The following is a 144,179-nucleotide window of genomic DNA, read 5'->3' on the forward strand; positions in this document are numbered from 1 at the left end:
ACATGTACATGTTAGCATACACACTTTTGATCACCAGCAGGTAAGCCATCTCAAACATGTTATTCAAGCCCTCAAAACCTTGTGGAAATTATTGAAGCTTGAGTGAGGAAAGAAATATTTTTCTAATGAAAAGCTTAAAATTTTAAAAAAGCCACTTGTGCAAACCTCTCTTCCTTAAACCAAGGATTGCAGCTGTGATAGTTGTGATTTGTTACATGAGACTGCTGTGGCAGAGCTACCACTATTTGAGTTTATAAATCTGTGTATTCCTATGTCACCAGACATTGCTCAAGGGATGAACAGGCTTCACCATGCCTTCTTACCATGGATTCTAAATAACAAAATAAACACAGAGAATCTCCAGATCATAAGTACCTCTTCTGGAGGCAGATCATCTGAACACTGCTGCTTGTGGAGGGAATTAAGAGCCCTCCATGAGCAGACAGCAGTGGTGTGCAGTCATTCCTCAGAGGAACAGCCACCAAAGGAAAGTGCTGGGCACACTTAGCAGGGCTTTTATCATAATAATACATCTGAACCTGTATCCATCTATCTGCTGTGGAGCTCTGAACTATTTTTGTTCCTTTGTCTGATCAGGGCACGCTGCCTCTTCTGCTTACTTCCCATCGGAAGATGGCATTTCCACTGAACCATGAACCCGCTTTGGCATAACAAATTCTCCTGGATGTTTCTCAAAGCGTGTCACAAAGTGAACATCCTTTGTCTACTCCAATTAGATCAGCATTGTCCCCTTCTTCCAGCTGTCATTTGAATATCTTCTGTTTGCAGCCTTTCTTCTGAGCATTCCTGCCTTTCTGCCTGAGCCACCGTGTTTGTGTCTGATCACAGAACAAGGGGAGGTTCCCATTTCCTCACCCTTTGCTGCATCCTCTCCATGGAGAAGGATCTGATCCTGCATTACTAATGGATCAAAGGTCTCCCAGTGACTTCAGTCAGAATTTCTAAGTCTAAGAATGAATCCAGATGGAGACCATAAATCTGCCTGCTCATTTTGAGTCAGCCAAGCAGAGTCAGATATTCGAGATATTTGTCGGAAGAATATTTTCCCCTAAGAAAAGAACTTGTAGAAAGAATAGTGGACTTGAAATAACGCAATATTTCTATGCAACAATGGAGTCCATTTCAGTCTCATTTACACTGAATTAGTTCACTTAGCTCTGTTACAAGAAAAAAAAAAGTTTAAATCAAAGCACAGGCCATGTTGTCACAGTACTGCTTTGCAACTGCAATGCCATGACTACTTCATGCTATTGTGGACCCACCAGAACCACTGACCAAGAGCTGGTGAGCAGAGAGAGGAGAGGTGCTCTGGACATCACAACACCCATTTTCCTGTGGAGGGGATATGGAGGCTAATAGCAATTTTTCTTCTCTCACCCTCTGCATACATGCATTTGTACAACAGCTCTGAGAAAACTCAAGACTACTATTATGTTTTTCATTTTAACATTTTGCCAGCACACACCACTTCAGTGAACTGAGCCCAGCCCCTGGATAACTACAACCCTCCTGGCAGAAGGGCTGCTGCAGCTTGCAGGCTCACAAAGCTCTGCAGAGCTATATTGCAAAGAAGGACAGGAGAGAGCAGGAAACTCTTCCAGCATTGCCATAACCCACATCCCAAAGAGAAGGCAGGCTGAAGGGCACACAGAGCTTTGGGGTCACCCTGCACAGCTGAGTCCAGCAGCCCAGAACCTGCTGCTCCACACATTCCACTGTCCCCTGTGCCCTCCCTCTGCAGTGAAGGAGCTTTTCCTGCACCAGCCATGAGGAGTGAAAGCCTCAGACCCCAGCATGTGGCAATCCAAGCTTCAGAGCATCTGCACAAACCTTCCAGAGCCCCTCAGGACACGCAGAACACCCCCAGCCCTCCTCTGCCCCTCTGAACCCTGAGCCCCCCCAGCTGCAGCTCAGACTCGGTTTAGCCCTGGTGCACCCTGACACAAGACAGACCTGCAGCAGAACAATAGGGAGGTTTATTTAACCTGGTTTGAAGCCAAGGTTCAGAGGTATTCAATAAAAGATTGGAGGAAAAAAGGGCTGCAAGAAAACCATAATAAAACTTTGCTTGCAGTACTTCCTACTCATTAAGGATGTTCACCCAAAACTTATTCTCTGGACTGCTGATCACTGATTTCTATACACCTCCCACATTCCATCTCATTGTCTAGATCATTTCCTCTAATGCTTTTTTTGAGGGCTTTTCCTGCAGACTTACCCTTCAGAGACCCCTTCACATTCTTTCCCTTTTTGCTATTTTTCAGATTAAGTGCCCTCCCACAGGCTCTCGTGACTGATACACATCCAGAACCTCTGAGCTCAAAAGCATCACATACTACACACTGTATGTGCTGTCCCTTTATTTTGTCAAACAATTCCAGACATAAAGATGAAAGTCTTAATGAGACATACCTCAAGCAGATGGCTCCCTATGGCTCTAATTTCCTGTTAGATTTTGGAGATTTCAAAAGAAACCAGTTAGGCAGTAAATGTTGCAAAAAATCAGTTCTTTCTTTTTGAAATAAAACTATCTGATTTATGCCCATATTTAATAATATTTCAAGGTTTAAATACTTCAATTGTTAATTTATCTCATTTGCAATTCTTATACTCAGACAGCTTCCCTTCATAGCTATGAGTTTATTTCCTTGTTTTCTAGAACACCTGAAGCATATGTTATAATTAATTAAAATAGAATGAATATGTTAACAGCTCTTCTGTGTGACATATTTCTCTAACATCCTGCTTTAAAACTAAAGAGAAATAGCACATACATAATGAAAGATCCTTCATTGCTCAGTTTTGCACTGTAAACTCTATCAAACCTTTTTTCAAGAAAACAGGAGAAAGTGAATTCTCCAGAAAGTTAAAGGTTTCAGGCCTTCTAGAAAATGAGTTATTTCCTGAAGCTGCAGGCTTGCAGCCCTGTGCCACATTTCCTGTGCTGCAAAGGATACAGCAGCTAGAATCAACACAGAGTCAAACTGCAAATTAGATTACAGAGCTGAAAATAATTAAGCAATAACGACAGAGGAACAGGGTATTTCCTGGGCTTAATGACCTGCTGGGAGGAGCTGGGGCCTTTAATGTTACTTCCAGCTAAACTTCAGGAGGAAAAGTGCTAAAGTATATTTTTTTGCTGGTCCTTGTGTGTACAAAGGGCAATGCCACACTGTTGCTACTCCCAGAGAATTAATATTCACGGCTCTAGTCAATCAGATTTATTTATTTGCCACCAGACACAGTCTGGGGCACTGAAGGTCCCTGTCTATGGCAAAGTACTTGGAGACAAGACAGTGGAAGACTGTCTTGGCCAGTTTCTCTGGAGCAGAGGAATTAAATCAGTTGTCCACTGAAAGTGTTCCTGCAGCACTGGATGGGTGGCTCCAGTCATCTTTTCTGAGCTCTGTACAAAAAAAAGTTCCTCTGTCTTATCCTCAGGCACATCAGACCTTTCTCTCAACCCCAAAAGCTCTAGAAAGTCTCTAGTTCATCATATTTGTGTTCCCAGTTAGCTCTATCCCTGTCCTTCAGGCCTTTCTCTACTCCTCTCCCTGTCTGAAAGTTGGCAGCTCCCTGCCTGGTGTCCCCCTGTGCAAGGCAGAAAAGGCTTTTTCCTCTCCCAGCCTCTCCCAGGGCTCCTGTGGGTGCTCAAACCCACACCAGGCTCTCTTCATGCCTCTTCTGTGGGCTATACTTATTTTATCTTCTGATTCTGCTGTCATTTGCAGTCTTTTGTTTACTGTACAATGGCTAGAAAGCAGATGAAATACACTTTTTTCCTTTCTTTTCAACTAAACAATGTCTATTCCAGCTCCTGTTAATGTCAATGGGAAAAAAAGAAAAAGAAAAAAGAAAAAGACTCCACCCCAATACAAGCTTTTTATCCCTAATCAAAATAGAGTTATTCTGCAGAATTATGAACTACAGTCATCTCTTGTGCAACCCTGCTGGAGTCAAAGGAGTCATCCTGGGAAGAGATTTGGCCCATTCTATGGAAAACAGAACTCAAAGGGCAGGGTGACCTGTTTTGCAGGAAGAATGTAAATACAAGTGATAGAGTATTTTTTTTTATTATTTTAATGACTAAACTGCTGAATAGGAATCTAATTTCTAGGCCTGGAGTTTTTTTCAATGAGGCTCAGCAACATGAGCCTGAGATTTTCTTCATATTGTATAATAAATCAGTAGTAAACTACACATCAAAACATACATAATAATTTTTATCAAATTATTATTACTATTATTGTAAGATAAATATCATTAATCATTATTTTACACACCTGGATCCACCAAGTGCTTCACAAACTGGCTGAACAAACTGTACAGCAGAAATCTCACTGCCTATTCCTAAAAGGCAGCCACTTCTATAACAAAAACCAGCAGCTGTTAACACTACACAGCTGCACCAGACAAAACCTTGGGGCATAAAATGAACATGATGACTCTACTTATCCAAAATTGCATGTGAAGTGTAAGTAGGTAGAAAGCATGGTAATAATCCAAATACAGAGAGTGATACACTGCCACTCTCTTGCCAGAAGCAGGAGATTGTACTTACAAGGACATCAGTCTTATCCAAAAGCCCTGCAGATCTTCACCCACTGCTGTCAAAGGCAGTCTCCAGCTGTAAGGGAAGGTCACAGCACCCAGCCTGCCAACTGCATCTTCCTTTTAGAGCAGCTCCAGCTTTCCCCAAGAGGGCTGCCTGACACTGGTCCCTTTAAACCAGGAGCTCTCACAGGTGCTGCAGCAGGTCACAGAAATCCAGCTTCCTCATGAACAAAATGTGTTTCCAATTTCTCTTGTACAACAAGCCTCTTCCTTTGCTTGTTAATTCAGATTTTTAAAGGAGATGGGACTGAAGACTCCTTTTTTTATTTTCCAAGCTCCTTCCCTCTGGAGGAAAAATTATTTGCTCAAAAAAAGAGTGGCAGCATAAGGGACAGAATCTACCATCCTTCTTCTTCATTAAATCACTTACTTTATGATAATATAGCAAGATATTGCATTAAATATTGCTATGAATATTATCATGCATGTACTCTAAATGCCCCATAAATACAGAGTACTTCATCTTCCAGCCAGGACTGCAGACCCTGCTTCTGATATCTCTTGTGTCACAACAGAAAAGAAGATTCTCCAGTAATTTCAATGCATTTAGACAATTTTTTTTTACTGAAAAAGTATTTTTCAGCCTCATTTGTAATAGCAGACTGTTCTATAATCAACCAAAGTTCACATTAGCATGTGCCATCTCCAGATGCAAATTACATAACATGGTATTTTTTTCCTGGCTCTCTTCAGATCATGGTTGTCATGAATAACTATGGACTGGCTCACAAGAGGAGAAAAATACAAAAGCCCAGTAATGTTTTGATCATCAGGGACACAAGCTTTCTAGATGTCCCTGTAACATACATTGCCTCAAATTCCCTCTTCTCCCCTCCCCAGTGGCCTTGCAGCCTCTGGAGAGACTCTTTCCTCTCTCTCTCTGATGGATATCCCCACAGTGGGGGATATATAACCATCCAGCAGACTATCAAAAAAACCTGCCTGCCATGATAACAACGAGAAGAAAGGGAAGATTTCCCTAAGATCCAAGCAATGGATGAAAATGTCCTTGTGTAGTCAGGCTGCAGTGATGAAAATGCCTTACAGCCAGAAAGAGAAAAGGGAGCAGCAAGGATGCCACGCCAGCAGGTGAGAGCAAAGGCTTTTTACTTCATGTCTCCCAGGAGCAGGATAGAAAGAGATACATTTCTCAACGGGTTTTGTTCCCTTCTCCCTTGTTTATGCACCTCCAGCTGACCTGATTATGTCAATGCCTCCTGAAACTCGTTATAACAAGTTCTCCCCGTCGCAGTGACACTTGTGATGAAAGCAGCATTGAGCTGACCCGGGAGCAGCAGGTTCCTGGAGCTGGCTGCAGCTCCTGTGCCACCCTCAACTGTGCAGGCCTGGGTTTGCTACCCTAGAAGGAGAAAATGGCACTCAGGGAGGGCACATCACCTCTGGGAGAAAGGGCAGGCTTGGGGTGATCCTAACAAAGTTTTCATACAGTGCATGCTGTAGTCTTCCTTTTCTTCTTCCCTAGGGAAGGTTGTTTATATTAGGTGTATCAGTGCTTAGAAACAAAATGTGAAGTCCCTTATAACACTAAAATTCCCATTCTTCAGGGGACAGGGAGCTTGTTTACAATTACCCCTTATGGCCCAAAATGAAGGCACTTTGTTAAATGCTAAATGTGGTGTGTATCTGCCAGCAAAGCAAGCATGTCAAATTTACAACTGTGACTAGCAGAGATGAGAGGGATTTTTGCTTAGGTGGTAATGTGCTTTAAAAGGAGAGTGAATCTGCATTTCTTGGGAGGGAAGGCTGGGATACAGCCAGAATTCCAGCCAAATGATGACTCCTGATGTTCTTTCACTGGCTCAGACTCTCAGCTCCTCGTTTTGATTTTGTTGAACTTTCCCTTTTACTACCATTTACCTCAATTTCCTTAAATAGTGAGAACTTAGGAAACACTGATTATTTAATTTGCTTCTTCTCTGACTTTGACAATGTGTGGTGCTGGATAAATATTAATTCATTATAATTATGGATTTCCAAAACAAATTAAGGGTCCTTTACAAGAGGAAGCAAAACATGTATTTCTGAGCTACTAGCAGCAATTTTTCAGTAGCATAGGACTGATGTAATCTTTTCTGTACTACTTGTGACCATTGATTTTATGGTATCCTCACCATGGTCACAGACAATTGTTTTGTGCTTTGATTTGACTTTTGTGGCAGGTCAAAAAATGAAGCCTTGGAAATAGTAATAAACATCAGAAGTCCCACACATACAAACAAGTATTCCTTTAGTACAACATCCAGCAGTCTTGATGATCCTATTGCCAGTAAGGTAGGATTTTAGGCTCAGATTTTAGCATTTTATCATATGAATTAGGCTATGCACTTATGCCTTAAGATGCTTTTAAAATAAAATTATGAAACTGAAAAAGTAATTTCTTTTAAGAATAAAATCTGATCACTTGTGATCTGTTTCTATCCAATATTTCTTCTTTTGAAGCCTGAACTCTTCTTTTGCTATTTGTTTTCTTGTTCACTAGCACCTCTGATTTACACACTATATTCTTCTATAATAAAGTCACCTGTCTTTTTGCCCCATCCAAGGAACTTCACCAAAGAACATAGAAGTAATACATTTCATTATCTGGCTTTGGTTAGGCACAAGGCATGATACAAAAACATGCTTTGATCTTTATCAAAGAAGTCCCACTGCTGTGATAAAAAAGAATGAGCAAATTACAAGAAATTTGGATATGAAGACAAAAAAGACCATTAATAGGTCTCTCCTCTGTATGGTTTTATATTTTATCCAGTGGAGTGCAATATTCTCTGCTTTCCTGGCAAGAAAATACCATTCAAGGGAGGAAGATTCCTCTGCCAGAAGGCAGCTTAGCCAACAAGGTCTGAAATGTAATTGGTAACCTGATTGGAATGCTCTTCTGTTAAACTGTTGGGGATACAACCATGGCACAGAAGAGAAGGAGAAACAGGAGACAACTTTTTTACCATGCTATTGGCTTATGAGAAGTTCAGCTTTGTAGGACGACCTTCAATCTTAAATTTTAGGTTTCCTTTGATTTGTGCACCAGTATCTGCTTCACAAACCTTAGGCACATCTTTTTTAACACCTGTAGCAATGGACCAACCCCAGGGACCTACTTACATGGAAACAAGCCCAACTAAATCAAAACCTTTTTTCACCATAAAGAAAGAAGGCTTTAATAAGCATGCAGTCTGTTTTTCTAATAAAACTCCTGCTCAGCCTACATCTATTCACCATTGTGTCCTGTCATCCTTCATGATCAATTCCCAAATTTGATTGCAAGCAGTTTTCATCAGGGATCATGTCTTCTTCATCCCTGTGGACATTCAGATGTCTTCTCTGCAGAGTCATAAACTAATAAAAACAGACACACACATCCATCAGCTAACCTGGCATAAGGAGTAGTCACTACAGACAAATCTTTGCATGTTATTGGACTTACACATAATCTAAGAGAGCAACAGCTGAGGAATGAAAATGAGCCAAGGTGAGATTTTCCAAGCTTGCCTCTGAGAAACACAAGGAGGGGATGAAACCCACACCTTCAGAAGAGCCTGATTTCTGAGTGCCAAAGATTCACTTCCTCAGTTTCCTCTATGGTTCCTTTTTATTGCCAAAGCTTCCTCCTTGCACTCCTTGAAATCACTCCTCCTGTTGGGCACTGCAAATCAGAGTCTTCCCAAGGCTCCATGATCATTTGGTGTGAGAGGTAAAACAGGTACCACGGGCCATCAGCAAAAGAATCTTGCTGAAGAATGTTTTGGGATAAAACAGTGCTACAGACTTGGTGTTTGGCCCTCAATTCATCAGTCAGCCCCTCTGAGCTGTGCTTGAAGCAGCCAGAGCAGCTGCAGGCAGGGCAGAGCTGCACCAGGAAAGGACAGAAGTGGCCACTGCCAGTTTCCAGGGCCATTACTCTCACCCTGAATAACATGCCTCGAGCTAGGGATGCCCTTCCATTTCCCTCTAACTGGTAGGGTGCTATCCCCCCCAAATGCCTAACCAGGGTTTATCATTTAGTTATATCTCCTATCAGTCCCTCACCTTGACCAGAATTAGGCTGTAAAATCCCTTTGCAAGCTGGAGCAGGTATTTTAATTCCTCTTCCTTCCTTCCACGCAATACATTTGAGCCTTGGACATTTGGCTTTGAAGGACTCAAGGGCAGAGTGTGTGGGATGTGACATTTACCAGGATTCCTCTTTCATTCTTGTTTCAATGTGCAAGGCCAGGTGAGAATTTTGCTTTCCAATTTTTATAATCTCTGTCCATCACACACCCATGCAGAAAGCAGTGAAAAGAAAAGCTACATTCATCCTGAGATAAAGGTACTGACCTATGGGTTGAGGGCACAACTGACAACAACAGTTTGATTTTGGAAACTTTATCCTGACATGGTTTCATACTGAAACCATTTAACTCCTGCTCTCCACTTAAATAAAGATGATAATAATTATTTGGCTTATATTTTATCTCTTTCCATAATACCTGTATTCTCCATTCAGGAAGAAAAGAAAACTAACAGTGTAATGTTGTCCCAAAGATGACTTTGTGTATCATGTAATTACCTCCTGAAGTGCTCTCTATGGGCAGTACACACAAAATCATGTGCATGTGGACACTTTCCATCCATCCCCAGGCTCACATGCAAACACACCCATGCTGATTTTACATGTTCTGTCTCCACGTGGGAGCTGGGAGATTGCAGGAGGGGCTGCTAGCAAGGTTTCCCAATGCTTGTTATGATAAACACCCTGCTATCCATTGCCTGTAACTTTGCCAAACTTCTCCTGTCTAGCTCCAGCTGAAATTTCCTGTGCCAGCTACATACTGCAAGCTGAATGCTTTTGGGAAAAACTCTGCACTAAAGCAGTTCAGTGATCTGGATCAGGGAAAAACACACTGTGGTGTCTGTGCTGAAAAACAAATAAAATCTGGGTAACCTGCTAGGATATGTGCTCCTACTAACCCCATACTTTTTAGCATGGATTTAAGCTTGCCTGAAGGACTTGAGCCTTTGTTCTAAGAGTGATTTTTGTAGCCACATGAAAACTTTGGCCTGGTGACCAGGCTTTGAAGCCTCCTACCTTGCAGCTGAAAGTCTGGAAAACCTCCAGAGCTAAAAGTTGCAAAGGGAGCAGGGAAATCCTGCACAGCCTGTGGACTGCTTGATGCTGCTGGTGCAGCTGGGCATGGACCAGCTCAGCCAAGCATGAGATTTTGCCATGGTTTTCATGCTCTCCTCTGGGGCCAAGGCACAAGGACAGGATTCACTCTACTCTGCAAGTGGAACACAGGAAAGGTGGATTTTACAAGCAGATCCCTATCTCCCTTTCACCATGCCCTGAAGAGGTGGCCATGGCCCCATCCAGGATGTGAGAAAATTCTTGTTACAATCCACATTTGAGAAAAAAAGAAATGTTAATAATTTTCTTACCTGTGGTAACTCAAGTATTTTTCTCTTCTCTAGGGTTTTGACTAATACAGAACAAACATTGGGTTCTAGCCCACTCACAGTTTCACTTCACAGACCTATTTGAACTGTGTCATGTTACCTGGTAATGTAGACAATATTTTTACACAGCAGAAAAGCAATGCAAAACAGTAGAAAACCAGGTGCCTTTCCAAGTAGAGGCAGATTTTTGCCAGAATTTTCAAGAGATCTTTTTGTCTGGAGCATATAGAATGATCCCCTAAACAACAATTTAATTTATGCAATTTTTTTTCAGTGTTTGGCTGACTTTAATCAAGAGGTTTAAAAAATCTTCCAAATTCAACACTTTCAGGGTTCATGCATCCGTACTTGCCACAACATCTAGCCAGCCTCAAGATTTTTCTACTAATCTAATAATCTTAATAAAGCAATTTCATGCTCTGGCACATCTGCTTCCAAAAGACATTTTGCATTATTTTTCTGATTGTGTTTCTGCAGCTAAAGAAAACTGAAATGAATGCTACAATTTACACTGAACACTGTTGAGTTCCTAGTGGAGATGACAAGAAATAGTTATGATTGGACACACCATAATATGCAATAAACGTTTAGGGAACCATAAGACATAAACTCACTTATGTGTTTCCTTTCTTATGGTTAAAAAAATTGAGAGGATATTGACATTTTGTCCCAGAAGCTCACAGCTTTCTCTTTCAGGACATGTTTTCATCCAATATTCTTTGCAGTGTTTTCTCAGCTAATTTCTTTTACCTCTGACTACATGGATTCACAATAATTCTATTTTACACCCCAATAACACTAATGATAGGAAGTTTAACTGAAAATTTTACAACTTCCCACATTACTCCCCAGACTAGTTCATAGTAAATAATATCCCTGACAAAAAACTGATCACAGATAATCTCCATCTTGCTAAGACAAGAAGCAAAGTTTTTTCTGTTTATAGTTTATATATATATATATATATATATATATATATATATATATATATATATATATATATATATATAGTTATATATATATATAGTTATATGTTTATTTCCTAGTCAATAAATCCATAATCTCCTGGGCTGCTGAGAATCACTATTTTTAATGCCTGAGGAAGCAAGGCCCAGCTGGAGAAAGAGATGAAACACCTTACAGAGTGTAAGGAAAATTTTACTGAGGGGCAACACTAAAACACTGGTGTATGTCCTAAAGGTAAAACCCAGCAGAGTCTGAATTTCAAACCCTGACGTGCCCAACAGATTCACAGCTGCTTCTCCTTTGCTTGTCTACTGTACTTGCCAGTTCCTGGAAAAGAGTTGTCTCTGTCACTTTCTGTACCCAAACAGTATCCCCCCAGAGTTCCAACTGCTACACAAATAGAAATATGACATAAAGGACAAAGGATAATTCTGGCTTGCTGACAGTTTTCGTGTCCATGGGTTAAAGAAAGTTAATAAGAGAGTTTACTGTGTGTACCACTTGAACACTAAAAACGTTCCTCAAGAGGTTAAAAGTTCAAAGTTGAGTCAAAGTCTGCACTGCCTCCACTCTTCCCTTTTAATTATCTGAGGTCAGGAAGTTAATAATACCAGAAATCCCCAGTAGAGACCTCTTGCTCAGTGTATGAACTTTAAACTTGTTCAGCTTTTTTCAAAGGGTAAAAAGTTCAGTGAAAACACAGTGGATTTTCCCTCTGGTCTCCACCAATTCAACCTCAAGGGTTAAAAGTTTAACTGTAAAAGAGGAACCTTTGTTCTCTGAGCTACATTTACAGAGTTCACTTATTAAAAGGTAAAGATTTCAAACAGCAGCTAAAGTCCAAAGTGATTCTTTTCCATAATGATGAAAATATCGCAATAAAAGCAAGTCCTTTGATCTGTTATCACTTCCCTCAGAAGTGACTGTCAAAACTTATTTTTCTCTTCATTTTGAACTTTGGACGAGTAATGGAGCCACATGGGTCCCTAAGGCCACGTATATCTGTTAAACAGCAACATGCTGCATTTGTGAATTTGTTCTAAATTTTTCAGCCAGGCAGTATCTTTTCCCTACTGAAACATTTGCAGCAGATGTTTCTCCACCAGGACTTTTTGCACAGTTTATTTCACACCAGCTCAGGTTCACAGTTCTGACAATGGTGAATGTGTCAAGCATAGGTGTTCTCACTATCTTCACTCTCTAAAGACAAAGATCCCCCTGCTGATCCTTTGGGAACTATGCTGCAAGCAAATCTAAAAAACAGCTAATCTAAAATATATCTGGTTTTAAATAACACAGCTGAGATGTGAGCTATGGGAGTTCCCTGGGGGGCATTCAATAAGTGCAAAGCATCTGATACTAATTGCTGTGGGTCGAAGGTTTCCAAAAGGAGGAAAAGCCAACAAAAAGGTTACTTTTGTTTTTAGTATTTGTCCCATGTCTAATGGCCAGGATAAGTATTTATGTGACTGAAATAGGAAATGCCCTTGGCTTGGAAGAGAATAGATTGTTATGCATTAATGTGAAAATCTTGAAAAACAACAAATTCTAATTTGGGCCTTCCTTAGGGAATCTCTTATAATGTGAGTTTTGGATTGCAATGGTGTGAGTGGCCTTTTTATTAAAGATCAGCTTATTAAAGTTCAAATATTTCCTGAACAGCTCATTTCCCAGTCCTGCTTCATTTATGAAGAAGTTGAAGCTCAGTATTTCAGGCTTACTGTACCCACAAGCAAAACTCCCTCACTGTGTACCTGAAAGTGTTGCTCTGACCAATACCTGTGGCTCTGTTCTTTGATACAAACCTCAGCAAAATCCATATGATCTCTCACTTTGGACAGCTTTAGGTCTGCCCATCTCACTCTCAGAACAGAACTCAAGATTACTCTACTCCACCTGACCCACGCTTGGGAGGATTAGTCAGTTTTTAAAAATTAGATTTTAAATTTAGGTGCACTCTAAAATTTCTTTAACTGGGATGTAACCCACACTTTGCATTTCCAGACCTTTCTCAGAGAACAACATTCACCACTGTGTCTATAAAATGCACTTTGCAATGAACTGCAGGTTTCTAAATTACTCTTACAGTTTTTAATTTTCCTACGGACTTTGCATGACCTGATATTCCATTTAACCTATTATTCATCAAGCATTAATACAAACATCTCTTCTTTATCATTTTGGTCCCTTGTTTACCCTGTCAGATGAAGACCAGAGCAAAGATAATCTTTTCTTGATTATTCTGAAAAACATTTTCTCTCTCCTTTACGTGACCAACTCTTGAGCTCTTTCAAGTTCAGTTCAGCAGGAAATATTTGCTATTCTGACAGAACTACTTTACTAGGTCCAATGGTTCCAAAGTTCAGCTGAAGATGCTGACCTTAGGCACGGGTCTAGCTGGGCCAGCCCTGCTGTGTTTCCACCAGGCTCTCTGCAGAGGGTGCTTGGCATTAACTCTGCATGACCCTCTCAGTGAGCTCCATTCAAACTCCCAAATTAACAACAGATTCTGTAGGTTACAGGCCACAGAGAGAGAGGAAAGGATGACTGAATCTGATTATGGAGCCACTTATGAGACTTGCAATAGGTAGCATTGCATAATTTTTTATTGGAAGAGGTCCCTTTTGGACATAATTGCCATTTTACTCAACTAATTATAATTATGCTTAATACAAAAAAAAAAGCACAGACTGTTCAATACAGCTGACACTGACAATATTTGTGCAAAGCATGACTGTTTCACAAATATAATCTGAGCTCAAGTGATTCCAGGACCAAATTGAATACCTGGCAATCAGACCTCCATAAATTATCATTTTAAATGGAGCATACACTTTCAGACTCAGTGAGATATGAACTATTCTAGCTCACTTTTGCTTCTCTATCAGTCTCCACATATGCCCTTTTGTTTTAACTGTATCTAATCCATGTTTCTGTGGACTAACTCCAACAGGCTTTTGCTGTGTCTTAACCTTCAGGCTAAAACATTGTTTTTCTTTGCAGCAAAAGAAACTTCCCATGCAAAACTGCTAACACATACTGTTCTCTTTTGAAACTGGCTTGTTTTTTTTTTTTTTTTGTTTTTTTTTTTTTGTTTTGTTTTGTTTTGTTTTGTTTTGTTTTGTTTTGTTTTGTTTTGTTTTTTTCTGGTTTTTTTGGTGTTTTTTGGTTTTTTTTTGTCAGTGGATTTGTAGAAACAGAATCCAAAACCAGCACATCAGAGTATTTCTTTACTCATTCCTGCCATCATATCACCCCTTCACAGGCATGCATCTATACAAAACCTCTTCTGATGGCAAAATTCAGCCTCTGACAACCAGGGCAGGAGAAGTGCTTTCTAGAAGACGAGCTCTGACTTGAGAGCACCATCAGTTGCACTGGGAAGATGGGAGGATTACACTTTCCACCTGCCCTCCTGGCTGGCAATAGCCAAGTGTTCCCACCCTCCTTCTGTCTCATTCTCCTGCTCTGTGCAGAAGTTTAAATTAACACAAATCAGCCACAGCCTGTGGTAGTTTATATTCAATCACAGACTCAGATCTGTTGCCTTTGCATCTAGGGTGGTGATCACCCTGTTGAGGAACAGGGAAAGGTGCTGACTTTTGAAATGTCTCCCAAATGAGTCAGTGGACTGGTGAGAAGAGCCCTGACTGACACACCGTGCTGGGGGGTGGGACAAAGGCAGGTACTGGATCTTTTCATCATCTCTACACTTGTCATGACTCTACTATGGTTTGTTTCATTTGCTTTTTCCTCCTTTTCATTCTCTGCTAAGTCATTCTGCACCACTTGTGCCCTTTTACTGCAAGCCCAAGTGGCAAAGCTCTGTCCCTTGCCCTGCAGAAACATGCTGCCCTGATAGATACTAGAAGTATTGAAAGTAATTTGAATGTCTTTCCTACAGAGAAAGCTCTCCTGGATTTGCTGCTCCTCATGACATATTCAGTATGAGAAGAGAAGGAGAAAACATAGATTCAATCACCATTTGCTATAAGAAAGCCACCCACAGATAGCATAAAATCTGATGCTACAGCCCCCAAGTTTAGACCTAATGGTCCTTTTGAAAAAGTGGATCTTGCCTCATAATGTAGCTCCTGCTCATCTAAAACAGAAAGAGCCAAGAAAAATAGCTGGATGCCAGCTGCCCATTTCACATGAAACTTGTGAAAAAACTCCCTCACACTGAACAGCAATCTACAGACTGCTCTAACAAGCACTTTGGGCTCTTACTATTTTATTGTAGTATTTTCATGTCTATTATTTTACTGGGATGGACCCACTTAATAAAAGGATAATGTATCTTGTAAGGAGATGATCAGACTATCTCTCTGATAGTTGCAGACACAGGTGATGTGAAAAGGGAAAGAACCTCCCCTTCTGCACCCAAATGCTTCTGCAGGTGATCCATTTGCAACCTCTGGAGCCACAACAACAAATCTAATGTGAATGGTTGGATTAATTTTAATTCAATGATTTACTAACTCAGAGGAGAGGAAATCCCTTCTCCCCTTGTGAGTACAGAATCTCCTGAGCTCAGAATCTGGTTTGCTGACCATTAGGCTCACAGTTACATGACAAAATTATGTCCTATGACACCAAGAGAAATGAAAGGTCATAAAACTCACAGTTTTCAAATAATCCCTCAAGACCCAGGCCCCTAAAGAACAAAGCCTTTTGTCCTTTCAAGAACAGCAACGAACGGAAATTCTTCAGTGTGTGAAGAAAGTCTGGAGCAAGTTTTGCAAATGAAAACACATGGCACTGCTCTCCTCCCACATGCAGGGAGCACACATGGAGGGAACAGCCTGGTCCAGCTTGGAATGTACTGGCCATTGAAACAGTTTCTTCTAAAGACACATCTGACTTGGGAGAGAAGAATGAGCACAGAAGAAGGGAAGGATGAGGACAGAACAATATAAAAATGGCTACATGTTCTCCTCAGAACCAACTGTGGGATGAGTAGTCCTAAAACAATGGGGTCTTTCAAAACCCCCCCACAGATTAACTAAACACACTTCTTTTGAATAAGTTTGTGTGTTAGCCCTCTCTTTCCTTTTACAAAGAACACTGAAGGTCATTATAGCAAAGACCAAAGGCAAATTTGTCTCAAAGTTCACAGCACCTCATGCAGACAATTCACTGTGATAAATAATGGGTGATTACTAATACAAATTCTGAAAAGATTTGGGCAGTGCCCAGTGGAAAAAAAAATCTGCTTTGAACTGTCCAAAAATATGAGCAAGCCACGTAGAAATAATTTATCATACACAACTCATTTTATAATTAAAAGAGTGTTCTTAAATAGCTTCTTGATTGAGAACAAATGCCTCATTAATCTGGGGCATACTGACTTGGGAACATCAGAAATGTCAAGCAGAGAGTGATGGCCAAAAGGACACAGGACTCCACGTGCTGGATGTGCCCCATCTGAGGCTCTCAGAGAACACCCAGTGCAAAGGTCAGAGAACGTGGGGACTTGCAAAAAACTCCACTGACATCTGAGCTTTAAAGCCAAATTATCTCACTGCAGACCACTAAACAATATAGGAACTCAAGGTGGCTGTGTTATCATCCCCTCTGCAGTTGTTTGCAGCTGTACCTTCCACTCCAGTATTTCTCTGGGAACATTTCTACTACTTTTACTTAAACAAAAGTGTACTGTTGCAGCTGCATCTCACTCTAAGTTCACATACCCCTTTCTAGACAAAGGTGAGTCTGCTCTGTCCATGATCCAGGTGAATTAGGAGGGGTGCAAACCACAGTGGCATAACCCCAACCCTGACCCAAAACATCTTCCCTCACAACAAGGTTTATTTATCCTGGGTTTGGTACCCTGTAATTCAGCTATCCCAACACAAAGCAAGCTCTTTGAAAGCTCCTTCCTGAACTGAAACTTGCCTTTAAAAGGCTTCATCCTTCAAATTTATAAAACTTCATTGCTGATTTTCAAAGATTATAGTCTAAAAAAAGTCTCGTTGTTACAACACTGTAACTTAGAGAAGATCTTTCATTACATTAATATTTTGCAGTAGAATCTCTGTTGCAAATAACATAAACGATTCCTTTTCCTTAGAGATTTAATTTTAATTTTAATTTTTCAATCTTCTCCTAGGGAGTCAGAACTGGCTCAAGTGGCAATGCCAAGCTCTTTAGGTCTTTACACCATCAGCAGGCAGCAAAGCTGCACCAGACCACTTTCAGCTGCAAATTTGCTGAGACAATGAGGCCATTTGGGTTCAACACCAGTTTGAAATGAAGAAGGATTTTATAGAGCAGCTTTGGAACTTTGAAAACTCAGTTAACACTTCCTTTTTCCTGTAGTCTACCTAAGGAAGGCCCTGTCACCATGACCATGAAGCCAATTTCTTTCCATGGAAAGACATCACCTTTGATAAAAATGCAGAAGCAAGCCACATTTCCAGTTTCTCAAAAGAAATGAAACTTCTTGAAAAAACACAAAATCGAACATAGAGAAAATCTGGATTTTGCTGAAAAGTTGTTTTGCTGGTTCAGGAATAGCTGCACTGCACTAACATTGTCCATCTGGCTGAACTGCAGCAATGGGTCACAGGAGTTATCTCATGAGCTGTTTATGGGAGCTCATGATGGTCTGTCTCATATCTTGCCTCTCCTGTATATTGTATTTCCTGTTATACAGAGTGAAGTTCAGGAGATTTGTTAGACAGGAGTTAAACATGCTACTCTTTCAAAATGCTTTAAAATTTATTCCAATATTCTCTGTGCAGTGTAAACTGTACAGATATATATGAAATCATGTTTAAATAGCCAGAAAAGCAGTTTTACAGACAAGAAAAAATAAATTACAAGCATGGGGGAAATGTCTTGCCTGCACTAGCTCTCTGATCAGAGGATAATTCAATATAGCATAATTTACCTTTCACATTTAATCAATAGGACTTCAGAAAAAAGTACTGAAAAATCTCATTGAAAGCTTAATTTAAATGAGAAACATTGAAGTTATGCTTTGTCAAATAATTCTGAACAACGAATGCTTTAAAGGACATCACAGATTTCACAGATGTCCATCACAGATGGACAGAAAAGATTTACATCCATTAGACAAAGTACTCATTCCATGTTAAGTTCTACTGTCTCTGGATATTCACCTTCATTTTGCAATGACACAGTTAAAAATGCTTAAGTACATATTCCTGGAATTGTACTATAATTGGATCATGGTGTTTATTTTACTGCAGTTCATCCAGTTGTCCCCTATGCTTTCCCAGCCTGGCAGCTCCCTTTGGGGAGAGGCTTAGCTCCCAACACTCACCACAACAGAGGAGCTAAGTTTTCACTGGTGATCAAAAAAACAGGAAAAAATTGTCAGGAATGCTGTATTCTGAGAATGCTGGGTGTAGGTGAAGAGATTCCCAGAAAAAGTCAAGCAATCCCACACTGTCACATAAAATTGGGACTACAACAGGGTAGCTATGAGCTTATTGATCACAGCCCCACAGTCTGATGGCAGAGAGGAGCCCAAACAACCATGCAGGGGTAGCAGGGAACAGCGAAAAACTAGATCAGTGTCCCTTCAGGACACAGCAGGGCTCAGCTGATAGCATCATCTCTGCTTTCAGCAGCACATCACACACACCATGCCCACGTGGCCCCAGAGCAAACCAAGCAGCCTGGCAATAAACAGAGGATGGGGTCACTGTGACCTGGCCATCAGCAGTGGCAGGATGCTCACTCTGGGAACTGGGATGAGAGAGCACAAGCTGAGCCAAGCCCTGACTCTGAGCCAGCCCCCCAAGCCCAGCCTCCCCCTCGCCCTGGGTGCCATGCAGAGGATGTTCTCAGGTGAAAGTGACTGAAGTTCTGTGACCTGCTCCATGTCTCTTAACTTGCAACAATCCCCTCAGACACTCTCTTGTATCCTTGCACTCATCTACTTGCAAATAGCAACCATCCAAACATTGTCTTTCCTCTTACAGCACCACATGATGCCCAGTCTGGTTTGTGGTAGCTCCACCAGTGCATTGCCATCACCAATCAATTGATCAATTATCTGCCACATGACTCCACCAAATTCTAATAACATTTGTCAGTCATTTAAATATGTTATAAATATGTTTAAATATATTTATAAATATATTTAAATATATTTTCAAAACACACTTCATTTTCACACAAACAAACTTGCCTAGGTTATAGTTTAAAACAAGTCCTCTTATAATCTCTTATTCCAATTAAATTTAATCCTTTAAATAAACTGCAGCAAATTAGAGGCAAAGGTGAGAAGGCTACTGAAGTAAAAGAAAGTCTATGGGGGAATGATACACAAAGAAACTTGTAAAAAATCTTTGTCATGTACTACCCACACGTGCCTTCTGCACAGTTTTTGATTCAAGGTCTGGGCTGGGGCTTTCTTCTGTTATTTGAGTTATAAGGCAGCCATATTTGGCAGAATTTAGAAATTCATTCTTTGTACATAAGGATGCTGCTAGTGGTCCGTGGGTGGATCCAAACTTGGTCCTGCTGAATACAGTGCACAGCTCCCACCTCTGTGCATGCAGACTGCCCCTGGAACAGCACAGATGTGTATGTCCCCCTCAACAGAAAGGATTTTCAGTTTTAGTCATATCCTTCTACTCTTTCTAATATGAATTTTAAGGGGTAACATAGATTTTTTTTTCATATCGAAAATCATCTTTTTGTACTAAATTGTCATATTTTTGCTGGCACTGTCTCAGGTTTGGTCTAAACTTTATTAATAACTTTGTTGTTCATCATGGTAACATTAGCAATTAGGGACTCATTTGGTATTAATCTAGATGCCATACACATGTTTGTAGAAATTGCATTGCAACCCAGCAGTAGTTTGCTGTTCCTGCCAATCCTGATTGAATACTTCAGCACTAGAGCACAAAAATAATTCTGAGAATTTTTGAAGTCTTTGGTACACTCTGCATACTTGGTAAGAAGTTTAATGACTATTGTTATTGCTTTTATTAATTTGCTTAAAGTGCATTTCAGCTGTCTCATAAACATTAAACTGTCTCCCATGACTTGCATCACAGCAACATAAGCACGATTATCTAATGCCTTAGCTGCTTCTAACAGCAGTTTAAGCCAATCCAGCCAGCTTCATACCCAGGCAATTTAGGAGAATTCATACCCCTTCTGAGGTGGCTCTGCTCTCTGATTCAGCTTGGGTGCAGGGGCAGCAGCATCTTAAACATGCATGGTGGTGTTTGCAGCCCCTGGCTAAGCACAGCCTCAGGCTCGTTTTAAACCTAAAATCTTAAAAATCTTGCTGAAAAACTGAGACTTCAAGTAATATTACAGATGTCTTTCAGCAAATCAGTCTTAAGAACTGACTGGCCTGAAATGATATTGGTAATTTCTTACCTTTTTTCTTGTTCATTTCAAATCTCTTTAATAGCATTTCTCAATAAATCCAGGAATAAAATGTATTTTAAAAAACTTATGGTATAAGTGTTACAGTGCCTCTCACTACCTTTCATATGAATTTATAACAGGGTTAAAAGGGAGGATTTCCATTTTCCAATTGGATTTCTTTCATAATAGCATTGTCTCCATACCATAACATAACATAACATGGCACATTATGACAGCATGACAGTGGAGTAGGGGGAAGACATGGCCATGGAGTAGAGTCAGGAAAAATAGATCTCAGTTAGAGACTTTTTATGGTTATGATTCATTCAACCATGCAGCCCTTTCCTGTGCCACATATTTTGCCATCTAAAATGAAGAACAAATTATGTTGGACTTGTGGAGTTTCCATACAGCTGTCAGAGTGGATGATCAAGCTTCTGCACCCAACAGTCCATAAAATTCAAGTGCAAGCTCATGTGGCACCCTGAAAGAAGCATGGTCAGTGTTCTACTAATGCTTCAAAGGAGTCAGCCAGGCTTAAACAAGCCATGGTATTTCACATATAGTCCCACTCAGGGTAATAAAACCCAGCACTGCACAGAGATCACAGTCCAGCTTCTGCCTTACGACATTACAACTTAACCCTGGTCCTGAATTGTACCATGTTCCAGTCTAGAGACACCAACAAACAGAACAGACCTCACTTTTTGACCTTTTGTTACCTAATGCCCTTAAAATTAACTCACCATAGCTCAAACTTAGAGCAAAATCCAGCTAAAAGCTTTTACATCTCAGAAAATCCATCCAAACAAAACTACCCAGTATTCTCTCCAGGTCTGTGAACAAATGCCTCTGAATTTTCAGTTGTTTGTAGCTGTGAAATGGGACAGGAATTACTGTCTCTTGGCTAGTTATAGTCTTGGTACCAACAAAATGAAATCACAAGAAGAACTCTATGCCCTAGCCCTCCCTTACATTACTACTTGTGATGAATTATTTCTACTACCTCTAAAACCACTTATGGTTTTTAAATGCAGAAACTTGCACACCCAGGTTTAAAAAAATAAAAAACCCACCACCCTGCAATAGAAAGAAAGCTCATTCTTTTCATAGGTGAAAAACACACATTATGTTGGATGAAAGTGCTTCTACAACAGACTCAAAAAGCATAACCAGACAATGAGGAAGACTGACAGCTACCTTCAATACTCACTACAAAATATTTAGCTGCACAATTAACTTTGATTGGACAACAAACTTTTAGATAGCCAAATAAAAAGCAAATTAATTCCACCCTAAGACTCTTTTCTGTTATTCCAGACTGTATCCACCTAAGCCTGCCAAGAAAATCATGCTCAGAAAGAAATCTATTCTCTCCCCATCAGTCCATCAGTGGTGGAAAGCCCCCACCAGAAAGACAGTTATGTCAGTAAAGTAAAAATGTCTTGTAAAAAAAAAAAAAAAGAACAAAACCCCATATTTTAACAGGGAAAAGGCTAATGAATGATTCAGTGAAATAACAATAAGATTTTTAGGAAGTCTTGCATGAAAACATACATTAAAAAGAACACTGTTATCATAGTAATAATGTATAATTATCCCTTCACATTTACCTTGCCTCAAATAGACTTGCTAAAGAAGACAAGAAATAATATTCTTATTTTACAGCTAGCATATCACAGAGCAAAATATCCCTTTAAAGTTGTGTAGGAGAGCACAGAGCAGATTCAGGCATCCTGCATAACTTTGCTTTTATCATGTAACTCTATTTCAGTAAAACAAACAAACAAAAACAGCCAATCAAAACAAAACAAAACAAAACAAAACAAAACAAAAACAAAAACAAAAAAAAAAAAAAAAACAAAAAACAAAAAACAAAAAACATATGAGATTCTTTGGAGAAGAAGAAAATAGTGTTTTATGGATCTCTGGCTGCATGGTGAATCAAAGCCTTACACAATTCTGCAATGTAAAGTATCTGCTTGCCAGGCTTCAGAGTCCAAGGAAAAGTAACAATTTAAAAAGGGTAGGAGATTAAAAGAAGCATTATTTCCAATTTCTAAAGTTGTTTCAGTACTAAAAGAATTTACAAAATAGCACCTATCTACCCCATTACTTGCACATGAACTTAGAATTATGTGGCACAGCTATTCAGGGACCCCATTCTCAGTGTATACCAAGATATTCACATATATCAACCTGCTTGCTGTATTTCCAGAAACTTTGTGCAGAGATTTATACTTCTCATATTTACTGAAAATGTTGTGAGTTTCCCATCTAGATAAACATGAACACATGGATGCACATGCACAACTTTTCAGAGGTAAACAAGAAGGTGCAGAATAACTGCATTTTAGGTCTGGAGGAATGCAAAATGCAGCTTGATTTGGTTATTATTTTGCAACTTTGGGGTGCTGCACCAAGGCACAGCCTTATTTTGAAGGCTGTATTAGCTGAGGGATGGGGTACCATGGTACCCATGCAGGTGAGGGCACATCAGGAGGCATGGAGGGAACCTGGAGGGAACTTGTGGGAAGGCCAGCATGGAGTGAGATCATCCTAAAAAACCATCAAAACAAAGGTTATAGGCCTGAGGTGGGGATCTGGGACATGTCACAACTCACAAGGAAGGGCTTGAATTAAAATGAGCAAGAAAACACTAAGACTGAACTGTATTTTAAGCATGTAATCTCCCATCATGTGGTATTATTCAGGAAGCTGCTTGAGCTTGGGGGTGGCAGGGCTTATTCTCTTAGTGAGAGCTGGTGCATTAGCAGGAGATTATTGCAGGGCAGGGAACAGAAAAGGAAAAGGATTGCAGTGCCTGTGACGTAGGAGGGAAAGGAGGTTACACAGCATGGGCTGGAGAAGGGAAAAGATCCACAGGAGCAATGGGAGGGAGCATGAGACTGACCATGAAAGGGCTGACAGCCTCTCTGCCAATAATAATCAGCTGTTTAAAGTTGGGACCTGAATCCCAAAGCAAGAAGTCACAGAACATCCATATTGAAGGCGAAAAAAACAACACGTTAACTGTGAAATATATATTAGATTAGCAGCTGTGGGATTAAGCTAAGCATTGCTGTACAGTTTGCTGTACAGGAATTATCCACCTAGATATGCAAAACCTGCTCACTTGATAGATGGCAGAAGTCCTCAAAAGCAAGCTGGATAAGCTGACTCTGTTGCTTTCCCTGGGGCTGAGCCTGTGCCAACCTTTTTCAGAATCAATACCTGGAGATGCTTCCAAGGCATCACAATAAAGAGTTGGCATTGTTACAAATGAGAAAGCAACCTCTCCAGATCTGCATGTGCCTGCTGCCTTTTGGACAGGTTTGAGCTTCTAAATCTTTCATCCCTCTTGCAGCAGCACAAAAGAGCTACTGTGCACTTAAGGCAACCAGTGGGGATAGAGAAGGTATTTAATAAGGTTCACTGCAGTTTCAACACCCAATTTAAACTTTTCCAAAAGAGATAAAAAGTAATAAGGCTGCAAATCCCTCTAGTTAAGACTATCACATCTCTGTATGCATATAAGAGTAAGCAGCTGCTAATTCAAGTCACTGATTTGCATTTACCAGACATATGAAAGGCTAGATTTTTTTTCCTTAAAAAATCAATACATGAATTAGTAAAGGTTTGGGGCACATAAGCTCCTGTCATGGCCATTCCAAGTGCTCTTTTGTCATCTTGTCAGGTGGAAATCAAGTTAAAAATGGTTATTATTCTTTTTTATTGGAAAAGGCAGCAACAGAAGCAGTATGCCTATTCTTTCTCTGGGGATTTTTTCCATATATTTTCTATCTTTGATTTTCAGTATTTTACTTTTGCACTGATCTTCCCTTGTAGTTCTTCTACATTCTCTGCATTATGTTCTTCTGGACTCAGTGTTATGACACCCAGTCCCTCTTTTTAAGGACCTGCAGAGTTTTTAGTACAGTAGGTGGGTCCCAAAAGTTAATCAGTGCTTCCTGACCACATTAGACTTAAACACACCTAGATCCCATAAACTACATGTAAATCTATTATCAAAAGCTGTTTGAAAAAACAATTTTAAAAAGCCTTTGCAAAAACTGAGTTTTCTCTTGATAGCTCCTCCACACACCTTAGCTGTTATTGTTCTAGATATTAAATATGACCATAATGCCACTTACTGGGCTTTGTTGGGTGCCATGTGAAACCAGGCAACTCAGGTGTTGTTTTGGAGGGTGGAAAGACAAAGGCAGAAGAGCAGGAGAGCAGGGCAGCACAAGCACAAATAGGAGAAAGCCTGGAAGAGATCCCTAAAACAGGGAATTCAGCCACTGTAATTACCAGAGCCCAAATTTAACTGTGCTACACTGATTTTTGCAAAACGAGCTTCTTATCTATTAAAGATGAAGCTGAGAGCTTCAGTTTGATGGCCTAGTTCCTTTCTAAGGCTATCTCTAGAGATGCAGCCTTCCTGGTGACTTTAGCAGCACCATTCCATCAGTTTCTTTAAATCTTGGATATTTCACTTCATATTACCTCCATTATCAAGTTGCTTTGTTCAGCAGCTTTGAAATATTATATAACACCAATCTCCCTTGTCCCCTTGAATACAAAATATTACTATTAATCCTTTTGTAACTGTGAATCTAGGTTATATAATTTCTTCTATAGACTTTTTCTGAAGTTGACAGAAAATGCAGAAAAGGTCTTTTCCTGATTTAAATTTTAGAATATGTTCCAAATGAAAAGCTACTCTATTGGCCTTTAGGCATAGTATCAACTGAGGCATATTTAAGCAAAATATAGGATGCCCTGAAACAGATAAGGTGATGATAAAGTCTTCTAGACATTTTCAGAAGTAGACTGAAATCATTACAGAACTTAGACATGTATCTAAAATATAAGGCTGAACTTCATAATGGTGAGCTTGGTGGTTTTATGCCATGGTATTTTACAGATTCTAACTTCAGTGTTTATGGCTTCTTACAAATTACTCAGAAGTTACTCAGGTAAAGAAATAAACATATAAAAATTCAGTCTAGGTGTCTCTGATGCACGGAATACAAGCTAAATTTTTGTTAAATACTGTGAGAAAGTTAACAACTAGACTCTCTACATCCACATTCAGAAGCATCATAAGCTAAGTAATTTAACCAGTCATGATAAAATAAATCATATTCTTTTTAAGGCTATGCACCTAAAATCTGCTGAGTGAAAAGTGAGTTTTACTCAGTGGGAAAAGCTGTTAGATGGATTTCAAGTCCTGGAGATTAAAAAAGAAAAAAATAGGAAAAAGAAAAAAGAAAAAAAAAAAAAAAAAAAAAAAATTATCTTTCTCTGTGCATTGAATTTAATTTAGATTCCCATTCAGGTACAAATAAACTCAGTAGGCATTCTCCATTTATATTCTGCTAGCTACAATCAAGCTCAGGAATCATGTTACAGCCTGAGAGGAGATACAATTGTGCTGCCATTGTCTCTGCTGATGTAACAGACCTGCAGCTGAATGAGCTTCATTTCTGAAATTTCATAGACAGAGAGATAGACCAGCTATAATACTTTTAATTTAATAACTGAGAAAAATTAAAATCAGAAAAGTCCATATTAGAAATGTAAAAAAAAAAAAAAAAAAAAGCTATATTTATTTTATTGTATAGGACCTATTGTGGGAAAACAACGAAAAATTTCCAAAATTTAACATTAAAAGGGTTGTAAAGAGTAAGTCTGTCTAGAGCAGACTCCCCAGCACTGTGTCCAGAAGAGTTTTTAATATCTTTAAAGAATTGGGATTCTACAATTTCAGTGGGCAACCTGTGCCATTGCTGTCACCCTCACAATAAAATATTTATTATTATAATTTTATGACTCATCAGAAGAAGAAGAAACAAGCAAAGTGTTCACTCATGATGGTGCAAATTAACCACTATGGCTCCACTGCCTCTTCAAATGAATCTGCTACTTGACACAGGTAACCCTGGGAAAAAGGAACACCCATCTAGAAAAAGATTCATAATTTACTGTCTCTCACGCTGAATAGCCTTGAGAGCCCACAAAAACCATGGGACAGCATGAGAAAATATCCACCACAGCTAAACTACATATTCTGCTGAAACAGAAAACCCTGAAGCTGTGGGTTTAGGAGAGATTTGGGTGTGCTCACACTGCACTGCAAACAGACATTTGCCCCTCTCCCCTGCACAGTGTGGCTCACTGTCCCACTGCCTGGGGAGCACAAAGACACTTCTGGCCTTTTGCTGCTGACTTTATTAAAATCCTCCATTTTCTAAGCTTTCACCTGTAATCTTGATAAATGAGATCTTATTGAGTGTGTTCAATGAGTTCACTAAGATATATGGCTAATCAGGGCAAGAGTAACCTGTAAACACTAAAAATGTCACTTTTAAGGAAAAAAAAGAGACAGAATGCATTTTCCCCTAGTATACATCTCAGTATTTTATGTTGCTGCTATGGTCTTGCTTCTGATAGAATTTTTTTAAATAACGGCAATTTTTAATTTTTTTTTCCCTAAAGAATTGGGAAGAGCAACAGCAAATGCCAATGCTGGTGAAGATCTAGAAAAAAATATATTCATGATTAAATTATTAACCAGGACTTTCTATACTAGGAAGGTGTGACTGGAAGTTTCTAGGCTGAGACAGACATTTCTCTGCTTAAAATTCAGTGTGAAACATATGGAAAGTGATACACCAGGATAAGTTTTGAAATCCTTATACAGAATAAAGTGGGAGCACCAACCAGCTGCTGTTTAATTTAGATTGTACAGTGAATAACCAGTGTCACCTGGCTACAACAGGGAAATAAAAGGTTAATAAAACTCACTACAGCCAAATATTACAAGAAGGAAACTTTCCTGCATTCCTCTGTCAATGTAAATATTGGTTATTTCAGCCTCTTTGCTTAATTGCAGATTTCATGACTAGATAGATCAAAATATGTAGGTTTGAACCAGTTCTAGAAATGAAATACTAACAGAATGTGAACTGAAATAAAGAGTAACCTGGTTCAATAACAGTTACAGGAATTTCCCCATAATGACAATGCATTTCAGGAGACTGCCTGAATACATAAAGGTGATTGAAACTTAGGGTTTTTTTCAGTTATGTGAAGAATTATCAGATTTCAGAGAAATGTGTGAACACATATTAGAATTCCTCACTCTTAATTTTGAATCACTGGGCTGCAATTAAAAGCCTGGACCCTGAAAAATAGGTATAAAACATAGCATGCAATGTTTTTTACATCTATTATTGGAAAAACTAATGTTTTTCAGATTCTCCAGAAAGTAATTTTCTGGCATACACAACCATCAGACATCATATATCTTTGCTTAAGGGGGCATTTTCATATTTGCTGTGGTGGATTGCATTCAATCCAGAACTTCCCATTGAATTCCAAGGACTCTGGAGAATGCCATCAGTGACCTAATGTTTTCCACCTCTTCTAAGTGTCTTTGAAGTAAAAGCAGATTTTTCAGTAGAACATCTTTCCTCCTTATACTTCAATTAAATTACTATGAGCCAATAATACTTTGCATTGAGTATATAAGCTGTGATACTTCCAGAAGCTGTGACATTCTGTCAATATACACCTACAATTTTATTAAAGATCTTATTAAAACTTATCCTGATTTCTCAATGCTAGATGCTAAGCTGTGGTTACAAGGCTGAACTCTCAGTTTTATCCTAGAAAATGTGCTTCTGTAAATAGAATATGACTGGTTATTTCCCAGTTTCTCTGTAATTTAAAACACAGCACTACTAATTTCTGCAGAACAAACTCAACAAAGTGGAACTTTTTATTTCTGCTGCTAGAGTCTCACTCTCTAAAGAGTGTGGTCCACAGCAGGATAACTGAGAAAAAGGTTTGGTGATCTCTGGTTTAGATACCCAGTGAATGACAACAAAGATCATGGTTTTATACTTGCAAACTACTGATAATCTGAGCTAAAGCAGACCAGCATTAGACAGCATTTGACCAGTGAGTTCATATGACACATGCCATAATGCTCCCTACATAAACTGAACTGATATGCTCTGAGGATACAATTACACTCCTGATCCTAAAATACATAACCTTGGAGAGAGTTCCTAGGAAGGAAAACAAGAAAAATGAGTAATCAACATTTCCACTGGGAAAACAACCTCACTTTAGTCTGCAGCCTCCACCAAATATTCCCTCAACCAACTTTATCCTGCTTTGGAGGTTCACAGACAAGTCTAAAATGTACTCTTAAAAAAACCCAAGCAAATAAACAAACCATAACCAAACCAAAACCAAAGAAAACAGATCACATATTTATTTTATCACCTAATGATAAGCACTACATGACTTGGCAAAACCAGAATGTATTTATGAATCTGTGAAGCACAAGTTTCTTTCTGAGATCTCAGGACTTGGATTTTACTTTTAACTGCTTATGACTCAGTCTCAAGTTTGTATTCAGATATATAGAACTGGAGAATTCATTTCTGTCTTGTTTCTAGTATGTAAGGTTTTACTTTTAACCAGCCACAAGAAAAGAGACCATATGAGTGCCTAAGACAAATGAAATTATATTATACCAAAATTACTGTTCCACACAGAATTCTCATACAGGCAACAATTAATGGAAGATACTGCTGAAGTCCAATTTATGCTTCAGTAAGTACCAGAACTTAGAAAGTTTCCATCTTAGGTTCCAGCATATTTCTCTCTTAATATTTGCACAGAAATATTTTCTTTTCCATGCATGACCTGTCTCAGAATTTTTATGCTGGTTCACTCATTTTTGTTGAGAAGTGCATCTAAAATACTTAATACAGATTTGACCCTTCTCAAATTTAAATCTCAGCTTCCAACTGGTGACAAATTTTAAAATGCTGATTTTTTTCTCTCGTACTAAGACCAAATAAATCACTCCTTTAGCATGGCTGTTCAGCCCCAAAGTGCTTCTCAGAAACCTGAGGCAGTCTTTAGAAGGATTAAAAAACTATAATAGGATAACCCCTCAGAAATCAATAAACAAACATCTAATAATGTAATGCACACCACTCAACTTTTCTATATCAGGTGAAACATTTCTCAGTAATTGAATTTACCTCAGATCCTTTAGGAATGCTGATGATCCACACAGCTGCCTGAAATTAAAAATTGGAATATGACTATAAGTAATTTTATTTCATGAACAATAGAAATTTATCACTGAAAGACTTGTGTCAGGGGTCCTACAGCATCTTATCTAAAAGGATTGTGATGAATTTTCACTTGATTCAGCAGCTGCCTATGTTTTTATTACTGAAGCCTCCAAAACACCTGGTGAAAGCACCACTGGCATGATGAAATATCACAGTGTGAGTGGTGCTGCAAACTAAAGAAAATTCAGACTGGGGTATGTCCCAGCTCAGAACTTTGGGGCTGATTCTCTGCTGACCTGCCACTGCTTTCTCTGCTCTTTAACATGGCACTGAAGACCCTGCCCTCTAATTCCTGGCCTTACAGCTGAATTGGATGGGAAAAGAAAGTAAAATGTTGTATTTTGGTTTTTCCTACTTCAAAGATTTTTTTTTCCTATGGAGCTACTAATTAAAGATAGGAAAGCAAGGAGGGACCCAGTAGGATTGTACTATTAACTATTGTCCATTGAAGTAAGTCTGTGCCTTTTTTCCCCCAGAAAATGCAGTTTCACAAAAGCTGTTGTTTTCCACAGCATCAGCTTTTCCTTGCTGCTCTACACAATGTATTTTCAGAAACCCTATTTTAGCAAAAAGGCATGTTATTGTAATTACCCTGCTGACTGAAAAGAGGGATCAATGAGCTGATGTGAAGCAAAGGAGAGATCCTGATGCCAGCCTGTTAGCCAAGGCTTTTATCCCAGTGACTGTTCCGTGGCTCTGGGTACCTTTGGCACGCATGGAACGAGCTGTTTGAGAGAGCTGCTCTGTGAAATTCGTAATGATTTCTGCTCAAGGCAAGAGGGATGACAAAGAGCCACCCTTTCAGCAGCCAGAAAAGGCAGGGGTGGATGTTGGAGCAGCAGCAAACCTGTGCAGTGGCTTCCTGCAAAGCCTCAGGTTCAGCTGCTTCCCCAGCCTGGATGTGACCACTGCACCTCAACACAGGGGCTGAGCAAAACTCACAAGGAACAAACCCAAATCTGATGCTTTTAGAAATGAAGTCATGGCCTACTTTTACTTCCTGACCCCAGGCAAATGATTGACATTGGAGCAGACTGTGACCTGTTTAGACTGGTTTAGTGTGTCAACTGCCACCTGGTTTTATGTCATTGAACATGTAATGAGGCTCACTAAATAAGGCAGACCTAACCTAGAAAACTGCATCAGTCTTCACTTATATTTTTAGGGTGATTTCTTCTCAAATAAATTTAAATACCAACCTGAGTCATTCACTGTGAAAGTCTGTACAAGCTTTCCTTGTGCTATCAAGAGAGATTAAGGATTCTAGCCAGTTATTTGGTATCACTTCATTCTGGTTTGCGTAATTTTTTCTTTTTTTTTTTGGTTCTTTTAAATGAACTCTCATATTATGTGCTGAAAACCTGCAGAGAAATGGCATGCCAGAACCAGAAGCTCCTGTGTTTTAGGAGAGAGGAAATACCACCACAAAAAGTAAGAAGTCACATTCCAGCTCCAAAAACTGGCCGATGCTGCTGCTCTTCCCCAGTAACAAATTAGCATTAACTATTTATATTACTAGCACTGGACCTGGGTGAGGAGGCAGGAGTCCTGCACATTTCCCTAAAGGTGACCAGTGCAGCTGTTTCTGGTGGGATTGTCCCAAGGTGCTGAATTTCTGGGTGCCCTGCTGAGAGAGCCATCATCACCCTGGAGCTAAGCTGCAGTGCCCAGGGGAAGCTGGACACTCGCTGCCTTTCCTGCTCCACACTCCAGTGGATCAAGGGGAGGGATGTGACAGGCCTGGCTGTGGGCAGGCTCTGCCCTTGAAGGAAGCACTGTGGCCCCACACAAAGCCCCAAATGGCCATACCAGTGTGACTCCAATGCCAAACCCAAGCTTCAGGCTGGGCTTGCTCTCACAGAGATGTATTCCTGCTGCTGCTCCTCGTAAGCTCATGAGAAGTAGGGCATGTCAGCTGAAGCTTAACCCTTTTAAATTTTTTCCCCTGACTGAACACTTCTTAGAAAAGGATGATGATTTAGTCTCATTTTCAGTGTTATTGCAGCATTGGAAGGTCTTGGATTAGGCTTTTGGGTGTTCAGCCGACTTCTGGATCTGCTGCAAAGCAATGGCTTTAGGCAGTGCCTATGTTGTGAAAAATATGCAGATACTTTCTGTGAGTTGTTCAAACTGCAGTGCTGGGTCTAAACTCAGTGACCTACTTTAACTTGTTTTTTGAGCGGCTGAGTTTCAGACTTATCTTCATTTTATCTGGATGTCAAATATTGCTCAGTTTTCAGAATTATTGTGCATGGCTCTGTCTGTAGTCGATCTCTTCTCTGGGTAGGTGGTTTCCTGCCCTAAATTTTCATTGCTAGCTGTAGTCATTCCTAATGCACACAAAAAACACTGATCCAGTCTACAATATCACCAGTGCCTGCTCTCATCCCCGAGAGGCCTTCAGACATCTGGGGCATTATGCAGTTAAGCACTTTCACATCTGAACATACTGAAACGAGCACATGTTAAAAAAATAATACTTGTTGCCCTGAAACTGAGCAGCTGGCAGGCTATCAGAGCACCAAGCCCATTTGCAGGGATGGAAACCAAGCGTTTGAGGAAAGATCAGCCACCAGGAGTCACACACCACTGGGCTGTCAGACTGCAGGAGAGGGATGAGCATCTCTGAAGGCTCCCCATTCACAGAGACAGCTGCCCAAACTGTGTCATTTGTTGGAAAACAGGGCCCCAGATCCTGGTTCCTGGTGGGCAGATCTTGCTGTTCCTGTGTGGTGCTCCCATTCCCTTCCCTGGAGCAGTCTGTCAGCATCTCTGCTCTGCACACACCAACTGTTAGCACAGGCTTTCCTTGAGAGGAGTTCTCCTGCTTCTCTGCAGATGCAGCTGTGCAGAATGAAGTTTCACCAGTGTGAATAAAAGAACAGCAGCTTCAGACGTTCAGAAATTTCTGCTCTCTTTGCTGTGGGTGTGTTTTGTTCTCTGTCATGATCTTGGTTTGTGGGGTGGCTGAGATTTCCCCCAGAGGGTGACACTGATGTCTGGCTGTGCTGCCATTTCTCCACACGTGGCATACCTCACTGAAAGGGCTGTGGAACCCTTAGTGGGAAGCCAGCATCAGCTGATGCACTGTCTCCTGTACTGTGCTGGTGTCTTACTCCAAATTTCTCCGTGGCAGCTCCAGCAGGTTCTCATTTCCTTAGACTACCTTGACTCAGTAGCTCGTAGGTGTGTCCCAGTGTAGATGCCACAGCAGTCACGGTGTTTTTACTTTGTCCTAGCAACACCTCAAGACTGTGTTGGTGGTGATCCAGCTGGCTGCCAGATTTCATTGAGTCATGGCAGAGGAGAGCTGCCATCAGCAGCGCTGTCCTCACGCCCCATCTCCTCCTTCCTGAGCAATGCCCGAGTGCCCCTGAGAGTCCCAGAGCCCTCTGCTGTGACAGGGCACAGCTCTGTTGTCCCAGGACAGGAGGGAGTGCCCACACCCAGCCCTGTTTGGTTTCAGAGTGTGCATCATCCCTGACCGGGTCAGGGCATGACCCAGCCAGAGCAGCACATGGCACCCTTGGTGCCAGGACAGGAGGGTGCAAACGGCTTTGACACCATCCAGGCAGGCCCAAAATAATCTCAGCTCTTGGCAGAGCTGACACAATTTGTGTGAGGAGACTTCAGGCTAGTCAGAACTTGTCAGGAGACACAGTAGATCTGCTTTTTAAAAATGTGTTTGAAATGTTTAGAAAGTTCCTCTTCCTCAACTCGGGGTTGTTCCCCCCCACCACCTCTGTTTTTTGATTTACAAAGGTATGTCAGTGGGTAGTGTACATCTTGCATGTAATTTTAAAAAATCTTTTTAAAAAATTTAGCACCATCAAGGACTCATCCTGGCCCATAACCTGATGGTCAACAGAAATGTGGCACAGCAACAGAGCCTGCTCCTCTGCTCTGAGCTGCACCCGTGTGCTTGCAGTAGGAATTAACAAGTTTACTTAAAATCCCCCTCCTGGTAAAATCTTAGCTGTTGCACCCATGCCAGATGAAAACTCTTGCTGCACAGATACCCTATTTTTTTTTTTTTTTTTTTTTTTTTTTTTTTTTTTTTTTTAATAAGAGCATAAACAGAAACCTCTTCAGCAAACCACAAAATTTTAAAAATATCCATGTAACAAATGCTTGCCCACTGCTGCTGCAGAAGCCTGGTTTCCCAAAAGGGCTACATGGGGTGTGGGACTGGAGACCTACAGTCTCTGGAGAGAGGACAGACCCTGGTGCAACTCTGTCCTGGAACCAATTGTTTTTTTACAAGAACAGATGATTAAAACAAAACATAAAAAGATGTATTACCCCTCCTTTGCAAAGCTTGCATGCTCTCTACATTCCCCAGTGCTGGTGCTCTTAACTTGGCTTTGAAAAAGATCTTCTCTCAAGTGGTAAATGCAGATTCATTGGGGACACACTGGATTTAGATATGCAGATTGAAAAGCCACAGCTGTTTTTGCAAGAGATCTCTAGTTTCCCTGGAACAGAGACACAGGCTCAGGCCCTGCCCTGGCAAAGCCAGGGGCAAGAACCAGGAGCTAATCACAAGAATGCCTGAAATCAAAATTTCATGGACTCCATACCACAGCATGGCCACATGCTGGATTTCTTTTAAGCAGATAAGGATCAATCACAACAGAGTTTATCAAATCATTTCTTGTTTACAGAGCCATGATTTACTTTGGTGTAAAAATGTAAGCCCCAGAAGTGTTCACAAATTTAATGCTGTGTTCTTTTCTTTGTTAAGCTGGAACAATAACAACTTGCATTCAAGTCTTAGGAACAGTTCAGAGTGACACTGTACCATTAAAAAAAAACAACAAACCACCAAGAAAGCCACTGTGGGAATTATAAAAGATGGGCCTGGCACTGGAGATGAGATTCCCAGGCACGGCTGAGTTTGAAGTTGTCATGGTACCACTGCTACTACGTGTGAATCACACACCATCAGACCACCCTCTGAAATGCAGCAGTTTTGCCTGCATACAAAGCAAGCAAAACCTCAGGACAAACTGTTCTCTACCTCCCAGGAGCTCAGCGTTCACTCTGATTTAGTTGTCTGGATCCAAAGTTTCAAAAGTGGTGAGATTTTGTAAAAATTTGTAATTTTCTGCAAGTTAGGCTGGAATCCACCTTGCCATGGCAATTATGGAGTTGCAATTCTACAAGTCAGAAGCACCAGAAACAAGAACCTTGTCCATGGCAATAATAAAAATGAGCAGAATCCCTGTCAGTAATCAATGCTTTTATTGCTATTAGCCCTTTCTGTGCTCTGCTACACATTGTAGCGTGGATAATTCATCACTATCTTGTTAAACTTATTTTGCAAATTTTCACTTGAATATGTGGGCTAAGGTTTGTTCCCTTTATTGCTATGCTCCTAATAATAGTGTGCAGCCAAGTGTAAAAGATCTTCTGTCTTCTCAATTAACAGACTATTAAGCTTTCCCCTAAGAGTAATAAACTGCTGAAAACTGGCAGGGGCAGCAGTCTACAGACACATCTTTTTCCCCAAACTGCAGCTTTCTCTTTCCAGATCTGTGTGGAATGTTCTAAACCAGATTTTGCTGAGGAGACACACAGAAGGTATATTCACACTAACTAACATGCTAAACAGGTGAAAAGCCATCTGGTATACAGGTAAAAATTTCAAAATATTTCTTTCATCAAGTATTTGCTCACAGTACATGAATAATCTTTAGAGACTCTTTCTCAACAATAGAGATATTTTCGAGTAGGGCCACAGGGTCTCTGAGCATCCCTGGAAGAGACAGCTGGAAAAAAGCAAATATGTATGTCAGGATGGCTGAATTCACTGACTGAGAAACAGCTGCACTATTATGAAATAAATGAAAGAGGCTGTAAATTCCAGAACCCTTGCTCTGAATTTAGGAGATGGCAGATAATGGCAAGCTCTCCCTCCCTGCCCCCAGATGCATAGCCAGGTATCTGGAAACAGCACACAGTGCACCTGTATTTGTCACTAAATGCACTGATCTCCAGCTGAAGCCTCAATGTTCCCTAGACAAAAGGCAAGCAGGGTCAGGCTGCAGAGGTGAGGTGTGACCACACTCATTAAGTTACGCCACAGGAGAGCCAAAGATCACACCCAAAAGCAACAGGGCTGCTCTGTTTTCACAGTGCAAAAGTTAAGGCTGGGCATTGACAGCTTAACAGGTCCAGGGCCAGAAGATGTTCTTCTATAATTTTTAAAAAGGATAAAGAATTCCTCCCTGGAATTTATGATCTTGGAAGAAAGACTGTCTCTCCCCAGTTTGCTTAGGGAGCAGCCAGGATCATCTGCCACCTGTAACTTGGCTCCTCCTGATGTGCAGCCCCAGTGAGTGCACAGCAATGACATGGAAAAAGAAAAGGTGCAAGGAGGTTCATTTACAACTTAGAGAGTGGGTAAGGTCTTCTACTTCACCAGAGTCTGTTTAAAACCATGCTGGTTTGAAACCTGCCCAAGAGCCATGCTATACCAGCCACAATTTGTTATTTTCTTGTCCCTTGCAACCAGAAACCAGGAAGATTCCCTAAAATTCACTACTAGGAAGTCCCATTGCATTCTTTTTCAGCTTGCTGTGATAAGATGGTATTGTCAGCACTAACCTTTAACTAAGCAAAGCCTAGCCTTGGGTTCTGTGTGGGGACCACCCCCACACCAGGATTTACTTCTCTGTTGGTTAAAACCAGCTAAGTGTAAACAAAGGGAGGCATCCAGGCACTCGGAGTCAGCTCCCTCCACATAGCTTTTCCTGCTTTTACCTCAGTACTACTCATTTTTCAGACTCAGATGACACTTAATTTCAATTTTTTTTCCCCTTCTCTGGGCAAGTTAATAAGCAGCTTCTTTTCCACCCCACCATTGGTCTTCCCTTTTCTTCCTTCATACTTATTGGGTTAATAGATTTATTTTTTAAGCTGTCATTGGACAATTCCACAGCAATAAGTCCCCTTCTGTTTTCTGATCACCTCCATAACACAGGCCATAGATAACCATTCCTTTTGAAATTAAGGAACAATACACTCCTGAAATAAGGATGACTAATGCTCAGGTAAGAAATCAAATAAATCTTTCCCCTCATCTACTCTTGTTTTATTTACAATTTTTCTACATTTCCTGTGGTATTGGATTTACTCAGCTCTCAAAAATGATCTCAAAAACCAGTGTTCCTTGACTAGCTCCAAATCAAGCTCAGTTGTCATTTTGTAGTTCCATACACCCAAATTATTTCCCTTTTCCTTCTTATCTTTCCCTCACCTTGATCTTCAAAAGCTCCTTCAATTCCCACCACAAAACCTTTCCTTCCAGTCCATCCTGCCTCCCTTTTCTCCTCCTTCCCTCAGCTGCCTCCTCAAGTGGGAAGTCATCTTTCTCCAGGATCAGGGATAAAATTCATCCCACAGAGAGGAGTTGGTGTCAGGTCCACTTTAGTCTTCCAAAGAATTTCACCTCAGATGACTTTCCCTTCTTCTCCTCCTCCAGACTCACTCCTTTCACAATGCTTTTCAGCAATGACCTCAGCCAGATTCCTTCACTACTGCTAACTTGTACCAGCACTTAATGTACTTTATGTGCCCACAGTGGTTTTTTCTGAGTTTGTAATAGGCTGCAAATTCCTTGAAGCATGTCTCATTATATTTTTGTATAGCTCGACTCACTCTGCCTCTACTTAATAAATAATGGCTACTCTACAAGAATGCTCACTACACACCCCTCCTGCTTTAAATACCAGCACTTGCATTGTCAGCTTTCTTAATTTTTCTTTTGTCTGCATGAGTCATTGTACCCATTTTCTGTGTGTGTTTATGTACACATTCATGCTCATTGACATTTCTCTCCACAGAAAGAAATGCTAAAGTAAAGCTCTGCACCAAAATTCCTTACTTTGCACATAAATCTACAGTTTGATTTAGCTGTAGTGTCAGCTTCAAAGATTTTCCACTTTTTATACTATTATTTATTTTATTCTACACTTGTTTTTTATAAAAGTGCCCCTTCCCTCCCCCCCAAAAAACCTAACCAGAGAGTATAAAAGCACTGTTTGTGTTCTCCAAGAAAAGCTATTTTAGACACAAGACCCCATGCTTAACTTGCCCTGCTGTTGCTATAAGAAATATATGGCAGATGATAAACAAAGAACATGCTAAAAATATACAGAAATCTTGAGTACTGGAACTAAGCCTAAGTGAAAGAGCTTTATGTTAAGGAGAACACAGTGAGGTGGAGCCTGGCTCAGAAAAACACTGGCTCCCACAAGCAGAGTCTCAATAAGGCACTTTCACTGCTGCAAGGTCTGATTTACTTGTCCAAGCCTATTAGGGGTTAGACCTGCTCTACAATTGCAAGCCTGGGGTCAGCTTTCACAGGTTTCAGGTACAAATAACAGCCAGTGTCCTCTTTCTGCTTTGGTTACTCACTGGCTTCAGAAACCTTTCTTTCATTTTTTTCACTCATGCTGGCTTTTAAATTTGCTCATTTAATGCACTGCAAGTGAGTTACGTTGGCAAAATGTTTCTCTTGCAAGTACATTTTAACCTAGTTTTACTCAAAGGTCTCAGGTGAGATAAGCCAAGCAGGGGCAGGGTTAGAGAGTGTGATTTAAATAACCAATGCAGACAGGAGTTGTGGAGTTCACTGTCTGCTCTGTGCTCTGTCACTTGCCAAGAGGTTTCAGACCACATCATAGCAGTCCCATCATTGCCAGGGATGTTGCATCTGATAGGAATCCTCACATTCAGGTACTCTAAATTCAAAGGCCAACTCACATTCTATACTTTTAACACACCCAAACTTGAGATACTGCAAATTAAACTCTTTTGTCTATGTCACATATATGTGCAGCTGATACTCCATTAGCATTGAAGTCCCTCTAAAACAAGAACTCTTTTTTCACCTATTTAGCACAGAAATCCTGACATCTAATAAGCCCCACTTGAAATTTTATCAAACTCCAGAGCCAACTGCAATGCAAATCTGGGGTTCCTCAGCAATAATTTGTGGACCATCTCTATTGTCTCTCTGTGAGGGTTGTGGTAGGAAATACAACCAGTCACAACAGGTTACAGACAACCCCTGAAAGCAATACAGATCTCTTTTTTATAGAGATGCTGCAGAAAGAGCCACCCTTGCTCATGGCAGGAAAACTGCAGCAATTACTGTGGAGCCCAAGTAAGCAGAGATGAGATAGCAGCTGTAACTTCTGCTGTGGAAAAAGAGTGTATGGCAAACAGAATTCCTACTTTCACAGGAGTCTTACCATTCTGGCTTTATAAGCTTTGTTGCTCGAATGCTGAAGGCATTCTGGTACCACAACATTCCTCCTGAGGTCCTTTTCTGCATCTCTCAGCAACCCAACCCATCCTTCCCTCCAGACTCAGGATGGAACATCTGCCCAGCTAGCCATTCTGTGTCCCCCAACCCCACTGCACAGCAGTAGCCCCTATGGCCAGCAGGGCTCCATTACACTGTCCCTTCTATAATACCTCTATAATCCCTGTGAAGTCTCAGGAATTTGAATATCAGGTAAGAAACAGGATCTCTCTAAATACTCCTTTGGCCAATATACTGCTGCAGCTGTGTCCTGGCCTTAGTGCATTTCTGAACTGAAGATTTTGTGCTTCATCACCCTCTGATTTAGTTCTCCAGGGAGTGAATTTTTCCCACATATGCTGTTATCAACCTGACCCTTCCCCTCCTGGTTCCTACTCCAGAATAATACTTGGATTGAGCAGAGGAGGAGAGTGAACTCAGCATCTGGAGGGAAACTGCAAAAAACAAGAAGCTGTGCCCTGCTCTACAGGTGTTTCCACAGTTGCCAAGAACTTGATCTCCTATGCTGAACTCTCTACTTCCCTGCAAGGCACATCCCTGCCACAGGCAGCCACGTTCCACATCAAAAGGGACAGCACCTCAGCTCCTGTGGAACTGTGTTTGCTTTAGGCCAGCTGGGCACAGGCTCAGAGGGTGACACTGGCACAGCTGCATCACTGATGCAGCCTAACAGGAACACAGAAGATGACTGGAAACCAGCTGTAATTCTGCAGCCCATAATGTACTGCCAGAAGTCTCCTTATCCCCTTGATCCGAACTGGGAGATAGAAAAACTGAACTAGGCAGAAGTGCATGCAGTGCTCAGAATCCCATATGACCAACATTACCCTTTACTGCTCCAGGCACCCTAGGAGCCAGGCACAGCAGCTAGCCTGGGTCAGAGGAGACTTCTGTTCCATGCAGGAGGTTCCTGGGACTGCCAGGAGACATTTTGCAGCAGCATTGTACTGTGTTACAGGCACAAGTGATAACAAATCATATTGTTCTAGTGGAAGCATAACAAAAACGTTTATGTAAAAAAAAAAAAAAAAAAAAAAAAAAAAGAGATAAAAATGGCAGGAAAACTGGAATAGCACCTTCCTGACTAAAGAGAACTAAGTTTTCAAGTGCTAGGCAGATGTTGGAATACAATGAAAAAATCTGTTGGAAAACACTGAATGAATAAAAAGTTGGGGTTTTCTTAATGTAACTAGCTTTATCCCCAGACCTTTTAAGTTTTAAAGAGTGAGATGTTTTCAATACAATAGCTGCTGTCAGTTTCTAGACAATTATTCCTTCCACTTCTAAATTAACAATTGCAAATCTATGCCATGCAAAAAATACAGGATGATTCTTTGGGCTGTGAATATTTTCAGCAGGGGATTTCAGTGCCTTTTCTTCCTCTATCAGGAGCTGCCACAGTTTTATCTATGTTGGGAGCAGCTCCACCAGCTCTCTGAGTCAGATCTTGTGCAAATTGCAAAATTTGGCCCCCTGGGAAACAACCACTAGTGCACCACCATAGTGCCTTCCCTCTGGGAAACAGGTGGTGGGACACAATGGGAGCAGGCAACAGGCTGCCAGCTAGACTGCTGAGGCCAAGGACACTGAAAAAAAAAAATCCCCTCTCATTTTCCTTTTCTGACCTTGATCCTGCAGTTTTCATTATGCACCATTTTCAAAAGCAAAATTTTTTTGGGGAAAAAGGCTTTGTGTAATTTGCTTCTTTCTGCCACAGTAAGCAGCATTCCAAGATAAAGGGGGTGCTGGGGGTAGCTGCTGTTAGATGTCATCCCCTCTGTTCTCAGTGTGCAGGCACTGTGCAATGCCTTGGGTGAACACTTTCAGAGGAGAGACCAAGACACAGCATTCAATACAGCCAATGCATAAGGCAGTACCTTAGGCAAACACTCATTTCAAAGCAGTTGTCTAAAAATATATACTTCTTTTGTCTCCTCTGCCCTTCATGGGTGATGACTGGGCTCCTGTGTAGTTCAAAGATGAGATGAAAGGACCCAAAATAATAGGTAAGAGGAAGGGGGGAAATGGCATGAGAGTTAACAGCTCCTTACACAGGAGACAGCATTGTATGCAAGGATTACCTAAACCATTTTTTTCATATTTTTAAACATATTTACATGCTGACCAACAAAATCCTGGTGCAAACCTGTATCAGTAATACTCCATGGTTTAAGTGGTGGTACTGATCTCTGTACACTCAGCCAAACATGCAGGGCTGCAGCCAGAGCCCCGTGGGCAGCAGGACAGGGAGGGGATTCTGCCCCTCTGCCCCTCTGCTGAGACCCCACCTGCAGGGCTGCATCCAGCTCTGGGCTCAGCACAGCAAGGACAGGGACCTGCTGGAGCCAGCCCAGAGCAGGCACCGAGGGGAGCAGAGGGATGGAGCAGCTCTGCTGGGAGGAAGATGGGATTGTTCAGTCCAGAGAGAGCTATAGGAAATCCTTAGAGCACCTTCCAGTGCCTAAAGGGGCTACAAGAGAGCTGGAGAGAGACTTTTTACAAGGGCATGTAGTGATAGCACAGAGGAAATGGCTTTAAGCTGAAGAAAGGTAGATATGGATTTGAAATTTGGAAGAAATTTTTCACTCTGAGGTTGAAGAGGCATTGGCACAGGTTTCCCAGAGAAGCTGTGGATGCCCCATCCCTGGAAATGTTCAAGGCCAGGTTGGATGGGGCTCTGAAAACCTGTTGGAGTGGAAGGTGTCCATGCCCACGGCAGGACGGGTTGGAATGAAATTATCTTTAAGCTCCTTCCCAAGTCAAGCCATTCTATGAGTCTACTACCCACGATGTGAACAGCTACACAAGATTTTTCTTTCCTGGGTTTATCTAATTCTTGCTGCAAATGCTAGTGAGGAGGTTTCACTATGACCATGTTAAATAGCAGAAAATGAAGTGTGGTTACAAAGTAAAAGGCACTTGAGAATAACATCTTGCAGCTTGCTATCTTAAGATTCCTCTTCACTCTCTTTCTTCCTTCTCCACTTAAAATAATTGTGGCACAAAAGCCAAGACCCCCAAGTCACTGGTCCACTCCTGCACACACAGTGACAGGAACACAGATACAATCAGGGACAGCACACATCACCTGAAGGGACACAGGCTGGCTGGCTGTCCAAATGTGAATCACTGAGCCATTGTGAGCCATGTGAGAGTCAATGAGGCTTCTTGAAAAAAACCCAACATGAAACCAAAGGACTCTTTCAGAGTAAAATGTGAATTCAGGGAAAAAAAGAAATGTGCAATTATATCAGCTACTGGAGGAACTTCCATCTTCTACAGAAACTCTAGCAAAGCATCTCCCAAGTCACAGCATATAGAAGAGACTGAGCACCGAGTGCATCCAATTCCAAATCCTCCTGGAATTTCACACTTATTCTCTCTCAGTACCTGTGATGAGATTTGGCCATGGAATCTAGTCAGGCAAAATTTGAAAAACTAACATTTTGCTAGAGTTACAGAAGTGCAGATAGGCAAATGTTGAGAGGTAACAACAGATGTATCTGTCTCAGTGGCTACCCACAACTCATCTGCAGAAGTAACCTTTGGGCTCTGTACTGAAATTTTCAAATTTGAGCATGCAAAAGGGTGTGACTAAAAGCCAGCAGCAGTTTCATTAAGACTGGGACCAGAGAGCTCCCACTAGCTTGGAGGGTAGCTCACTTTGCCTCCTGTTTAGTGAGAAATTCTCTCCACCTTCCCAAACTAGAGTGGATGAAGAGAATCCAGATCATCTATACTGTGGATGAGGACAGTCTTTTCTCCATCTCTCCCCAACACACCACGATGCACTGAAGGCACACACTGACTGTAACTGTGGAAGCAGGCACAAGTTTATCTAACTGGCATATCCACATTATGTTTGTTTTGCATCAGCTAAGTTCTGAGTAATTTAACTAGAAAAGTAATCTGGAAATAGTGACAAATCTCATTATTCATTAAGAGCAAGCATTCCTTAGAAAGCCAAATCAAAGTGGGCTGCTGTGAGCTTGGATCAGCATATGCTCCTTCATTAGCAGCATTGATAGCTACCAGCAGAGAGGATTTTTATGCCCCAAGTTTGTGGCATGCTCCCTTTGAGTCACTCTGACAATCAAAAGGAAATAAAAATATAATCAGCAATTACTGCCTGCATATCCTAGCCTCTGCTCTAGGCTCATATCAGGTCCCCACAGACGTTCCCATGGGTGTATTTCACAGCCCTAATGTGCCAAGCTGTGCCATACAGCAAAACATTGTCATTGTATTCTTTTAGTTTCAAACCCACATTTTTTTTGGCAAGTTTACAGTCAGTGAAGAATAATTTGCTTTACTTTTCTAATTTAAAGACACATTTGTACTACTGCAGTAAATTTCTCTACTCTTATAAAGGCTTCCACAATGCACATCCCTGCCAATGATCAGAGTTCCACACCTGTCCTTGACACCCACAGTGCCACAGCTCATCTCACTCAGGAGCTGAGAAGACTGGGATGCCAAGTCCCATAAATACAATTGCTATCCCCCCCATTTGGAAACCTCTGAAGCAGAAATGAAAATCCCTTCATCCAGCAGCTGTTTTGGGAAAAAAAACAAAACAAAACAAAACAAAACAAAAAAAAAAAAAAAAAAAAAAAAAAAACAACCAACCAAAAAAAAAAACCAGAAAAAAACAAACAACCAAAACCATCACCACCACATGCAATTTTCATTTTGTGACAAACAAGCTGGGGACCAAGAAGATTCCTTGTGACCACAGGTCTGTCTGTGTCCACTGGCAGTGTGAAGCACTTTTGAGTGAGTTCATTTTGTATCACCAAGCTGTGATTCAGCTGTTAGCATTCACTCAGAGGGGAATGGTTTTTGGGACAGCACACCCATTCTACATCCTCATCACCCCTCAGGCTGCTCAGCACACCATACCCTCAGCTCCACAGCCCTGCTTGTTCTGGTAGACACTATGCAAGTTTTACCTGGTGTTGCAGCACAACTCAATAAATATAGTGAATTACAAGAGCCTGAAACCCCCACCAAGTAATAACAGAGAAGTCTGAGATATTCAGGTGCCCCATGGAACTGTCCTAGGGCATAACCACTGGAGAAACAGAGGTAGTGTTGGCTTTGCCTGGTAGGCAGACTCAAAACCAAAAGAAACACAGCACTGATGAATCCACATATTTCAAGAAATGATTTCCAAGCTGCACTGCCATTAGAGAATTAGATTGGCTCCTCAGGGATATTGCTTTTCCAGGTGGCTGCATTTTGGCTCAGCCACTGATCCCTCACATCAAGCCTACTTACGGAGAGAAGAGTCTGTGCAGAAGCTGGGTCAGGGTCCTTTCCCTCTGAAGCACAGCTGAGCATCACTGGTGGCATTACATCCATACTGGAAGGTGATGTATCCCAAATGAGACAGCATCCCCATCCTGTTCCATTTTGGATACTGAACAAGTGCTCAGTTATACAGTTCAGGAAGCCCTAGCTGAGATCTATGGATTCAGAATTACTGTTTAAAAATTACCTTTACGTATTATATTTTCTTCTTTCCAGAATGCTTCCAAAGAACCTCAGGCACACAAGTTACTGATGAGACCAGAAGTGTGGGATGATTCATGAAAAGAGCTGTTGGTGTTACCCAAGACAGCCATGACCTATCCTATGTGCTTGCTTGCAACTGTACAGTTCCAGACACTGTCTGGACACCCTAGAAGAAAAATTTTCTGGAGAAACAGCACTTGCACTAATGCTGCAATCCATCATTTGCACTAATGTCATAAGCTGTCTTAAAAATTCCAAAATATGATGGAAGTGCACTGTTAAACCTTTGTGTGGGCTTCATGGGCAAATAACTGTGTTCACTTATTCTACATACTTACTTAAGAACATAAATAGAAGAAACTGAATTCTTCTTTGTGACATGAACCAAAGTAGATTTAGTGGGAAAGCAGATGTTTCTGCCCTGCACAAGGGACCTGAACAATGTTTTAACATTCAAAATTATTTTCACATGAGAATTCCCATTTAGAGGTTTCCAGTTTATGGTCACTGATTTCAAGTTAATAAGCAGAAGGGTATTTAAATAAAACATAATACAGAGCTTTGTGAAGTAAAGCTGCTAATCTGATTTAGATTGTTTCATTTCCAGCTCCACAACTCTCAGCTTCCAGTCAGAAGCCTTGCTGAAGGCTGTGTGTGCCTAAGTTCCTTGAGGTACTTTCATTGTCAGAAATTTGTATCAACAGCACGGATGCAAAGAGCCCACTAACACTCCAGTAACACAAAGTACACATGAAATAAAGCAGATTTAAAAACCATCAAGACAATGCATTTTTCTCATTTATTCAAATCTTCTGCAGGAAGTAAACACTGAAAGATTTAAAAAAACTTCACACTGCAGTATGTACAGTTTTGTGACATCACATGAGGAAATTAATTTCTAATAAAAAAAAATGAGACCAGTTAAATTACTGAAGACACATCACAATAAAACTGGTTGTGGTAAAATCCCAAATTCTTATGTATGGCAATGAGAATCAATCTTTTGTTTTACAGGGATGGAATCGTCCTGGTACAATATTTCAATTATGCAAAATGGAGTCCTGAACTTACATGACTTATTATAGTTGTATGAGCACTTCATGTTTTAAAAGTAGATTTGCATTTTTTTTCCAGACCCTTTTGAATTGAAGCACATTCTTTCACAAAGCTAAAATACCACAGCAGAAGTCATGTCCAGAAGTGGAATACTGTTGTGTTTTGAACTGACCTGACTTGTTAAGACATTTTTTTTTTTTTTGCCAACGCACAGATGCACAGGGTCCCCCATGCACTTTTCATGCAGCAGGTAATCACAACTTTAAATAAAAGATTTTTTCTATACATTCTTCCAGACTTGCAACTGTATACATACATGCAAAAGTTTTAAAACCTATGTGATCATATTTACACTTATACATGGAATATACATAACAAAAAAGATTAAAAGGTTTTTTTCCTTTGCATTAGAACAATACAAAATATGTATTTTTCATTAAGGAAACCACTATTTACATCACCTTTTAAAAACCAATTTCAACATATTATAGGCGTAACAAGTCAACATATTTACATTATATATAAATATATATATAATATATACTTACCAGTTTACTCCTCTGTAAGATGTGGCAGAGAACAAACTGGTAATATCATGTCACTGACGTCAATGAGAGCTGTAATACTTTCACCAACATTTAACAGGGAAAATTTAAACCACTCGTTTCTTTCGTTTAAAAACCATTTGTAAATTAAAAATTTAAAAACATCACTAAGAGTAAATGGCTACGAAAAGTAAAAGTTATGGCTGAATTCCCTTTTGATCTCATAGAAACTTCTCAAACTGAGCTGCCCAGCTATGTGGTATCAGCAGAGAAGCCCTCCAGCCCCCCACCTTTCATTCTGCGGTTACCCACCGTCATTTCCTCAAGCTTTGGCAGAGCAGACACTGGAATCTGGATATCTGAGTCCCAGACACTTCCCTCTGGAAAGCAAAGGCGTGTCTGCGTGGCAGCTCTGATCAATCCCCACATCCAGCGGGTCTGGGCGCTGCTCCTGAGCAAGGCACGGGCACTCTGCAGCCCAGCCCTCCCCACGTGGGGCCAAAGTTAACTCAGTTCAAGCTCCAAGGGGCTGAAGATACCTCTAAGCATGGTATAGAGACCATTCCCCACCTCCCTTCCTCACTGCTCTGAGAGCTGGCAGCCTTCCCCAGCAGTCAGCTGGCTGTGACTGGGATGTGCTCTGCCCTCCCTCCCTGCTCCCTTGATGGCGAGATCACAACCAGCACCACTGATCCTGCCCCACTCTGCCTGCACAGCTGCTGCTGCCAAGACCTCATCTTGCTTCAAATCCACAGCCTAAAGGCCTAGAGGAGACAGGAGCTGCTGAGAGCACAGAGTGCTACTCCAGAGATGACCTTGGTGGGCAATCCCATCTACAGGGACTGGTGGAAATCAGGGATCTTAGAGCTGCTTGGGAAAACTGGCCAGCCCTACCAGTCTCTCCTGGGGCAACAAACCCAGCTCCCACACCCCTCTTTTCTGATGGAAAAGTCCCCAAGGGAAAAAACAGCAACTCCTTTTTGCTCACTCATGCTACAAGACAAAAAATAATTAAAGAGCCTTTGGTCCTAAGGTGTCAATGCTGTAAAAGTGGATGGGGTAGATTCAAAGAAGACCTCTCTTCCCTAGGGAGGGGATAACACCAGTGATACTGGAGAATCCCATGTAGGAGACAGCTGCCCTCTCAGCAGATGAGCAGTCCCTTGGCATGCCCTGCCCTCTCTGAAGGGCCTCAGCCTTGTTACCTGCTGTTTGAGATTGCAATGTCTACAAGAGATTCTTCCATGAACACCATGTCCCAAACTTAAATCATTGTATATTAGAGTTTACTGACGTCTGTGAGAATGGCAATACCTTTTCATTAACATCAATTAAAAAGAAAGCTAAATCCTTAACTGGTCAAACTGTTAACATTTTAACTTAAATGTTTTATAAAACTTCCAAAACTAAATGTTCAAAAGTATATATTATAACAATAGACTACCCTAGAATAAATACAAAGGTCAGCACATTGCTCGATTCCAGTATTATTGTTTGTTAGGGTCAGAATCTCTTCCCTACTCTTTATCTCAACTGGACTTTGGAGAAGTGTTTTCAACCAGGTAATTCCACATCCTCCCAAACTGAATTTTTCTGTGGAGTTCTTCAAGCAAATTATAGCCCTGTATTTAATCTGGGGACCATCTATTACTCTATATTGTATATATTTCCTACCTATATACACATTGTTTCAAGAAAAATAATCAATTAAGACTTTAAAAGACATTTAATGGATGGAACAAATACCATCTTTTTAATATTTCTGCTGGGTTGACTCATATAAAAAGAATTCAGTTCCACTGTCAATCCAAAATATACTTTATCTCATTAACGATTATTCTATGAGACATCTGAATTGTCATTGGGCCACTTATAAATGTAATATTAAAGACAAACAAAATTTTATTTTTATATTAGACTTCAGACAATGACATTTAAAATGATATTAGATTTGCGTGAAGGTTTTAAAATATAAATCTTCTTTGTACAGCCCATTAATATATTATGCTTCACCGAAATAACATAAAAATATATCTTTAATTGCTCTGTTATTTCTCATAAAAACCAGGGGGAATGTTTTATACCAGATACTGCCAAATATTTGTGTTCCCTAAAAGAAGGTATCGCCCAGAGGGAGGCAAAACAGAATAGTGGTGCATTTTCCAGCTTCAGATAGAAGTCCCTTTCAGTAGGAACTGAAGTGGAAAGAGGAGGAAGTGATCTCAGGATGGGGACAGGGACAAGAGGGGGACAGCTTGCTCTGTCCCAGCAAGCCAGGAGTGTGGGAAAAGGATGTCTGAAACCAAACCAGAGGGAAAAGAGCAAAATGCCCCATCACTCATGCCTGCTGTGCAGACAGGAGATGGACAGAAACAGCAGTTTTGTCATGTCAACGCTCACCATGGGGAAAACAGACAAAATTAAACCAGAGTGCAGCTTTCATTAACTGTGCAAGCCAACTGCTTAGCTGCTTGCTGATGGCTGAGAGGATTATCAGTGAAATCAAGAAGCCACAGAGAACTTTTTTTTTTTTAAAGGGGAGTAAAAAGTTCAGCAAAACTGCTTGCCAGTAATTCATATATTTTAGAAGAACTGGATTTTGTCCTCTTCCTCTCCCCAGAGAAATAAGGGCTGCAAATGGAGTTAACACTGACAGTGCTAACGGGAAAGCAGAGCCAAGAGACTCTTCCCCAGCCAGCAATTCTTTTAAGGTGTCTCAGCTCTGACTGCAATTTTCAGTTCCTCCCATCTCAGGCTGATATTGCCAGATGTTACAAATCACAGCACAGGTGGGGATTGAGGAAAAGGGCAGGGAAGGATTTCTCAGACATATCCCACTATCCATTACAGAACATGACAAAACCACAGTTTTATCCTCAGTGCTACCTGGAAAATTATTCTAAAGCCAGATTTTCTGCAGTGAAAGGGTAGTGCATTAAAGCATGGATCAGCTGCTCAGAGAGTAATAAATATTGGCAGATTATAGATTCTTTTCCCTCGCTGTAGGAACAGGCCAACACATTTTTCATTAAAATCCTATTCCATCTTTGAGTGAGATGTGCTGCTTTAGTGCAGCTGGTATTCCTCCACAGGGAAGCAGGATGGTGCTGAACTGACAATTCCGCTCACCCCCTTCACAAGCTTTCCAGCATTTTCCTCACTGAATTCATGTCCTAAGCCTTCTCAATCACACTGCTCCCAGAGGCATTTTGGCTTTCCCCTTCTAGGCAGGGAAGTGACAGGAATGTGCCGACAAAAGGACTCATGCAGTACTTGCATGGCCTATGAAAATCTGCCTTTTTTATAAAAACCTAGAAAAAACCCTTAATTCTAACTAGTAACTCATAACTATGGCTAAGAATTCTGAGGAAGGCATTTGTTGAGAGCAGGGCAAGGAAGAAAAATAGATTTTACACCACTATTCTGGCAGGACCACAAACAAGATTTAAAAATAACAATACAAATTTTGGAAGCACTAAAAAATACATTTCAGTGCACTTCAATTATTAACACTGATGCAGGTTTTCCAATATGATGAGCTAATACCTTGGACGGACTGCTCCATTTCTTAAAAGTTATTCTCAAAATTTCACAAAACATATTAAAACATTAAAAAAAAAAAAAGTACACTTTCTCTATGCTCAGGCTTCAAAAAAATAAGGATTATTTTACAGGGAGGGAGGAAACGCAGCATTACCACCACCTAGGCTTACACTTTATGTTATACCAAAAGCTTGCAGATCCAAATAAGACTCTGATCAAAGAGTACTCATAACTTAATCTGATACATACAGAAATGTCTTGTACAAATTACAACCCTTCTAGTTTCCTTGTGACAATCTACTGTAAAGCAAATTTTATCTACATGTATTTTAAATAACATCACCAGAAAAATAAAAAGTTTATCAAATGAAAACATGTTTCAATTAGACCATGCTTTTTTTTTTTTTAAATCATGCTCAATTTATACAGTAGTCATGTTCGTACTCATTTTTCTTTTTTCTTTTTTTTTTTTTTTTTTTAAACAAAGATTCAAAACTGCTGATTGTAAACTCACTGAGGAGGCTGCAGTTTATTCTGGCTCTTTTTTGATTGTTCGCACTTTTTCCAGAAGTCCATGCACTTCTCCATTCACACCACCATGCTGATGAGAGGTGTTACTCCCCATATGGCTGTTGTAAGGACTTCTCAAGTTACTAAAAGGAGTTTTAAGCTCTGCATCAGATGTCAACTCCTCTTTGACTGTAACGCGAGTCGAACTCTCGGTAAATGAAGGTTCATTCCAAATCTCTTTGTCGTGTGCTTCTTGGCTGCTGGCAGAGCTGCCACCTTTCTGTAACATGTAGTACAATATTGGGTTGGTTTTGGTCAGTCTGGGAGAGTCCTTCTCATAATCATTCTTGTCCATGCCTGTGATCACCCATCTGATGGGCCCCTTCTCACTGGGCATGGAACACATGCTAAACTGGTCAGACTCCAGTCTGGACACTGTACTGCCCAAATGTTCTGGGAAGGGGGAGCTGGCAGGACTTTTTACTGCTACAGGATACTGAAATGTTCTGTGATCTACACAATTGTTCTGTTGCACAGGGCTTCCCACCAACGATCTTACGGAAGAAATGGTGAATTCAGGTTTATTGATTGTTGCACTGGTTTTGTTTCCTTTTTTCTTGCCCTCTGTTAGTATGTTATTCCTATGTTGTGACAGATCTCTCTCACAGTTTTCTGAGAGAAGCAGCTGTTTCAACACATTAAAGCCTTTACTATCTCTAGACCAACTCCTATTTTCAGTTTCACTATTTGAACCATGACTTACAGCATATTTAAATTCAGCATCACTTCTGCTGAATTTCAGTTCTTGCTGGTTAAGCAAAGGCCCGTACAGTGCCTCAGTAGGAGAAGCATGATTGTTTCCAGCATCAGACACATTACTTTTCATCTTTTTTAATGGGCTATCCAAAGGCTCAGCATGAAGCTTCCTCTTCTTGGGTACTGTGCAAAGGCTCTTGGATTCAAGGTGTGTCAGCTCATTGTTTCGGTGACTCCTGTCCAGCTCATCTGCGGGGTAACTGTCTTGATTCTGTCTCAGCAACCTACTTAGCAGGCCATTTTTGGAAAAAGAGAAATCTTGAGGTGAAAGAGGCTCAGATTTCACCTCCTCAGATGCTGGAGAAGCCGCTGTGTTTCTCTGCAGTGAATGAACAAACCCTTGGAATTTGTTACCCTTGCATTCTCTTACTTGTTGTGCATTTGAATTATAAGGAACATTTGATTCGTCAGATGGCTCAGTTTTTATTTTCACCGTCAATATTTGCTCATTCAAAGCCTTGTCTGTCTGTTCTTGAGAACTTTCATCTCTTAAAAGCATCCTCTCTTTCTTTTCACTTTTACCTTTATTGGGAGTTCCCAGAAGCAGCTGAAGGACAGTGCGTCTTTCAAGGAGATTTTCTATTTCCGAACCTGGAAGTCCTTGTTCAGCGGGTGCCGGCTGACAACTGAATATTTTGTTATTTTCTTCATGCATACTCAATTTATTCGTAAGCAGAGGGCTGTTCAACCTATCAATCAAGCCCACAGGTTTATCCATGTTCCCTGCCAGCAGCTGTTTGCTAGCTCTTTGTTCCTCACTCGACATGGAACTCTGCATGCCGCACTGAGCCAGGTTCTGCAGCAGCTTGCTGGCACTGAACGCCGAGGAGTTCTGGGGACTCTCGGTCCTGCTCAGCTTAGCTCCTTGAATTTCTTTGCTTTTGGACAGGTCTATCAAGTGTTTAGATGCAGAGTTCATCAGTCTGTCTGGCTGGATGCTGCAGGCGAAGGGCGGCGAGCTCCGCTTGACAGGCAGCGACTGGTGCGAGAGATTTATAGGAGAGTCTGCTTTTGCAGAAGCCAGCAAGGGTGGAGTGCTTAACGGAGTCATTCGGTTGGCACTGGGACTGTCAGCAACAGGAGTCCTTTTCCCAGTCTGTACAGTGAATTTTGCCACATCAGCTGCACTGTGTGGTCCCTGAGGATCGTTACTCTTGTCTACCTGTTCTTCACTCTTATGCCCAAGTAACAGCTGAAGCAGTGTTACCTTCTGGTGGGGATTCAGCTTAGAAGCTTTCGGAGTGTCTTTCTCTTCCTTGTTCTCTGGACAGGAAGCTTTTGGATCCCAGTTACGAAGCAAGGACTGAGTCAGGTTATCCAGTGATGCAGGCGCACCCGCATCTGGTTTATCTGTCCTCTGTTTAAAGGATAGGTCTATAGGAAGACAGTTAGAATGGGAGCTTTCATCATCACTGCTGTCTTCTGTAAAGCTGGGATTGTTGTCTGAATACTCGTCAACAGTTGTTGGTGTGCTGCTGTCTTCAAAAATGCTGGCTCTCTCACTCTGCTCACGCCCTTTCACGTGCTTGGTGGTGCTCTGGCTTTTCAGCAGATGCAAGAGCAGACTGTTGCTGGGAGAGGTTTTCAGGTTGCTCTTTTCCACAGTACTTTTGTATCCCACAGTTTTGGGAGGTGAGTGCATGATTCCCACCGAGCTCTGGAAAGGTGCCATACTGCCTTTGCTAGCGACTGTTTTGGGGGACGATCCCGCCTGACCATTGAGATGGCTTGTCGCTCCTTTGGCCAGACCAAACTGGCCCACGTCCTTCTGCGCGCTCTCCTGCAGCCTGGCCATCGCTGCCAGCCTCTCGCTGGCGATCTGGTTGGCGCTTTGTGCTTTTAGAGCATGTTCCCTGGAGTACTGCTGCAGGTGGGCCTCGCTGGACAGCAGCAGAGCCAGCTGGCTGCACGCCACGCTGGGCTTGGGCGAAGCAGCAGGACTGGACCGCTTCTCCACCATGCTTGCAACAGCCTGCAGCCTCGCAGCGCACGACAGGGGCTCGTTCAGCACCTTGGGGCCGCTCTGCGCCGCGTGAGGAGACTCGATAAACCTCTCCTTGGGCAGGCTCTTGCTGATGTCAGGCAGGCTGCTGTCCAGCTTCTGCTCCTTCGCTTTGCTCTTCTTCAGCAGAGTCTTCAGGTGGCTGGATGCAACACCGTAGCACCTTAAATCTTTCTCCACTTGTAAAGAATCATGGCTAAGAGAATAGCCCTGCTCCTTAAGACTCTGCCTAATCTGCTGTGACAGAGCAACACTCTGCAGCCTAGAGCTGAATGACTGAAGCAAAGAGGCAAGTAATGTGCTATCCTGTTTGCCTTTAGGCACATTTTCAACCATGCCAGCCAACAAAGCTTCCTTTTTTCCATCTAAATCCACAATGGAATCAGACAAGCGCCTTCTCTTTGCTGCATTCCAGTCTTCTGAAGACTGCAACAGTCTTGCTTTTTTGAGGTGCAGCATGCCAGAGCCCCGATATGTACTTGTGTTAAGGACTGGACCATTACTCTGACAGCTGGGAAATATATTTCCTGAAATCTTAAAGTTTTGATCCTCCCCACTATGCCCAGTGGACTTTTTGTCAACTGCAGTACCTGAGCCTCCTGCTGCTTGATGCATTAGTAATCCTTCTAGGTAAGTTAGAACAACAGAATCCTGGTGCATCTCAGAGCCAAGCTCTTCTCCATGAGTCATGTTCAATAAAAGTTTCCTAAAAGGCTCTGTTTCTGTTCACTTCAAAGACTAGTTCTGCTCAATCAAGATGCAGAGTTAATAACAGGTAGGTGTCTACAGTGTTTCCTCAGAGACTTTCAGAAACAATAGAAAATGTACTATCCTAGGCAGGCTTCTCCCAGTGTACACTGTTTGATGAGCCAGGTTTCCAATCATAGCAATCAGCTGATATCTAGGGTACTTATGGACGATGTCTAGGAGCACTCAAAACATGTTTTCACAGAAAAAAAGTTCCATTAAGTGTTTGCTGCCTTCTTTCTTCAGGAGGCCAGCTTGCTTTTCTTCCTTTTCCATCTCCACCAAGCGCATAAAAGTCCTAAGTCAGAAATACAAAACAAAGAACAGAAAGAAAATATTTAGGATTAATATATAATTGCATAAGACATTTTTTACTTACTTAAAAAAATCCAAATCCAACCCCCCCTGCATTGTCTTAGGCAGAGATTTAGGATACACAAACAACACACACATTACAGAAGAAACTAAAAATCAAATAAAAGGACAAAATACATGGAATTTAAAGAACTTCATGAAAACAATTCTGAGACAAAGCTTTATGCAAAAATTAAGCTTACTTATCATAAGCACAGCTACTACAAGTGCTCATTGAATTTTACTATTCTGCAGCTAAAAATAAGGAATAGCAAACATCAAAGGAAAATCTTGAATCACTCTAAACACAGATTTTTAAAAATCTATTGAATTTTACTTCACAGTTGCATGAACTTTTCTTCTGTAAATGTAAATAAAGAGGACACGCAGCCAATCGCTCTTAAATTGAACTAATAGGAAAAAGCAGGCCTAAAGCAAATGTTTAGTTTCACATTGCACATGTTTTCAAATAACAAAATAGACAGCATCATATATATATGAGTACATTTTTGTCTGGCAGGTGGATGATACTGCTGAAAGGACAAAGTTGTTAGCGCTGCCCAGGACTATGCACCAATGCAAAATCCAGTATGGTAACACAACAGGGGTGAAATCTTACAACACCCAAACACCACAAATCACTTGAACAATCATGTGATAAGAGTGGGGAAAAGGTTGCTTATGCTCCTGATGCAACATAAATCCTGGCATCAAAATCCTCCCTTCCCTGGAGGATTTTCACCTTTAAGTTCCTTCTATACATGAAACATACAATGGCAAAACCAAACCAAACCAGTTCTTCCCTTAAGTCTTGTTATTCTTCAAGAGTGTATAATATCTCTACTAAATACTTCCTTGGATGGGGCAGTGTGGAATAAAAAGCTGTTTTAAGTGCCCAGCAATGGTTCTTGTGCTGGATGCATCCCTTCAGTTTCCCTTACAGCGTTGGGTCAATGGCAGCAGGAACATTTCAGTCACCACAGCTCAATAATGAGATCATTACACCACACATGCATCCTCCTTCACTCATTCAGTACTAAACTGACATAAATATTCAACATGAGCAAAGGTAAGTGTCCTTCTGCATACTGAACTCTGCAATTTGCTTTCACAGGCTAAAACTCCATTGAAAACTTGTATTTACAAGTTTAAAAAGGATGTACACAGATGAAATCCTTGCCTCCTTAAAGTGAATGAATATTTTATGATTGATTTCCCAGAGGCAAGATTTTAATTCAACACCTACAGGCAGCTAGAAGTCAGAAAATAATCAGATCTTAAAAATGTAAAGAATAAGAACTACTAAATAGCTGTAATGTTAACCGTCCTTAATCTCCCAGGGCAAATATTCCCTTATTTGGTTTTAAGTCATCTAGAAAAACTTTAAAAATGGAGCTATCTTAAAGGAAAAAACATTACCCAAAACAAATGCAAACAAAAAAATCTAACCAGCAATGCACTGCAGTGTATATGTATATATTCATGCATTTAAATATCAAATGCAAAGCTGTTAGTTATTATTGAGGTCTCAGTACTTCTCCCAGAAATACATTTCCACATTAACTATCATTTACATAATTAACTGTAGAAGACAGTGTTCCTTCAACATGAAACAACTTAAATGTGGATTCAGCTAACTGAAACTATTGATCATCTTACTGTTACTTCAAAAACCTCTGTACCTCTGGGTGGGCTTTTGCAGAGTTTCAACCCAAAAACAGCATAAAAATCACAAATAACAAATCCCTAAAAAAAAACCAAAACAAGATTTCCAATGAAAATATCAAATATCCAGAAGCAATTAGACTAATTTCCTCAAACATTTGGGAATGCACTTTATCTGGAGAATTTGTTTTTTCAGCTTCCAAAATTAAACTGTTTATCTGTTTATGAAAACCAAATTTTCATGTTTCAAACATTAATGAAGCTGACAGTACACTGTTATTAACATGGCACTTGATACCCTATGCATTGCATTTAAGACAATAAAAGTGAAATTCTGTCAGGATTTCTGGCTATCTGGTAAAAGCAAGGCTTATAGGTGACTTTTAAGATAGAGTCCCAAACAAATGCACCATTAAGCCAATATTCAGTACAACCTTACTCACTACATCTTTGAGTAATTCAAAAAAAGAAAATGCATTTATGCAAATCCCTCAGGTACTCCAAAAGCTTCTAGCAGCAGATGACACTTGCAGCCAGTACAGTTTATATACAATAACTACTCTAAAAAGTGTTTTGCCACCTTTTTCTTTTTTTATTTTATTTTAATTACCCAGTGCTAGCAAAATACTGATAAATTTAATGAAACCAGGTTGCTGCAAAGAAGCTTCTTTAAAGAGAGAATGAAATCTGGAAAGCACTTCACACATTAGAACAGGACATCAGCAATCCTTTTAACAAGCCTCTATTGATCTAGTGCTGTAAGAGGTATTACAGTGTTAAAATCTCACATGACTATGTCCATCTGAGGTGTAGGCATGCCAAATCCAAACCAGCTTTGGAAATTAATGTTCAGCAGGACACCAAGGCAATCATTTAACTATCTTCTAAATACCTACAGACTGTACAAAAGAACTTCCTAAGAACCACTGAAATGTTAATATTCTTTCTTGAAATTAAATATTTAAGAAATTATCAGAGCAGGGGTAACAAAAAAGAAAAAAAAAAGTCAAAAGAAAATGCAGAAGAAAGAGAAAGAAGTCATATAGCAACAGATTTCTTATTTCCCAGTAAGGGCTGAAGCAACTGCTAAGATCTACAAATCTCTAGACGTAAACATTGCATTTAATTACTATGACAAAGTAAATTGGCAAATTAACATGCTTTTCTGACCACAACTACTCTAAATGCACTCTTTTTTTGTCACTACTACCATCTTCTCCCAGACTTCTGTACCATGTGAAATAAACAACCCAATTGTTGTGCAGAACCTCCAGGAGCACCCACTGATTACAGCTCATTAAGCCATGTTTACCCAGACAAAATTAAAGCAGCAGCAGAATCCACAGCACAAATGCTGTAACCTGGTGAGACACTCCCCAAGTGAAGCACACTATGAGAAATCAGTTCTTCAGCCTTTTAAAATGTGCCTAAGGAGAAACTACAGGCAGTATAGGGAAAATAAGGGAATATTAAAATGTTCACTGTACTACATACTTCCAGAGTATTAATTCCACTTTTGCAGTTCTTAAAGTTTTTCTTTGTTTGCAAACTACAAATATATTTATCCACCACAAAGATTTTAAAGGAATAGTAACAACAAACTTTAAGATCCTTTGCTTATCATAAAATATTACTGCTGTAAAAGATAATGAAATCTGACAACACAGCTTCTAATATGTTCAAGCACAACAGAACCAATTGCTTTTTGCTCCTGAATATTTGGTTTTGATTTTTAAGAAATTCTTTGAATGAATGAAAATCTCAACTGCAAAACCTAACTGGAGACTAAGCAAACAGAAGACTTTTAGTTCACCATTAGATATGGGGTTCCTGCTCTTTAAGAAATTATAGATAGTTCACAATTTGACTACCAAAATCACATTGGTAAGATATTTTTCCAATAATCCAGATGAGCATTTCCAGTTAAATCCTTTTGCTAAATGGAACAGAGAGCTACAGTAAATTAAAAACATTAGACTAGTATTATTTGAGTATGAGGGTTACATAATCTATCAGGCAATTCAAAAAACTTGGTATTACCAAGGTGTCTTCGGCAGTCTCAATTCAGTATAATAGGAAAAAAATCCACAGAAATCATTAAAGTATTCATTTAGGAAACTGGCAATGGCTAGCAGATTGCCCATATGAACATTTGTTAGAATACACATTACCCAAACTCGTGTACATTGTTAGAATGATTAAGAGGCTGAGACTAGTATATGTTCACACAGATAAAACATTTTTATTAACTACAGTTTCAGAGTACTTCCATGACAATTAAACTCCCGTAGCAATTTTACGTTCCATTTTTAAGTAGAGATGAATCAAAACATGCATCGTAAAGCTAAAATCAAACTGGTCTGTGAAATAAAAATCTTCAGTTATTTAATATATTTGGTGTTCTAATGCTCAGCTACTACTGGAAGAGCCAGAAAAAGTCTCTTACTAGCTTCACTGACTTCCCATTCTCATATTCCCAAGTGTAAAGGCTCCAACCCACCACATCAGCCAATGGCTCAGACTGTCATTTTAATTATTACAGATTTGAGGAATGCACTACAGTGATTACAGTGGCAGCTTGGGATCCAGGGGTCCAATTACTCACTGTGCTGCAGACAGGCTGGCTGACTTCTGGTTTTACCTTCTCTGCACCCTGTTTTCCCAGATGGAATAATAATAGATGGAACTTCAGAAAATAATTGAGGATAAATATATTAAAGGCTGTGTGTTACTCAGCAGCTCCAGTACCAGAGCTGAGTAAGTACCTAAAACACAGGATTTTAAATGATTCCCCATCCTTATGGCTGCCTGCAGTGAAATGCTAAAGAACACAATGAAATTAGGTCCTCAAAAAGAATTCCTAGATGCACTGGGTATTGCAGCAGAATCTTGCAGTGAACTAAGAATGAGTGTGGGTAACGGAGACTTATTGTCCCAGAATTACTTAGTTACTAAGCTCGATTTGCACACCTTTGACTTCAGCAGGAAGGATGCTTTCAGAGTGCTGGTAAAAGCACTTCAGTCTTTAGTTGTTTTTTTTTTGCAAAGGTTCTGAGCAGCAAAACAACCCTGTACCAAATGCACAGAGCTGCACAAACGAGCAGGTACTTCAGTGATACTTAAGCACGTGCTTTAAGAGAATAAAGTATTTGAGTGCTTTGCTTCCCCAAATCCACGCTTTACTTGTGTCACAAATCTGTTCAGATGAATGGAGCAGCTGAGACCTCTCCACAGTTTTGATTCAGGCAGCCAAGACATCTTGAAGGTTCTCTTTGCAAATGTAGTTTGGAAAAAAAAAAAAAAAAAAAAAAAAAAAAAAAAAAAAAAAAAAAAAAAAAAGGCAGAAATGATCAGATGGGGGAGCAAAACTCAGCAATAAGTGGGTGAATTCTTCCACAGCTGCACTCAAAAGAACTTGGGAATCCAGAAGCCTTTTTGTACAACTAATTAATTTAAATAAAATAAATCAGGCTCCTCTTCTACAACTGTAGGGTATCAGTTTGAGAAAGCAAAAATAAGCTCCTTCCCAGGAGCCTGGCACATTATTCACTCCTCCTAGGCTTGCTGACTGACTCCAAAAGACATTTTAAACATGGGAAGGATAGCCTATCCCTTTCAGGCAGCTCAGTCAGGAGAGGGCAGATGAGGAATCGTGTTGCTCCTGCTGCTGCCAGGAATTCTGCAGAGGCTCCCTTGCCTTGGAGCCCAGCAGAGCTGGCATTCCCATCCTGAGCTGGGGCTGTTCCCTGCAGGCTGGCACGGAGCACACGGAGCAGCATCGCTCCCTCTGCGGAACACCCCTTGGATAATGCAGGATTAGCAGCAGCCACGGCTCCATGGCCAAATTCTGCACGAGCACAGGAAAGGAAAAGCCTTTTCCCCTGTGTTTTGCTAAGCTGTGTGCTGCCAAGCCCAGCCCTGGCCTCACTTTAAGTTTTGGATGACAGAAAGAGCTGCTTTCTTCACTATGGGGATGGGGTGTGTAGACCCAAACCAGCCTCATCAAAACCTTCTGATTATTTTAGCAGTTTCAGTTAGTAAGTTTTTGAAAAATACTAGAGCAAGCCAATTCCATGACAGATGATGAAACAGCACAAAATGATGCAAAATTTACTCTTTTACAAAAGTGCACAAACCCTGAGTAGTGAGAAGTGTTTAAGTCACACAAAATCTACAAAAACACAGAACCAAGAGCACAGCAGGCACAAGACACAGTTTTCCCTCTGAGAATAAGAACTGACAGACCACTGGACTGAAATGTTAGCAAACCTGAGTGGGGAAGAAAAAAACCCAACTGTTCTCGTGGTAGAGACTATTAAGATTTATTTCAGCTTTTCAGAGACCCTAAAATGTAAATGCTGACTACTGCTGTTAATAGTGGTGCCAGAGGCACATAAGGAAGGAGAGGCTGTTCCTACACGTTCCATTTGGGGTGTGGAAAGGGGGATTCAGTCACCTCATCTCAAGTGTCCCTCCACTCCTCAGATTTCCCATGGGATTCTCCAGTCCGGGAATCTGTGAGTCACTCAGACCATGGAACACCACCCCATGACAACCAGGAGCTTTGGGATGGTATGCAATATTTATGGAGGGGGAACACAACATTTCCAGCGTGTGCTGAAAGGTGTGGAAGTGTCAGGAACACCCTGAGCAATCCTGAGCACCCTGCCAGGAGAGACACAAAGTCAGAACACTTCAAACTCTGTGGCAAAGCATTGCCACGTGGAAAACCCAAATTCTGAGCACTGCTGGCTATGCTGAGACTCATCCAATGCTGGCGCTCAGCCCATCTCAGCCACATCTTCCAGACCGTGGTGCACAGCTTGCAGAAAGCCACAGACATTTCTCCCTAAGTTTTTTTGTATCTTTTTGTATATTTTTGTATCTTATTTCATAAAGATACCCATAAGGAAGGGGAAATAAATTGAAAATAAGAAAAAAAAAAGAAGCCCTAACAAAAAGCCAAACCAACCAAAACCCTACCTGAGAAATAAAAAATAAAAAAAAATCCCTCATCCTACACCACCCCAAACGCAATGAAACTCCCAAGAGATGAAGTACTTGAGAAGGAGGAATTAGGGAGCAGACAATTGCCTTGAAAGCTGAGTTTGTGAAAGCCTTAGTAGCAGCTCTCCAAGGTTTACAAGTACACTTAAGCACCATACACAGCTTAATCCAAATCTGGTCTGCACGTCAAAACCTCCTGCTGGAAAGTTCTGCACAGTTCAGGACACGTGTGGCCATTTTTTGTGCTGTGACACTCTTCAAACAGCCTACCTTAGGTACTTCTTCCTCTAACAGGTACAAGAACAGAGCACCACAGAAATGATCACTCCCAGATGCAGAATACCCCATATTGTTCATGTAACTTACAATTCACTACAAATACTACTGGAGGAATATTTTTTTTTTTTTCTCTAATGGTACTGGCAAAGCACATCTTTTAGTTCACTTTTGATTATGGTCTGCTAACACTCTAGGCATGAACTTAGAAACACATTCTCTGCCAAGTCTTTGCTAATCATAAGGAATGAGGAAGAACAGACATTCAATTTACAAACACCACCTGTGAAGGAAGCAAGTATTTGACACCTAAACCTGTCCCATCAGTCACTGCTCAATGGTTCTTCTGCTGCTGAAGAAGATAAAAAGGGCAAAAACAAAAAGATAATGCAGAGTTACACCCCCACCACACATCCATTAAGGACAGGGATCCAGAAATAGCATGTGCCACTGAATCCCAACTAACCTGGGAAAGGATGTTGGTAAAAGCTCAGAAATACAGTGAGCAGAAACACTTTAGGTTAGTTGAGTCTTCTTATTCAAGAAACCAAGAGCAAAAAAAAAAAACATACAAAAATCTATACAAAGATTTATTTTCAGAACAGAAGAGGACAATATACAACAGAATGGACAGAGATTGCACCTTTCCAATGTTTGGTAAACCACTTGCCTATAAATAAGCAATTAAATTCAACCAGATTTCCATTCCCTCTGACACCTACAAAACCAGATCACTGATTATGCAGTAAACTCTACATCAACTCCCCAAGAATGAAATGTGATTAATATACAGTGAAGAAATCAATGTCCTCTCCTGGACATCATGCTTTTGAGTTATGATCAATGCATGCAGATAATGCATTTCCACACAACTCTGACCTTCTGCTTGTTGGAGGGATCTAAAGATACAGGCATTTATTGATAGCAGTGCACTAAAACGGTGTATTTCTTGGAATAACCATGTTAGGTGGTTTGGCATATGTTAAGTCACTTTATGTTATTTTAACCAAGAATTGGTTTCAGATGTCAAAGTGCAACAAAGGACTAAAAGTAATGCACAGTATTTTATTGACAGTAATAGCTATGTTTCACTTGGGACCAAGCATCTCATGGTTATGAATGAAAGGCACTCTGCAGACTTCTCATCAGAATAGGTTTCAGCTAACTGAACACAAATGCACAGGAATTCTAGGCAAGGTGAAATACAGGATCCCAGTTACACAGCATTCAACTATATGTAAAACCCCCATAAATCCATGTTAGAGACCCAGATGATTTGTGGTTTAGGTTTGGCTTTTTTTTTTAAGAGGGGACACTACAGCTTCTGCTGTAATAGGAGATTTCAGTTTATCATGAATGATGTTTACAAAGCTTGTCATGGACAAAAAAGGCTCATATACCTGTATCTAAGTGGGAAAGTAAAAATCTGCACTAATAAGATGATCTCTACTAGCTCAATTCAAATTTTAAAAAATATGATTTTTTCATTAAAAAAATATTATTTTTTTCCTCTCCAAAACAGCAATAAAGCCAAGTGAAATTCCAGATAAAATATAAGAGCCAGCTTTAGTGAAACCTTGGGAGAAGTGGTTCATAGCATCCTGTAAAGATTAAAGGACAAAGAGTCTTTATTGCAATGCCAGAGTTAAACTAAAAACATTTACAACATAAATCCCTAAGTAAAATATTAAAAGGACTTGAAGGCATATAGATGTATACAGAGATTATTGTCTGACCCTCACACATGAAAAGCAGGACTGCACCTCACCTCCTAGTCATGAGTCAAATCAGAACAATTAAAATACCAACTTAACTCAAAACCAGTGAAAATAGTATTTACTGCCACAGCAGTAATAGGCACAGCAAAAACAACTGATAGCTGCTAAGGGGAAGTGTTTAACTATCCCTGACTGTAAGGACATATACTTTGAAATAATTTTTTAAAATTTATGCTGATAATGATGTCATGCATTTTAAGAAGACAATATACCATCACAAATTTATGGAAATCAAATATTTTATGTCTGTTTTTAATGAGTTCTTCAGGGAGAAAACAACTGCAATAGCAAAAAAAACATTACTGTTAAGAGAGTTAAAACATGTGCTTATGCCAAATTAAAAAGTATAAAACGAAGCAACATAGATGTGTGACTGATTTTTGAAGAAAGCATGTGCTTTTCTACATAAAACAGAATTACCCCAGAAATAAAAGACCTGTTAAAAATAAATCTATTACTCCATACTTGAGCATAAGTATTAGCTAATTTGGGACCCTATTTCACAACAGCCTCACTGAGGATTTATGAACCCGTATGCCCAAAGTGTTGCACCAACCAACTCTGCTGCCCCGTGTGCACGTGTTTAAAGCAAGGGCTGTGCTCAAGAACCTGCTGAGTGCACGTGGCACAAAGCTCCTACAAGGCAAGCCAGACCAAGGACCTCGTCAGAGCCCAAAGAAACCCCAAAGTTCCTGCCAAGCATTGGTTTTGCAGTTCTCCCTGTGGGAACACGGGATTACAAGTGGAAGGACAAAGAGCAGGGACTACTTTCACTGCTGAACCTCACTCAGTGCCAAACAAAAACAATGGTGAGATGCTTGAAGAGAAAACCCCACCTCCAGGCAGAAGGTTCATGCTGAATTTAGAAGAATTTATTGGTGAGCTAAATATGTCTTGGTAAGATCCATCTCCTAAACAGAACTAAAAGAACAACAACAACAACAAAATCAATGTCTTCAAACCCACTGAAATCTGAAAAGATGACGGAAAATTTAACTGACCCAAATTTTTTAAATTTTATATTTTACAAAGGTATCCTGTGAAGCAGGAGAATAAATCCTATTAAACTGAACTTAGTTTGTCCATCCCTAAAATAGATTTGACATAGAAACACAAACACAAGGTCAAGGTCACAGATCAGCAAGAAAGATTACAAAGAGGACTGATGTAAGAGCTGGCAATTGATCAAAGCTCCTGGATGTATCTTTTTTTTAGTACACTTACCAGAAATATAACTACACTTGATTTTCTTCACATTGGTACATTACATGTTCTAGTATTCCCTACATTTAAGAGCAGATGCTCTGTCCTTATTTATCTTGATAAGAGCTATTAGGCAGCATAGCAAATAAACTAAGGAAAAGTTCTTATGTTAAATGAAAAGGAAGTGAAAGACACTTTTTGCCACCCTTTTCACTCTATTCAGCCATTGCTAATATACATTAAATTACAATCTAAAACACATAGCAAGACCAGTGCTAAAGAGTCAGAACCTCAGGTTTTGGAGCAGTCCAAGACACTCATCTTAATATAACAACTGTATATTTGGACATGCACTTCCAAGCACAACACTTGCTTATTTATCCTAATTATCTGTGTGCACAGCATATATTTCTCAATTAACAAAAAAAAAAAACAAAAAAACAAAAAAACAAAAACTCAAGGTCTGTGCAGAACACAATCAAACCAACCTCTTCTGTAATCAGGACAACATTTACCTCCTAGAAAGCTTCTCTAATGCTTGAATGCTGAGTAAGTGAGCAGATCCAACACAGTAGCAACAGTTGAAAGACTCATTAAAACCCAGCTGCTGAAAATAGTCAGCAATGAAAGTAATTTACTGATCTATCCATCCATCCACACACAGATACATTCTCAAAGCCTTAAGAACATGCAGGGGAGTATTTTGGCTTACAGGTCAGGTCTAGCACATGTACTCTTCTGCTGCCCAAACATGAGGAAGAGGTGTCTTGGGTGACACAATGGCACTCAAAGCTGCACTGCTGCCACAAAATTTAGATGCTCATCATAATAGGTAGTAATTTAAAGAATGGTATGGTTTGTACTCTTAATTCTTAACCTCCACTTTCAACACCAGCACTGCTCTGATGTTAGTCTAGACATGAGCGGGAGCAATTTATATTTAGACAGAGATATGTCTATATATAGGACTGCTTGTGTTAGTGTTAAAGCTTTTACTGGAACCCATTTGGGGTGACCTGCATAGCTCACTAGTCTGTGGGCATCTTGGACATTGCCAGTAACACCTCCATGCCATCACATGCCCTCCTGCACCTTGTTTCAGCTATTTAACATCTTCCTCCATTTTTGTAGAGGTAGTACATGTGCAGCTCTCTACCTGTATGACTGGGTTGTCTCAGCTACTAATAAAATGGCCTCAAATGAAAAAAAAAAAGATGGGGAAAAAAGGGTTTAAAAACTTGTCTCCTTTTAAAAATATCCTTCACAAGAATTAGGCTGTCACCCTTTTAAGCTATAGTATTGCCTGAGCTACTAGGGCCAGATACAAATCACTCCTGAAGCCTGGGATGCCAGCTTCCCAGCACTGTGGTATAGGTGCTTTTAACTCTGGTAGTGATTCATCAGATCTTAAAACAGTCACTGGTTTAAGATCAAATTGATTTAAGTTGTAGACCTCAGGGCAATACAATTCTGCTCTTCTTAAGTCCCCTCCCTTTTGCAAACCCTTTCAGCAAAACAGGAGAAAAGAGAAGGCTGGTTAATTATTTTTTTTCCAAAGTAGAATTTCTATTCTTCCTGCTTTGTGAAAAGCTGATAAAGCTTCTCACTGTATTGAAGAGTTATAAAGGGAAAAATAAAAAAAAAGTAAATCAGGTAATGATTACAACAAACCAGCAGAGGTTCCTTCCACATCCACAAATCAGCAGCTTAGTCTGAGAACCAAGCACACATGAAAATGTGTATATAGGACATTTCACAACTAAAAACATTGTAGGAAACACATCAGCTTATTAGCAATACAGCTGCCCAACATGTGAAACCCTAAAGCAAGTATATTTGGAGTCATATAGCTTTTTTAAGTTTACAAACACATGAAAACTGAAATGTGTGAAAAAGCCTTTGCTTTAACTGAGCTGTATTACAGTGAGTAACTGTTCATTCAGTGTCATGGCAAGTCTTCTCTCTAGCTTTTGCTATAAAAAACCTCTTTAATCTTCACACCCAAACCTTTGATAAAGCCAGTCAGCAGCAGTTGTGGGTTTGGGTTTTTTCCTGTTAAATACAAGCTCACACTCTTTATACACATAACCTGCAGAAATGAGGTTTCTGCTTGTTCTGAACTTTAGATTAAATCCCCCAGTTTTCAAGCAGCAGGGGTGTGCAGGCTGCTATCAGCAGCCAGTGATGGTTTTGGCTGTGACACCATGTAGAAAATATCTGGAACCTAGTTCTTATCCATTCCTCCTTAGAGAGCTGGAACAGGCATCTTTCCACACAGTGATCCAAATGTAAAGCACTTCAAGGGTGCTGTCTTTTCAAAGGGTAATGACAAACAGGAGTAAACAACCAGCCAATACAGCAATGACAATAAATACAACAGCTAGCACAAAGTACTTCTGGCCAATTTAGTAGTCAACAACAGTCCACAACAAGGGATTATGCTGAAGGACTGGATGGCTATCAATGTCCAGTTCTGTAATGGTACAACTTTTACTTATTTTTTAGAAAAAATATTGTCTGTGGTTATATTTACATGAGTGAAATGTCAAAATAAATTTCTAGAAGTCTTAAAATACTGTATTAATGAACAGTTTAGTAGTAAGTTCTTGAACTTTGCATTTCCTTTTTACTTATTTTCCTGACGTAAGCAGACCTATGAATTTCAATGCACAATAAAATAATGGCAAGGTTATGCACACATGCAGATCTGTGTGTGAGAGAGGCATCATTTAGATGCACAGATTCAAGTTACAGACATTGGCAAACACATTTTCAAGTTAAAAGCACATGTTGATTCCAAACACATATTCAAGTTACAGGTATATGCATAGGACAGAGGGGTATCTACCATGCTAAAACCCAGTAACACATTACCAGTTTAAGCATCATGACTACTAAAAGCAAACTAAATTAACTTCTCTCTGCAAATCTTGTCTCAGCTTTGGGGGAATTATCTCAGAATTACAGTTTTAATCTATTCACTTAATGACTACTGAAAGAAATGTGGTGAGAGTGGGGGAAAGTGTCATAACAAAAGACCTGAAAGTCAAGAATCTAGCAAATAAACAGGTGAAACTGCACCAAAGTAGCTCAAGCCACGTATGATGTAGTATAAAGTCATTATCTGATAGTTATTATCTATAACCACCATTCTATTGATTCAGCTGATCAGGCTATGTATTATTTCCAGCTCACCCTGCTATAACAGATCTGGATATGGATGACAGGTCACAACCCATGCTCTTTGTATTATATAAAGCCATCTTTCCTTGATGTAACTGGAAGAGTCCTTTCCCAGCTCAGTGTAACATCAATAAGTAACTCCAGTGTTTTCTAAATCAATATATAGTAAGGCCTTGTCAATAACCTGATGGTAAATTTCACTGACTGCCTGCATTATTACTAAACCACTTTTGTTTGTTTCTTCTCTTTTTCAATCTATAAATAATTTGCTAAAGAAGGATGGTTTTGTTCAAATTCTGTCGCTCAATTTCATCAGTGAGTGAGACCAAAAGAACTCAAATGAACACATTAACATGATTTCATTCCACAGCAGTTAAGACTTGTGAGTACCTGCAGAATCTTACATAACCACAAAAAACTCCCAAATACCAAATAAATGCTGAAGCATATCACATTGGAAAGGGAGGTACTAGCCAAAAAAGGCAACAAAAAAAAAAAATACCAGAAAAAAGCCCATAAAAAACCCACAACCCAAAACATCTTCTCAAAGGGATTTCAGGTTCTTAAAAGCAAACAATTTAAAATCCATTTTTTGAGAAAAAGCCAGAAGCTCTGGTGGGCAGGTGAGCATGTCTTCAGCCTCTCAGGAAACTTAGCAGATTTTTACCTGAGCACCCTAGCTAGCAATCTCAGGAGAACAAGATCAGCACTATACAAGCGTGTGAAATGAACCAAGTTCTGACTGGGAATTCCTAAGAGGGATAAGGACCAAATAACTGTGAGAATGAGACACAGTTACCATTCCATGTCTGGGGAGAGGAAAAATACAGGTTCATAAACTTTTCAACTTCAGGGCAGAATCTCATACCTTTCAAATGTCAGTGCAGGACCTTTGAGAATCTGGTTTTCACTCCTCCCTGCCAAAAATAAATAGATTATAATCAGGATGCAGAAATTTATGGTGGAAAACAATTATATTTCTACATTAACAGGAAAAGTCATTCTGTTAATTCAATATCAGCTCACAAAAGGGAGCCTGTTATTTCTGAACAAGGTATCAACAGATTAATATAAAGGTTTTTCCCAAAGCTAGTTATAATTGTAGTTGATTTGTGAGAGTATCAGAGCTTGACAAATGAAACTGACCTGAGCAAGCTGGTAAAGGTAACCTGCCAGGAGAGAGGGGATAGCTCTCCTTGCCTGGTTAATACTACCCACCTTGTGAAAAAAGCTGTCATCAGGAGATTGTCTTTTTTCTAACACTCCCACTATCCATTTACCCACCATGACTAAAAAAAGCCCCAAACAAACAACCAAAAAGAAACCAAGAACACATAACACACCCATGGCACTGCATTCTGCTTCTTTAAAATCTGACTCATTTTCTCCTGCTATTATCATCATTACTCTCATTCAGTCTTCCCTCAGCTCCCCACTTCCACAACCCACACTTGGATAGCACTAATGACATCCAAAGACCATTCCACACTACACAAAACACTGCTGTTATTGTAATCTTTCCCCTGAAGACACTCAGTTCATATAACCCTTTACTTCAACTTTTCAATTGATTTTCTCTTGCTCTAGATTAAGTTTAGAATTCCTCATCTGAGTTCCACGGACATTAATAACTTTCATTTCTATCCACATAACCTAACCACTTATTGTGTCTTTTTTCCTTAGCCTTTTGTTTCCACAAACACTCATTTTTGCAGTAATACTCAGGCACCTCTCACACAGGAAATTCCATTACGCTTCTGCACTGCTCCCCAGGCGAAGACCATCTACACTCTGGAGGCTCTTTCCTCCTCTCCTCCAGCAGTAAATTACCAGAGCAAAAATTAATCCAAATCCACCAAAATACCTCCTGCAAGGCCACAAGCCAAAACACAAATGATATATGTAGCTTGCTTTTCCTCATAGACTTGTTTGTTCCCTTTTCCTCATCATAGTCTATATGAAGTTTAAAATAAATACATCTACACCTGTGAGATGCTGACAAGTTCAGCTGGACAGCAATTAAATGAAGCCCTAGAGCAACACTGGCCTCCAAAATAAGTATGTTTTCTCTTCCTCTTACAGAAGAAAAAATGCATTTATTGGTTTTGCAGTACAACAATACGTGCTGCTGCAATAATAGTTTTCACCCCATACCTTTCTTTTACTACATATGATTGGAAGGGAACGAAAGAATTATATACTCTAAAAGATCAACAGAACACAAAGACTAATGATAGGTAGAAAAGGGTACAAAAGGCCTAAAATATAATGTAGAAGGGCTAAAATATAGCATCAAAGGACTCCCCCTCTCTTGAGCTACTACGTTTTTTTGCTACTAGTGAAAGCTCTTTCTCTTCTCCAGCTGGTACAATGACAATATCCCTAACCAGATGCAATCTGCTTGCACCTCAGAGGGCACAGAGGCAAGAATGACCAGAGAGTGAAAACATACTGCTTCTGGGAAAGAAAGCAGGTACACATTTTCAGAGATACCATAACTATTTACTAACTTTAAATCATGACAACAAAGGCATGGATGAGGAAACTTTTGGGGAGCAAGGTGTGGGCTGAGGGAGCACCTGGGGTAAGCATAAACCCAGACCTCTTCCAATGAGACACTTTCTGTGTCCCAGCTGCCTTAATGAAATAACCTCCTGAGCCCAAACAGCAGACTTCATACTGCAAGTTTCCATTTTTTTGAACATAACTTCTTCACCTCAGACCAGTGTGGTTTGATTTATTTGGTTTACACCTGAATTCTGTTTTACTGCAAATAAAATGTAAACTCTTGCTTCCAAAGTGGCCTCAGCATCTCTCTACTAAATCATGGAAACCAGAGTTTGCTTGTAGCACTTTGGAAAGTGAACAGTTTGGCTGACCAAGAATAATATACCAGGATGCAAATTCCACTTGCCTTCTTTATATGCTGCCAGGTTTATGAGAGCAAGTCTGTCTATGCTTGACATTTGGCATAATTACTACTGTAAAACATTTTACATTCCTGTAAATTCAGACTACGACCCCAAAGTGCTTACAAACTGAGATGAGGTGCAGAGATAATGAAGCAGAAAGGAAAGATTTAGGGGAAAAGTAGGTAAAAAGAGGAAGAAAGCATCAATGCCAGGAAAGATTGTGAGACTGTTCAAGCTGCCTGACCAGCATGGAGTCCTGAACTGTAAAAAATGATGAGCAGAAACAGGATAATGTACACTGTAAAATACTATAATCAATTTGCTCCACTAAAATATAAAGCCAGAGCTGAAATTCCAGATACCATGGTCCCTAAAACACCAGCTATATTTCTCTACCATGTTGTAAGGAGCATTTCCACTGAACTGCAATAAACTTTGTCACAATGCATGTGGATGGAAAGTCCAAAATCTCAGAAATTTTTACTGTGATCCTGACCAAAGAAACAGAAAGAAGGATTGGAAGCTCTAAAGTATCTTGATTTTGATCTGTTGCAGAAAAACAGGTATGAGGGAAAGAAGGATAAAAAATAGTAAATTACTAGGAAATTACTGTGTACCCATCACCACTCAAGACTAAAAGCTCCACTTATATGGAGGCATGGGGGGTGAGACTCCAAAACAAAAATTAATGGACTTTAAACCATTCTTGCAATTCATTTCCACATGTAAGATATAAAGCATGCACTAAATGCAACTTATTTTTGCCAGCTGCTTGGTAAGACATGATTGATTCAAGAACATGGAGTAACAATAAGTTTTCCTTTTTACTAATATATCTGAAAACATCTTTCTTGTCTTTTCCACAAATTCTTGTATTTCACGTCAGTTACTTTGCTCACAATAAGTGCATATTTTTCAAGAGCAAGCATGATCCATGTTTCTCACAAATAATCACAAGAAAGTTAATAATATTGATGAAGTCTCTCTAATGCACACTCAGAAAACCCAGACTACTTGATAGGGATATGTATGCACAATCTTTGCCACTTCAGGTACTAAAACCTCCCTTATTTAACATTTCTTTTTGTATAATTGGCAAATTAAATTATGAGCTTAATTTCTGCATAGTAAAGCTCATGCAGTCATTTCTAATTTCAAACTGGCTTGCACTCCATCATGACTAGCTGAATGCAACAAAAACCTCTGACATCACGACCTCATAAATCTTGGAGAACAGAAGAAATCCTTGAAGGAGCAGGGAACTGTTGGTAAAATACTTCTTCCACTGCTGACTGTACTCTGTCAGCTGTAACTATGTGCAGTGTCCACACTTGCAAATTACACAAAACATGCATCTGAACTACCCTTCCATGAAATTATTTTCTCTGGTAAAATGACAGTCACAGGTAGAAAAGCTGAGAAGAAGAAAATGTTTGAAGTTGACCAAGCATCAGGGGCTTTTTTGATGAAACATACAACCATAATTTAAAAACTTAATAATAATACTGATAAAAAAATAATCTTGATGTACTCCACCACCAAGCTACAGAGTATAAGCACCATCATAAGTATTAAAAGGACTTTCATAGACTTATCCATTCACTATATGAATCTGGAAATAAAATCCCAAACTATTTTGGATTTGCGTGAACTACAGAATTCAATTATATATTGCTTATACATAAACTGAGGTCATTAAAAAACCCCACTCACAAGCAAACTAACAAGTAAGAGGCATTTCAGTTACCAAAGACCTGTTTCAATCTGACATCTAAATATCTGATGTTAGATGGCTGCTGCTATTTACAGACTGATCATAGTAATTTTGCTCCTCTGTTGTTCACTAGGACCTCTCATTACATGCACTGTGTGGGTCTGAACCATGCTGGAGGCTACTGGGTACTGTCAAAATTACAAGAAAAAAGAGATTCTGTCTTGGAACAACAGAACATTTTAGGAAGATCCATGGACATATCACAGCAGTGCTTTGGAATATTGCTACTCTACTCATGAAGAACAGCAAGGACAGGAGAAGATGGCTCAGTAACATATTACCTCCATATCCATGGCAAATAAAGATTTTCTGAATTTCAGCTGAATTATAAGATATTCTCTCTAGTTTGTGGGTGCTTTTGTTTTTTGGGTTTTTTCCTCTACTAGTGAGACCTAACAAAAGAAACTTGAGGAAACAACAGTGCTACTACTAAAGGAATAGGAATTGTACACTATAGTAAATACCTTTCTCTTCCAAAATAAGACAAATTACTGGCACTCCCATCACTGTCAGGTGGAGATTACGTCAATCAAATGCAGTAAATATGGGTGGTTCCATTATACCTGCTGAAACAATGTTCTCTCCAACAGAACAGCACCTCAGTACTGAACTAGAGAATCACTACTGAGCTAAATGACGGCATTATAATTAAAAATATAATTCCACCAACTTTCCCTATTTCTCAGGGATCTAACATGATGAAACAGGCCTAATGAGCTGGGCAAGAACTATTACATGGACTGGAGCTGCAGAGACCACTGCACAGCAGAAGCTCTTCTGATCCACTCATCACTTGCAGTCGCTTTCCTAACCAAGTAAAATAAAATCCTTTCTATCCTGAAGTAAAGGTCTCTCATAGCCAAGTATGTCTGTACAAATATCTGAGGACTTCCTGCCCAAACAGGTCCATTTTTAATTCCTTGCCTTAGAAAGCTGTTAAAACCTGGCTTTTACCAGTCTAACTCAGCTGCAATACACTCCCAGCTCAGAAAACAGGGTGTGCACTCATCTCTGGTTCTGGTTCTGGTTCCATCTGCAGCATCCTGTACCAGCAGCAAGGCAGTGAAGGAACTGGTGCTGCAGCAGCAAGTGAATCCAAACGGCTTTTTTTGCTCGTGCTGAACTGTTCAACAATGCCCAGCCCCTGGAATCCTGAATTACTCCAAGCCTGACTGAGCATCCTCTGCAAGTCTCCTGAGTAACTAGAACTAACCCTAGGTGCAGAAATGAGTTTGCTCCCCATCAGTAGTCAATACGAGCATTTTTCCCAATGAGTTTGTACAAACTCAAATTCTAGCTTCAAAAGCTGGAAGTTTCCAAACTGACCAAACTCAGGTAATAACTTATCCCTATTATAACTTATTATACCTTATAACTTACTCATTTGTAGAACCTGCAGACACCTGCCACACTCTGCTCTCTCTGCCAGAGTGAGAGAAAATGGATCAAGCAGTTGCCAGTGGCTTAAACATCTAATTCTGGGAGGAGGGGAGACATCCCAAACCTTCTAATTGCTAATAGTCAGTGCCACCTATGGTTGATGTTACAGAAAAAAAGATCCAAAGGAAAAAAAAGGTGTTTGGAGCTTTTACAAATGGCTTCAAGATAACAGATTGGAGAAAAAACTACTAATAATTTTCATCTATTCTAGATCATTTACCACTCTTGCACTAGGTAAGGCAAGTAGTATCAAAACCAGGTCCAAATTCTTCATATGATTTTACAACAAAAATATCTTAAAAGCACACCAAAAGTTTGAAATGCAGCTTTCTATTTTCTTATCTACCACAATTGTCTCAAGTAAAGCTCATCTCATTTTTATTAACAGCTCCATTTCAACAGTTCAACCTGGCTCTGCTGCTGCAGATGCTTTGTCCAGTGGTCAGGAAAAAGATGCCAGAGAGTATTTCATCAGGCCTTGCACAATCCTCCCCCATCACCCCAACACACTATCAGCAATGGAGTATATTTTCTTGGAAAGTTAACCAACACAATAGACACAGTAATTCCCTCCAGAGGTTTCACAGCAGTCTCAGTTCAGTACACAAGGCCATTAATTACACAACTGCCTTTAGCATGAGGAGGATTCTGGTCGTGACAGCACTGGTTGAGTTAAGGCTGCCTTCAGTATCTGCACCAAAAATCTATTTACTTGAAGTTATGCAACACCTCCACTTCCTCTCTTCCTTATTATGGTAGAGCATAGTAACAAAAAGGGGTGGAGATGGGGAACAAGCATTTCACAATCTTGAGCAGGGCACAGCTACCTTTCAAAAACAGATCTAATCTGGAATTCAGCTCTAAAATCTGCCTAAATTGACAATACCACTCAAGCACCAACTCTTACTTAAAACTCAGATAAAGTATTTCCAGAGTAAAAGCTGTATAATATAGGTAACCAATGCTGAAATCAACTGCATGCTTCCAACATAAGCAAAAATTGTTTTTAAAATCTGATTTATTTGGTTGGGGGTTGTGTTTGGTTTTGGGTTTTCTTCCTCATTTGGTGTCTTCTCCATCACCTCACCCATAATACAGCAGTCTACCCCAGGCAAATTGTATTCCAGAATTCTCATCAAGATTCTAATGTCATCAGTCATGCTCCATCAGTAAAAGTTTTAATTCAGCAGACATCCTTCTGCTTTCTCTTAAAAAAAAAAATAAAAGAAAAACAAACCCCCAAGCCCCCCCAAAAAATCCAAACAAACAAATAAAAACCCCCCAACAACCAAAAACGGAAGAAAATCACAGGCTAGCCAAGCTGAAAATCAAGACAAAATGAAAAATAGCACATAATCAGTCCTCTTTTAACTATGACCTGAAGAGTCTACCTCCTATCTCTCATGATACACTGAGAATTAAGAAAAAACAAAAGGAAACAAAATACCCACAATTCTCAAAACTGGCTCCTCTCAATAGAGGAATTATAAGAAGTCCCAAAGCAGTCACAGCAATCTTGACTGGTAAAATTTTCTCAAGGACTTGGATTTAATCACATGTCATTTTCTTTTTCTCTGATCATTTATTTAAAGTCATAGGTTGAATTATTTATGAACAAAAGTTAATTGCATTGAAATGCAGTATTGCCCTGTATTTATCTAACACCTTCTTCAGAACTCGACCTCCTGTCACTAACTGGTTAAAATCTACAAAAAATGAACACAGAATTTGAGAAAAGGATTAACCATTTCTATAGCATTACTGAAATTCTCTTTCAAAGTCTGGTTAAATATGATGAATACGATGGATCCTCCCATCTGCTCTGTACAACTGTTTCTACCAACTTTACTTGTTATGACATGCATTTGTATTAAGAAAAATTAATTCAGGGGAAGAACAGCTTATTCACAAAATACCTGGTTTGAATAAATAAGTTTTGTAATAAAATAATTTGCAACTAAAGTCATTATATTTGAGTCCAAGCAGCTACATCACAGAGTCTCCCAAATTGGGGTTCTTCAAAAAATTTTGTTAGCAGTCAAGGGATCTCAAAGATCAAAAACTTGAATGTATAAGGCTGCATTCACACTCTTTGCAAGGTGTAAAATGGAAGCTCAAGGGTACACTCACAAATATACCCCACATCCATAAAGTGTTAATCTTAAGTCAGCGAGGCCATACGACAGAAGTAACTATTACAGTGCATGACTGCTGCTCAGCACAGCGTTTTCCAAGTCCCTCATTTCCTTAAAGCAACTCATTTACTTGTCACCTGCCAGGACAAAGAGTAGAGACAGGATTTCACAAATACCTCTGTGGCTTGTGCGTGGTGATAACACACCAGGAAAGATGGATTTTCATTTTCTCATCAAGTTATTAGATTCGGTTTACACGCAGATTTAAATGCCCAGGAGGAGTCTGCCACCTGTCCTAAACTTAATTAGTCAGGAATGTCTGCATGAGAAGAGCAGATACTTCAGATGTTTTGGAGTGACCACAAGCAAACATCCAAATAATCAGCAACACAATTCCAGTGATGCCAAGAACGAAGCACTAAGCACAGCCCTCTGTGCAACAGCCTGAATTTTATTAATGGAGTGCTTCATACTTCCCACACAACTGACATCAGCTGAGCATCTGTAAAACCAGAGAAACAACCGTGTAAAGTCTACAACTGGGTTAAGGAAACCAAGAGATCTAGATTTCCCATTAAAATAGGAGTGCATATTTACACTTTACTAAAGGGGGGTGGCGTGGGTGTGTGTGTGTTTGAGATACGAAGACTCAAATCCTCTAAGACTTTTCCATAGCTTTGTTCTTGTGCTGTTTATCACAAACACAAGTTTATCATAGCAGCACATCTAAGATTTGCAGGTTTTTGTACCTCCCCTAACCCCTTCACATACCTCCCCCCCCCCACATACATAGGACCATCACAGCACATTACTAACTAGGAAAAAACAACACATTTTCATTTAAAGAGGCAAACACATCCACGTTCAAGTATATTTCACATTAATCATCTTGCAAAAAGCTAAACCCAAACCCCCTTAAAACATTAATTACAATATTATCTGTGTAGGTACGTAGCAACTACTGACACTGATGAGAGTGACTGAATAGAATACAGAGAATTCAGTTAATCATCTCCTTACGTTGCCATTGGCACAGAAATTTGTCTCATTAGCAGGGGCTACTTAGTTCACTGTAGTAAACAAAGCTGCCGATACGACAGCCTCACTCACACACTTTTCATTCATTCACATATTTTTTCTTTCCTTAGACTTCTAGCATGTGCCACAGAAGAGCCGAATGTTAAACATTCCTGGAGTGTCACAATATGTAATACAATAAAACAGATTACAACCATACCTTTCTTTCACAGCAGTGGTGCCAAGCACAGGTACACTGTAGCAATCAATTTGTTCTGCAGACAGTAAGGCTTTCATAGAATACTAATGCAAAATCTCTTTTCTTTCTCCTTCGACTTGACTCCCCAAAGCCTGGGTCCCGACCAATACAAGGAGGAGGGCAGAATGTCTTCTGCTGAGATAACCACAACTACTAATCAAGTATACGTGTACAAGGGCACAGGATTAAACCTCCACCGGGCTTGACTCGGGCACCGAGAGCAGCTCAACACATGCACAGCAAGGTCAGAATTAAACACACACACACGCACGCGCATCTACTTGAGAGAACTAATTTATCACACTTTACCACTGACGGCTTTTTACCTCGGGGGAGTAAAATTACATCCTGGGGAACTGACGAGCTTCAGACACAACAGTTTCCCACAACAAATCAGATCTCCCGGAGAAGGGAAGGGGTGAATGCTGCTCTCCTGGCTTGTCAGGAGCCCTGTGCACAGCAGGCTGTCTGTGCCTGTGTCTGTGTGCAGGTGAAGCACACCTGTGTGTGTGACACACACCGCCAGGCACTGGCTGAACCACAGCCACAAAGTTCAAAAACAGCCACTAACTCCCGTCCAGACAGTTCTCTTTCTGATTATATTTATCTTTACCTCTTCACATAATCAATCTATCAAGTCTAATTACTCCAGAAGAAAGCATTTTATTATTGTCTAACATAGCAAATGTCAAACAAGCTGTTCATTTACCTTGAAGTTTATTAGCATAGAAATGCAACATGAAGATGCTCTCAAAACACTGTCACTTGTATTCACAACATTTTCGAAAACCCACTTAGCAGGTTTTTACTGCCTGGCATAGTTGGAGACTGTTTTAGTTCTTAAAATAGGCAGGGCATTATCTTAACTGTATCGCCCATGAGCTGATAGAAACAAGACTTTTTCTTTAAACATCCAATTTATCCAACTTTTCTCTTTGGTTCTCCTTAAATAAAGACTTTTTCCACATCCCAGTCAGATGTACATATGTGGATACATGTGTTTTCATAGAGGTTCATGTATGTGCCTTTCAAGAAGTAAAAAGTAAAACATTTCAAAGCAGGGATTTTTCCCCCTCTCCTTGAGTTCTGCCCTGTCATGCATCCTTCCTGGCATTTTCCTTCCAGTACAAGCAGATATACATTTTACCAAAAACATCAAGATGAACCCTACAAATTATCATCAGCAGGGTTTTACCAGCACTGCTTTTGCACACGATCTGAACTGAGAACACTGCACAAACGCTCCCCAAAATAATGCCTGGCACTCTACCTAGGACAAATTAGCAAACCATTTTTGAAATATCAGTGTCTTTGCAGAGACAGCGGCGAAAAAGCAGCGTTAATCAATACTGATGAGTTTGCCCTTGACACGCTGACCATGTCACCGGGCTGTTGTCATGTGATATCATGTCATTTCCCCACCTGGCTCATGACCTTGTCCTTTAAATGACCCAAAGCTTCCCTCAAGTAGCAGGAGGCCCCTCCCCGCTGCCTCAGCAAGGTCGAACGGGTCAGCGTGTCCTCATCTATAATCCAGCACCATTTGTCAGCAGGGAGGCTGGAGGAGGCAGGCTTGCTACAAGGGGAGAATGCCCAATTAGGCAGCTGTCACACAAAGCATAGGCTGCAAAATTATCCCCTGTCAAAAGAAAGAGCAGCTGCGGGTGCCAATTACAGCAACCTTTCAACCCTTTAGGTACTGGAAACTACACAGAAGTAAATGAAGTACAATTAGTGATAACAAATCGATGAATTAGGACAGTAAATTAGAAATTACTAGCAGGTGAGCTTAGGTCTCCCATAATATTAAGGGCACAGCACACCCCGGGCAAGGGCAGGAATATACAGATTTCACAGAGCATGTCAGTTTTGTCTCATCCCTGCCTTCCTTGTGTGGAGCCTGTTTCCCTCTCTCGTTTTCTTCTCACAAGCCTTGCCTGAGCCAGATGGTGCAGGGAAAGGAAAAAAAAAAAAAAAAAAAACCAACCCAAAGAAGAAAGAAGTTGTAGCACCCAATCTTCCCTCTTTATCCTGGCAAATTCAGTTTCCTCCTCTCTCAGGAGGTCCTCAAAGCCAGCACAATCTCTTTCTAGTAAGCTCGCTTCTAAAATCTGACATTTACTGCACTGCAAGTTCCAGCTGAACAAGGTTTACGCCCCCCCCCCCAAAAAAAAAAAAAAAAAAAAACAACCAAAAACCAACAAAAGAATAAAAACAACCAGAAGAAAAAAATCCTCCAGTAAATTTTATGTCAGTTACCCTTGAAACACTTAAATCTGAGTTAAGTGCTAGACTTTTGATGACAGGGGAAGACTCATGTCTCCACATTTCAGTTCTCAGACAAATCATGCAGTGGCATCTCTGAGCATATACAGAGCCCAAACTTTGCAAGCAAAGTTTATATTCCATGATTTTTTTTTTTGCCTTTTTCCTCTTAGTGAACAACTCACAAGGGATTTTTAGCCCTCACTATTTTATTAAGCAGACAAGCTGGAAAGTCACTGTGTGCTGGCACCAACAGGCAGGTCCTACAGACCATAGTAAATCCAGCTCCTCCTCTGGTGCATCAGGTCAATCCTTTTAACAGGAGAGTGGATACCCAGGGCTCTGCATGCCCAAGACAACCACAGAAAGGTGGTCACCTTACCAGCCCCTGGCATTTACAGAATAAGCAGCTTAGAAAACAGAATAAGGAAGAAGAATAGGAGTATAGGATTAAAAGTATGAATAATTAACATACAGCCACATCAAACCGTGGTTGAGACAGTGGTACCAACACCTTTGCATTTAGGTGCTTCAACTCGAAGTGACAAGCAAATTTGAAGAACAAAATTCAAATTCCAAGATGCCATCTCCTTTTCCCAGCCAGCTCACAGTCATTTCAAACTAAGTGAAACTGCCATTTCTTGTCAATTCTCTCATTTCTTATTCCCTAATCCCAAATCCACCTTTAGTATGTTCTTATGCCTTGCAACTATGCTGAGCACTGAGGACAGGAGTCCAGAATCCTCTCAAAGGCAGTTCTGAAAATACCTGTATTGCACTATATTTCATACATGTACTCACACATGCATACATATATTTATTCTAATACATTAATTAAAATATGAGATGGAGCAGAAATTAAGCCACTGATCTCCAACAAGCTATTTCCAATAGCTACCTCTTGATCTCCAGCCAGCGAGTATTCCACTGCTTAATAAAAAAAAAAAAACAACAACAAAACAACTTGCTGCCATAACTCTGACAAGAGACAGGACAATAAAACACTAACTATAAATAGATGTAAAAAATGCTCATTTAACAGCAGTTGCAATAATGCTCATCAAGTTTGACATTTCCTTTTGAGGAGCATATGGAAACCGTAAGGTACTGAAAGAGTTAATGCGTTTAGAATTCAGTTTCCATCATACTTGGGTGACTATCTCTTTAAATAATTTAAATCCTCTCCATCAACTACAAAGCTGTTTTGAAGCCATTTAGCTTTGTTCTTTACATGTGTTCTAATTAAGAAATGACCTTGTCATCACACACACCAGAAATCCTGGATTATTTCCTGCAGCAAAAATCTACGAAGCCAAAAAAAAAAAAAAAAAAAAAAAAAAAAGACAAAAAGAAAAAAATATATATACTTTTTCCTTTAGTGAGGAACTGAGGAAGTTGTTGTTGGTTGGCTGAATGCTGAGGCAGTTTCACCGCATAATTTCTGTGTGTGTGTGTTGCTGAATGTCACAGGGCGGGTTAGTGTGACCTTGAGCTGCATCAGCAGCACAGCAAGGGTCGAGATGCCTGCAGGCGCCCTTGTACTGGATTTGCAAGACAAAAACCTTCAAACTGGCTGAAGGACATCTTAAATCTCTTCAAAGGTTTTCCCGAACTAATCTGGGCTGCTCTTAGCCGGATCTGTGCCAGTGTGAGAGGCAAAATTAAAAACAAGGTCTTTGACAGGATGCTGTCTCCTCTTAACCCTTGCCGTGCAGGCGGCAGCATCGCTGGAGGGACGCTCTGGAAGGCACCGGGGGAGGCTCAACCTGCAGCAATTCTTTCATAACCCAATTATGTAAGGCACCATTCTCTCAGAGCAGGGCTCTTCCTCCCTGTGAGCACCCAGAGGCTCCCAGCACTGCCAGCCCATCCCCTGCCTCCCCTGCTGCTGGAAATACCATATTCCCAGCACCCTGCAGGGACACAGAGCTGCTCCCTCCACAAATATCCCAGTGAAGATGCTTCTGCCAGGTGGAAGCATGCTGTGCATGCTAAAGCCAGGCAGGTAAGGAGGAGGAGGGTCAGGAACATGCAGATAGCTGCTGTGGCAGGCATCAGACATGTTGTAGGAGAAGAAATTAAAAAGTGACCACTTCTCATCCTAACCTGTGATTTCCTCCTCAGTCATCCTGAGCCAAGCAGGAAACAGAGCAGGGGGTATTAACATGCGACAGGCCTGGAAAGAACTGCAGAGCATGACTGTGCACACGGGGGAAACAAAAAACAAATAAATCAACTGCCCAGCCTGCCTGTGACTGCTCATCATCCCACCAGTGACACAGGCAGAGATAACCTCTAGGAAAAGCCCTAGGAACACATGGTTACTCTACTGAACCACAAGTGTACCCAATGGATTTAGCAGCTTTATTCAAACACAACTATGGGCACATTGAGGGGATGGGTGCTTCCTTTTGAAGTGCCTTTGCACACAGAATCACCATCTCCACCTCCAGTAAAATTTTGCCAAGTAGGAGAATGCCTAGATAGAAAGCAACGTGAATCCCCACATCTGAATGTGGAGAAATAGGCATCACCACGTTCTCCCCATCTGTTTGAATGGTGGTATGTTATTGGTCAGATTAAACTGTCAGCTCCTTCAAAGGAAAAAAATAAATACAAATGGTTAAAATAACCTCAGCTTAAGCAAAAGGAGCCAGCATCACACTTCAGAACTCTTTTACTGTTTCTAGGATATCCACCAGGCAAGTCCTTGAGGAGAAAAGGAAGGAGTCACTCACACCAGCAGAGGGTGTTGTGATTCTTCTCTGCTTGAGCACAGAAAGCTTCCTTTAGTCTGGTTTTGTACAGTCGTTTTCTAGGCACTACAGTCTGGTACACGGTAACAAAACACATTTTAGTTTACTGAAGAAGGACACAGCTTTGGCAGTTATGTCACAACTGCTATAACACTACCCTTCACCTACCACTAAAATAGATTCACGCCCTCACTCCCAAGCACCACAGCTCCTCTCACAAAACACTCTCCTTGTTAGAAAGCTTTAACCATTTTAAGCATTAGTTTTTCAGTAACATCAGTGACGGTGCCTTCTGCATCAGCAGAGGAGGAACTTGCACCATACAGATGCTTTTCTAAGGTTTCCAAGGCATTTGTTACACCTGGACAGAAAGCCATGGTATTCCCACAGCAGCTGGCTGTCAGGAGAACCCCTGTGATTATTCAGAGCAGTCTCAGGGACTGTTCTGCCCCAGAGGCCCCCATGTCTGCTCTGCAGCCCCAGGGAAGCAGGAGGCTGGGGGTGGCACACACCTCGTGTGCCCTCCCCAACACATCACAGACCCATCAGATGGAGACTGACCAGACCCACACCTGGGGATTCACCGATCTTCCTGCACAAAGGTGATCTTTCTGCAGCCTTTCAGTGACAGGCTACCATACAGGCAGCCCATTGTCGGGGTTTAAAAGAAAAAAAAGTTTAGCCACTCGGTCTATTACACAATTATTGCAGTACTGCATCCAAGGCTGTGCTTCCTAGAAAACTTCCCAGTTTACCCCAATTACCAGGAAGAGGGATAAGAAGAGACCAGTAGAAGCAGCTCCCTTGTTACATGTTAACCTAGCAGAAAACACTAAAACAAATTTTCATGGTATGGCCATGCACCATCTGTGATTTCTTAAGTTTCTCCAACAAGACAAAAATACATTATGGTTTTTCCAAACACCAAGTGTTGTGAAAACCCCCCTGAACAAAAACAAAGAACTCCTATTGCAATGTTCCAGCTGAGCAGGGTGACTCAAAGATGCAACAAAAGCTTTCAAGCCACACAGTTGCTGCTGCCAAGTATGGGACATGTTGTGTGGCCCTGCCAAAACTAGAAGCCAAAAGCCAAAAATACAAATTAGCAGCTTTCTTCCAGGGCCACAACAGTTCAGCAGAAACTTTCCAAATCAGGCTGTCCCTAGGAGGTTCAGACAGAAGCACTGAGTGCAGTTACACAGCACCAGCACACCCACCCAAACCACAGCCACCGTGACAATGTCACATCTGTGGAGCTGGACAGTCACTCATTTCCAATGAAAGTGGTTTTTGTGACTATAATTTCTCAAGGATGGCAAGCTGCAGAGGTTGAGGCTGTTGTTCCTACCACAGGGATACTCACAGCAGTACACACAAGCTCTATCTATAAAGAACAGGAGGAACATTTTACAGACCACCCAAATACAGGTTGCCTGTTCATTCTTAATTCTGCCATTTTCTAACTTGATTCTGAATACACAACATTCATATTACTTACACCAAAAAGTGAAGCAGAAAAAAAGGGATAAAGACAGCAGAAGCTAATATAATGTATTCTCTTTCCACTTGGATGCCATCATTAAATAAAAAAATATCTGCTAAGGATGCTACTGACAAAGCCATTCTATTGGAAATACACATCCCATCAGCATTTGCAGAAACAGCTGAAAAATCATGTTGTGACTGACCACATCTCCCAGCATTTCTGGCCTAACTTCCCAGCAGCACCCAAAGAAGCCCTTGGTCCACCAGAAAAATGAAAATTATTATTACTACAAAACATTAGGTATATCTGCTTTGTAAGAAGCTTCATCAGCAGTTTATTAGTTTTAAGTATGCTCAATATAGCTGGCCTTCTTATATTAGTATGCAATAACTGACTTATACTAGTATAAAATAAATTAATATTGCAATTATTACCTGACAGCAACAGGTAAGGGCAAGAAATACTGAATAATATATATTAAAGTGATCTTTTCCATATTCTCCATATGGAGAGCATCTATAGGAGGGCCACAAGGATGGTGAAAGGTCTGGAGGGGAAGCTGTATGGGGACTGGCTGAGGACATTTGGTCTGTTCAGCCTGGAGGAGAAGAGACAGAGGAGACCTCATTTTGGTCTTCAGCATCCTCACAAGGGGAAGTGGAGAGGCAGACACTGATCTCTTCTCTCTGGTGACCAGTGTCAGGCCCTGAGAGAATGGCTTGAAGCTGAGTCAGGGGAGGTTTAGGTTGAATATCAGGAAGAGGTTCCTCACCCAGAGAGTGGCTGGGCACTGGAACAGCTCCCCAGGGAAGTGGTCACAGCCCCAAACCTGACAGAGCTCAAGAAGCTCTTGGCCAACATTCTCAGGCACATATAGAGCTGCATCCAGCTCTGGGCTCAGCACAGCAAGGACAGGGACCTGCTGGAGCCAGCCCAGAGCAGGCACCGAGGGGAGCAGAGGGATGGAGCAGCTCTGCTGGGAGGAAAGGCTGGAGAGCTGGGATTGCTCAGCCTGGAACAGAGAAGGCTCTGGGGTGACCTAATTGTGGCCTTCCAGTACCTGAGGGAAGCTTACAGGAAAGATGGAGAGAGACTATTTACAAGGGTCTGGAGTGACAAGGGGGAATGGTGTCACACTGACAGAAAATACATTTAGACAGAATATTAGGAAGCAATCCTTTAGTGTTGAGCATGGTGAGGCACTGGAACAGATTTCCCTGAGAAGCTGTGGATACCACATCCCTGGATGGTTCAAGGTCAGGTGGGATGGGGCTCTGAACCTGGTCTAGTGGAAGGTGCCCCTGGCTCATGGCAAGGGTTGGAACCAGATGATCTTTGGGGTCCCTTTCAGCCCATTCCATGATTTTATGGCACAAATGAAATAACCTTATTCTGCTGAGATCTCAACTAACACCATCTTCCACAACTTGCTAATTAAGCCCAATGTTTAATTCAGGTCTCCCACTGACTCTCAAATTCTCACCACTGCAAACTTCTGCAGATGTTTTATCAAAAAAATTAAGTCCCAAACCTGGCACACCTTTTCAAAAAGTGGATCTCATAAAAGCAAGGCTGATGACCCACTCAGATAGCACCATTCATTTTAGAGGGGTTCATTTCCTGCTTCAGCCATCTAAGATACTAAATTATGGACATTATCAACACTTCATACAATGCACATTCACAAATAGGTTTTATTCTAATATTTAACTTGTGTCCTGATCACGAATTACATGAACATTTGCAGAAGAATAAGGACTGTATCAGTGTTTAAGAACTCTATTTTGCTGAATCAGGACCCTGAACCTTAATGCAGGTTTTTCTCATTGCTGTGCCAGTTTATTTTATTCAGTACAAAGCCACCAGCAACCTCTGAGTTCTTCTGCTCAAGGTCATTTTTAACATTCACAAGCACAGCTTTTTGGCTGTCTGCAGAGCACAGAATTTTTTTTAAAGTGGATTTCAGAGCAAAGTGATGTCTGGAAAACACCCTTTAAAGTTGCCTTAATCAGTTGCCTGTTAGTAATTCTACTTGGCTACCTTTAATACCATAGGCTCTAATTTCGTCTCCATCTCTGCACCCACCCATATCTGGAAGGTATAAACATGATATAAAATCAGTTTCAACTCCTGCAATCTCAACGTCTAAGCTACACCTCCCACTCTTAGCCTTTGAAGGCATCTAGTGCACAATCAGGTCCTTGAGCTCCTTCCCCTGTTTTGCCAGACACAACATTTTCTAAATTTGCACTTAAAAAGGGGGTAAGGGTGGGGAACAACCTACTTCAACAATAATTTGCAATATTAAAAAAAAAAAAAAATCCAGAAGTCTGTTTATATTGTTTTATAAAGTTAAATTAAACAATTCCCTGTTCCTCAGTCATCTTCTTCCATCACCCCAACTAACCTCCTTAAGCTTCTGTATCACTTCCTCCTTCTTATAATTAAGGATGTGGGATTGAAGGGGATAATATAAGGAAGCACTTATTTTATTTACACTTCTGACTGTGCTGTATTAAATATTATTAGTATTTTATCAGCATCTGACTGATAAAGAAATATCACAAGCCTAGGAAATTAAGACAGCAGTATGTCTTGGGGCTTTTTGTGTTTTTTTAAACAAATACATCAGTCTCTGCATCATCAGAAATGCTACACAGCCAATGTTCACCTTCAAATACTTCTGTTTAAATACTTTGTTTCATCTGTGCAAAGAAGCAAGAAGCAGCATACTGATTACAGAAAATACATCTAGCCATGAAAACTGAAAAGAAGGAAGTGTCTGGCAGGCAGGCATGTTCTGTATACACTACTTCCACATGTGTGCATCTACTTTAGACACACACACTTCATCCTGGTACCCCAGGCCACTGAGAAGGGAGCAAGAAGCTGTCAAGCAGAGTGAATTACAATTGTGGTGCTCCAGCAGTGAGCAAACTGTAATACTGTTTCTGTGTGTCCAGCAGAATAGCTGGAGCCAACAGCAGTCAGCAGCGATTCCTGGTTAAGTGTATTTGCCTACTCAGCTGCCAACAGCACTTCCTTCTCCAAAACAGGCTTCATTAATTCCTGTGCAGTGCCTCAGACTCCCTGGCTCTCCAGCTAGCAAGGGTGTCAGAAACCTGCATGCCACAAGTGCTCTCTTGCTATTTGTTATTTCACTTTACAACAGTCTCAACTTAGAATCACAGGTGTTTTGTATTATACCCAAACCAGAGATTCCCATTTTACTGCACACATCTAAATTTTCAACTTTTAGGCTCTCTTTCTTAATCTTAGAAATCCAAACAGTTATGAATCTCTTTGTAAGTTTCAGACCTCTTGCAGAAGTGGTATCAAATCTCACAATAAAGTTAACAGAAACTTTAGAGGAAAGTGAGATTTTTCCTGTTCCTAGTCAAGCCATAAGCTTAAGTAAGGACCACTCTTCATTTATTTAAGAATCAATAGCCTTAAAATAAGTAACAACAGAAATAACAAAAAGTAATGGAAAGAAAGTTCCTAGGCAATTATCCTGAACTGCTCTCCTCCCTTTCTCAGAAATACAAGATAGATCCTTTTAGAAACAAAGCCTCTGATCTGTCTTGTAGCAAACATAGCCCTCAACCCAAACACAATTCCTCTATAAAATGAATATGCAACAGTTCCATACTCTAAGCATTTTTTTTCTAACTACAGCAGGTCTTGCCAAACTACTGGCTTAGGAAAATAGAGAGCACACTAAAATTGTTCTGCTTTTTCAGAAGATACATTAGTAGCTTACTTAGTGCATACCACAAAATATAAGTCAAATTTCTCAAGGTGTGCAATGGTCCATTCAAGTTTGTCTTAGTATTTTGCCAATATTATAATTGTTACCACCACCACCACCCTCAGGCTGGCTGATTTAAAGAATCAGAAATATGAAGCTCTCACAACTTTTTTAAATGCACCCAAAGATTTCAAAACATTTACAAAACCCCTGTCACTTTTCAATTATTTTCATTTACGGATGACTAATAGTATGTCTGTGCCAAACACACACATAAAACAAATTGTTCAAGAGGCATGAATCTACATAAAAACACAGATTTGCCAAATTAAAATACTGGGAGAACATCTATTTACCTCAAACAAAAACAAAAAGCAACTTCAAATTAATTTGTCAGTTTTCCAAACTTTCATGAACATCACAGAAAATGGTGTGAATTATTAGAAATGTACATAAGGTACGTAAAATACATAATGTATGTATAATGTACATAAGCATAAAACCCAGCATTATTCCATTGTTTCATCTTTCATGCTGCACTGCTGAGAAACCATGCTTGAGAAAGCAGAAATGCAGCATTGGGAGAAGGCAAACTGAGTATTGAAAAAGATGGAACGTTGCTACTCTAAATACAACTTACATAATTTATAAAATAGTTGTATAGATAAATATCAGATGTCCTCCTACAGGTTGTCTTAACTTTCTGTGGTTAATGGATCAGCCATAATAGGGAGAAAACTGACAAAGCTGTAAACCTTTCCTCCTTGCTATGTTTATGTGTTGGTACTAACAAACATCAAACAAAGCATCAACAACTAAGTACTGTCCACAGAAAAATAAAAAGGACCCAGTTTATTTGCTCACAAAAGCAAAATAAACATTATAGTACTCTCCAAAAGCATAAGATGACCAACAAAAACAACTGTACATAGAGTTCACATACACAGATGGTTCTATGTTGTGTATCCCCACACCACCCAAAGGATCTCCCATGCTCATGAGGCAGCCTCCTCCTCTCATCTGTCACACTGACAACTGGCATCTAAAGAACAGAAAATAAATGTATATAGGAAGAACCTCACAGAAAATTTCCTTCCCTTCATTCTTATATGTATGAAGTGCACATCAGGAACAATTTGGCTGTGGAATATTCATGCTCACTACCACCTGACATCAAGGTCCATTTCTCTGTGAAAGAGTCTCCAAAGGATAATAAAGTAAAAGCTTGAACACTTGCAGGAAGCATGTAATAATGTGGAGAAGCAGTAAAGATTACTCCTGCCCTAAGCAAAGGGAATAAATAGATAATTGTGGAAAAGAAACTACTAAGATCTTCCAAAAGCCTGCTACTTAAGAATACAGGAAGAACCTGGTTTTTCAATGCAATGACCATCAACATCTAACGTACATCTTTGAAGGCAAGCTTAAGTCATAAATTGATTGTAAAAAAAAGAGGTTTATATCAAACTGGAATGCCTGAGCTGCAGCTGGCTGGCCAGATCCAATCCACTGCAACAATTCATCTGGCCAGCTGCCCACTCCTTGCTGTCCTCCCCAATGGCTAATTAGATATAGGAAGGAAGCAGGCAAGGGCTTGGGGAATTACCCTCACATCTGATTTCCCACTGCTATGTTTCACCAGGGCCTGCAGCCTCTGCTCTATCAAAAAACAGGGCGGAAATTACCACATGTAGTGATGGTGCTCCTGTAACTCCATATGCCTGCTGATAAATGTGAATTTTGCTCCATGTCTGCTGGCACCACCAGCCCTGTGTCAGCACTGTGCATTGCCCACACATTTGTGTTACAGTACACGTTGTACAGACCCTGCCCCAGCTATCCACACCCCAACACACACTGTCAGCTGCATTCCAGACCCTCTGCCATCAGTGCAGCTCCCTGGAAAAGCTGCTTCTCCAAACCAGCAGGTTTTACACCAATCCAGGCAAGAAATGTGTTGAACTGGGGTGAGTTTCTTCCAAAACAAGTCCAGCTAACAGAGCAAGGCACTCCATGCTCCTCAGTAACACTAAGCTCTAAGTTGAGAGTGATTGCTATCTGCCACCACAATTCCATCAGGCCATGCATACTAATGCTCTTGGACTGCTGCCATATCATCCATATATGCTTTATTGCAGCTCATCTCCTTAATGTTCAAGACATTTATCTTTGATTCTTTCAAAATGAGAAAGAAAAAAAAAATCCTGATACTGTAGAACTGGTTTTAATACTGTTCAGACCATTTAAACTGGGTCACTGCAAGCTCTTCAAGCAGATGTTTCTTTGTCACCACATATAAGTAGGAGCACCAAGTTATTTTTGCTATATTAACAAACTTTTCTGGATTGTAAGAGCTAGAATTCTTAAATAATGATCAGGTAAGCCTCTAGCCACAGTTTTTCCATTTATGAGCAGGAAGTTCAAATTAAAAATACAGAAAGATCAAGTTAATCAAATGAATCAACCTACCAGCCTCAACACTAGTCAGTCATGGGCGGCAGGGATGACAGATGGAGGTGGGACAGACACAAAACTTGCAAAATTGAGTGCACAAATTCAAAGGCAGATCAATGACCATGACTAACAGAAGAATAAGAAGATCTCAGAGACGTCAACCAACCATCCTCAGAAATATGAAGCTCTTCCTATTCCTTAGATACACAGAGATCAAGGAATGCAACTGAGGGCCAGCATCATTTCAACAGTAATACAGGCTCATTGATGTGGGCTTTTTGGAACAAAGGTACTGAACTAGAATATATTATTTTAAAGTAGTGAAACCCTTTTCCAATATGGTTTTATTTTGAAGATTAATTGTATGAAGTGTCCTGCAAAAACACGACCTGTCCTAAAAACAGGTGTGGAAAACAAACAAAACCACCAGAGTTGAAATGCATACTTAATTAACTTGGCCAATTATTCATAAAGATTTACCAACCCACATGAAAACAGGATTTGCTAGTTTTTCATAACGATAAAGAACCTTTTCTGTTCCTGCTCTCCCCACACCCAGCTTCTTGTAAAAAAATGTATAGCAAAAACATCCCCACCATCTCTTCTAAAAAAATTTAGAGGTTTAACAAGCAATGATTACAACTTGCTGAACTCAATAATGTCCCTGTAAAAGATTTTACCCCTTTAGTCAGACGTCTGACATCTTAACTCTAGTTCAGTGGATGTAAACAAAAACACTGAGTAGACAATCTCCTACTCTGAAAATAGGATTCATTTAGGAAAGAAAGTGTTCTTGGCAGTTGTTCCTTTGAGAGGGAAGCTGTGCCAGATGATGAAGCTGCTTCCCACGGAGGCTGGCAGGTAAGAGGTGAGCCCTGGGATCTGCTGGTTCCCCTTCCAGAGAACTACAGCTGAGCACCTTTCTCTCAAAACAGCAGAAGCCAGAGTGCAGAGTTACAGTTCTCCACCAAGTTTTGTCCCACACAACAAAACTTTTGCAACAGGCATATGTAATTGCAAAACCCCCAAAGAAATCTGAGACTTTTGCCATGCCAAACTTGGCTTTTCATCACCAAATTTCCCCCCCCACACCCACAAGCTTACAGAAAAAACTTACTCTAGGAGAAGGTAATAGGAGGAGTATATTTTAAATAATCCACACTAAATTAAAAAAAAAAAAAAAAAAAAAAAAACACAGATGGATACAGCTGTTGAGGGCAAACAGGAAAAAATACTGGTTCTCCTCCATGGTCAGAAGAAGGATGAAATGTCAACAAAACACAGAAAAGGTGATAGTGACCTCACACATTTGTAATGAGGAGGCTAAAGGAAACAGATTGTTTTCTCATCAAGAAAGAAGACATTCTGAAATAACCGATATTCAAAGTACTAACTGAAAACATTAACTAGACCAGTCTGCAGAAGTACCAAATGCTAAGGGTGGTAGAATTAATTACTGCAGGTGGTAACTGAAACAGAACGTTTATACAAGTTCAAGAAAACCCAAAATTAGTTTCCAAGTTAATGATGGAGCAGCAGCTTCAAATACAGTCATTTTGCTTTTTGTTCACACAAAGTAAATTGTATTACATGTTACCATTTTAGTGCACCTTTTAGGTCTTTAATATTGTACACCATTTGCCTTTTTTAATAAAGCAGGTTGTACATCCATTTCATAAGACATAACAGTGATTAATCTCAAATAGGAAAACTGACACAATACCCAACGTGCAGCACTCATACATGGATCAGACCAGCCTTCCCAAAAATTGTATTTTATCAGGATTCAGGCCACCTCAGACCTCAGACATGAGTGAAAGGCATTCTGAAATGGATGAGCCCTGGTACTACAGCTCCCCCAAGCTGAATCCCACATTCCAGCCAAGTCTGACATCTATCCCACCTCATTTTCCCTCCCTCTGTTACACAAGAGGAATCATTACACAGTCCAAGGCTGTGAGACTATTTCAGCATTAATCTGTGCAAGACAACATGAGCACAGACATCCGGGGCTATGCTGAGCTTGGGCACTGTCAGAAGTTTGTCCTAAACTCTCAAAACATTTGATGTTGCTTCTGTCATTTTCAAGACCTGACTGAAGAGTAAATCTCTTTGAATATGCCATGAAAGAGACGCAGAGGATATACAGCAAAGTAAACACTGCTTAGGGATAAGGCATAAATAAACCCAACAAAAAGCACCCAATCCAGATTTAAAAGGAAAAAAAGGCAAGGATTCAGAAAAAAGAAAACAAAAAAAAGTAACCCAGACAAAAAACATTAAGAGAGCACATCATCCCAAACAAAATAAGCAATAATAAATTGAAAAGCAAAGAGATTAAGAACTAAAAAAGTATATCAGATTTAAGCCAGATACTTTTGTTCAGCCATGTTACATTATTTCCCACATTTCAATCAGCACGCACACACTCACCCAAATAGCTCTATCTTAATCCACATCAGCTTAGTTTTGCTACTCAGCTCCAGATGATGTCCTTCCCAGGACTGAGGGACTTTGTTAGAGTTTGGTTATACAGCCTGGCTCGTCACCCTGTGCACTTTTTAGGTCAACAGGGGCACCTTCTCTCACATCTCTCCAACCTCCCCAGCAGTATCTTCTTCAAGCCCTTCAAAGTCAGTGCCTGGGTAACTCACAGCCCCACTACAAGGACAATTTGTCAATGGCTAAAGGTCAGAAAACACATGAGGACAGGGAGATGACTGGTGGAGCAGAAAACAGGGAAAAAAATACTGAAAGAATAAAAGGAAGGAAAAAAATAAAGTGGTATTTCCAAATGTGAAGTGCCAATTAGGGGAAAAAAAAAAGTGAAAACCATCTCTTCATAAATATAACTTTGGCTTTAAAATATATTAAAGGTGAAGAATCAGCCTTACTAGTCAATTAGCTATAGCTTTACTGGGTAGGAATTCAGCTGCTACTATTGCCTGAGCTTTCTCCGCCCCCACCCTCCCCCCAATCACTGTTTCATTGTGAAAGAATTTAATTATTATTTTCATTACCAGATGCATACATTATAAAATGAGCCTGCAAAGAGACAATGAGCACTTTAAGAAAATAGGTGCAATAAGGAGAATGATATGTTTACATTTTTCTGCACTAAAAACGAAGACATTCTCAACAAGGCTACTTTTTAAAGTATACTTGAATAAAATATTTTGTAATAGTCATAACATTAAATGTGACACTCCTTTTCTTAAGAAAGGATTAGTCCAGTGCCTTAAATTTTAATACAACTTAAAATCAAATTAAAATAGGGGTTTTATTAACTTCACTATCAAAAACTTTCACAAAAATTTAACTTGAATGCACTACACAATGATGGAATATTAAAGCTTTTCAGGGAAAGAAAACTGCAGCCACCACATAATATGCTGATATTCTAAATAAACCACCAAAAAATTAAAGAGAAAAAAAAAAAGAGTTTTCAAATGAAATAGACGTGTATAATTATTTGTGAGTTTATCAGCATAAACAAAAATCTCACAGCCATGAAGCAACAAAAATGCACTTGTATGGATGTAATAGAAACAACACTATGGTAACATCTGCATATTACTTATGGTCCAAAACTACTGACTTAATAACAACAAAACCTGAGCTCTTGTGCTTTATGTGACCCTATTTAACAACACAGGGCAACACTCCAATTCCACCCAGGAACCAGGTTCAATAAATCATTTGCTGCTCATGGCCCACCAAGCAGGCACTGGGTGATTTACAGGTAAGCACCAGGGCTGCCACCATCACAGACCCCCTGCTCTCAGTCACAGTGTCCCCATGGAGCACACCCACCGTGTCACCGCCCGTCACAGCCACACATCTCACCTGTAATCAGTCACTGCTGCAGGGGGACACTCAGTAAGCCCTGCTCCCAGCTCCTGGAAGGTTCCCCTGCTCCAGAGCTGGGGAACTGCCCATGTGCACTCCTGTATTGCCAGGACTGTGCCTGTAGCTGGGATCTGCCCCTGGTGTCCATGGGCACCAACACCATGGGCTGGCTCCTCTGCCCCTGCAGAGATGGCACAAGGGCAATGCCCTCAATGCCTCAGCATGAATTGCTCTGGAGGCCCTGGAATGCCAACTTCCATTTTGGAAAGGTGTTGAGTCTTTACTCAAGTAGGATGGAGGGCATTTGACACTTAACCACAAGCCATAATAACAGAGCAACCTTCTCTTCCCATTCTTAGATGTGGATGCCAAGCCAGGATTCACTTGAGCAAATGAAGATGTTTACAGTGTAGGTGTCTGTATCTGAGCAGGTCATGTTGGTATCCCTGTACAGCCCATGGGAAGAACTCAGCTCTCTGACTGAACTCCTCCTACAGAACATGCCAAAAGGAGGTCAAATGAATCACATCCTACAAGTGCCTGCTTCTGCTCCCCATCTGACAGCTCTCCAGCATTCCTGTTTCTCTTTGCTGCATGCATTTAGGGTTTTCCCTCCACTTCCACCCAAGAGTTAGACCTTAATAACACAGGTGAGACAAAACCCACACTGTCCTAACATCAGCTTGATCCTCCCAGTTTAAAAATTACTAACAAAGCACTTTGTGTACATTCCCAGCATTTCCCACTCAATAGTGGGTGCCTGCTCCCAGGTAACACCAGTTCTTCACATAACTGCTTTTAGTTACATGACTCCAATTAGTGTTTGTTTCAACATTATTTGTCAGCTTGCACTTATTCCTTCAGTACTTTTCCTCTCAGATGTTGCAAGAATTGCCTGATTCTCAGCAGTAACTCATCTCATTAGCACAGAAACTTCCTCTTTTTGTTGCCAGTCTTCAAAAAAGACATACTGAAAGATCTGTCTCTTTAGGAGTGACCTATATATCTTCTTCTACCTTATTTCCTTAAGTTCTTTATTTCCTAAATCTTTTTCTTTTGTTCTACACTTAAAAGTATTATCCAGTATCTGCTGAAGCCTGTGAATCTTCATCTGAAGATGAAGCCACCCGCTCAGGTTTATCACCTCCTTTATCTCTTATTTTTGCTTCTAGAGTCCTCGTTTTTATTAGACAGACAAGAACTAAAGCAATGAATATTCTCAAGTTCCCTAATCCTACTTCTGATTTTTTTCATCATCTTTCCCAGAAACAAGTAACTTTTTTTTTTTTTTTTCCTTACTTCTAATTCCTTTCTTTCTTCATATTCCTAAAGGTCTCCAGAATCCAGACTGACAGGAAAAGGGTTAAAATGCATTCAGGAAAGGGAGGTAGGTAATTTTTTTTTTCTATTCTGTCCAAAGCAGACATGACAAGCTGAACTCCCTTATCCTGTAGGGCCAGGCAGTGTCTCACCTGAGCAAAAAGAGCCATGATATTGATGTACAGTTAGAAATTGGTTCCACGCTGAACTAACAAGTCTTAGTTGCTTAAGAAGAAATTTATCTCCCCTCTTCCTTCCTCGTATCCCTCTATACCCAGAGTCATCTTGGCTGGCTGCTGGACATTTGCCAACAAACCTGCAGACATCTCACAGCAGTTGTAGAATAGAGCTTTTCCAGGCCAAAGTTATGTCTGTATTTATATTCCAACAGCTCGTCGCTCCAGCTTTGGCATGCAGTTGCCATGTAGCACTCCAGACAAAATCCCTCCTCCTCAAAACTACTTTTGATCCTGAGCATTTTGCTTCAACAACTGATCAACGAATGGCACAGCTAAGAAAAAAAAGCACCAAACACCCTCCCCTGGGGGAAAGTGGGCCCTATTACAGCCTGTTCAGCTGTGAAACCTGGAGATGGTGCTTTAAGCTTAAAGCACTTGGTGATGGTTTTAATGCTCTGACAAATCTCTCCCAGCAGGAAGGAAACTTTCCATGCCTGGCTGTAGAGTCTTTCACAAAGCTGAAAGAAAACAGCACTTATCTAAATTTAACTTGCCACACTTTTAAACTGGTCTGTGTGAGGAAACGTCTTGTGCTTTCATTTCATGCAAAACATTCAATTAAATTCTCTCAGGAAAAAAGCCTTTCCATACTGAAGCACGTATGCTATTTTTTTCTTCCACATATATTTCACTTATCTTCCCACGTGGCTCGAGCGGAAAAAAAAAAAAATCTTGGTGCAGTGATTATAGACTGACATTAACCTGCCTTTCTGCAGGGGCAAAGGAGGAGAAGAGGAGAAGCACTGAGCCATTCCTCATCTCCATAGGCCAAGAAATAAGATAGGCCTGGCCCAGAGCCCGCCCAGAGAGCCGGCTGCACCAGACCAGGTTGGGAGCACATTCCACAGGCACAAGTACTGCTCGAAGAACTTCCTGCCAATGGCTACTTGACATTAAAAACTAGCATGATCTAGGTCAAGTATCCCAGTTGACATTAATTGTTATGTTGGATCAGAAAAAAAAAAAGCAGGCAGCCTCTCAGCCGTAGCTCAAGTCACATTAGGCTTAAAAGCAAGCGAGGCCAAAACCTTGAACTGTACCCAGAAGGCAGAAGGAAGCCAAGCAGCTGCTGAAGAACTGCCCCAGCGTGTTCCTGCCGTTTGGAGATGGCAGCCAGGAGCTCAGGAGGCACACCAGCCCTGGCACACCTCCTGAGCCACCTCTCTGCCTCCTCACGCAGGAGGTGGGGGCCTGCTGCCTGCACCTTCCTCAGAAAACCAGCAAACCACAGAACTCTTAGATGAAAGGACAGGCGAAACGCTCCAGAGGCTGGGAACTATAGCAGCACCTGCCTTTACTGTTTATCTCTGCTTGCTGCTTCTGTTATCGACGTACCCTGAAGGTAAAGCATGAGCCACGTCCAAGTGGAAAGGAAAGATTACCTGGAAAAGCAAGTCATCTTCTGACTGACCAGAAAACAAGACCAGGTGACTCTCAGTTACCCAGAAAATCCAGTGCCAAGAAGTCAGCTCCTGGAACAGCTGCTACCATGTGAAGGGTATGTCCTTCCACATATTCTTCCAATCAGTACCAAAAATATCTTACAGTATATGGAGATAATTTTCAGGTACATAATGAGTTCATGACAAGAAGAAACAACTCTATGAGTTCTTTCAATTAATATAGCACAGCTGAAACAGAAAACAACTAGGGGCTCATCTTACTTATCCACACGCCTTTTATACAACATGCATAAAAGGAACAAATTAATTTTTAAAGAGCAAAAGATGAAAATATATAGCTGTACTCCATAACTCATAGCAGGTTTCCAAATTGCAATCAATATTTTCTTTTGCATTTAAGAACTGCTGAATCTTAATGCTTTTTAGGTGCCCAAGTGCCAGAAATAATAATTTTATTATAGATAACTGTATGTGATTAGAGTCTGACTGCAGTTTTTGAAGTTCTCTGCAAAGCCAATATGGGTTAAGTGCCCATTTGTATTGTTATAAAACTTCTTTACAGTACTGTAATATGATACTCAAGCAGCAGACTCTGAGCTAATATTTAGCACACAACTTGATAACCACATATAGACCCAAGCACAGCTGGAAAACCTAAAGTCTACAGCAAGTTCAACAATATTTGTATTATTTTATTCAAAAGTTTAAAAATACAGGTGTCAAAATAACTGCTCAAAGCAGGAACAATATTTGGAAAAGGTAACTTATCAGTCAATTGAACTCTTCAACAATTACAGCTTATGCAGTACTATGGACCACTGACAGCTCATTTAGCCCAACAACAACATAAAAAGGCTTTCTTTCCCCTATATACAAGCTCTTTAAAGGTAATTAGCACTTTGTCCAAATTTTACAAATAACAGTCTGGGGCCAAGTATAAAGCTGAGTCAAGGACAACTTTCTAAAAACCTTGCCAATGCCATTTAAAAATAAATAATCAAAATCAAATAAACAACAAAAAACAACACAACCCCAACACAAAACATAAAATCTGAAACATATTTACTTGAGAAGTTGGGGTGGTTTTTCTGCTTTACAGATCAGATCCAGGTAGGTCATACAATGTTCAAATATTATGACAATCACAATTAATCCTGAAAGTACCTGTAGGAAGAAGTGCATGGCATTTCTCCATGCATGCCAACAGGGAGCACACAGTCTGCTTGTATTACTGGGAGAAAGTCTGGTGACTCTCCCAGCAATCATGGACTAGAGCAGCTCTTTCCCATGCCCATTTGGACATTAGCAAAGGTTGCTCACTGAGAGGACAGCCAGTCAGTGAACAGGCTCCCCAGGGAAGCAGTCATGGCACCAAGCCTGCCAGAGTTCAAGGAGCCTCTGGATGACACTCTCAGCCCTGTGGTTTAGTGTTAGGTAGTCCTGCAAGGAGCAGGGACTCTGACTCAACAAGCTTTATGGGCCTCTTCCAAATCAAGATATTCTATGGCTTTATACACAATTTTTCATCATCAAAATGTTGATAACTTAAGACTTTTCAAAAGGCTTTTTTGATTTGGAAATATCCAATCATGCTTTTTCTACTCCTTCTTTCAGCCAGTACTCTTGTGATAGGTCTCCTGCAGTCTTCAGAGCAAAGCTCCTGAACACCATTTATTGAACAGGAATTACCTACAGAAATTCCTAATGCAGACAGCTGATCACCTGCACAGACTAAAGACTGAAATGAGTGGTCTTCATAAAATTTTTTGGTTTTGTGAGTTGGCTTTGCTTAAATTAGTTTCGATGACCAAATGCATTCAGAAGTTACTGTAGCAATATTTGCTTTTCCATCAATACTAGGCTAGAACAGTCACTTATTAACTGTGGAAGAGTTGCATTTTAGAGTGAAAGAATGTAACACAGATGAGTCAGGGCTTGTGTTTTCAATAAAATTTCCTTTAGCAAAACTGGAGCAGAGTATCACATAAACCTGATTCAGAAAAATCCTCTACTTAAATACTTGATTATGTGTTTACTTTGGAGAAGTGCTAAAAATAAATAAAACTGGAAAAGGAAGACAAAATAAGAGGGGGGTAAAAAAACTCCCAGAAAGCAACCACCACTGACACTGACCACTTCTCTCAGAAGGAAACAGTCACCTTTTTGTTCAGAGAATCACCTAACATATGTTACTCATTTTATTTATTAGCTCTTATTTAACCCAAATCTTGCCTGCAAGAGGCTCAGGTGAGCCTACTGAGAAGGGAGGCAGCAATAAAATATATAAAAATCATCACTTCCAGACTCTTGCTTTCCTTTACTTCCACTTGTGCTCTCATGCAAAGCTTTCCTTTGACATCTTTCAGCTCTCCAACTCTGATCAGTAACACCACTCTATTTTCTCATCCTGAAGCAGGCTCAGAAAATGAAGATGACACAAATATTTATGCTCCTAATATGACAAATAACTGCACCTCTTTAAAACTGCTCCCACGAGGGCAATACCACAGCCCATGCCTGTACCAGTGAAGTGGCAGGACTGAAACTAAACTGTAATATCAATGTATACTTTGTCTTTATGTGTACAAGTCACTCTTGCCATTCTCTTGTATTTCCATATCTAATTAAGTGAATATGCCCAAGCTTCCCCTCAAATGTGCAATGCCAGCCTTGGTGCAAGCAAAATCCCTCATTGTTTGACAGCAGTGTAAAATGAAAATTCTTTAGTGGGGGTAGTCAGCTGTCACTGGTAACACTGAATCCTGATTGCATCATTGATCCACACAGCTGGCAGAGCTGCTGCCTCCATACCATGACCTCAAGTAAGAGAGGCACTTTAATTTCTCAACTAAAGCACAGGTGCCTTCTAATCTCCAAGTCTAGCAGGCAGAGAGACATAAACACAAAAAGCAAAATAAGGGATATTTGCTCTATTTGTATTTAGACTGACTGGTGAGAGGGTTACCTGTGGTCATACCTGGCCTTAGTTTTGTCCCTGTCTCCTCCACAAGCTAATCTCATGCAATGTACTGCCAGAAGATGCTGCCCTTCCTGCTAGTTCTATGCAAGCACCTTTCTCCAGCATTCTACTGTTAATTAATGCCTACATGCAGCTACAACCAGGTGTTTGTTAGTGCTAAATTGATGTAATGCTGGCATAAGCCTGTGGGACCCTGGGATGGCTCTCTTGCTAAGGACTTCCCTTCTGGATGCTCTGCCCAACTTGACATCCCCACACATTCTAGCCTGTCAAATTTTAACAGTCCCATTCTTACCCTGTTTTAGTGTGTGCATGTGGTTTTCTGCTCCAAAAGACACTGAAGTTCTATTTCCAGCCACCATTTCTGTGCTCCTGTGTCACAAAAATCATTAGCATAGGAAATGAAAACCACAGCCAGACTTGGAAGGTGGAATCACTTGTTACCTAGGTCCTTCCAGAAAAAGGAAACAACACTACCCAAACCACCAACTCACACAAAACCCTACAGTTTCAGCAATTTTCACACTAACCTCCCCCTGAAATCAGTACATGGTATGGGGTTAAGGGATTGACTGCTCCTTGGAAAAGGTACATTTACTGCAATGTAGCTATTAAAAAGGACAATTAAAACTAATGTTAGCATATTAGAAACAGTGTTAATTTGTCACAATCTCAACCTTTACCTCTAAAAAAGAGCTCACTTTCTGCAGGCAGTAGGGCTATTTCCCCTAAATTTAGGTGTGTTCCATTTAAGCCTGATGTTCTCTCACACTCAGTGTCAAAGCTTATGAGTGCAGGAAGCACTGAAAGCAAACCAGGACAGGTTTCCCTTAAAAACCAGAATAAATATTTTAAAGCATCAGAATCATACAATTTGGCATGTTGAAAGAGAAGCAAACAGCTATCCCTTTAAAAAGCCTCTTTTAGGACCAAAACCTTTTACATTCCCTTTCTCACAGCTATATGTTCACATGGTCCAATCTATTTTTAGAATGTCCTTCCCAGATTAATTTTTAAACTTGAGTCTGAACACTTTTCAGCCTCTCTGTGTCCAGATATCCCCGTTGAGTCTGTTCCACTGAAGGCTGCAAGGACTTGGAAGTCAGCCTGCCACAGGTTTGCATCTCACTTTTTCCCACTAAAAGCAGAAAAAAACCAACACAGGGATGGAGAGCCTGCAGAGAGGAACAGGGCACAGCATTTACAGGGCAAGAGCCATAACTTCCTCCAGCAGGCATGCTATTACATGGACTTTCTGTCACAGTAGATGATGACTTAAAGCCATCTCATTAAATGCTGCAAGGCTTAAATAGAAGGAAAAAAACAGCTGTTCTCCAACTTTCAAAGAAAAGAGTATAAATAAGCATACCTGCCTTCATCCATAAAGTAATCAGCCCAGACTTAGGTCTGACTCTCTCCAAGAAAATAAATCCACCACAGACTTTACAGGATAAATACATAACTAAACCTTCTGGCAGCTCTCTTTACCAGATATAATTCTACAGGTTTAGCTATGTTAACTCACAAATGTGACAATTTTAATACAAGCCTGTTTATATTCTTTTATTTAGAAGAGTCTTGTACCTGAAAGTCTGTATACATCACAAATCTCTTGAAAGGCAACAGATTTCAGGCACCACTGATGTCAGTGTGGACTATTTAAGGAGTAGTAAGTTGCTTTAGACTAAGCCAGTTCTTCCCATTCCTCTTACAAACAGCTGGGAAAAACAATGTAATGGTGATGAAAAGAAGTGGGTAGGGGGGGAAGGCATTTATTTAACCAGCTACTTCACTAACATGCTCAATGAGCAATTTCTGTGGACTAAAATTCAATGTGACATTAGGTCAGACTTCTGTTATTTACATGTGTAGTCCCAAGGAGTGGTAAACAGCACTTGTAAACTGAGAGGAAGCTGTGCCCACAGACCACAGAGTATCAAAATATCCAGTGCTGGTCAAATCCAGTGGGAGACAATTCTCCCAGCCATACCCTGGCCACTGAACTCCTCAAATAAACCACTTGATTTCCAGACAAAAACACGTTCTCCACATGAGCAATCTGCAAAGACTGAAGAGCACACACAAGGTAACCAAGGATAGCTAATAAAAGCACAGATATTCCACTTTTTTCTTCTCTTCTGTGATCTCATTTTAGTAATTACCAGTTATATCTACGTATCTTAAGAGACTCACTTGTAAATAACAAATACAGGAACACAGTGCTGGAAAACACCAGCACACATACAGGCAGTCAGAACTCAGGAAAGTGAGTTTACCAATTATGTTTACACATTTTTAATATAGCCTAATGATTAAATCAAAAAGGAAACTGGTAAGGATATTTGCCCTTATCTTAATTAGCAAGGCTGTTTATGCAGGCTGAAAGGTAAGCATGTGTTTGTTTCTCCATCTCATTTTTATGTATTACAACTGAAGAGCATTGCACTGTTTGAACTCTTGAAATCGTAAGAAGCCTCCAAACATTTTTTCCAGAAATGGGACTTAAAATTTCACATTTGATCCATCCAAGCAAGACCAACTTTACCAAGAAACAATAAGGCTCTCACTTAAAGATTAAAAAGCGTGCAAAATAAACAATTCTCTTCCCAAACTTCTATCAACACATTTTCCCCCCTAAAATTTCTACAAGTAAATGTCATCACTACAACCTCAATTATGTCAAAGTGTTTTTTTGACCTAATTCTTCCAAACAAGAATGAATGAGGGTATTTGATTGATATCTCAACTACAGAATCTATACTGGGATTGAAAACCAACCAAGAAAGCACCACCCCAAAACTGACAACACCTAAAAAAGCTGATCACAGGTGCTTCAGGACAGAAACTGTAAAAATGGTTCCTATCCATTACTTCCCTCTCACTCTTAGAAGTATTTGCTGTTCCCAGTATCACCTGCTCTACTATACCTGTTGTTACTTGCCCTTTCACATAGTCTCTCTCCTATCTATGTGATATCTGCAATACTCAGAAATACTGAAGTATCTTAAGTTACCTTCCTGAATTATTTAAAGAACCTGCTATTTCTACAGTGCAGGACATCCTTCAAGAGTTTTCCAAAGTCCTGAAAATGATGTTCACGGGAGACAGGAAAGTTTTTAGATTAAAAAAAAAAAAAAAAAAAAAGAAAAAAAGAAAAACCACACATAGGACAGCTACATCTCCAAGCAGCTCTCTTTGCTCAGCAAGGTACAGGAGTGAGGAGACAACACACCCTGACTTGTGCCATCTCCCTGCAGGGAAGGGACCTTCTGCCCAGGAATGGAGCAGGTCAGCAGGGTCAGCAGCACCGCCACGGATAAACCTGACAAAGTCCACCTGCCACAGCACCAAGCACTAAGCTAACAAAAATTAGATCAGATAGCAGACCTCCAAGTGTTTATAGCCCATGACTCAACTTTCCCTCCTGTACAGTGACCTTTACAGAGGACAGGAAAAGGAGGCGAGCATGCTTATATGTTAAATTCATACAATCCATTATCCAAAAGAGTAACTGGTATCAGAGACTCCAAATCTACTTAAGAAGCAGAACAGCAGTGGCCCATGATATCCCCAGAAGGCTAGAACAGAGGAAATTTGATTGTTTTTTGCTCCTGGCACCTTGTGAAGCATGAACAATTTTTCTCAAAAAGGAACAACAAAGTCATAAGGTAGAAGACACAGAAGTAGTGTGATCATCAGCACAAAGAGGATATTTTAAGACCTGCCCTAATGCTCAAGTTCAGTTTTGCAGAGACAATACAGCTGACATTTGCCTGGACAAGACACCAGAGCTAGAGAAACCATACAGCATTGCAACCCAAAACACACAGCATTACCCCAAAAATAGTGTCCAAATATTGTTCACTTCCTCTATGAAGTGTCAGAATACTCTGAAAACAAAACCAGAGCAGGGTAAGGCAAAAGTGAAATTGCCTAGAAAGCCTGAAGGGCACACTGAACAGATCCTTTTTTCACTTATGAAATTCACAGTAGAATATCACTAATGGTAAAACTTGAGGTCCAGAAGATAAAGTTCAGCAAAGTGACCTTTTATGCAGTTCAGATCAAAAACCAGTTGGGTCATATGCATGCTCAGATAGCCTTGGGCATATGACAAACAAGCTTAAAAAAAAAGTTTGTGAGCAAGCACTCCAGACAGCTGTGCTCAAGAGCTATATCCATGAGACAAGCTCAAACTTTCATGTTTGATATTGTAATCTAAAGATGAGCCAGAGTTCAGTAAACAGAAAATGTGATTCTGCACAACCTTGTTATCTTTTCATCTCAACAGTTAAACCTATGTGAGGGAGCACAGAGAGGTTACAAAATACTATCAGCACAGTTTATTAAATGGTCTTTTTGCATTTATTTTGTAGCAGGATAAAATTTAAGGTAGCAGAGACTTGAACATCAGTAAATCAGAGGACCAGAATGAATTCCTGAAAAATTCTTTGGACTCCCAGAGGCAAGAGGAAATCTTCCTTCAAGAAATTCTGCACTCTCACATGGCCACTGTTTACCGGATTGCAATAGTTTTGCTTTATATGTTAGCTAAGCAAAAGTGATCAGCAAAGGTGCATAGATTCTTCCCTTGTCTTCCATAAATAGGACCCAAAGTAACAGATTATGGGGATTTTTCTGCTAGTTTTGCCTTTCTTTCCCATAGCCATACACCTCTAGAGATCCATTATGCTGGGAGTTCTAGGACTTTAACATATGATCTTGGAATTCAGGTGAAATTCTGGACTTAGAGAACACAACACCACTCCTGATTTCAAAACAGAAGGATTTCACACTTATCTGTGGTGTTCCACCCCCACCAAACTTCCCATTCCTTTTGGATCATTATAGTCTGGTTTTGAACTTTAGCTTCTTCTCTCTCACACCTCACCTGAAGAGATTTTGCTATCTTCCCTCTGAAAGTACCTTTAGATCATTTCAATTTATGGTTGTTATTATAAATTCAAGAAAAAACATGCTGTTGTCCTATCTTCACACTTACGAAGAAAAGAATAGAACCTGAAACCTTCAGCTCTAGCAAAAATGGGAGGGCAAGGGATGCTCTTGGGTTTGAGTTACAGACTATCTCCACAATCTAGAAAAAGTCAAATAAGACTGCATTGAATTAATGAGTGTTTGAAGGATATTCTCATTGCTGCATAATTACTTTAGCATATAAAATTCAAGTAATCAGAAGAAAATTAGCGCTTACCTCAATAGTGAGGAGCCCACATGCTTCTCTTGTTAGAGAGAAACTACAAAAAGCAAGTAATCTGCAAAATAAGGTAAACACAGACAGCAGTCCCTGCTGCCCAGATGGATCCAGAAATCTGTGCAAAAAGTTGTATTTCACATAGCTTTGTCCTTCCCCAGCTAGCTCAGTATAGGACTGACAGAACATCCTTGCTTGGATCTCCAACCCAGCAGGGATGTCTGCTTCTACATCTGGAAGCTGCAATCCTAAAAAAATACCATGAGACAAAAAAGGTGTGGGAAAAATGTTTTTGGGGTCTTTTTGATGTGTTTAGTATGACACTTGCCACATACTTATCTCTTTGCCAACTACAGAAACCCTTCAGTGAAGGGGAAAATAACAAAAAAACAACAACAACAAAAAAAAAACACTCAGACAAGCAATTTTTTCCATAAATTATAAGCAAAACAAGTATAGTCAAACAAAGTTGAAGGCTACTGGCAAGAAAATAAAGGCCTAGGCCCAGTTCTTTCTATTGCCAGAGAAATTAAGGCAGAAACCAGAATCTTGATGTTCTTCCCTGCTGTTCCACACTGCTTTCTCACTGTATTTCTGCAGCAGTGGGAATAAAGACAAAAGAAGCACCAAAGAACAAAGCCTGAATCTCATTCTGGCAATAACAGGGAGGGGGAACAAAAGGCAGAGTGGAAGTGGATGGACTACTTATAGCAATTATTGTCAAACATTTCTGCACTTCCTTCCTTAATGTAGCTCCTTTTGTACAAAGGCCTCCAAATAGTTCTGAGAGGTTCCCTTTGTAAAAGGTGGAGAAAGGAAAACTGTAATAAGACTATGCAATGAAGATAAATTTTCCCAATAATGCAAGCTACAGGAAACACATGGAGGTCAAATAAAACTATTATTTGCCTTTTTGAACACTATTTTCTTCAGCTGCTAAATAAAAACATTATGAAGCCATTTTACACAGTAAAATTTAACCTTCTATTAACCTTCCATATTAAGTAAACAAACCTTTCTAGCCAATAAGCATCATTGTGAACTCTGAGATGATAAGCAATACCTTAATTACATTCATTTACATGACTTTGAAATTGTTCCAGACCAAAGTCAACAACTACAAGGTCAAAGAGTATGGAAATCTAAAATAAGGAGAAATCCATAGTCGGCCAGTTCACAAGGACTGTGCAGCATCCTTTCTAACCCAGTTTGCAAAGGGTCAGGGATACCAACCAAGTACTCACTTTTTGTCAATTAGATTAAAAAAGCAAAACCTCTAAAACACCAAAGACAAAAGTCCACCCTATTTTTTTTTTTTTTTTTTTTTTTAAGACTAGTCAAAATTGAAAGCATAGGACACTTCAGAATTGTTTCTACTGCCTAATGGTCAATCAAGCTGTATGAATACCTTATGCAAATGTTTTATAATATTCTAAATGAAAGCCACAACATGAAATATACTTTTAAAAAATACATCCATACCACTGAGAACTAGCAAATATTTGGTATAATGCCTTTGCACTTGGAAGTACTAAACTGACAAGTTTACAACTTGTAGAATGCTACATGAAAACTAATGCTAATAATGCTCCAACAACAATTACAAAAAATCTTTTAAGAATGACTACTGCATGCAAGAAACTTCATAAAGTATGACATGCCCTGAAACAGCAGAAAAGTAAGACACAGTCCATCCATTCCTAAGATATTAGATAATGGCTCAAATATGATCAATAGCAATCAAATTAGCCAAAACAGAGCACACATGCATGCTGCACTGATGGATCATTTCAGGATTACATTTTGTGTATTATAACATGAAATTATTATAAATACACATATACAAAAATCTAAAGTACAGCTTTTGGATTTAGGCAGTCCCATATCAATACACTGCAGCTGACAACAGTTTCTTAGTATTAAATTAGATAAATCTCCCTGCACCCTATTTTACTAGCCAAGCACTTTTTATACAATTCTCAAGCCAACAACCTTCTGCAATTTAAGTATGATTTAGTGCAAGAGAAGCAATGAGTATTATAAAATTTATGCTTGTTCACCTTCTCTCCCCACAGAGAAGGGCAAGACGTTTTTTCATGTAAATATGTATTAGATCCAAATCATTTAAATAGATATTATTCCATAGAGAACATGATGCTGCATATGCCCATTTCAGCTCCATGTTACTAAATAAACTGCAAGATAATGATGTTGCCTTGCTCATCCTAAAGGACACTGAAAATATTTCTGGGCATTTCAAACAGAAATAAAAGGAAGAAACTCTCACAAGAAAAAAATGAAAAACTAGGGTGGCTCTTACAGAGCTTCCTAAAGTGAAGAAAAGTTACTGGCAAATTAGGAAATCTTTAGGAACAGGTCACAGCTGCCACAGAAAAAAATATAGCTCAGATACATGGAATCTTTACAGTATGAATAGCAAATCATTGCTATCATCCAATTTCATTTTCTTTTAAATGGAGAAAGGAAAGATAATCGCATTTGCAAGGAGAAAACCAAGAAACTTTAGGCAGGTGACTAATTCTAAAAGTGAATGTAGAAATGCTAAATGCAAGGTGCCAAATGCTAATTTGTCTCTAATACGTCTCAGTTATATTTAGCTACAAGTGTCACTGCTTGAATGGAAGAGACAGAATAGGAAAAACTTGAACAGTGCCTTAAAAATGAGAGCTTTAAGCATGACTTTTAGGTGAATGCATATATCTCCCTGCTTTCACAAAATGCACAGGAAGTTAATCAGCATGTTAACACAAAATGCAATTTAAGCTAACAATTTATTTCTAAACTGTGTATATATTTAAAGTGAGGAAGACTGTCATTTGACTTGAAGCTATCACATACCATTTGGGCCACAGTCAGTTATCTTACAATACAGTCTGACCTCTACTTGATTTTAAAATAGGATAATCACCTTCAACTGTGTATGAACCTTGAACATTATCAAAAACAGTTTTATTGCATCAACGATTTATTAATAGTCTTATATTAATAGTAATGTAACTTTGACTTTACAAAGTCATAAAGATGATGAGAAACACAGTCAAGACTTATTGTGCTACCCGTTTTATTTTAGGCTTCTAAGGCAACCTCATGACACAATCAGAAAAACTATCCTGAAAGTAAGAGCTACAAAGGAAAAACAACAGAACACGCATGTATCGCCCCAGCTCAGCAGCAGAGCAGGAAGGATACAGACAACATAATGAGTTCAGACAAATGCTGAAACCTTTCAAGCACCAAAGCTTGAGGAAGGAGGAAATGTTCCTCCCAGAGTGCTGCTGGTTCCCAACACTCACCGGGGCTGCACGGTCACTTTTAGAGCTGCTGCACCGCAGTTTAAACAAAGAGCGGCTAAGAAAGTACAATATTCTATAACTGGCATTTACAGCACCGGCCTTGGACTCCTAATCTTTGCCAGACGGGCACACAAATCAATCCATCAGCTCATAAAGGTATGCTTTTTAACCTCCAAAACAGATGGGATTGGCCAGAAACGTCTGGCATGTCAAACTGCTAATCACGGCTGCCCTTTGCACAAAATAACCCACTTAAGTTGAGGCATGGTTGCACTGTAACAGACATTAGTCTGTGGGAAACCCATTTAACTGTCACACACTCCAGCCACTCTTGCTCTCCCTTAATTAAGCCTAATGCCTTATGCTTTGACCTTTTGTTCTAGCCTATTAACCCTATCTAGTACAAGTTCAAATATGTTAAACCTAAAAGTTTGCTTTTCGCCAAGCTACAGGGAAGAGTGAGGGATGCTTCTCTACCCTGCAAGTTACCAACACCTGTGTTAGTCCCCAAAGACAAAATATGTCCAAATACTAATCAGTTTAACAACAAAAAAGTGGAGTTTCTTCCACTGGCATAGCCTACTTCTTCCTCTTCAGAGCAGAGGAGAGGATGAGCAGAAAGAAAAAAAGATGTGAAACTTCTGCTAGCAATTTCATATCCTCAGGCTTTTGGGTTTTTATCCAACAAGAAAAGCACATGCTATCAGCCAAGATCATACTGCACTCATTTGCTGTTCTCTGAAACCCATCATTAAAAATAAGACATAATTGGTTTACAGTGACCAATTTCTCCTCAATTAAAGGCTGCCTCTGCCAGCCCTCCTCACACTGAGTCACCATCTTGTTCTTTTGACAAGATAGTTACACTTACTATGAGTCTGTAATTCTCATCTGCATCTCCAGGTGAGTTGCAACCTTTGAAGTTTCTCAGACTTGCACAGACTTAAAGACATAATTTATTCATTCTAGCTACACACTTTTTCTTTTATGCAAGCTCAACTAAAGCACGTTTGTCTTCTGCTCCACTGTCTATTAATTCATGAAGGCCACACAGCATCAACAAGACCAGCAGATATGTTTCTAAAACAGTACTCTTTAGGAGAAAGTCTAGCCTAAGGGTCCAGAATTCTGACTTAAACAAGAACTCTAATTCCAGTGACAATAACAAACCTCTGGTCAAGACACTACTGCACTCCACAATAAAGCTATTTATGTATGCAAGCAAGCTCAGTATACCAACAGAGGTATTCCACAATTAGTGTTCAAAACTAGTAAACAAACCTACTAGCCACTCCAAAAAAAACAATGACTACCCATAACTGCTTTAGAACATAGGTTAGGAGCAGAAAATGCAGACTGTGTGGGGATTACCAGCCATGCATACACTGACAAACATGCTTAAATCTTTAGCTTAACCAGTCCACTGACAAGTTGAACACTTGGTGCAACATCCTTCTTTACAGCTTATGCTTCTGCAACTCTGACTAAATAGAACTCCTTTAAAAAAGAGGAAACAAACTTGAACCAAAACTTTGAATTACTTTAACTGTTTTTGAAGATGTGAAAGATTTCAAAAGGCTTGTTGCCACAAAAGCCACTGTCTACAAAGTTCTATTAAAGCTGTATAAGAGACCATCTGCTGCTGATCACAACAATTCTCCAGTTTTAAATTGCTAATTAATTAATTATGTTTTAATTCCAAAGTGCTTGTCTTACTGATTCTGAGACCAGCAAGTAATACCATTAACTTTTCTGTAAAAACAATTGCTTGACAACTAGAAGATGCACTACAGCAATATTCAACTTCTTTATTTTTGAAATGAGAAATAGAAAAAACATTGTGGAGAAAAAAATGGATCTCTAATCTCAATTTCTGGTTATTTCCAAAACATTGGTTCTGGTTAAATCCAAATCCCTACAATTTAAGACGTGCATAAGTTTTCTAATGATTTCACTTGGCTGTATTCTATTGTGTTGGAGATGTTCAAACAGCACTACGCAGACCAATGTTGTATTTGAGTAAAGCCAAGCAACACATGGATTTATTTAAGATTAAAAAAAGAAAAATATACCCTTGCATCTGCAATCTGTGTCATTACAATGGATATGAGAAGCTCTGCAGGCTGGGATTTGGTACGACTGCCTCCAGCTTCTAGACCTTCCCTACTAATGCTCACAAAAGTTGCCACTGGAGGCAATGCAAATGAGTCCTAAGAGAGACCAGAAACAAAACAACAACTGCTTGTCAACCATTACATGCCCAAATTGTATTCTTTATGCTCATCAGCATTCTCAAGTTCTTAGGCACGCATGTAGGCCCACAGAGGACAGTGGGGCTACTCAAGTGAATAAAATGACTCACAAACCAAAGTGCATATACATAAGCAATCACTGGACAACACTCGGGGAATTATTCCCTGGTATCAAAGAAAAATAGGATTTAGGAAATGGGAACCGAGGGAGCAGATCCAAATAAAATGACAGTGATGCTAAATGTCTACAAGCCATTGTAACGTAATATCTAATAATGATTTTACTGTGACAGTCCCTTGCCACACAAGCTCAATTTGGATCTGTTTTATTTAAAAAATAAGAGATGGTAACACAGTGTTATTTAATCTTCTCTTTCACTCTGAGATTACATGTAAACCAAGCTTTTCACTATTTAGCTACCTCCCAAACAAGTGGGCTTAACCTTCAGAACTTAACAGTGAATTACACACAAGATATTCAGATGTCAAAAAAATACTTCTTTTTCTATAATCAGCACATAAACAAATTAAAAAAACCCACAACTCTTATAGTAAAGGAGAGGGGTTAACTTGAACATTTATCTCTTCAGAACATATTATAATCCTAAAAGGCTCATACATGGCACACAGTTGTCTGACAGCTTTAGCAAGACAAAGAATAAACCCCAAACCAAAGAGACAAGGTAAACAACCCAAACAAATTATTTACCTTGAATGTGGTTCCATTAGGAAAGCTCTTCCTTCAGGAGTCCAAGGATGCATTAATTTTCTTCCTCAAAAATTTCATGCTTGATCTGAAAAGAACAGAAATCCCCCTATGAAATTCTGCATATCATTCTTTCCTACCTAATCCCTTCTTTCTTATTGTTGGTGTAACAGAAAGCAATGCTTTATTTTGGTTAGTACAAACTGCAAATAACACTTTTATATCAGAAGAAAAATGTACTTCCAAACTTCAGAAATCAAAATCTTCCTGACAGAACCATGAGTAAAACTAGCAGAAACAACTCATCTTGTCTAGACTTGTACTAAGGGACATTATTCTGCAAGAACAAAATCCACATTCAACTCTAAGCCAGAATCCTCTTTTCCTTCCTTTCATTCAAAAAACAGCTGTGACATGAAAGCCCTCTTTCCATGTAGTGGTTACTGCTTACACTTCAAAGTTGCACCCATGAACATCAAAATCAGTTTTTAAAGAGCCTCTATTAATTTACACACAGGTAAGGAAATGACAGGAGTATAGTATAACAGGTGAGCGTAATGCAAAACTAACAAAATTGGTTAGGAAAAAAAAAAAACTAGTAAAAATCATAGTATTTGCTTTTGGGAGATTTAAGAATAGCATATAACATTATTTTATTTAAGTTAGAGAATGTTACCCATTACAATCACAGACTTCAAAGTTCTTCTCCTCAGCACTTGTTTATTACTCTTAAGTGAAATACTGCTAAATATTGTAAGTTGCAAACTTCCAGTTAGTCCAGATCATTCTTGTTTCTTTTTCAGCCTTGTTGTTGCGAAAAGCCTCACTATTAAAGGTCTTCAAGTTACCACCCAAACAGCAAACTCATTATGCACAGAGTCAACTTCAAATACAATAAAATACACTTTAAAAAATGAAAAAGGATAGACTTTCTCCACCACTTAGCTGAACTTTCCCCTCCCTCCTTCTGCTTGGCAGTGGGCGAGTTCCTCTCCTTATTTCAACACCTTTAGCCTCTGCTCCCACAAAAAATGCACACAAAAGCTTTTTAAACACACAATTCCTCCGGCACCAATGACCCCACAGGTGGGTATGGGTGGGTAGAGGGGGAAGAGTGGGAACTGTGTGTGCTGGGGGCACATTCCTCCCTCCACAAAACCTCTTGGGTCCAAGCCAGATTAGAGAAAACATCTAACTCTGACCACTGCAATGTGCTTGCTAACTGGGAAAAAAGATACAGGTGTTGATCAATGGGTGATCATCCAAAAAACACCTATTCAAAGCTTTCAGGTACATGAAATAACAGCAGCATGCTGGACTACTGCCAGCACCAAGACCCAACAAAAGATGCCCAACAACAGGGCCAATTAAGCTGAAAAATAAGTAAATACCCTGAAATATTACATGCAGATGCTGTTTTAAATCCTTTTCCCATATACACCACAAAATGAAAAGGTAAGTTGCACCACAGAAGGGGCACGATCCTCAAAATTCATATTCAATTAGGGGGAAAAAAGATCTACCATCACAGTAGAAATTAACAGAGAAATGACAGGTACAGTGACAAAGGTAAATAAACATAGTCCAGGCTAATAAACATAGCTCAAAGCCTTCTCAACTCCATTTTACTGGAAACGTAAATAAGCTGGATGTGGAATCTTTTGTGGAGAATGAGAAACAGGACAAGAGATCCCAAAAAGCAGAAGAAAGCGCTATTAAAAAAAATATTCATTTTTCCAAGCCACCTAAATTTGAGAAGAATATTTAATTCCAGTATTACTGCTCTATACTATAGATGTAGACAAAATGTTTTTCACCATTGACAAGTGGGTGAATTTAATCATTCCTGCTTCCAAGAGAAGAGAGATTGATACATAGTAGGGAAAAACACAAAACAAGGCACAAAACCCCACTCCATCCAGTATTGTCATCAAGATTGAATGTATAGATGGGATTTCCTTTAGGTCAGCATTCAACAGTCTGTTTGTATTGTTCTAAGTGATGACGAAAGGTTTGTGAGATTTCAAAAAGGCAAAAAGATAATTTGTTATTTCTGGGAAGAATTCCATATTCCTTCAATATGTTTTAAAAATTGAGGAGAAAAAAAACAAAAAACAAACAAAAAAAAAAAAAAAAAAACCAAAAAAAAAAAAAAAAAAAAAAAAAACAACTTTTCTTGAATAGTATTTCATTCCCAAACACTTTGCATCTGAACCATTTGCTTTACACACCCCAGAGTTTTTGAAATGTTGATTTGTGTTGTTTTATGGACTACCAAATGCAGGATAGGTGATAACATGGACACCACCAACAAGGCCATCTCTTGGGCCAAGAACTATCACTTCTTTCTACATCTGAGGCAAGCCCTGCTTTTGACATCACTGAAAAGGCCTTTTCAGTTCACTTCCCCTCTCTCTTTTCCCAGTGGGATGGGGCACAGAGAAGCAGCAGAAAGCAGGTAGCTATGAATCCTAAATTTTCTATGGAAAAAAATAAGAACAACAATACCAACCAATGAGAACAAAAATACTATTCATCTGTGAGCAAGACTTATTGCTTGGATACATTTCAACACACAACTTCATGGACTATTTTTTGGGGCAAATTAAATACTCCCTTATTTCTTTTCAAAGAATAGTTTCATCCCAGACTGGAACACATTTTACATCTAGCACCTGATCTCCTCACAAGGACTCCCTCACAACTTCCTTTCTTGAGAGAAGGAAGTTGACTCCCTCAGAAGTCTTTCCCAACACCCAACACTTTCCTACATTAAACTGATCATCTTAGAAACCAGTGACTGAAACAGAAGATCTGCAGCTTCTGCTTTTAATCTGATTTTGTCTACAAGTAAAATTGGTTTTCCTCTGCTGAAGGCAATGGCATTTAAAAATAAGTGGCATGAAAACAAAATTTCACTCAAGACAGGCAATTAAATGAGAGAAATGAGCTCCAATAACAATTTAAGTATGAGAAGACTATGCCAGGAGGGGTTTGACCCAAGCTAAGATGTCTAGCAACTGCTTCTTCCCCTTTCTACACATGAATATTTATTTACATGAGTTTTACTTTCTATTCTCCTTCTTCAACCATCAAGCCAAGTGACCTGCAACAGACAGCCAAATAAATTACCAAATTAATTCTTTCAAGTGCTAAATAGGTCTGCTAGCATTTCCAAGTATTTGAAATAAATAATCCAGGAACCCTAAAGAGCAGGCATTCATCTTTACCAAAAGAGTCTCTCTGCCCACTTTTCCCAAGGAATATCTTCCCACTGGGAAACACGAGTTTTCACGTGATCCCAGATGTTCACACAGAAGTACTGGCTGCCAATCCTCCTGTGCTGGTTTCTAACTCAGTGTTTTCCAGTGCAACTGGTGAATCCCTAACACCAAAATGTCCAAAGGCAATGCCACAACCCTATTTAAACACTTGCCCCCAGCTCTCCCCTTCTTTGCAGGCAGGGCAGCACAGCTCAGAGTTACTGTTCTGATCATTTTGGCCTGCTGGCAGGAAGAAAGAGCAAACCACAAATGCTGTTACCATTAACCTTTTTGTCTTTAGCTCAAGACTGCTTAGAGAGCCTATGAAAATTATGCTTTCTATCTTTTTTTGTACATTTATGCATATTCTTTCACACCTTCTCCTCTCATTCAGGCTTCATTCCCTACCTACGTACCTTTCTGCTTGTTTGACATTGCCTGCCCTCCTAAGCAGTAATGATTTATACTTCCAAATTTGCACTTCTTGTCCCAAAAGCATATTTATTTATCCTTTTTAATCCATTGGCTAGCCATCCTATTAACCCTGCCTCCTGTTCATCACCCAACCCATTGCTCAGCAGGTGGGAGATGAGCCCTGCCAGCCCCATGCAGGGCAGCCACCAAAACCCTTCCCTGGAAAAGGAGATTGTGCCCCCAAAAATCCCTTCCTGGAAAAAGGGCTTGTGCCCCCAAACCAGGCACCCAGCTGGGAATCCCACACTCTCTCCAGGCTCTCTTCTGGATCCCCTCCATTCCCTGTAGATTCACATACAGAAAAAAGATACATACAGCCACAAGCCTTTGGGGGTTTCAGATACAGGCAAGCTCTGAAGAGCTATTCTAAAACGATAATTCACAAAAATCATGTGCTCTCTGAGAGCTTTGCAAGGAGGTGTCAAGCACAGCCCTAGAGCAGGACAGCTGACTGGGGGAAATGCAACTCCCCAGCTTTGCCTTGGACAAGTTTATACATGTGCTCTGCACAAGGCAAAACAGGGTTTATCTTTTATTATAGTCATGTCCTGCACCGTCACTGGTAAAATTAACAATGCTCTCAGTGCTAATAATAATAAAGCTGGCACTATATAAACTTTCTGCCAATGTTCAAAGCCTGAAAAATAGATACAAAGTAAGCTTTAAGCAAGAAAGACTCTGTCAATTCCTTTAAGCAAATCCTGCAATAAGCAAAACTACAAGCAAACAGGAGAACCATAAAGTTAATTCACGTCTGAGTTCTACAACCTTTACTGAACCACTTTAAAAATTTTTTCTTGATGTCTTTTACAGAACAAATTTACCCTAAACACAACTATTAAGCAGTGCAGGTGATACAGCCAGTGATTAAATCACCCTTTTAAGTTTACAGTACAAAAACATTTTTACTTCTACTTATTTATGAACATAGTTTTTATGACTATAATAAATTTTGGTTAGCACATCTGTCACTTTAGAAAAAGAAACATGTATGGGGAGCAGAGAAGGAAAGCATGTTTTCACCTGCAAGGGGAAAAAAAGCCAAAAATCTCAATCCAGCATGGCTGGCATTTGACTGCACGCTGTATTCTATGCATGCATGGCCTACAAAACCCTGGAAGCCATTGATAAAGAGCTCTTGCTCATTAGATAACCCAGAAGCATAGGCTGGTGTAGCAGCAGGTCAGATTTCATCCCTGCCCAAAACACGCAGTCACTACTCCTCACCTCTCCCATGGCGCTCACAGAACACAAACACCCTCACACACGCATTTCACTCATGACTAACTTGCTCTGTTGCTTTGCAGTCCATGTCAACTCTGTCTCAGGAGACCACTGACACAACAAACTTCTCGACCACAAGTTTGGGAAGACAGCTGCCTCAGACAAAAACCCCAAAAAGCTGCCTGAACACTGCTCTCCATGAGAAGTTTTGCCTTCCAAGATGTTAGCTAGTGATGCCCATAGAGTAGAATTACTCAGATGCCATTAAATCTGATCCCAACCACAAGATATCCTCAGCTCAGAGAGCTTTTGTCATCTGGCATCTTAATGTGTGACTCTCTCATGTGTTCAGTCAGCTCTAGAAGCAGTAAATCGCATTTGTGCATTAAAGAAAATGTTTCCTACTCGCTCAGGAACACACCACCCCCTTTCCACAAGTGACTGCTTCCTCCCCATAGGTCTCCGCAGATGGGATTCGCACTCTTTGTTAAATAAAGCTTTACGGTATCTCTGAACATTTATAGTGCCATGACTCAGTTAAATTCTAATCAGCCTGTGAGCTGTCTGACACTGCAGCAGGTCCCCTCAAAATAAAACAAGCAATAATATAGTCTCCAGATTCCAGAGAGATGAGGCAAAAGAGGACAACTTCCACTTCAGCCTTCGTAACAACAACATAATCCCAAAGCCAGAAACCCCACTGGTTTTTTTTCCCAACACCTTCAACACGTGTCAAGCATTTCGGCTGAATCCTTCTTTAAACGAAAAGCCCAGTAAATCGCCAGGATGCACAAGACAGAAGAAGAAAGGCGCAGCACACACAAGGCTGTCTGCTCGCTACAACGCTGCCCCCGTTTTGCCCATACTACGTTTCCTTGGGTTTCACAACCTTCCAACTTAATCACCCGCCGACACTTAGAAAGAAGAGCCTCTAACAACGTGTTCCGTAGGGAGAAACGGAGGGTGGAAGCGGGGGGGGGAGAAGAAATTTTAAAATTCACCTTTAGAGGGCTTCAGGGACACACAGACCAAAAAATAAAATAAATAAATAAATAAATAAATAATTTAAAAAAAAAAAAAAAAAACAACAGCACGTCTGGAAAAGTAACCTTTAGTCTAGAAGGGAAACAGCGACGTCCCTAAGGAGCGCGAAGCGATGAGAAGGCATCTTTGGGGGGCGCAGGGCGCCGAGGCTGAGCCGCGGCCGAGCGGCGGAGCGCCGGGCTGGCCGCGGGCCCGCAGGTGGCGGCGGGCGGGCAGCGCCGGGGCCGCCGGGGCCGGCAGGGCGGCGGGGCCTTGCCCGCAGCCCCGGGGCGAGGCCGAGCCCCGCGCCGCCGCCGCCGCAGCCGCAGCGCACCGAGCCGGCGGCCCCGGGGCTCGCCCGCTCCGGGAGAGGTCCCTGCGAAAGGGGGGGCCCGGCCGTGCGGCCGGCGCTCGGAGAAACACTGGCGGGTCCCGGGGGGACGGGCTAGTAACTTTTGCGTTCCGGCGGCTCCCCCAAACCCACCGCGCCCGGCAAAGTTTCCGCCCGCACGGCGGGAGCCTCGGGGCGGGCGCCGCCGCCGCGCCGCGCTCACCCCGGCATTGTTCCCCGCTGCCGCCGCCCGGCACGGCGCGGCCCCGGCCCGCCCCGCTCGGCCATTTCCCCAGCGGAACAGCGCCGCACTCACCCCGCAGCCGCCGCGGCTCCTCCCGGCCGGGCTGCCCGAGCGCCCCGCGGCCGCTCCGCCCCGCCGGTCCCGGCGCTGAGCTCCGGGGAGCGGCGGCTGCCGGAGCCGAGGCGGCTGGAGGACAGGACGCGGCTGGACAGGGCAGGACGCGCCGCCTCCCGCCACCCCCGAGCCCCGCGTCCCCCCGCCCCGCGCATCCCCGCGCACATACAGGGCGAGCCGAGCTCCGCTGCGCTGCTCTCCGCGGCTCGGGGCTCTGCTGCAATGCCTGCGAGGCTGACTTTCAAAGCCTAACCCGCAGCCGCGATCCTCCCTCTCCGCCTTCCACCTCGCCCGCCGCGGCGCAGCCCGGCCCCTCCCCGCGCCGCGCCATTCATCGCTCCAGCCAAGTTTCTTAACCCTTTGGTCACCTCCCGGCGGGATGCGGGCGCTCGGGGATGCGCCCGGCGCGGACAGGGCAGGGCAGGGCAGGCGGCCGCACTACGCGGGTCCATCGCCTCCTGCCCTCTCCCATCAATCGGACTGCAGTCGCGGAGCCCCCGGGAAACAAACTTACGAGCCACAGCACCGGCGGACCCGTATCTAATGAAAACGGCAGTGCCTTAAAAATAACACTTTTTCTTTTTTTTCTTTTTTTTTTTTTTTCTTTTTCCTTTCCCCTTTCGGCTGCTCTGGAATAATAGGGGGGCGGACGTTTGTAGTGTTACTAACATTTGTCGGTTTAGAGCTTATGTTTTCAGCCCTTCCTCCGAAAAACCATGCGCTAAAAACTTTATTATTATTACTATTATTACTATTACTATTACTATTATTATTATTATTATTATTATTATTATTATTATTATTATTATTATTATTATTATTATTATTGAAAAGCTGAGATGCTCCCGGCAGCAGCCCCGGCACCTGCGGCCGCTCCCGGCGGCGCTGCCCCCGCCAGCCCCGGCCGCATCCCGGCTTATCTCCCTATCCCTGGCACCAGTTTCCCCGACCACTAGGAGCGTGGAGCATCCCTACCGGCTCCCGGCACGTCCTTATCCCTGGCCCCAGCTTCCCCGGCCACCGGGAGTGGGGAGCATCCCTGCCGGCTGCCGGCACATCTCCCTGTCCCTGGCCTCAGTTTCCCCGGCCACCGGGAGCGGAGCATCCCTGCGGGCTGCCAGCACATCTCCCTGTCCCTGGCCTCAGTTTCCCCGGCCACCGGGAGCGGAGCATCCCTGCGGGCTCTGCCGGGGTGCCCGGCGGTCCCTGTGCCGCGGGGGAAGGAGAGCAGGCAGGGGGAAGCGCTTCCAGCATCAGACCGGCTCATCTGCCCACGTGGCAAACAAATACAGTTTGGGAGGAAAAAATAAAAAACAAAACAAACCCGGAGTTGGGTAGAGTCAGCCCTCCATTTTGGTAGGCGACGTCCCCCGAACCTCCGCTGTCAGAAATTGCACGAAATGTCAAGTTGTTCTTTAGACTTTGCTGCCACCAAAGAAGAGAGTACACAGAGATACAGGCTGAACTTGGCTGCATAAACGAAGCTACAAAGTGCATGCGACCTTCATCACACCTCCTCTGTGCTCGTGTTTAACAAATGTCTCGACGTGTAGCACACTGTCTGCCAAACACTTTACAGAATACTTCATAATACTTTACTTCTGCAAGTCAAAGACTGACGAAAGAGAAACAAATTTGTTTGCAAGTCACATATAAACTGCATGGTAATTACTACATTAACACATGCCAACGTTTTAGTCTTAAAACTCAGGTAAAATAAATGATCTATTCAAGCGTCTTTTTGGTAAGAGAGCACAGGAATTCCCACTTAAAAGAAAGCAAAAAGGAGTCACATTTATGAAAAGCTAGATATTTTAACTGAGAGATACCATGAATGAAAGTAGATGTAGGAATGTTAAGCAAAATCTCTCTCACTTTGGAATGTACGGATTGTGTACAGGCTTAGAGTGGAGCTAGTAATGTATTACTTGACCTATTTTTTTAAGCCAATGAAAGATTTAGGTTAACTTCATCATGTGTTTTTAACCACTTTCTTCCAGACATGCAGCAGCATTTTCTAAAGGCATTGCATGTCACAGTGTTTATACAAGTCTCTTTTTTGACAGCAAGTCTCATTAAATAGCCTGATCTTACTTCCATTAAAAGAATGGGTTTGCTCTTCATTTCCATTATAGGCTCATTAGCAAATTTTGATCGTAAAGAAATTATCCTTAATTTTTTTTATTTCACAAAGAATCTTCATCTCAAATTTTTTTCAATGCTAGGCGGCTGAGTTATCTAGGGAAAAGGAAATTTTCTCATTACTGCAGCAATTTATCTGCTATTTCAATCAAGAGCGTCTGTAGTAGGAACGTCTTTCATTCTTAACCTTAGGGAACGTATTACGTAGATGAGAGACCTACAAAATGAGGAATCTTGGACAAGCAACAGAAAAAAAGTGTGTGTGGAGTATTTGTTAAAATTCCTCTGTCAGGTAACACATAGTTGCTTGAGGACACAAGTTTCAGGAAGATACAATCAATGGAGACTGTATTAAATAATAAAACATATAGATGTAGTTGGTTATTTTCACCACTTAATAGCTGTATCACAATGAGTTGTGCCACTAGCCCATATTACCTTAACAATGAGAATTCAAACAGCATACCAAATAAATTCCCTGTACAAGTAAAGGTAAAATTCCATCACACAGTGAAATCCATCTCTCAAGAAGGATGAAAATACTGATGTGCATTTGTTGGTCCTTCCTGAGCAGCCTTCAACCAAACCTAAACACACACTCATTCCCCAAACATAAAAGTTGAGCATCTGTGGCTGTACCTATCTACCATCTGTGGGGGGTGTCTGTACCTTCACTTTCTTACAGACATCACAAAACAGGACACTTGTTCAGGTTTTTTTTTTTTTGTCAAAGGGAATTCATCACCATAAGATGCTGTTAAATGGAAGGCCAGTTATGACAGGGAAGCATAAACTACCTTAACATCAGTCTTGGAAGGGAAAAGTGTATTTATAGAGTTTACATTAGAGCTCACTCCCAGAATTGCAAGCACTTAGTGGGCAGCTATTGGTGTCACACTTTGGTAATATCAGCGAAACACTTCTTTTTTTATATTTATAAAAATATATAATAATGCACCCCCTCCTTTTCAAGACAGAGAGGTATATTTTTGACCTAGGAAAACTTCTATCAAAACCAAAATATAACTATGATTCTGACATTCTTGAACAAATTAATCTGTGTGACCATTTAAAAATGGTTAAATAAATACTTGACACACCTACAACTTTTCTTTGATAATTTTGATGATTACAATACTGCATGTAAAAGTTTTGAGCAAAGCTGCATCTTCATTAACAAACTTTGTCTTTAACTTGCTGAAGCAAAACCCATTGGTCTGTGCTATATAGTTAAAAGACACATATTATTATCAAAAAGTAAATGCAAATGCTATTTTGTTGTTCCCAAACTTTTTTAAGCTAATGCTAGCTTATTTTTAAATCACATAAGGTGCCTTAAAGAGCTTGGGAGAACTACAGTTGCTTTTATTTTGATTTTTCTTTAAGGTTATCTCAGCCTCTCAAAAAGCTAACCACTCTGAAACTACCTTTTTCAATCACAATAATTAAGGCCTTGCTTTATGGCATCCAATTGTGATATGAGAGGCTTAGGATATGGTGGAGAAGCTACCTAGCTTTACAGAAATGCATTTCCAGACTAAATCTTCCTCTAAAATAGTTTGTCAACCATACATAGACAAATAATGAAATTCTGTCCTTGACTCAGCCTAGTTCAATTCACGTAATATGTCAGATTAACCACCATTTCAAAGGTGCCTTCACAGAGGATTAAATCACCTAGTTGTTCCAGAATTTAGGAACACACATACACACACCCCTCCACAAAAAATAAAATAAAAAGAAAAGAAAATATAAAAAAGAAAATAAAAAGAAAAAAGGAATTCTTATTAATCCTGTTTATTCAATAAAGGACTGCAAAGTAGGTTTGCTTAAATTAATGATCATCATATAACAGTGCTCATAAATCTGCAGTAGGAGGGTGCAAAAGTCTGCTGTTCTTCAGCAGTACTGTCTGGGAGCACCTGAAATCAGTGGGAACCCTACAAGTGTTATCAGAGGAGGAACTGGTGCAGGGAAGGGTTCCTGCAGGGGTTACTGTAGGGCATCTCCTGTTTTCCTCATGACAGCAGCAAGTCTGAACTGTTGGTGGTGGAGTTGAATTACACAATAACATGTAAAAGGAAGAGTAATACACTCTATAGCTGAAAGATATAAAAACTACACACTTCTGCTTTTTCATCTACCTACATTTAAGATTATAAAGGTATTTGTATGCATACATTTATCATTCCCTACTGGAGCTGTTTTCCACTTCCTTTTTTTTTATTTTTTATTTTTTTAAATTTTTTTTTTCAATTAGAGAGTCTACTTCCATTTTTACAAGTACTTCCAAACAGGTCATCTGAGAGGAATGTACCCTTAGCAGCTCAAATTAATTTTTTTTTCCCTGCATTATTTAAAAGTAGACTTCAGATCGTGACTATTTGTTCTAAGAGTCATAAGCAAAGGACCAGATGCTAGAGTCTTTTCAATTACAGAAACATTTAAAGACAGCTGTACCATATAAACTCTCATGGAGGAATCATATGCTTGCAGCATCTGGTGAGTTTTGGCCATGCCTCCAGCACACTGTATCTGTTCTGAGGCAGGAGCTAGGGTGAGGCTTGCTCTGCCACGTGTGGTTTTAGGGTAAGCATGTGCAGTTTTTGACCCTAAACGAGGACTAACACTTCAGTTCTTACATTTAGTGGCAGGAAATAAACACTACTTTCAGCCCTTTTAACACCTTTCATAGAAGAGTCAAAGGGGCTGGTGTTAAATTGATATGACTACCTCACATTATTTATTTTACCAGAACAAAATACCAGGGTTTTTATCCAGAAGAGAGCATCCTGTACTTTTGAATTTTCTGCAATTTCATCCCACTTGCACAAACATGAAAAATATATTTCTGAGAACATTGTTCTGATGAGTCACGTTCCTGGTAGTGTGAAAGCACATCCAGAAAAAATCCACTCTGGAGTCCTTGTTCATAGACTGGCATGAGAAGCACCAGAAGAGCAGGTGTTGCACTACATAAGCACTGCTCCTGCTTGTGGGTTGATGGCCATGCAAAGATAGGGTTTGAGAAAGTTATAGGCACGTAGATGAACTGCTCAGAACATTCATTTTCCTTTCAGAATTTGTATTTGCCTCTTTTCTGTGACACAGGACTTCCCCATGTCACAGTAACAGATTGAAAGAGGACTGAAGAATCATGTCCTCTTTCACACTCTGCTTTCAGAAGTTACTCTCAGTAACAATTTTGTTCCACAGCCCCATTTTCTGGCTGGCTAACAGGAGCTCTGGTAACCCTGTGTCGAGGTTCTCATGATGACACAAGGCATGTTGTTGATACAGGATGTTCCCAAGTGAAACGAACTGTACGTACAAATTATACACACACGGTCTGGCAGCCAGTACCACGCTGGAAATGAGTAAAGTTCTGCAGAGGACCATTAGGAAGCACCTAAAAAAGCAAAGCTTAAGTGTCCTGTGTTTGCCCTTCAAAATAACACAGGTGCTAGACAAATATTTTAAAATATACAAATGGTTTAATTACGTATTAAAATTGCAATAATATTCTTTAGTACAAATGATACTAAGTGCTCTGACTCAAGTACAGGAAGCTGCTGTGTTAAGCTAAACTGTGCATCTCATGTATTTTTATTAAATCTATTTCCCTCCCCACACATTAGCTCATGTACAACTAAGAAATTCTGAACAAAATCTGTCTTCTTTATTTAGGTACCTAAAAGGAGACAGTTTTGAAAACATGGTTCCAGTTCTGAGGATGAAATATTCTCAAAAAAAATTGTTGCTTACCTACCTGACATCACAGATTTAGTCACAAGTGATTAATTAATGTTTCTGTTTACATACAGATGCCTAATGAGAAAATCCATTCAAATTGTGCATCCAAAAGCTTAAAGAACTCAAATCACTGGGCCATGTAAAGTTAGATAAGTTTCTGCTTGATTGTACTTTGCATGAAGAGTTTATCAGAACTGTATTAACTGTGCTTTTATAACTGATCCAACCCTATATCTTTGCATATTTTTATTAGCACACAAATATCTGGGTTTTATTAGGAGACATTAGCTCCACTAAATGTTAGGTATATAACAACTCCAGCTTTGATGCTGTTGATCATCACACCAGCAATTTACATCTGACATAAAACTGTCAGAGGCATAGGAGTGACTCAAGCCACCATAAACCACAAAGCAACAGCTCTGTTCACATAAGTTACATCTCCTTACAGAGCTGGGAAATTTCCTTTGCCACTTTTTGCATATATTTTAGAGCTGCCCAGCCAAGACTGCCCTTGCTTTAAAAGGAATGGGAACGTGAGGATACTGCCATATAAACAGCAGATACTATGCCCTGTTTCTATAGATGTAATTCTAATTTTGGAATAATTGCATCTCTTTTTTCTTGTTTGATATATGATTAAAAGAAAAAGAATATGGAAGTGTTTTCTGTGGAGAAGAAAATTCATTCTGGGTTTTGATGACTTAGCACAGAGAATATCTGGGTTACATTCTTAATTTGAACAACATCCATTTTGCTGCATTACAGTGGCCAAAACAGCTAATGTGAAAGAAAAGCCTGAGTAGAGAAAATAATTGCATTTTGTTAATAATTTGAAAGTTTTGTTTCATGTTTATTTGGTTTGGAAACAACATTTTAAGTTTATTTAAGTTTAACTTGCTGTCTAACCTGCTCTGCCTACTTTTTGCTTTATTTTGTTAATTTATTCAAGCAGAATAATGTCATCTTATACAAAATGCAAATGGATCCATGCTTTTTCTGAAAAACTCTTTTCAAAATTATTCCATCCTCTAAAATCCCTTCTTTAATGTACACCATACTGAAACTCTTGGTACATCATGCTATTGTTAACTTTCTTAATATAAAGGTAAGGACTCACATTGCTCCATACAGGCAGCTCCTAAAATATGTTATGTTCCACATCCCTAATAGCTCTTAAATATTTCAATGGCCTGGCCCTTTGTCTACTAGCAGAATCATACAAGAACACTTGCTTGAAAAAATATTTTTGAAAAAAAAAAGAATTTTGTGTGTGGTTTGTCTAAAGCAGATTTAAACTACTGAAAAGGTAATCACTGGTCACAATTATTTAACTAATTGTTAAATAATTATTATTTAACAAGTAATTATTAAGCAGTTAAATTGGCCAAGTTGAGACAACAAAATGTAATTAAATCCATAAACATTTTTTCACCTCTCCCAAGCCACTTTTTGTACCAGTTATTTGTAATTTTCCACTCGTGCTGTCTGATTAATGTCGCTCATATGGATGCTTAAAGAAAGTTATAAATGACACAACAAATCAGGTAGATTCTTGGATTTTTGAAACAAATAGTTTTGTGTGCTTTCCAGAGTTATTACTTGAATTGTAGATATTGTCATGCCCTTTCTATAAAGAAAAAGAACAGGTATAAACAATTTACTATGTTGAGTCTCTCTATTCTCTACTGAAATTCTCTTTCCCAGTATGAGGTGTACTGCAATTCCAGTAATAAGCTGAACTTGGATTTATGAGCAAAACACAGTGTAAATCATGACACAAGGACATGTAATTTTGTTTTCTATGACTCATCAGCTTTTTTCCAATTCCCACTCTGATATCCAAAACCCCCGCCTTTTTATTTTTTAAAATTTTTTAAAAATTATTATTTTTGGGATAAATTGTATGGCCCAGACATTCCAACAAGAATACTCTTCCTCTGATTGCACAGCTGTTCTCTTCTGAGTTTTCATTCGTTCTTTCCCCTATCTCTTCTCTGAGAATTGAAATATCACTGAACATTTTCACTGACATTTTCTGATCCTGCTAGAATGCTTCTGGTAGAAAGAAAATCTGTTAACCAGAAAATAATAAGTAACCTACTGAATTTTTCCTAAATTCTTGAGAATTGATTTTAAAAAATCATTATTTGCAGAGCCTGTTATCTCATTAGTTTTAACTGTCTTTTTTATTATCCCTTCTGGCCTTAAATGAAAAAAGAGTAGCAATAAGCATTATTCAGTTGCTCAAATCCAGAAGAAAACAAGAAGTGCCACACTATGCAATAATTCTGATTGTTTTAAGTTGATACACAACAAGAAGCATAAAATCCCTTCAAGAATTTCTATGTTGTTTTACAACCCCAGAAACCAGCATCACCAAAAGACATAAAGGATTTGCTTTTGACTTCAGTGAGTATGGAAACAGATTCTATATTTTGAGTGGAGTTTCCACTAAAAGTTTTCAGCAGGGCAGCAAAGAGATGTAACCTTCTCCTAAAGACAGTCTCTCACACACCAGCTACTCTCATTTTGCTAGATCTTGATGTTCTCCTTGAACGCCTGAGGAGCTTTATCTTCCTGTTTGGCACAGTCCTAAATTGGCTTAAATCATATTTATCCAACATTTACCTGCATTATATTTTCAAGCGTAATTTGTGTCCTTCTCCCAGAGCCTTTATTTTTTGTGCTCTGTAGGGTTCCACTCTGGCCCTGTTCTTACTCAGCAATCTGAAGCTGCCTGTGAGCAGTGTTGGTCATTGGCATCGTCCTGGATTTCATTTCTGTGCTGATAAGACACAGATACTGTCCACCAAACCATCAATTTCAGACCATGCTATTACCATATTGACAAGCTGGTAAGCATGAAAGCCTCTACAAGCCTCAATTTTCTTCAGTTAAAATCAAAGAAAAACCCTGAGCTGTCCATGGCTGGCTCTTGCCATCAACCCACACCACTTGAACTTGTAACTCAGCTTTAAAATTCAATGTAGGTCCATTGGCTCAAACCCCTATGTGTTTTGTGATTACAAGCTCTTCTTTCAGTGTTGCAGTCAAAAGATTAAGGCTTCTTATTATTAATTGAACTAAATGTGCTTTGCTTATTGCTCACTCATGCTTTTATGTTCCCTAGGCTAGATTATTTTAATGCCCAGCTTGTTGATCCGCCGAGGAGGCTGATTATCAAATTTTATCTTGTGCAGCAAGTGCTGTTTCCAGAGCAAGTATTGTACAGAATAATGCATGTTTCACACCCGCTGCTCTCTCACAGTGGCTACTAGTGCACCACAAAATCTATTTAAGCTATTACTGCTCTTGTACTACCAAGTTTTTCCATGAACTTTGACTTATTATAAGATATATTTGTCAGGGGGTTGATTCTACCAGGTTAAGGTAAGGGAAGCTTCACCACTGACTTCAGACAAAAAAAATAAAAATAAAAAAAGAGATGTAGACACCCATATATTGTCTACTCATGATCTTAAAGCTATTGCATGGGCACTGAGTGGTGGATTTCTGCTTGTATCCTATACATATTTCAGAAAGTGTTGGTGTATCCCAGCTGGCAGATTGAGAAGCATTTTTCAGCTACTGAATCTTGGTGCTTATGCCCTATGGCTATACCCTATGTATTGAAATAAAACAATGTGTAGTTCACAGTCTGATTTTCTTCTGAAGGAAGAATTCTCCTATGTCATCACCCTTCTGCCAGGCTGATCAGAGCACTAGGACTGACAGAGGCAGTCTGGGCTGCTCTGCCTGGTGATGGCATTGTTTTCTGAGGGGTTCTGGCTTCAGATATGTCTGTCAGCTGCCATGAAATATTTAGTAAATGTTTAAAGTCTAATCTTTTTAATTTTATTTTGGTCTTTCCTGTGAAAAAGTATATGTTAAGGGTTTTTTTCCCAGGACTTGGCTTCTAAATGACCAGAAATTAAACCTACCAGAATAGTGTCACTAGAACCTTTCCTGAGAACACAGAACTTCATGAGTTAGTGGTGGGGACTTAGAGGATTTATAACTCTCCAGCACTGACAACAAAGGTAATTTCACAACAGACTGCAGAACTTACTTGTTTATAGGAAGTCCTTACAAGAGCTAGAATTACTGCACAAAGAATTGCCACCATTTAAAAGGAAAAGAGCAGTTGTAGAACCCCTAAAGTTGTAGCTCAGAATATGGGCCTACAGGGATTACACTGAAGATTAAAATATTTTGGCTCTAGTGTCTGCTGTAATGAGAATACATATAGAGATAAACTGGCAGAGCTGAAAAGTATTTAATTTAGATGGCAGCCTTAAAAAATTAATGTGAAAATGAGTATTGCTTAGGGGTAATAGATTGAGGGTACAAGACTAATTTTTTGTTAACCTTTTACATGACAGTGGTATACTGTAATTAAAATGGCAGCATTCTTTGTGTGGGGAATTTATTTTACATTCTTAATTGTTTTGTGATTCCTAGGTTATGGGTTTTTTTTCTGGCAACTTCTGACTGACAGAAGTTGAGGATTTTTCATATCAATACAATGGAATGAGTGAGCTTCATTGTACTGAACAAAAGATTAAGCAGCAACTTGTTGTAATTGTTGTAAATTATTAAATTAAACTATTATTGAATATTAATATTTGTTCTGGTCTATAGTGAATATAAACATGGAAAATCAATTGATTTCTTTCTAGTAACTGGATCCTTAAGAACTTATCCCAAACTTTCTGCCACTTTGATGTTCAAAGGCTGAGATCAGAGATGAGAAGAAAAAGAATGGAGACCTCTCCACAATATTTTTACCTTTGAAGTCTCAGGTTAAAAGTGCTATTTCTTTGTGCTTAAACAAGCAAGAGAATGAAGGATAAGATCATGAATTATGATAACAGACAAGTGACAAATGTTTTGCATGAAGTACTTTTCCTTGTCGGGGGAGAGAATGCTCTTCTAAGAGATTTCCAAAGAGATTGGCAATTTATAGAGTCAATTATTGGGAAGGAAGGGATATATACTGTATTTGGGTTTAACTGTTTGAGTGGGAATAAAAGATTCATTTGGAACTTTTCCCCTTATTTTCCCTCTTTTTATACAAGCGGTGGCAAACATGCACATTATCCAACAACAACAAATCCCCCAGATTCAAGCCTGGAACAGTACATCCCATGCTTGCCCCCATGAAAGTCTTTCATGAAAGCTCCTCTGTCATTCAAGATCATACTATTCCCTCCTCTATTTATTTCTAAGTGTCACTCAGCTCCATTCCACCAGCTTGGAAAAACGTCAAGAACTTTTATCTTCAGAGTCAGTTGCCAGTTCTGTTTAGTGAACAAGCCAGCAGGGACCTCTGGTGCCATCAATGCAGCTCTTCAATGCCCCCCTCTCTTTAGGGATGGAGTATATCATTATCCCGATGGCTGGACAGAAAAAAGCTGCATTTTTAGAATAGTTCTCAGGGAGCAGTTACTGGAAATCTCCTCCCTTGAGACAGACTATTGGCAACAAGTTTTGCTGCTGTGACATGAGGTATTGCATCAAGGCCCAATCCTGCCACTAATAAAGTTAGTGGGAAACGTGCCATTCTTTTCAAGTGAAGTCAACAGGATTAGTGGAGCAAATCGGGCTAAAAAATGTACCTTGCATCTACAAATGCAAATGGAAAGTCATATCCCAAGTGAGAATGTCATTTTATGTCTGTTTTCAGACTCTGGCGATGTGTCAAATCAGAATAAGTCCCTTCCCCAAATTTAAAATTGACATTATAGAAAAGGGAAGTTTTATTTTCAAATGTTGTAACACTTCCACTTTTGGTTTCAGGGATGTTTATTTAAGTTTGCAACTAAAATAAGCCAAGAACAGACTGTTTCACTGTTAGATTTCTCTTTCCTCTTTAAAAAAAAAACCAATTCATTTCCTCTAATACAAGGCATTTGTATTGTACAGATTTTAATTCTTTATGAAACTATTTTCTGATAGAAAAATGCTTCACTTTATGCTTTTCCTTAACCAGCTCTAGCAGACTCTTAATTACCAACAGACACATTACACAGCTGTGCTAGGAAACATTACTTAATCTGCTCAGCCTGAATGGAGAATTTCTGTTGATGTCAGCTGTCAGACCCACAGGCTCTTGACTGCACTAACAGGTAACAGTCCCACTCTCTTGGCAAGGGTCCTTTTCCTATAGAGAAATAATATGGTGCTGGGTTATTTAAATTTATATATATATGTGTGTGTGTGAGAGTGAGAGTTGGTTCATTTTTTTGTAAGATATTATCATACTTGGCAATACTGGCTTTAATTCTACTTAAAATGACAGAACTGGATTGTCATCATTTTTAATGGGTAAAATCTACACAGTTCATCAGAGGTGCTGTAAAACCTAATCAGAAATTAGACTGTAAAATTAATAGGCCTATCTTCCCTATAATGCTGTTTTATAAATCTGAAACTGTAGAAGATTTGAAGTTTCACACACGGTGCAATTCAGCAGTGGTGGAATCCTCAGTTTAAACAAATAACATGTTTGATAACTGGTACCCCATGCTAAAGAGCTGCAGGCTGTGTTTTACTTTGAGAAGTATGATACCAAATTTGTGATTTCATCTGAGTGTATTTCTATACCACAGCTATAGGTCATGGGACAACTTCCCCCAGTTTATTTCTATGCAGCAGAGGTTAAGAGTGGCTGTGAGATGCTGATTTTGGACTGTGCAGCCCTTGTGTACAAATACCCAGGTAACAGAAGGGCAGTGTTAACTCGGTTAGTCAGAGGGGAATGATGGGGAGCAATGGACAGGAGAGGGAGGCTGGGAGAGGGGATGGCAAGCAGAGCTGTGGAAAAGGGGAGCAGAGCCAGCGGGTGCCCAGCAGCAGGATAAGGGTGATGGTCCCTGCATCTCCCCTCCCAGTGGGATGTGTGCCACGGTCCTGCATCTCCCCTCCCAGGGGGATGTGGATGATGATCCTGCATCTCCCCTCCCCGCGGGATGTGGGTGATGGTCCCAGCATCTCCCCTCCCAGCGGGATGTGGGTGATGGTCCCAGCATCTCCCCTCCCAGCGGGATGCGTGCCATTGTCCCAGCATCTCCCCTCCCAGCGGGATGTGGGTGATGATCCTGCATCTCCCCTCTCAGCGGGATGTGTGCCATTGTCCCAGCATCTCCCCTCCCAGCGGGATGTGGGTGATGATCCTGCATCTCCCCTCTCAGCGGGATGTGGGTGATGGTCCCAGCATCTCCCCTCCCAGCGGGATGTGTGCCATTGTCCCAGCATCTCCCCTCCCAGCGGGATGCGGATGATGGTCCCAGCATCTCCCCTCCCAGGGGGATGCGGATGATGGTCCTGCATCTCCCCTCTCAGCGGGATGTGGGTGATGGTCCCAGCATCTCCCCTCCCAGCGGGATGTGTCCCACGGTCCCAGCATCTCCCCTCCCAGCGGGATGTGGGTGATGGTCCTGCATCTCCCCTCCGTGCGCTCGGTACCCGCACGGAGCCCGGGGCTCCGGTGCCCCAAGGCCCGATGGGAGAATCCCGAGCGGGACTCCGCGGGTTTTCCTCCTCCCGTGGGAGCAGCAGAGCCGCCCTGGCCCGGCAGCACCGGGCAATCTGGCGGCACATACGTGACATATGTGACATTATGTAAGGAGCGGCTGCTGCCGGCCCTGAGCCATGGCAGGGCGGCGGAGAGAGGCACAAACCCTCCTTCCTTCCCCGGGCTGCAGTGAGCCACTTCCGAGGGGATTTGCACCTTTAACACCGAGCGCATCCCGCGGAACGGTTGTGCGGTGTTACTATAAAACCTCAGGGTTCATCTGCAGAAACATCCCTGACGCCGGAGCTCTCTGTGGAGAAGTACTTATAAAAATTGGTGTGAGGGGAAGATTAAATGGATAAGAGCATAAAAACAGATTATGGAATAAATGCAGCCTTGTAGATCAGTTCAATGGGAAGGCAGGAGCCGAATTCTGTCATACTGGGTAGATTCCTCCACCCCTTTCCCACCTCAGTTTCCCAGATGTGAAATGCCTATTTCAACTCTTTCCTAAATGCTCTAATACAATAGAAATACCTTCACTGCTGTCTAGCCTATGGAATCTGGACCTCAGTATAGTCTCAGTTTAGTCTTCAAACTTGGAACAAACAATTATCATATTAAACAAACATATAAATGTGCTTCCTTTTGGCTTTGGATTGTGTACACTTTTCTTATAAATCCTGCTATTAATGCCATCCCAAGAAAAAAGTGTTTGCCAAAGGCAAAAGAGCAAAATCTTTTTTTTTTTTACCTACCTGATAGAGAATAAAACACAATGAAAAAGATATATATTTTAAAAATCCAGTTTAAAAACATTTTCAGTAATATTTCTTTATATTAATAAAGCCATTGCCTGAAGTATTCATATCCTACACCATCAGTGTACAGCAATCCAAACCAAGGTGAAAACATTTGAGAAAGAATTTCAAGGAGTGAATCTGTAACGAGGAATACACTTTCTCTCTGTCATAATTGCACATTTAGGAGGCCTCTGCTTTACCATTGGCAATTCAAAATGAAAATGCCTGGCTTAGTGCTGTTGTCTTTTAGCTACTATTATAGAAATTGCAGCTACACAATTTTCAAAGTGAGCAATTTTATGAAGTTAATTGTGTAACTTTGTTTATGAATTTAAACCACACAATTAATGTATTATTCACAGACATGCAAAATGGACTCTTTGTACTGAATGATGGTTTAAGAAAAAATGTAAGTGATTCTGGAGTTACACTGATTGATTTATGAGGTAAAATTAAAGGTGCTAAGTATGTATTACTTGTCTACTCACCAGCTAAGTGGATGAGGGTGGTATGAAAAATGTCTATATATAGCTAGTTGCAATGCATGGCTATCAAGAAATCAAAGAAATTATTTAAAGCAAAGCAAAAGGATTACCCTAGAAGTAAATGGTGAAGATTTAAGAAAGGCAATTGGCTATCAAGGGAAACCAGACAAGAATTAGGTGTTCTTGCCTATAAAAATCTTCTCTAATATAAGGTAATGGAAGCTTTATTCTTAGAAATTTTAAAACAGCTGGATCAAACAATATCAAATTAAAAGAAAGCACTCCAGTAACATCTCTCATTAATATCTTGCTTTTTAAGTAATGGTGGGACTTTAAATGAAATGGTACTGAATAAGAGTAATAGAAACTACCTGCCTCAAATGAAGAAAGGACCTCTGTGGTACCAAGGGATCTGACTTCTTGGTACTTACCAAGAAGTACTGGAAGTACTTTCCATTTTTAATTCATTTGGAAGAAAAAGAAAATCATTATACATGGTGAACATCATATGAGTTCACAGGCTGTTCCATTAAAGAGCTTTAAACCATGCAAAAAGTTCAGTTACTTTAGATGAAAACTATGCCCTGCTATTCTGCTCTAGCTTTTTATACTAACAGATTTTAACTGAGCAACAAATTGGAGGAGATACTTGTTTTATTTCATTCTCTGAGCTGAAAGTTTAACAAAAGTATGTAAAATCATATTAATGCACAGGGCCAGTTTGGAAGAAACCATCCAAAGCAATCCACTAAACTTGCTGCTTCCACCATCCTCTTCACTTCCACTAAGCAAAAGAGTCTCAACTCACTGTTAGCCAAATCCCATGAATATCCTGCTATCCCTTATTTGAGCTAGCCTGCTTCAAGGTAAAAAAAAACTTATCTACAGGAAAACTACTGTAGTAAAGGACAGTTCCTCTTGTCAAAGGGCAGAAGAAGATGGGTTTAGCAAGGAAATTTGTATAATTTAATAAAAAAGTTAATCTAAGCGTTTCCATATTGATGGGTCTTGATTTAAGCTCTAAAATTAGGAAGGTTCACATTTCTGTGAAACAGCCATGAACAGCAGAATATAATATAACTACCTGTAAGCTAGAGCAAAATACCCCATTTTTCCTAGATTGGCAACTCTCACACATTTTTACATAGAAACAGGACAGATGGACTACGTATTACATTGATTTTAGATACCTAATTCCATCAAAATATTACAAAGCAAAAACATTGCATCAGCATAGAACTCTTTATCCCTGAATTTTTGATGGGCAAAATTAAATAAAATCCATCCAGATCTTGTGACTTTTATCTTCTGCTGAACACACACACACACACACACACACACACACACACATATATACATATATAGATTCCTATGCTACACCACTTTGTGTATAAACAATGTAACATATATAACATATATAAAAGCAGTTTTCTCTTCAGTCAGATTCACATTATTATCTACACCATATGACTTGTAACTGGTTAAGTATCAGCTTCAGTTCATTTTCCAGCTCAGCTTTGTACTCCTTATCCATTTATTCTCCTGCCAAAGCAACCTGACCCTTCTTCCACCCGAACATTAACACACATTATAAGTTTCAATTCTTCCTCTTTCTGGAAATTTATCTTCATACTTTGTGAACTTTGTAATTCATATTTTCATCAAGTTTCAGTCTTATGGGTCTGAATGACCGCATTTTGAGTGTGTTTACACTCTTATGTCATGTGTGCTAGGCTGACATTATGAGCTCCCATAAAAAAAGCAGACCACGCTTAGTGTATATCAATAATGCTTATAACATGTCACATAGAAATGAAATGGAAGTTCTGACACTATTGCCTTTCCTAGTGTAATTTATTGAACTTGTGGCTACCAGTTTGAGATGTTTATACATGCTAACATTTCTGTTCACCCACTCCACTGGCTCAGGCATGGCAATATTCTCCTGAAGAAAGAATGGCCATTAGGCACAACACAATAACTAATTGTTACTGTAGAAGCTTGCATTTTGCAATCCAGCAAAATACTAATAGAAGACCAGTTTACAAATAAATAGCTAGAGTTGTCATAAATTAAAAAAAAAAAAAAAATCCACCCAAATTATCAGCTAGATTTCATTTGTTATTGAGTAGGTTAGAGTACCCTCTACTACAGATGACCTGTGGCTGTCTAGGATTACAGACTGGAGCATGGGCTATCCAGCCCAAAGGTTAGGGCCTGTGTCCAGAACTGGGAAATGAGCTGAAGGTTCATGGCCAAACACCAGGAACCAGAAAGTCAAACCAAGGGTCAGCAGCTAGAGATAGGAATAAGCATCTGCCCAGGAATCACGACCTGAAATCAGAAACCCACAAGGAGAAACTGCAACTACAGGGCACAGTGCAGAGGTGGTTCTGAAAATATACACTGAGATGTGTGAGGGGATGCACTGGGGTTCCACCTCAGAGATCTGCTCCTGAGCCATGGCTGATGTGCTCTGGCTAATGGGTCCAAACTGCAGAGACCCTGATTTACTACTACAGAAGAAGGTCTTATCTCAGATGAGCAAATTTTGCCTGAAAAATATGGCAACTAAACCAGCCTTCTACCTTCCAAAACTCTCTGGATGTTGAGAAAGATGGAAACTCTTTTCTCAGTATCACACTTATTTTGGTAGATCCATAGAAGCCTTACAACTCTACTGCAGCCAAACCAAGCAAGTTCCAAAGGAATTACATCCACTTAACACTAAATTTTGTAATAAGATACCACTTCCAAATCTATTAAAAGCAGGAATTAATTAAAACAAAGATATCAGAGTATGGCTCCTTAGATTTTTGATAATCCTGTGACCTTCCTAAGGGCTTTTTGTAGTATCACTGGAGAGAGGGGTGTCAAATGGTCAGGCTGGACTTCTGCCTGAAAATGGTTGTGTGACAAATCAGATCAAAAGATAAGTAAATTTTTTGGGTTGGAGATCACCTCGTCCAACCCTCTGCAGCGAGCAGGGACATCTCCAACTAGACCAGGTTGCTCAGAGCTCCATCCAACCTGACCTTGATCAGCTCCCGGGGATGGGGCATCTACCACCTCTCTGGGCAATCTGTAACAGTGTTTCACCACCCTCATCATAGAGAATTTCTCTCTTGTCTCTAGTTTCAATCTCCCTCTTTCAGTTTAAAACCATTACATTTTGTCCTATCACAATAAGCCCTGCTAAAATGTCTGTCCCCATCTTCCTTATAAGCCACCTTTTTGTGCTAAAAGGCCACTGTGAGGTCTCCCCAGATTCCTCAATTCTCTCAGTCCATCTTCGTCTACCTTGCTTAGGTATGTAAGGATGAATGTAAGAATTTAAATATGCAAATATTGTGCAGTGGGTCAGAGCACCCACGTATTTCTTAGAAAAAAAATCGTGTTGAGGATTTTGCTATGACCTCACCCTATTTTTCTATGGGAAAGAAAAATATTGTCTGACTTCCTTCATAGCATATTCTATATCTTATTGACAAATCACTTATGACACTAATTTATTAGCATAGAAATATTACTACACTCAAGACAGCCTGCTTTGATTTAGTACATCAGGGTTTTTCACAAGCCAAGGTCCTATCATCTCTGCTGGATCATTAAAAGTCTCTTGCTTTTTTTTTTTTTTTTTTTTTTTTCCTGTGCAACAGAAGAGTTTTGCCCTGTGGTCCTGGCTAAAATCCTGAGTATTGGAATGGATTTGCTGCTCAAAGGAAGATTCACTGAGCTGATGCTTAAGATACACAGGATGTATTTATCAAAACCATCTTTATATTAGCTCCTTGCCATAAAAGTCAATGGCAAAGAAGGTTAAAAAAGGAGGGCATAAATACAGAAAAGTAAAATCCAACAATTAGAGACAAGCTGCTTACACTGCAACACTGTTTTATCCTCCTTGTGTGAAGGCTGCATTTACAACATTCAAAGGGAAGGAATGCAACTAAATCCATGTATCCCTTTTCCATACAGTTAGTGTTCCAGGGGTTGATATCTGCTCAGTTTTGTGAAAACATCACCACCACTTTAAAGAAGCTGTGTCTAATGACTGTATCCAGAGGCACCTGCTGAATTCCACAGAGATGTGAAGCACTGTAAGATTCAAGAGTCTTTTTGCCATCACCATTTTATTACAAGGAATCTGGGTTGCAAATTCCACATGCTGTTGTTTCTTTTTTCCTTTCTTTTATGGTTTCATTTCACTATGTGCACAAGCAGTGACTGACCACTGGTCCTGGTCAAAGTGAGCAAGCCCTGCAACACCAATATTCCAGAGTATGGGAATCCATTCAGGAAACACATTAAAAATAGAAAACTTGAAACTGAAATGAAAACTTAAGCTCTGTCCCTTGCATAAATCAATTTGGTATTTTGAAAAAAGAAATCGAAGTCTCATTGACCAAAAGCTTGTGGCTCAGATGAAATCCATGGAAAATCAACTAGCTTATTTTTAATTCAAGGATCTTCCTGGAAAAAGAAAATAAGTACATCTTAACACCTAACTGAAGTTAACAAATTATTTTATCTTTTCTTCACTTCTTCTGAAATCAAATAAGCGCAAACAATTTCACTGTTACTTAAAAATGAGCTATTGAAATGGGATGTGAATTTAGAAAGTGGACCCATTTTCAAGTCCTTCTTGCATTCTCAGAGTTTTTAATATATATTTCAGTAAATGCTATTGTAGCTGTAGCAATAAATTTAAACACCTGTTGTTTGTGTAGTGTGTACCTACCAGTCTGTCAGACAGAACAATTCATGCTATAATATAATTCCTAAGAGTCTGTTCGTATTTTGTCTGAAAAGTAAACAATTCATCTGCTCACAAGGAAACAAGTCTGCTTGTCAGCACAGAAAATAAATGCATAATTTATTATGAATGCTATATATCCAGAATATTGTGGTGCCATATACCCAGCACAAAAAAATAGCACAGGGTTTTGAAATAAAAATAAATATATCAAAACAGCCTATGTGTATAAGCTAAGTTAGTGAACATTTCAGCTGCATTATGGAAAATGGGCTGCACATGCAGGCACACACCTTGAAGCCTGTGAGGAGCACATTGGCTCCTTTTTGGTCTTCACACCAGCACTGACAAGGCACTGAAATGCCCTGATGTTTTCCCCTCCCTCTCCCTCTGCTGCAGGTACGGAGATACCCGGCTGCGTCAAGCGATCGCGGGGGAGGCAAAATCTTCAGCAGGAACTTTGTCCCCGTGTATATCAGAGAGTCAACACGGCTCATTGTCGCATTAGGGAGCTGCTGCTGTCCCAGGATTGCTGAGATACTTGGCACGACAGACGGGCAGCCTCGCTGTCTCCCGACGGCGTCTGCCTTGCTGCGGATTTGCCACGAGATTCATCGAGTTGAACCGAGCACATAAATCCTCAGTTATGACTAAAAAGTTAGAAAATTCTCCACGGATGAGAACGACGCATCCCTGCTGATAGTCAGGCAGGGAGCACTTTGGGGAACAACAGCAGGAACAAAGCATCACTCCCAGAGTGCAAGAGCGACTTAGAGAAAGGAAGAGCGAGCTAAAAGTAACACTGGCCAGAAGTTAATTCAATGCTAACTCTAGAAGATCCTTCTACGTTCATTCATTTTCCATTCAAAACATCATTAAATATTTAAATCGCTCCCACCATAGGTGGCACTTTATTGGGATTTGTCTTTGAGAACTGAGAGTTCAGTAAACCAAAAGCTGCTACCACAATTTCCACTCTGAATTTAAAATCAGCATCTTCACAATAAAGCACTGATCTCCACCCTTAACTGTGGCAAACCAGCAGCTAGACACACACATAGAGATCATGCAGAGCCCTCCACTTAACATAGAAACAACACCAATCTGGATTTTCATATAAAATTTCATGCCAGACAGGAAGGCCAAAAACAAGGTCCTTTCATAATAAAGACTACAACCTTTCCCATATCATATATCTTATGTGACCTCTATCATAATTCACATGTTGTAAGCAAATTTGGTTATTTTACTCTTTTTTCTTAAAAAAACTTATTTTCAATCTATATTTTATGCAGTGCAGGCCATGCTCCACAACTGAAGTGCAAAATCCTGAGCTTCTTGCCAGGGAAAGGCTTAAAACCTGAATATGAGGAAACAAACATTCCTGTTGGGCAACTCTTTTGAAGAAGTTTGTCAAAGCCCTTACATAGTAAATATATGTAGAACTGTAAGAATAATTTCATTCTAGTCAACTCTTTCCTTCTAATTTCGTAACAGTGTGTGCAATTCATCAAACATGTTTCACTATTGCCAATACATAAGGTAGTGAGCTACTCAGAATCCTCTTCTAATTTTAACATTCAACCGGAGTAAATTGTAATTTATTTGAAATATGACTGTTTTTAAAAACTAGCAAAGTCCTAGTGTGCAAACAGTTTTACTGAATATGACACCAAATGATCAAGGTCAATTTGCTTTAGAGAGAACTATAAGTTTCTCTACAAGCACCTCCTTGCTGATATAACACAACCTACATTAGGAAGAAGCAATGGGTGGTGAAAAGTTTGACTTAGCTACCCCAGGAGAATAAAGCAGTAAAACTATAGCTGCAGACAGACCTCTTCCTTTACCCAGCTGGTGTGGTCAAGACTGAATGAAGAAGACACACAGAAAAGAAAGTTCTGAAGAGGAGAGCAAAACCAAAACAATGATGAGAAACAAATAAAAATGCCTTTTGGACTACTATGGTTTGGCTTTTTTCAGTATTCCTGCCAAAGGAAATCCCACTGCATTTTCTTCAGACACCTGTATTTGCATGGGAAGGAGGAAGCTGGATGGGAGGGCTTTTCTGATAGCCTTACCTGGAAGGGTTTGAAACAGGGACTGGGGATCCCAGTAGATCTGGAAGCAGCTAGTATGGCACAGTTCTCTAGGATCTGGTTCTTGGTTCAGACAGGCAACAGGTGGGAAAATTCTCAAACTACCTGCTGAGAAAGAAAATAGGCAGCTTCAAACAAAAGCAGGTACACCCAGGCAAACATTTAAAATAAAACAAAAAGGGGAAAAAAAAAAGGGAGAGAAAAAGTAAAGAATCAGAAAACTGAATACAATAATTGACGTGCAAGTAGTTCTATTTATTCTTGTATTTCTAACTGAAGCCAGGTGACACAGGCACACAAGGCTATGATGAAAATGGGGCCAGGGGAAGGCAAGAGGGAGATGCAAACAATCACCTGTCTGCTTCAGTGGATAGCTGCTGCCTTGCAACCCAGTCCCAGGTGCTGTTTTGCTTGATTTGGACTATGTACCTGAACTTCAGCTCTGCCCTGGCCCATGAAGCCTCACTACCCACGAGGCTATAGGCACTCTGCTCCTTCCTTCCACTATACCTTCCACTGTAAATACATCATCATTAATATGTGGTCAATGCCAACAGAAAAGAATGAAGGATCCCACTCCATACAGGAGTAATGGCCTGACAGGGCCCATCTTTTCAGATGAGGAAAGCCAAGGCTCAGAGCTGTAGTTACCACTCAGAAGAACTCTATCACCTGAAGGACTTTTATCAGTGCAGCAAGCAATGTACACATTTTATAGCTGTTAACTTTATCATCTTCTCCCCACCTTTTGTGTATTTTCAGTTGCCAGAAGTGCTGGGGAGGGTAGTGACAGTCAGAGTTTCTTAGGAAACAAGGATTCCAAGGTCAAGAATAATCAGCCTTGCAAAGAGAGGCCAGAAACTCGGGTGGAACTCCAGCAGTGGGAGCAACATAAAATGTTACTCACCACTGCTGCTATGTCAGGGATTTGCATCAGTGCAGACCAAAGGAACTGGTTATGGATGTCCTCTGTGCACAGTCACTACCTCCAATGTCTCAATGACTTGGTCTGTTCATTGCAGCAGTTCCATGCAGACAGCAAGGAGTAGCAGAAAAAAAACTCCCTAATATTCCTGAGTTTTCAGAGTCCAGGACAGGAATGGAACGTCACAGGTGCAGTTTCTGTTATTTCTGCTTCTCAGCATTCTCCTATAATGAGCTCAGCCATTCCAACACATTATTTTGGATCTGTGGACCTTGGCTGAATTTTTCCCCCCCCCTCAACTTCTTTTAAGCACTGAGTAGCTCATGCTCTCTTCCAGTTCCTCACAAGCCGTGGTCTGGAGTGTTCACTGTAGGGTCCTTGTTAGTTTCTTAAATACATTGCTTAGAAGGGGAAGGTCAGACCTGAAGTAATAATAAAAGCACAGGACTGACTCATCAGAGGAAGGCTGCTCTGGTGTTTGGTGGACTCATGAATGTTTGCAGGAAAGAAAAAATCATAGTTTCTAAACATACAAATCTTTTGGTCCAGAACTCATGCTTTTGGCTACTACAGTCCTTCTGTGAAACCTGGTTTTAATTGTGGCTCTCAGCAATTAAGTTTATTGCACCCAGATATATAAGAGCCATGATGCAACGGGGGCAGACTTCTGATGTCTGAGAAAGTTTTCTGAACACGCCTGTTCCTTTCAGTGAGGTGAGATGACAGCAGTCTGCAGCATGCTGTGGGCACTGAGCACTGATGACTTGGTTTGCCACCCATGGTTTATCATCCTTTCCATGATAAAGGACGTGGCAACAGACAGGAAACTTTTCTCTATCTGTAATACAGCCACAGCATTGCCTGAAATATAAATTCCTCCAAGGGTGTTTGTGCCAGCCTTTGCTCTCAGCTGTCAGTCTCCATTCCCACTCAGAGTCTGTGCTTGGGTACAGCAGCCTTTGATATGACCACAGCTAATCAAAAAAGCTGCACAGGTGGGGTTTTCAGCCCTCATGAATAAGAAAGTTGGGGTTAGCTTCGAAAAAGCCTCTGAAGGAGGTGAAAAAGGAGGATTTGAAAGCAGGATATCCAGACATGTTAAGTTCTCTTCACCCCCATGGTGTGGAACACCGTTACCGTGACACAAAGGGAACACAGGGACTAGCTTTTTTTCTTTCTTCTTTCTTTTTTGAAAAGAGTTGTTTCATCTCTTTGGGTATAGAGAATTAGCTGTTCATTTTTTCCTCATTTGAATACATCTCAGGAGGAAGGAGAAGGCACATGGGCACCACTTCCCACGTGCACCATTCTCCTAGCCCGCTCCTTCCGAGGGGTTTGCTGAGGTCACTCCATTATGCAGCACATTATTTTTAAACACTTCAGCGACTCCTTCCAAAACTCTCGCTCTCTAATGAAACCTGACACACCAGAAAAGGGAATGGGAAGTCTTTGTGGGCTGCACTTGCAGTCTGAAGTGTCCCAGCCCGAGTGTGTCAGGCAGCAGGGGCCAGCCAGGCTGCGGGCACTGACCCCTGAACCCTGGCTGGACCTTGCCCCGGTCAGCTCCATGGCAGGAGAGCTGGCAGACTTTGAACCCAGGCTCTGGGGCTGGGAGCAGGGCAGCAGCTGCACTTTGCAACACGGACTTTGTACTTCCACACATGGACATTTAATCTCCATAAAAGAGCCTTTGTTTCATTACTTATTAACATCTCCTCCTTGAGTAAAGTTCTTTGTTAATGAGGCTTTAAAGTGTGGTGTTGAGGGTTTTTTTCCCCACCTTTCTATGCCCTGAAAATAAAACCCACCACCCAGCCTGATAGGATTACATTAAATGTTGAACAGTACCAAAAAAAACCCCACCAAAATCAATTTAAAACTTTATGCATCTTCTGAATACTTTGGATATTTTCTGTGTTTCTCTTCTGAGTGATCAGTTCTAATAACCAGAGCTAAATACAGAAATCAGGCAATGTTCTGAGGCCTGTCTTTGCAGACATCACTTTTTGAGATGAAACCTACAGCAATTCAGCCCACAGTGACATCCAACCTTATTTAATAAATCAGCTAAAAAGATGAAATAGTAGAAAAGTGTCAGCCCATCCACACTAAAAAGCCATACTTTATGACAGTGTCATGAGTTTTATAGTTGCACAGCTTTTTGCTACCAGTTTTACTTTGGAGCAGTGTCAGTGCTTGGCTTCTGTGTATTTCATCATAAAATATGCTAACATGCACAGCCCAGAAAATTTGAAGAGAAGACATTTGTGCCCTGTCCTTCACTAAAATAAATCTTTGATCAGGAACAGAAACCTACCTAAACATCAAATAAAAACCTCAAGAAAGAGGCCACCTAAAATACTTTAATCATTTCTGTACCAACAGTAGAAGCTCAAGATGCCTGTGTGCATTTACTGTAACAAAATCAAGTGACAGAAAACTACTGGAGCATCCTGATAATGCTCCATTATATCTGTGTTGTCATAAAAATATGGAGCAGCAAAAGAAGATTAAGAAACTAAAGGTGTACTGAACAATTCTTCATTTGCAACTAGAATAAAACAAATACTTGGAAGCAAAATATTTGTTACAGCCTCTTAGAAATAAATTATTCACAGACACAGAGATCACAGTCATACTTTTCCTCTTTTTCATCACTACCATCTTTTCAACATGAATTTCCTTCCATGCCTCTCTGGTGAGCTTTTTTCTCTTCCGTTTTTGTTTCTGTTCCATGTGATGGGGCAGACACCCTCACACACACCTGACCTAGTTTTCCTTTGTCTTCATTAACAGTATGATACAAAAAAGGAAATTTCCAACTAGTCTAGCAAGTCATGTGGGTAAAGAATAAACAGAGTGAAGCAATATCAAAGCACTCCCTTGCATGAGGCTGGGCTAGCTGGACTCAGAGCAAAAGGATGAGGATGGTCAGCTCCTGCTGCTCCCTGAGAGAAACCCATGACTTTTCTCATTTGGATATATCTGTTTACCCCACACACCCCTTCAGGGCACTGCTTTTTCAGCATCATCATCCATCTAATCTCCAAGTTTGACTTGCATTCTTTGCAGAGAGTGGACTGACAGAAAATGACACAATCACTTTTCTTCTTTACTACATTTTGGGTAAGAGCACTTTTACCCTGCTATGACCTGCAGAGCAGCTGGCACAGCTACAGCTGTGTTAGACCTTATTTCCCTCTGTCTATCCAGCAAGCTGTGGCTTTCTCCTCCTCGAGGAGCCCCCATGATGAGGCAGGCATTGAGCATTCCTCACCCCTGGAACACAGCCCTCCAGTCACACGGGCCGACCGTCGCGATCATAAGATTTAGCTGCTGCTAAGAATAGGCACCATCCTTTGGAAGAGCTCCTGCTTGTTCCTGGGTGCAGCTTCTGGGTGGTGTTAGACAATAAAAACCCTTTGGGCTGGATTCTGGGTGGCACCTGCCTGCTCTTTGCATCAGCTCAGGGGTGTCAGACCTCTCCCCACAAAGGTCTGTGCCATTTGCTTAGGGACAGCTGCAGACAAGCACAGGAAACCATAATGTCTCTGGCAACAAAGCAGGAAAGCCTCTGGGAAACTACAATACCTTTAATTTAAATAAATAAATAAAAAACAAATAAGCTTGGAAAGAGAGCTGAGAAGAGCAACAAGAATAATTTTGTTCCGGAAATAAAAAAAAAAATACTCCTTCCAGTGAGACACTGAACTAAATGTATTTGCTTCAAAGACAAGATTATAATCTTTAAGGGACTAGACAAGAAGAAGATATTTCATAAGACTCTAAATTAGTGGGCAGACACACAACAGAATCCAATATTTGCAAGTTCAATCTGAAGATAAAAAGCCCGTTTTAAGTATAATTAGCTACTGAGATGAATTGTCAAAAGATGCAGAAAATTCTCCATCACTAAGAAGTTATTTTAATTATTATATGCTTAGCTTCCACCAGAGCCCAGAAGTCTCAGACAACACAGGCTCAATAATCTCTAAGTTTATCTAACATCTAGCACAAGCCACCCCCTCTGTCTGAAAATTGTTCCTGTTGCTAATTCTAATGAGATTATTTTTTCCCCAAGAAACTCAAGGTGGGAGAATTATGACAAGTGGATAATTAGGGCATACAACATCAGGTCACGTAGACATTATTTATATAATAGTAGCATTCCTCAGTTCAGTGCTTCCAGGAGGAAAAAAAAAAAGGTATTCCCTAAAGTCTAATTCAGGTTAGAAAAGCAAAATGACAACAACGAAACCCCAACCAAACAAAAAAGGACGTTTATATATAAATATATTATATATGTATATAATATATATATATATATATATATATATATATATATATATATATATATATGTATATTTCAAATATAC

At 40.3% G+C, this 144,179-nt stretch overlaps 1 protein-coding gene across 4 annotated transcripts; it reads right to left on the reverse strand.

The window, feature by feature from the left end:
* Positions 1 to 45,219: 45,219 nt before the first annotated feature.
* Positions 45,220 to 117,644, reverse strand: NRIP1 (nuclear receptor interacting protein 1). Of its 4 annotated transcripts, none has more exons than XM_056487079.1 (4): positions 117,491 to 117,624; positions 110,652 to 110,736; positions 67,993 to 68,041; positions 45,220 to 53,956 (listed from the first exon to the last, which is right to left on the reverse strand). In XM_056487079.1, the coding sequence occupies exon 4, from the start codon at positions 53,599 to 53,601 to the stop codon at positions 50,113 to 50,115; it is 3,489 nt and encodes a 1,162-aa protein (XP_056343054.1). In that variant the 5' UTR covers positions 53,602 to 53,956; positions 67,993 to 68,041; positions 110,652 to 110,736; positions 117,491 to 117,624; the 3' UTR covers positions 45,220 to 50,112. The 4 variants fall into 4 exon arrangements, with proteins under 4 accessions (XP_056343054.1, XP_056343061.1, XP_056343082.1 ...); XM_056487086.1 differs by lacking the exon at positions 117,491 to 117,624 and adding an exon at positions 117,280 to 117,403; XM_056487107.1 differs by lacking the exon at positions 117,491 to 117,624 and adding an exon at positions 116,719 to 116,737.
* Positions 117,645 to 144,179: the final 26,535 nt, after the last annotated feature.

The sequence above is a fragment of the Oenanthe melanoleuca genome, chromosome 1 (genome assembly GCF_029582105.1).
Source record: "Oenanthe melanoleuca isolate GR-GAL-2019-014 chromosome 1, OMel1.0, whole genome shotgun sequence".
Lineage (NCBI taxonomy): Eukaryota > Metazoa > Chordata > Aves > Passeriformes > Muscicapidae > Oenanthe > Oenanthe melanoleuca.

What these genes read in the sequence shown, in the direction of transcription:
- NRIP1 (XM_056487097.1), bottom strand. Translation starts at nt 53,601, where the DNA reads ATGACTCATGGAGAAGAGCTTGGCTCTGAGATGCACCAGGATTCTGTT.